Source organism: Megalobrama amblycephala, linkage group LG22 (genome assembly GCF_018812025.1).
Source record: "Megalobrama amblycephala isolate DHTTF-2021 linkage group LG22, ASM1881202v1, whole genome shotgun sequence".
Taxonomy (NCBI): Eukaryota; Metazoa; Chordata; class Actinopteri; order Cypriniformes; family Xenocyprididae; genus Megalobrama; species Megalobrama amblycephala.
Window position 1 is genome coordinate 31,270,209 of NC_063065.1, and position 117,525 is coordinate 31,387,733.

Below are 117,525 nucleotides of genomic sequence, written 5' to 3' on the forward strand. Positions count from 1 at the left end.
TTCACCACGCCCATACATATGCGCGTTTGAGGTTACTCACGGACATAGATCAAAGATTTTATCAAAAGTGTGTGTCAATTATATTTTTAAGCTTACAGTAATTAACTTTATTTTGTCTGCACAACATCAGTGGTTCATCTCGCAAATTTATCGGTCTCTGCAGTCATCTCAACCAATACAGCAACAGGCTTTTGTGGTAACGTTAGCATAAATAAATAAATCGACTAACTCAGTTTTACAGAACAGTGGCTTTACTTTGATAACAGTCAACTTATATGCAATTTATATGTAATTGTCTCTCTAACGTTACTTTGCTAAGTTTGCAGTTTTACTGCTACCTACAACACTACATATAGGCTACTGTGTTATCAGTCTAGTATCAGCGAGTCTTACCTCTAGGCGAATCCGCTTAGTACCAGATGCCCAGGCTGTTCGTCCTCTGGGAAAGTGAATATTGATGGTATCGCGGTGTCCTTCAGAATGGTTCTCTTCATTGCAAGGATATTTGGTTCCTAGTCCTCGTGCTTGAAATGGAGACTACATATTCTGCGTTTTTTTAGGTTTTCTATAACGGTGTCATCTCCAAACTTCGGGTGTTTGATGGCCCGCAGCCACTGTTTACATCGCTCCAAATCTTTAACTTAATCGGAAAATGATGGAAACTTACTTGTCCTTTCCTGGTTTTGGGTGTACATCCAGGTACAAAGCAATTTAGCACCATTTCGCTGTAAATGTATGAACTAACTCACGATTTATAGAATTAATATGTAACAAAGCAAGCCTAGTTGTTTGAATTTCCGCCTGTAACCGATAGGCGCGGTTTAGGCGTGGCCTCGCAAGGGCAGCAAAACAAGTGCATTCTGGGAGTTGTTGTCTTTCATCCACATTAGTCAAAAATACATTTTCTGCCTTTTCTCAGTCTAGAAAGCTCCAAATTCAAAAATAATTTCACATTTCTACTACATAAATGACCAATTTTAAATACACATTCATCTTTCCAGGGGTGAAGTACCCCTTTAAGTCCAACTCCATATCAGCTGAGCTACCGAGCAAGCTTGTTATGTCAGAAAAGCGAAACATATGGAGCTGGTTAAGCAATGCAAAGTCCAAAATATATTCGTTTACATATCGTGCACTTTGGTAAAAAAGCGTTGAAGTCATATCATAATATTGTGCAAGGAGACGTGAAAACGAGTCTTTATTAATCCATAATCTGACCCTGTAATCGTAACTGTGTATGAAAACGATTAAAAGCGCTTGCCGTTTTACTGCCTTTAGCATTCATTTCTGTTTTGTAAACTGCAGTGATATTTACGCATTGATACGTATTTTGGCGACTCGCAAAAATGTTCCCACAGGTACATCTTTCCTATGAGACCAGGTCGAAATTTTGAAGTCAGACCAACGGTACTGTAGTTACTGTAGTTAGAGGCAAACCTAGCATGTTTGGTCTCGTTGGACTCTGCAAGGATTCAGGAATCCAAGGAGATAACTCCCATGAAAATAAGACACATCCAAAGTTATAAGCATGTAAATAATTTTGGTCTGAAACTTCTCAGACTCATTCAGGTCATCGTGCCGATGACCCATACTGAGTTTACCAAAATTGGCTGATATGGGAAAATTGGATATCATTCGACTTGGCTTGACATCCAAAATCTAAAGAGACCATTTTTGGACAAACCGTTCAAAAGTTATAAACAAAAATGGCCATTTTTGCACCTCTGGACCAGTAGTTGGCGCTGAGCCGAAACGCAGCTTCTAACCTCAGATCATTCTTGTGATGACATGGACCAAGTTGTCTGAATATGATAAAGCATTGAGGAGAGAGAGCCTTATTTTTACAAGCACTACATAAAATTTGTTCACAAATTTGTTTTCCAAATCAAGTCATTCAATCAACTTGAGGAGGAAAGAAAGGAATCAGAGGAAAATCATTTTTGTTTCTAGCCCTTATGGTTCAAAATTTATTGGCATAAATGTGCAAATTTGGACAGGTGGTGCTAGAGGGATTGAGTTTAAGACTCAAAATTTGCTATGGTGACAGTTCAGACTGTCCTCTATCTATGTGCCAAATTTCATAATTTTCTCGCAAGTGGTTCTATGGGCTGCAATAGACTTCCAGAGCAGAAGAAGAAGAAGAAGAAGAATACCAACGGATGTGATAGGCGCCTACACACCCTCTGTGCTTGGCACCTAAAAATATGTCTCAAGTTGAAGTTTAAACATGTCATAAGTCTGAAATTCCCTGAGTTCAAGAGGCAGAGAATTCCAAAGGGTAGGAGTGTAGGAAGAGAAAGCCATATCACCCACAGACCTTAAGCGCGTTTGAGGAACAACCAGTAAGTTTGATTGTGAGGAGCATAATATGCGATTAGAAGTATAAGGATGTAACAGTTTTGTTAAATAATGTGGTGCCAGGCCATGCAATGCTTTATACGTGAGCATCATAAGTTTGAAGTCAACTTGGAACCTGACTGGGAGCCAATGCAAGGATTCCAAAACTGGAGTAATATGATCACATATCCTGGACCAGCTAAGATCCTGGCAGCTGAATTTTGTACATATTGCAGCTTGTTGAGTGTGGATTTATAAACTCAGGCTAAAAGGGCATTGCAATAGTCTATCTGAGAGGAGTCTGTCTGCCAGAGGAATTTATCAGCTTTTCTGCTACAGGAAAATTTAACATAGAAGATGGAAAAACTGTTTTAACAGTACTCTGAACAAAGACATCAAATGAAAGATTAGCATCAAAAATAACTCCAAGGTTCCTCACTTTACTTTGACTGTCTGTCTGTTTCGGAAACCCAAAGACAGAGAACCAGCAAATTTGATGACAGGAATCAATGAGCATAACTTCAGTTTTACCACCGTTCAGACGCAGGAGATTATAACTCATCCATGTTTTTATCTCAGTAATACAGCCGGAAAGAAAAGCAGCCTCAGGGCGCTCATCGGATTTCAAATGTATATAAATCTGCGTATTGTCAGCATACAAGTGATAACGGAGGCCAAGCAATCTCAAGAGATGGCCAAGCGGTGACAAATAAAGGTTAAAAAGTAAAGGGCCCAAGACTGACCCCTGAGGAACACCAGTGAAAACAGAGCTAATCTCAGACCTATGACCACCCATAAAAATGAACTGGGAACGGTCAGTGAAATAGGATCTAAACCACTTCAAAACTGTCACACCAAACACTCTTCCAAGACGTGCGAGTAATAGATTGTGATCAACAGTATCAAAAGCAGCTCTTAGATCAAGAAAGATGAGAATGGATGTTGCACCAGAGTCTAAAAAATGTTTGTTCAAAGTTATCTGGTCTTTAATAATGTTCTCAAAACGTTAGTACCGAAACATTATTTATACATCATTCATTTCTGAAATGTTTCAGTTGGATGTTAGTGTAACTTTTTTTAAAATGTAACTACTTGTTTCAGAACGTTCAGAGAACATTCAAAAGTAACATTCCCGTAATGACTGCAAAATGGAATGTTCCCTTAACGTTTGCGTAACCAATAAATGTTTTTTTAAACATTTAAAAAAATTGAGGTTTTGAATGTTCAGAGAACATGAAATAAATGTTCATAACTTAATGGGAATGTTGGCAAAACGTTCTTAGAACATATTTTTTGTTTGCTGGGTATTTGTGTAACTCAGTAACCAGTTAGACCGTCTCACACTTGTCGTTTTGTAAAGTTTCACACAGATTAATATTAGGTCTATGCATATAATTAAGACTATACATTAAGCCTTAGCTAGAAACATTAATAGGCTGTTTTAGCCCTGTAAGGTGCAGACAGTTAACAAAATGAAGGAAGATGTTAGCAAAACAGGAATGAAATCAATCAAGACTGTTGGGTAACACTTTATAATAACTGCACACTATGAAGCATTAGTTAAGCATTAGTTAATAGTTATTTCATCACTTATAAAGAATTAATAGACATTAGTAAGTAGTTTATAAATACAGCTATAATTGCTTTATTCTTGATTTATAAGCATATCTATAATGAGTTTAATAATTGTATTTTCATACTTTATTAATAATCAATTTATCATTTCTAAATTAAGTATTACTTTATTTACAAACCAGTTATTTAGGAGTTGTCAGTAGTTCATTTAGTAAGTGTAAGTAAATGATTAATAAACTATTTAAACATTCATTTATACATCTTATTATTTAGACACATAGTAATAGTTACTTAGTGTGTTAGTAAATGTTTTATTAACACATATTCCTACTGCAATTCATGATTAATTCAGGTAGTTATAAAACATTTAGAAGCAGTCAGTTAACTATTTTTGTGAGCTCATCTAAAGTGACGACTGTTTATGCTTTCTAAAGCTTTTATAAATGAGATTTAAAGGTTCATTGATCTTCTGCACTGCTGTTCTCTAATGTTTTAAAGTTAGTACCGAGGTATTGACACTAGGAATATGTTAATAAAGCATTTATTAACAAACTGAGTAACTAATACTATATGTCTAAATAATAAGATGCATAAATGTACATTTAAATATTTTATTAATCATTTACTTACACTTCCTAAATGATCTTATGAACCACTGACAACTCCTAAATTACTGGTTTGTGAATAATGTAATACATAATTTAGAAATGATAAATTGATCATTAATAAAGTATGAAAATACAATTATTAAACTCATTATAGATATGCTTATAAATCAAGAACAAAGCATTTATAGCTGTATTTATAAATGGCTTACTAATGTCTATTAATGTTTTATAAATGATGAATTAACTATTTACTAATGCTTAACTAATGCTTCATAGCGTGAGTTATTCTAAAGTGTTACCGACTGTTGTCCTGTTTTTAACTTTGTCTTCAAACTAGACTAACTTTGCAAGTTCTTCATTCAGTCCATTACGGAAATGTACAGTAAGCTACATTAAAGTAGAAACTACACTGTAAATTAAGAAGCTAATTTAAAAAAGTGCTCTATAGATGAGCTCTGACCCTCCATGAAAGCAAGCAAAATGTGTTGGTGTGTGTCAGGCCTCAATTAACAAATGAGCAACAGTGCAAAATATACTTGTGCTCATAAATACAATGAGAAATATGACTCAGGGCTCCCTTTAAAACACATGTGTCGGTAAATCAGCTTGATATTCACGTTATGAGCGTGGAGCAGAGTGTGTTATCATTATTGAGAATCCACCGCAGTCGTTTCAATGGCAGCCAACGATTAACAACAGCAACATCAAAATACAAACCGTAACATCAAAAACAGCTACTGTTATTAATACCTACCTATATCTCAGCTTTCAAATCTGAACCAATCTTTTGCTTGCTTTTTATCCTTAGGAGTCGGCACCTATGAAGAGATGGCTCCAACTCCTGTGAGGACTTCAGAAGACGCAATCATCTGGATCAACATGCACATTCCCAAATTTCTATATATCCTAATTATTGTTAATATCTAATTCATTTTTCCAGGAGCTCATTGCTTCTACCTTCAGTTAAACTGCTAACAGTGACTGTAAATTAATTGCCTAAATGATTACATTATTTGCTAACTGCATTCTTTAAATTGTAATGTTGGCATGCATTCTCTGTAAAGCTGCTTTGAAACGATATGTATCGTGAAAAGCGCTATACAAATAAATGTGAATTGAATTGAATTGAAGGAGTCAATAATTATATCAATAAATATAATTTCAGTAATTTAACAACACGTTCACATGTTCATGGTTCTCTGATGGTAATTAATGAAGTGCTGGAAAACATAAAATATCACTTTTTTAGTAAGTCATAAAAGATTGCAACAAACTTTAATAATAATAATAAAATATACAGATGAAAGTCAAAAATAAAAAAAAATAAAAAATAAATATATAAATAAATATAAAATAGCTGTGGGAGGACACCGGATGTCACACCCTGCGTCCCAATGTCCATACTGTCCATCCTAAATAGTATGTGAGATTAAAATATGTCCCAAAGCATAGTATGTTGAAAAGAGTATGCCAAAAGTCCCCAGATAGTCTGCATCGGTGCACACTATAAAGGCTGATAGAAAATATTTATCTAATGTTATCTGTGTTATATTTCATCTCAAATTCAAAACCTAAAATCATGGCGGATATGCGCAACCGACGCTGAGAGGTTTGAGTGACTAATAATCAGTTCGACCTGATAGAAAATATTTATTTAATGTTATACCAATACAAATACCAATGTGGACTTTTATAAATATCCGATTGGCCATTAACTTTTAAATGCATCATTATGCATTAAAGGTCCCGTTCTTCGTGATCCCATGTTTCAAACTTTAGTTAGTGTGTAATGTTGTTGTTAGAGTATAAATAAAATCTGTAAAATTTTAAAGCTCAAAGTTCAATGCCAAGCGAGATATTTTATTTAACAGAAGTCGCCTACATCGAACGGCCAGTTTGGACTACATCCCTCTACTTCCTTCTTTAATGACGTCACTAAAACAGTTTTTGACTAACCTCCGCCCACAGGAATACACAAGAGTTGCGTTTGTAGAGTGTGTTTGTCACCATGTCGTCGAAAAACGCTGTTATTTTCATCCCGCAGTCCAATCACCGGGTCTGATTCCGGCTCAAATTAATAGGGTAAAATTAAAGACATGTTTACAATAACCCTGAGCGCGTGCAGCTCCACGTTATGGTTAGAGGCGTGACCTTTCCGGGCAAGGAGCGCTAAACTGCTGTCGAATCACAACACAGGAACCGCTGGCACAATCAGAACTCGTTACGTATTTCTGAAGGAGGGACTTCATAGAACAAGGAAGTCATCAGCCCGTTTTTATGACAGTGGAAACAGCGGTATACAGATAAGTAAATTATGTGAAAAATACTGTGTTTTTTTACACCCGAAACATGAACACATGTTATATTGCACACTATAAACACAATCAAAGCTTCAAAAAACACGAAAAACGGGACCTTTAATATGAGGAAAGTTCTCCACATGAAAGACCCGCAGCTGCAGATCAACATGGTACTGCATTTCTCTCCAATACGGTAGGAAATTATCTAAATGAAATGTGGAGGATGTAAGATGATTGACAGGCCAGTTTACGGTGACAGGATGCGACAGATAGCAAAGACGCAATTGTATGACGTGATAGTATGTCCCAAAGTTTGTCTACTCTTGCTACACACTCAAAAGTACTTTTTGTTCACATAAAGAGTACATACTTTTAGGGCGTAGTATAAGTAGGCGAATTGGGACGCAGCAACAGTTACAGAACATCTGACCTGAAAATGGATTATGCTGCCAAGTTTGCAGGACTTTTCCTTTTCTGGGAGTGTTTTTCATCTTGCCATCACCAGCCCCTTCAACGACGTGACCCTGAAGTCATTGTTCTGGATCGGGGCGAACTATCACCATCCCGTTGACCTCCCAGACCCCATCGGTCTGAACTTGAAGGAAGCCATCATCCGGTGTCTGGAGAGCGTCTGTCCCCGATCCAGAACCCAGCCAGAACCAGAGATGAAGTCACCTTCGACCATGGAGAATGCGCGAGAGACCCACAAATGTTGAGGGACCATCGATCGTGACAGGTGAGCCAGAGCCTGAGGGCCTGAGGACCGATTTTACCATCAACCCGGAAGTAGAGCCCCCTAGCGAGTCTGACCAGAGGAGTGAACTCGTGATATCTGCAGACGAGAGATCGGGAACTGAGGACTGGCTGCTGGACGTCAGTGAGGAAGGATCACCTCCCACCCTAACCCACCTAGTATATGAACCTTCATCACTGTTTAAAGACAGCAAAATGAGTGAAATGGACTGTGATGTGCTCATTTCTTTGATGTGTGTGGAAGTTACCCTACTCACCATCGTCATATCTAGTCTTCTGACACCTCCATCCTCTCAGAGCTCAGCCAGTCCTCCAGCCCCACCGTTGCTTGAAGTTTGCAGCCCTGCGACATCCCTGGATCATCAGCAACCATCAGCAGCGCCTGTAATCGAGGATCCTCCGGCCTTTCGGCTCCGCCTGGCTCCTCCCACCTTCAGCTCCAGGAACCCTCATCTATGTGACTCCATCCCTTTGCCTCATCCTGCCATCATCTTTCCTCTTCTGCTTCTCACCATCCCTTCACCATCACAATACAGAATAGATTACTATAAAATAACATATTTTCTGCCTCATTCTGTGATGATAAGCCACAACGAATAACAAGGTCACATATAAACAAAACCCAAAATTTGGATGATTACATTTAAAACGCAGTTGTTTGGGTAACCTCTGGGCCAATATTGATTTGTTAAATAAATAACGTATAAGGTTTTGTGCAGGCATAAGCAGTAAGTAACCTAATATGTTTTGGATTTATTTGGATTTGTTTTTGCTTGCAGACGGTATCTATCTATCTGAGCGAATCAGAGAAACTGACAGTCAAAAATTCAAGACCAAGTACACATCATGAGTTCATATCATGAAATTGATTAATTTATATAGAAATTATGTAATATATTACTGTCTGTTGCATGACTTCCCAGACATTTGGGTTTAAAAGACAATTAATATTCAGTAATATCATCGAATAGACTGCACTGACACTATCAGATGACAACAAAACTTGAGCTGAATTGAGCTGGATAATGACAATGTTGAGCTGCTTAAAGCTGAAATTGAATTTGTTTCATGAATTCTGCAACATTATTTTCCTGCAAACTGTATTGTATGAAGCGCTTTAGAAATAAAAGTTAGTTGACTTTATCAGAAGGTGGGAAATATCATTCAATATTTGATTTCGAATGATCTCACAAACTGTCTTAATGATGTTTACATAATCAAATCTGTGACCGTGTGGAAACCGATGCTCATAAACTCACAAACATCCCTGCTGAGGGGCTGATGAAGAAATGAAAATGCTTGTGTTTACAACTGCTGTTGCACATGGTCTGTAGTTCTTCATTATTAATGCACAGCTTGGTTTTGATGATGCTGAATGTACTGTATGCTAGATTAAAAGCACTGATGAATCCGGAGGAGAAAAAATCTGGTGAATGAGTGTGTGTGTGGCATTCGTTTTCACTCTCGTTCCAGGCCTGTAGATTGGAAGCTCGTTCTAATTCAGTCGGCTCTGTTTGCCCTACAGAGGGAATCTACATGAGACTCCAAGGCAGCTGGTGGCCAATTTGAAGAAAACTTTTTCGTGAGGAGTTGTCTCCTGCTCTCTCGGGGCCACGGCAGCAGCGCACTCAACAATGAAACTAGCCAATAATTGCTTTGCCTGAGGATCTAGCATGTCTCTCGCCCCCACCAGCATGCAAACACTGACAACATACAGCCTGGGGAAAAACCAGACGCTCGTGTCTAGAGGGCAAGAAGATGGCTGACAAAAGCACCACGAGGGTTCCTGCCGCACTATCAGCATGCCAGGGGAGGGAGCAGTGAAGATGTTTTATCTTTTGAGAATATGCCTGGATTTATTGTGCTAAATGTGCTGTTACAGAAGATGTTTCAGCATATTTCGAGTCAGAGCGAATATTACTGTATGTGGGCCAAATCCAGTAAGGGTTTGATGAGGTTTAGTATAGACTTCCTTAAAAGCAATCATATCATACTTATTAACTTTTTTCGTTTTCTTCTGTGATGTTCACTTACAGGTAAAGTACAACGTTTGGGAGCATAATAGTAATAATAGTGTACAAATACATAAAGGCTTTTTTTAAATTACGGGGTAGGCTATTTATCAGTGCATTTATACAGTAATTTGTTTTGATAGCAAAAGTGCAGCAGTTTCAATTTGGGCTTACATGTTTCAAGGCAAGTAAAACTATTGCTTTTTTTTAAATACTGGGGAAATATACTCTTGTTCCATAGTTACAGGGTAAGCGTAACATCTGCAGGCTGTAAATTAAAGTGGTGCTTGTTACCCTCTTGTTCCATGTAGTTAAACGGGAAGTACAATAAAAACACACAATCTGATATCACTGACTCTGAAACCTTTATTTGAAAAACAACTTAAAGGTGTAATATGTAAGAATTTTTTGTAGTAAAATATCCAAAAACCACTAGGCCAGTGTTATATATTTTGTTCACTTGAGTACTTATAATATCCCAAATGTTTGCAACTATTTGTAAATTGTGAGAAAATTGCAGTTTTAACCAAGGCTCCGGGACGTGTGAGGAGTCGCCTGTCAATGGCGTCATACCCGCGTTACCCTCGGTTTCCGGTTTTATTTGGTAGAAACCATGGAAAATTTCAATAGACAAGGGAACAACTGTTTTGATATATTTATAGACAGAAAACAAATTATTGTTATATAGCTCAACACGTTTAGTCTTATTGTTTAAATCTAATTTTCATGATTTTTTGCGAGTACCAAGCTTTACCATGCCTCAGAGAAAAACACTATTTTGTCAAGAAGCTAATGTAACTGGTGTGAAAAATTTATTGATTTAATCTGAGTTGTTTTGTTTATTTACTTCTGTATTTGTATTATTTTTATCTTTTTTTTCTTCTCTTAAATTGGTTTATAAATGCTTATATTTTTCTACATTTGTAAAAATTGGTATAGTGAACTTCACGAAATTTTGTTTCTATATTATCGTTCACAAGTTATGTGAAAATAACGCTAAAGTAGCGGAACTTTTCTTTGGGGATTTGTTGGGGGAGGGAACGTTATCAGTGGAACACACCTGCGGGGATTCCTCTTGCACGGCAAGCGATTGCGTCAGTCTACTTGTGTATGATGACGCATGTGCTTTTCGCTTCTCCCCGAAAATATTCTGGTATGATGATGTTTCTTGTTTAAAACTTATATTTGATGCTGGAAGAATGTGATTGACTTATAGTAACATTTAATTATGTTAGCTATGATGAAAATGTATCGTTTAATGTGTTAATTTATTTAAATGATGTATATCATGACGCTAACTAATTAGCATCGTATGCTTAGTATACTCTAGTATACCAGAGAGGGAGAAGCTGTCGCCCCCTTGCTCCACTGATTATTTCCATTAATTACAGGTATGTTCGATCAATCAGTTTTGTTTCAAAAAGAAAAGAGATTTAGTTGACTGATAATTAATGTATATTGTACAGAGAGTGTGTTACGAGAGAGAGAATCGGATTTAATTGTTTATGCTGTCTGTGATGCACTTTGTGCGGCCTGCACATGGTACGGTGCTGAATATATCCCATGTTTATTCTATTTTTGATACATAATGTGTGAAATATGGGTTTATATATAACCAATGGTATTATAATTGTTTATATCTTATTATAGGATGTTATATTGTATAAATATTTGAATTAATGCATATGTTAATAATGTAATATAGATATTGTATTTAAAGGTCCCGTTTTTCATGTTTTTTTTGAAGCTTTGATTGTGTTTATAGTGTGCAATATAACATGTGTTCATGTTTCGCGTGTAAAAAAACAGTATTTTTCACATAATTTACTTATCTGTATACCGCTGTTTCCACTGTCATAAAAACGGGCTGATGACTTCCTTGTTCTATGAAGTCCCTCCTTCAGAAATACGTAACGAGTTCTGATTGTGCCAGCGGTTCCTGTGTTGTGATTCGACAGCAGTTTAGCGCATCTTGCCCGGAAAGGTCACGCCTCTTACCATAACGTGGAGCTGCACGCGCTCAGTGTTATTGTAAACATGTCTTTAATTTTACCCTATCAATTTGAGCCGGAATCAGACCCGGTGATTGGACTGCGGGATGAAAATAACAGCGTTTCGATGACATGGTGACAAACACACTCTACAAACACAACTCTTGTGTATTCCTGTGGGCGGAGGTTAGTCAAAAAACTGTTTTAGTGACGTCATTAAAGAAGGAAGTAGAGGGATGTAGTCCAAACTGGCCGTTCGATGTAGGCGACTTCTGTTAAATAAAATATCTCGCTTGGCATTGAACTTTGAGCTTTAAAATTTTACAGATTTTATGTATACTCTAACAACAACATTACACACTAACTAAAGTTTGAAACATGGGATCACGAAGAACGGGACCTTTAATGCACTATTGTAATTAGAGCCCGACCGATATATCGGCCGATATGAGCTAATTGCATTTAAATCGGCATCGGCGTTTATAACGGCCGATGAAACATGAGAAACAGAGTCTCATGCTTCACTCATGTTATGAGTGTTGCATAGTTTGCCCACCAGAGGGAGCTCTGCAACTCCCCAGTTGACAACAGCGCCAGAAATCCACTACAGAAGAAAGTATTGTTGTACTCTTTTGACGGTGAGTCTGTCGTTCGTCATGTGAAATGATTGTAGATTTAGTTCATACACTGTATATAAAAACAGTGTGGTAGTTCTAGCTAACGGTCCTATCATTATCACTTATAAATATTCTGTAACATCACTTACAGCCGCTAATGCATTGTTATATTAGATTAGCCACAAAGCTAATACCATGTTTATCAGTGGAAGAGCGCGAACGTTAATAAGAGGTCAAACTATAACGTTAGCGTTTAACTTATTCTAAATATATCTGCAGTGTTTCCCATTTAACTTATTTTAATTTTATTTTCAATTCATTGACATGGTTTTGTGGAATATTGAATTTGTTTGGTATAGCTCTTTTACTTTAACTTTAGTATTATAATTTATTTACAGTACACACACAGACTGTTAAAACCAGCTTCAACTGGAAGTAAAACTGTTAAATGTTTAAAACCAGACTGTTTTTTGATCATTAAAAAATATATACTTTTGATGTGCAATTGTTTAGTCATTGAGACTAATCTAAGGCTTTTTTTTTTAACATAATCCCTTCTGGAAAATGGTTTATACAGCCCACATACATAGAACAGGCAGATATTTTGCTATTGAATGTCGTGTAAGTGTAGTTTATAGGAAATGGGTCTAATATCCAGTTTATTTTCAAAATCAAAATATCGGCTTATAAATCGGCTCTTTTTGAGTTAATATCGGCATCGGCCCCCAAAAATCCATATCGGTCGGGCTCTAATTGTAATATACAAATTATTTTATATTATGTACTACTGTGATATATTTATTGTAATAGAATAAGAATATTGACCTGATGTATAAGAAAAACAAGATATTTATATATTTATAAGCAGTATAATTGATTTACATTTATATAATTCTTTTCCATTATTGTATAATGTCAGTCTACTTGTGTATGAAACCGATGACGCATGTGCTCTTCGCTTCTCCCCAAAAATATCCTGTATGCTCTAGTATACCAGAGAGGGAGAAGCTGTCGCCCCGTTGCTCCACTTATTATTTCCATTGATTACAGTGCTGAATCTCAACAAGTGGTCGTGTGGTCCTTGTGTGAACTGTGAGAGTGACCGGTCCAGACACGCTACGCTAACATAGCATAATCAGATGCAACTTTATTTTTAGTAACAGTAATACAGCATTTTCTCCATCATACAATACGTTTTAAAATGAATTGCATGCCATTTATCAACACAAGCCATCCAGCATTTAATATGATATTGTAAAATCGATCTATCTTACTGCAGTGTGTAACAGTGTCTCACAGCAGCCGCCGAGCGAACGCACAGAGTAACGTTATAACATCATTTTCAACACTCTCAAATGTATCTAATATGATAAACAGAGCTGCGTTACCTCATACTCATGACCGGAAAAGCGGCGCCGGCGACTGTGACAAAATAAAAGTCCCGCTGCTCGCGGCATCGCTCCAGCTCCTCGTTCAGCTCCACAACACTCGCTCCTGCTCTGCTTCACACTATGGACTACAATATCAAGAAGTATCATCACATAATTTTATAACACTTAACAATGTAGGAAAGAACAATATACAAACAGATATAATGCACAAAGATGTCAATTAATTAATGGCAAAGAATCCATTTTTATAGACAATTTATGATTCTAGTGGCCTGTCTCCTCAGTGTATGTGGAGAGCAAATGGTGCAGAAGGGGTGATAGCGCTCAGTGGGGAAGCCAGACATTACAGAGCCTGCATGGGTGAAGGGCTGGAAGAGTAACTGCTTTGTTGAGCAATTGTGTGTTTGATCTATTCAGATGCTACAACACCCAGAAATATGTTCTTATGGTTTACTCATCTTTTCACTTCTGACCAACTGTCACCAGCATTTGGATGAGAGTCGACTTTCGACTTTCTTCAAGCTCCAAGCTTTCATGACTTTTTATGACATGAAAAGTCAAAATTATGACATTAAAAAGTAAAAAAAAAAAATACACAAAATAACTGGCAATATTGTGTTTAAAATGGATGTTTCTCAATATTAACTTCTTATATATCGTGCTGTTATATAAAAGCTTTTTGGTCACACTTTAGATTAAGGTCTCATAATGTTCTGGTAGTATTTTTAATTGTTAGCTTATGTTAACAAATGAAACCTGTAAAGTGTTAAAATGTTTTTATAAAAGATGTTTTACTGGAACTGGAACTATAAATAATTGGATTATAAGCATATTATTTGCTTCTTAAGGATCAAAAAGAAGGTCGATGTTTTTGAATAGCCCAACATTGCTAACCATTTTTTCCCCATCATTATGAGACATCTTGTGTGCAAAAATAGAAGTCACACAACTGCCACATGACGTGAGAAACAGAAAGGAGGAAGCAGAAAGATTTGCCAAACCCATAGTCTTAGTCGAAAATGCTATTTTTGATTTGACCACGGGAAAAATGAAACTCTTTGGACAAAGAATACATGTTCTCTGCAGGTGAGAAATTCTGAGCAGAAGCCACCTGTAAAGGTTATGGAGGGATGAGAAGTGTTTGGGCCATGCAGTGATGAGGCAGATACGCACAGACTCTTGTATGAACTGCAGTGTATGGCGCTGTCAGAGGCAACGGTCTGGAAATTGCTTTTAAACCCCAAGGTGCATGCTTATTTCACAGTCATGTTTAAAAGTCAAGAACCCAATCCTTCTGACTCAAAAACAGCTGAGAGGCAAAGACATCCAAATCAAGAGCCAGGAGTGAGAGAGAGTTCAAAAACACTGGCAATCGCTGTGCCAGCCCATATGGAAAGAAAATATATGTCCATATATTCATGGTCAATATATTAAATGGTTTAAATACTGTATATTGAAAATATATGGGATAATTATTGCATTAATATATTACAATATATTGAATAATACATAAGGAATTGCCACTTTTCATATATTGAAAAATACATGACAATATATTTACCATTACACTAACGTGTATTCACTCAGTTGAGTAATGTTTCTGCTACACAAAGTATTTGAGTAAAGGGTGCATGTTGAAAACATGTAAAGTCTAATTGGTCAAACACAAATTATTTGAGTTCAAAATATGCAGAATTCTGATGCAAACAGTTGCCTTAATTTTTCTAAGTAAAACCAAGGCAATATTTTACAGTGTGGAAACTTATTGCCTTAAATTTCTCAAACATGTTTTACTCATAGTTGTAAGTTTTAATGTGAAGAAATACAAGAGTGTTGGGACAACGACAGACTGTTTCAGTTGAAGTCACCGTTATGGTGATCTGTGTTTGCATTAGTTGGGCTCTTGAACCATGACTTTTGATGTTAGTTTTTCTCTGGCTGCTGTAACTGAGTGTAAAGCACATTTTCTATGGCAAAGACGTCATCGCGTGTGTGTGCAAGAGCATTGCATAAAAAAACAAATGCATTGCATAATATCTAGTGCAGTAGTTAGTACAGTACAGCCTCCTATAGTGTATTAAGCAGTAAGCCGAATGCACTCTTGCATAGGTCATATTTTTTTGTAGGACTGATGAAAAACAAAAGGTATCTGGCTACAAAACTGAAAAGCATCTTGTGTTGTAAAAGAACAAAATAAATAGAATAATGAAAAATAAAACGTGTGCAGAGATTGTCTTTGTGCGTGAGAGTTCATAAACACTTGGTGACAATGGCAGATGCACAAAGTTCAATATTATGCTTTTTCAAGAAATCACCGAAATATGAGTGAGAAGGAGAAAAAGAGCCTACTTTTCACGAGGAGACAGCGAGTAAAGCGGCACCTGAGGCTTCCCATTTCCAGGACACGCATATTTCATCACTGGACTGTAGCAGTGAGACTTCCACCGCACAATTCCAGATGATTTTGTCTCATTATAACAGCGGAAACAGCTTATACTCTGTCATTTATGGTCATACAGTAGGAATAAGACATCATTTCAAACTGTATTTGTATTTGTGTACACTTACAATAACAAAAATTTGTGCTTTTGTAAAATAAAGAAAACAAACAGGATGCCGCTTTCTGCCGTCCCAGTTTCCTTTCCGTGAAGTTAGTGGAGCGTGTCACAAAAATTAAAGGTCCCGTTCTTCGTGATCCCATGTTTCAAACTTTAGTTAGTGTGTAATGTTGTTGTTAGAGTATAAATAAAATCTGTAAAATTTTAAAGCTCAAAGTTCAATGCCAAGCGAGATATTTTATTTAACAGAAGTCGCCTACATCGAACGGCCAGTTTGGACTACATCCCTCTACTTCCTTCTTTAATGACGTCACTAAAACAGTTTTTTGACTAACCTCCGCCCACAGGAATACACAAGAGTTGCGTTTGTAGAGTGTGTTTGTCACCATGTCGTCGAAACGCTGTTATTTTCATCCCGCAGTCCAATCACCGGGTCTGATTCCGGCTCAAATTGATAGGGTAAAATTAAAGACATGTTTACAATAACACTGAGCGCGTGCATCTCCACGTTATGGTAAGAGGCGTGACCTTTCCGGGCAAGATGCGCTAAACTGCTGTCGAATCACAACACAGGAACCGCTGGCACAATCAGAACTCGTTACGTATTTCTGAAGGAGGGACTTCATAGAACAAGGAAGTCATCAGCCCGTTTTTATGACAGTGGAAACAGCGGTATACAGATAAGTAATTTATGTGAAAAATACTGTGTTTTTTTACACGCGAAACATGAACACATGTTATATTGCACACTATAAACACAATCAAAGCTTCAAAAAAACCACGAAAAACGGGACCTTTAATCGAAACTCAGAGTAAAGGTTAAGAGATGAGAGATCTGTGAATTAGGCTACATGACAATGTCATCATCAGTAAATAATCAACACAAATTTTCATTGGCTTCCTTTGCTGGAGAACCTGATTTCACCAAGTACAACGTGTTCCTGGATCAACATTCCAACCAATCAGATTTTAGGGACAAGTTTACAGATTATGTCAAGTTTAGGCGCTTTACATCAGTGTTATTCACCTCTTAGTTCCTTCTGATTTCAGGGTTAACTTATGTGTAAGGTTAGGTTTAGGGATAGGGATACGGTTAGGGTTAAATATTTGGACCGGAATGTTGTTCCAGGATCAACTAAATATGTTACCCCAGGAACGCATCTAACTCTGCAAAATCAGGACATGTTTCCTTTGCCATAGCAAATGTACCTTACAGACACTCAGTTACAGCAGCCAGAGAAAAACTAACATCAAAAGTCAAGGGTCAAGAGCCAAACTAAAGCAAACACTGATCACAATAATGGCGACTGTTCAAGTGAAACAGTCTATTGCTGTCCCAACACTCTTTGTGCATTTTATTTTTCAATATATTTAAACCATTTAATGTCTGGAGAAATGCAAATAATGGTAGAAAGAATTGCTTTGACTGTTATAGAAAGGGAAGTTTAACAGTACATTCTGTTATATTGCAAATCCAAAACACTTTGACTTCAACTGACAAATGTAATCAGTTAGTCTCTGCACTCTGGTTATGTATGACTATAAATATTGGTTAAATTTTGTGGATCCTGTCCTTGAATTTTCTCACTACACAAATTAATTTATTGGTTTCTTAGCCCTTCTGCCCTGTTTTATCTGCTTGTGAGTACATCAGGCTTCTGACTCACAAAAGCACACGCCTGGTATTTGGAAGTGCCTTTCAAATAACTTTTAAATTAAATTAAGAACCTTGCTTCTCTCTTGACGGGAAGAGAAGGGCGAGGTGAACCACCCTCTCTATCTAAGAAACTCTTCACAGTATTTGACCAAGCATGATTAAACATAGATGTCATTTATCAATACTTCTTGCCACCATTGAAACAGTTTGCAAATTTACAGAGGAAGCATCTCCGGTTGTTGAACAGACATTTTCATGCAATTAGTGTTGAATATGTAATGCTATTTATGAGTGCTGTTCTGGAGCTGAAGTTTATCATTAATTTATCAGTCATCAAATCTTTATGATTTCATAATGGCAATTATGGCATCATAAAGGGCATCATGACATTATCAATGGAATTCATTTTGGCGTCATAATGACCATTGTGACTTAATCACAAGAAGTCATTATGATAAATTAGTCAAAAAGTCATTTTTTTTTTTAGGGCTGGTCCATGCATTTACTGACCTACAAAGTCCCAGGACTGATAATAGCAGATGCATGGACACATCTATCAAATTGAATGTTACAGGTTTGTTTGAACCACTCAATGTGTTAAACCGTTTAGACGTTTTATTTTAGTTGGGTTTCCATGTTTTATGGGGACTCTCCATAGACATAATGGTTTTTATACTGTACAAACTGTATATTCTATCCCCCTACACTAACCCTACCCCTAAACCTACCCATTACACAAATCTTTCTGCACTTTTATTTTCAAAAAACTTAGTATGATTTATAAGCTGTTTTCCTCATGGGGACCAAAAAATGTCCCCTCAAGGACAAGGATTTCTGAAATTGCAGTCTTTGAAATAATACTCTTTGATAGGCAAGTATGTGTGTGGTTCAGGTAAACTCAAAGCAAAATAGATAACATTTTGAGAATATCTAAGCCTACATCATACACACTGGTAATATATCATACCACAAATCTTTACGAGGAGGACGAGATCTGTAAAGAAAAGAGACGCAGTCCAGACAATTCTGTGACTTGCTTATAGTGAACTTTGAAATCACATACAGTAAACACAATTGATTGAGAAATCTGAGGGCGGTTGTGGCCATCTGTCTTTGAGGAATCTGAGGGAGGCAGGCAAAGAGACTTTGGGTTTCAAAGAAAATAATGCAGCATGTTTAGGGTGTTCTGAAGAAGACAGCTGACAGAAGCAACGCTTAGTATTTATTTACCAGCAAGACTGATAGTTAAATTGCCTCACCATTGCTAGTTTGTAGTATTAGAACTTTTTTCCACCCTTGAAAATCTGCAATTTCTCTCAGTTTTTTTAAACCCCTACATAGCCCATACATTTGAATGACAAAATGTCATGCCTCCATGGAAAAAAAACCCCAAGCCAAACATGAGGCAAACTGAGTCAATGCTTATATATTATAATCATAATTTAGTGGAGACCCCTTGAAATATAATTTAGTGCAATAGTTTCACTTCTGTATCATTTCACTGTGCACCAAAACAAAGGAAAATGGGCTCATCTGTTCCCACCCTCCACTAAGACGCCTACAGTACATGACTATGTGTCACTAACCCAAACTTCACTATTCTGACCAGTGACTCAGCCTCTTCTGCTTTCCTTTGAACAGCATTCCCAGCATGCTATCTGCTCCCAACACTTCGCTCTCCCGCTAAGTGGGGAGGTTCTCGACAAACAGGCTGAAAGCTCCTCGGGCCCCGTATGCAATCACATACTGCAGCACAGCGGGAGGCCCTCAGGAGTCCAGCGTTAATCGCATTATGGCTTTTGCACAGCGACTGCGTTACAAGAGCACTGCATGCGTGATGGCTAGCATTCATTTGAGCGGTTGGGGTTTTGATCATATTTACAGTGGTTTCGTTTAACACCTGCCATGAAACTAATATGCACTAAATGTATGAAATTCTTGAAATATTTTTGGTGGTTTTAGCAAAAAAAAAAAAATGTGTGAAAGAATTGAAATAGTTATTACATTGACATGAGAAAATAATACAGATACAGTGCCCTCCAAAAGTTTGGAAACGCCCTAGAAAAGAGGGGTTTTGGACAATATTGGCATGAATCCTTTTTAATTTGTGATAATTTTGCACTAATAATGGAAAACACAAACTACGAAAACATATTTTATTAAATAAACAGTTTATACATAGAAAAAAACATACATTTTCGATTCATCAAAATATTCACCATTAGCAGCTATCTGACCTAAACTGGGTTCTGATTGGTTCATTGAATTCTAAACTTAATTGGCAATCAATTGCTGAAGTTATTAAGGTGTGCTGACCCAAAAATCTTTTACAAACCTGGGCCAAGTTTAAACCAGTAACCAGCATCACATCTGGCAAAGGGGCATGTCTGACTCTGACATGTAGATATTGCCATTATTATGTAATCAAAATGAAAATTATTATTGCTGGTCTTCAATGATAATGTCAAGTTACTTTAATGTGTTTGCACCAAAAAATAAGGATTTATGCTGATATCGTCCAAAACCACACTTTGCAAGGGGTGTTTCCAAACTTTTGGAGGGCAGTGTATATTATTTTGGGGAGACCCGAATTTCGAGGGTGGGCCGATTTGTCAAGACAGTGGATTTTTGTAACCGCGCATACTTTGGACGTGCAGGTCGCACATGCACATTTAACTTTTTTGCAGTAATTAGTTTATCCACAAGGTGGAAACCATGCTCTTTGGGTGTCTCTTCGCAAGGTAGTCAAAGAAAACCTGCATAAACAGAAGAGACAGGAACGCATGCAAGCTACAGCGACAGTGGAGGTCTACATAGACGAGAGACTGCGAAGAGGTTCGAGAGTACCATCATTTGTACAACTCTAGCATGAAAGTATACAAATATGTTTACATGGGTTGTAACTTGTGGCAAGAGATTGCTCAAAACCATGCATGTATCAAACACCTGTGTACACAGTAAAATCCCCAGAGTTAAATCTGCTCAGAGTGCATATGGTCCCTCTCTAAATAGTGTTAAAGTAACACTGAAGCAGAGTTAAAGTTAATGAGATAATTAAGCAATTAATAAGGCTGTGACTGAAGTTGTAGTTCTTGTGTTTCTCTTTTCTTCAGTGATTCTGCTTGTTAACAGCAGGTGTTCATCACTAATGCACAATCATCATTTAATTAATTGTTTAATTATCTCATTAACTTTAACTCTGCTTTAGTGTTACTTTAACACTATTTAGAGAGGGACCATATGTACTCTGAGCAGAGCTGATTTAACTCTGGAGATTTTGCTGTGTATGTGTATGAGTCACATGAAGTATACTTTGTGCGTTCCACTGTGTGCCTACACTAGCGAATGCGTAAAAAAGAAGAAAATACTAACTTGAGTTATATTGTGTTGTGTTATGACAATGTACAAAGCCTTTCAGATCAAGCATCTCAGATATGCAAATGAAACATGGCCATTCTGTATATGCAGTTTGAAATGGGTCAAATGGATCAAAAGGAAAAAACACACAAAGAGGAGCTGTTCATTTGTGCTATGGCAATCTGTGTAGTAATGCATAACACAGAATTCAAACCTTTTCATATGATATTGTGCAATCATATGAAAGACATGCAACCATTGTTATGTATTAATGCACTTGCTTTGACTAGTGATGAAAGACAGATGAAGACCAAACCAACTGTGTACACAATTTGTGTTCCATTTTTCAATTATGGTAGATATAAAGCAATTAGGGGGAGAACAAGAAGATTTAAGAACTCATTCATACCAACTGCTATTTCAATGTTAAATAACCTGTAATCTTGGGTAATATGTTGATACTTGAATTAATGAATAGTTGATTCCCCTTACCTACCTCTTATTTTTTTTTTTTTTATTACTCATGTTTCTTATTTTGTTTGTTCTTTAATGAATGTTTATGTGTGAGACTGTATAAATGTGATGTGTGCCATCTGTGCAAACTACATTTGAACTGGTCACAAATTCATAATCAGATAGTGTGGCTCTAGCACATATTATTTTTTAAATTTTTTATTTGTTTTAATTCGGATACATCCTAATACAAATAACCGTTCATATAAATATTTATGAGGATCACAGTGTTGATGGATAGGTAGATTTTATTGTAATATGTAGTATTATTTAGTAGTTATAATTTATGTTCATGTTTAAAGCCTTGAACTGAGCTTCAAAACATGTTCCAGATAGAGTCATTCACACAGAACACGTTTTTAAAGGTTGAAGTTATTTTAACTTGAGCACTGTTTTTAGAACACCATGTGATGCACGAGACGATGCAAAAGATGAGATGTGAGTGTAACTGTGATACAGACTCACAATTCTAACTTTTTCCCCTCAGAATTGTGAGACACTTGCAACTCTGAGAAGAAAAGTGAAAAAGTCAAAATTATCTTTTTAATTTTTTTATTCTGTGGCAAAAACAAGCTTTCATAGTTCAGTGTATTTCATAAAGCAAACACACAAATTACACAAATAAGCAAAACACACAAATCTGAGAATATGAATGAAATCACAGTGATTTATTACGTATACATCAATCAACATTATTAACTCTTTTGACAGTTCACTGCACTTTTTCTTTGTAGAATAAAAGCAACATGCAGCTATTTTCACTCACCATATACATTATCATTCTGTCTTAAGCTAACGATCTGCTGCTTCCGCTGACAGTCATATGGCTGGTTAAACATGAACCTTGATTCATCAGCACTCCTCGTACATGATTCTGGAACTTCCTTCCCAGAAAGGTGTAAAAAACAGGGTTGATGCAGAAATACAAATGAGCGACGTTACCAGTGACGTACTCGGCATACGAAAGTCTGTCATCGCACTGTTGAGGATCTTGATTCTCATTTATTATGCATATGATATTATATGGACCCCAGAAAGCGAAAAACATCAGGACTATTACGAAAATGAGCCTTACAGTGCGATGTTTCCCTACCATCCGTGTGGCCAAGACTGTTAGCGTTATCCGGAAGTAGCAGTAGACGAATACAGTCAACGGGAAGATGAAGAACAGCACAAACTGCTTGTAGAGACTGAAGACCTTCCACTTCAAATCGCTCGAGTCTTCACACATCAGTCCGTACTTTGGATACTCATTAACGGTGAAGTGGATGAAGGAATCGAGGCTCGCCAGAAGGCTAATACTCCAGACCGCTGAAGATAATGCCAGGGCGTAGCAGCTTCTGCGTTTTTTGTTGGCGACCACACAATGAACCACGGCCAGGTAGCGGTCGAATGTCATGAGGGTGAGGAAGAGGACTGAGCTGTAGAAGCCGAAATAGTGGGCGCTGTTCACCAACTTGCAAAGAGCTTCTCCAAAGATCCACTGGTCGGAATGGTAAACGGCCTGAAACGGGAGCGTAAGGGTAAAAATGATGTTGGAGGCCACCAAGTTGAGAAGAAATATATTTGTGACTGTGGTCAGCTTTTCAACTTGTAGATGACAAGGACAACGACTCCGTTGCCGATTATGCTGGTGATGAAGATGATGTAGTAGAAGGGTGGAAGAAAGTTTTTGGCGAATTCGTTGGTGTCGATGGGGCTGCACATCAGAGATTGAGACCCATCAGAGCTCTTCTCTGGGTAATACTCATATTCCTGGTATTCTTCTGTTGCATTAGGCATTTCCATCGTGATGGTTACCTACAACCTGCAGGATTGAGCTAGTTTATTAAAATGAAAAACTGGCTAAATCATTAAAAGTAAGTATGAATTTTACACTTACTGCAAAACACTTTTCACCGTTTTTCTGGCGAGTTCATCAAAAGTAACTAGTCTTCTAAAGTGGAGCAGCAACAAGGGATGTGTGTCCGTCTACTGCTGCAAAGAATCTGAATCATGTCTTGAAATAATCTCCAACTTCCTTTTTATATGACATCAGAGTTTACTCAAGACTCAGTATGCGTTTGAAGCCATTTAGTCACCAAGAACATACATGATCATTATCATGAAACCACAGATCAACCACCAGGTTTTTAATCACCTTTTATTTACTAGTGATTCTCAGCAAACAACAGAGCTCTAAAAGAGAAACGGGACTTTCCCAGAATCGCTGCAGTTTTTTAATGTACAAACAACATGACACTTTTGCAGTTCTAGAATCACTTAGTTCTGACTTAGTTTCAAACCACACTCTAACAAATGCTCTAAAAATAGACAAACCCAGCGACTGGGTTGTTATATCCCAGCGGTTGGTTTCATTTAATACCTGCCATGATACTATGTACTAAATATACCAAATACTAAATATCTTTGGTGGTTTTAGCAAATAAAATTGTGTGAAAGAACTGAAATAGTTATTACATTTCAGTTTTGACATGAGAAAATAATGCAGATATACTGTGTTTTATCAAAACAGTAAAAGATCATGTTTAATTATTCATGCAAAACCTGATTAATATTAATTCATATTGGCATCATAAAACAAAACAGGGTTATTATAGTTAACTACTTAAAACTAAATTCATAAAAACATGTTCGCTACTTGAAATAAACGGTAAAAGAATTCAAAATATGAATGGTATTTCAATTATGTTAAAACAGCATTGAAACAAATTAACTCCCATGCTAAAAAGAAAACAAAAGCAAACAGAAATAAATAAATCTCTAAATCAGATGAGCTGTTGAAAAGAATGTATTATAAAGACCAAAATCGTGAGGGTCAGTGTATGCGTGACGTGAATTTCGTCATCAGGATAGTCTGCGCATACTGAACACACACTGCTGCTGTAGTGACAAACTGGGTCCCCACAATTCAGGTCTACTTTAAAGGCTTAGTTCACCCAAAAATTATCCAGATGGAGTCATTCACACAGAACGCATTTTTAAAAGTTGAACTTATTTTTAACTTGAGCATTATTTTTAGAACACCATGTGATGCGTAGGACGATGCAAAAAAAATGTGAGATGTGAGTGTAACTGTGATCTTTATTCACAATTATGAATTATAAAGTCTGAACTGCAAGATATAGACTCACAATTCTGTCGTATTTCCCTCAGAATTGTGAGACACTTGCAACTCTGAGAAGAAAAGTGAGAGAAAAAGTCTAAATAATCTGTTTTATTTTTTTTCTGTGGCAAAAACAAGCTTTGATAGTTCAGAGTATTACATAAAGAACTAATTTGAACAAGCAAACACACAAATCTCTGAGAGTATGAATGAAATCACAGTGATTTATTACATATGCATCAATCAACATCAACTCTTTTACTAGTTCGTTTCACTTTTTCTTTGGAGAATAAAAGCAACATGCAGCTATTTTCACTCACCATATACATTATCATTCTGTCTTAAGCTAACGATCTGCTGCTTCCGCTGACAGTCATATGGCTGGTTAAACATGAACCTTGATTCATCAGGACTCCTCGTACATGATTCTGGAACTTCCTTCCCAGAAAGGTGTAAAAAACAGGGTTGATGCAGAAATACAAGTGAGCGACGTTACCAGTGACGTACTCGGCATACGAAAGTCTGTCATCACACTGTTGAGGATCTTGATTCTCATTTATCATGCGTATGATATTATGCGGACTCCAGAAAGCGAAAAACATCAGGACTATTACGAAAATGAGCCTTACAGTGCGATGTTTCCCTACCATCCGTGTGGCCAAGACTGTTAGTGTTATCCGGAAGTAGCAGTAGACGAATACAGTCAATGGGAAGATGAAGAACAGCACAAACTGCTTGTAGAGACTGAAGACCTTCCACTTCAAATCGCTCGAGTCTTCACACATCAGTCCGTACTTTGGATACTCCTTAACGGTGAAGTGGATGAAGGAATCGAGGCTCGCCAGAAGGCTAATACTCCAGACCGCTGAAGATAATGCCAGGGCGTAGCAGCTTCTGCGTTTTTTGCTGGCGACCACACAATGAACCACGGCCAGGTAGCGGTCGAATGTCATGAGGGTGAGGAAGAGGACTGAGCTGTAGAAGCCGAAATAGTGGGCGCTGTTCACCAACTTGCAAAGAGCTTCTCCAAAGATCCACTGGTCGGAATGGTAAACGGCCTGAAATGGGAGTGTAAAGGTAAAAATGATGTTGGAGGCCACCAGGTTGAGGAGAAACAGATTTGTGACTGTGGTCAGCTTTTCAAACTTGTAAATGACAAGGACAACGACTCCGTTGCCGATTATGCTGGTGATGAAGATGATGTAGTAGAAGGGTGGAAGAAAGTTTTTGGCAAATTTGTTGATGTCGATGGGGCTGCACATCAGAGATTGAGACCCATCAGGGCTCTCCTCTGGGTAATACTCATATTCCTGGTATTCTTCTGTTGTATTAGGCATTTCCATCATGATGGTTACCTACAACCTGTAGGATTGAGCTAGTTTATTAAAATGAAAAACTGGCTAAATCATTAAAAGTAAGTATGAATTTTACACTTACCGCAAAGCACTTTTCACCGTTTTTATGGCAAGTTCATCAAAAGCGACTGTAGTCTTCAAATGTGGAGCAGCAACAAGGGATGTGTGTCCGTCTATTGCTGCAAAGAATCTGAATCATGTCTTGAAATAATCTCCAACTTCCTTTTTATATGACATCAGAGTTTACTCAAGACTCAGTATGCATTTGAAGCCATTTAGTCACTAACAGCATACATGATCATTATCATGAAACCACAGATCAACCACCAGGTTTTTAATCACCTTTTATTTACTAGTGATTCTCAGCAAACAACAGAGGTGTAATGTCTGCTGTGTGTTCTCAAATGAAGAAGGGCGATGATCTAAATGCAAGCAGTTTATTCCACACTAAAACAGTCACATGAATACAAACTTGGTTCCAGGCATGAATCCAGGCATGGCCATAAACATAATCTCCAGACAAGACAAGGCATGAACACCATGAAAGACCAACACACAAACACTACATTGAGGAACTCAAACAATAACCAACAAATGCAGACTAAAACAGGGACCTGTTTATTACAGAGAAGGCTAACGAGGTAACAAGGTAACAAGGGGGAGGCGAAAACCATCAAGGCAACTAACAAGGGAGTGAGGGCAAGCACAAGGTGAAGACAGACATGACAAGACAAGAATACACTTCAAAATAAGAGTCCTGAACTCAGACACGCACGTTCTGAGTTCCTTACAGAGCCCCCCACTTGAGCGGATTCCAGACGCTCCAAATATAACAGTGGTGATGGAGTGGGGGAGGGATGGAGGGCCAGGCCCATGGAGGGGGACAGGACCTGAACCATGGGGCACGGGTAGATCTAGGCCATGGAACATTGGCGGGCCTGGGCCATGGAGCTGGGCACAGGCGTGGCAGCCGTGGCATGGCGAGGCTCAGGCGTGGGGTGGCGAGGCTAAGGCGTGGCGAGGCTAAGGCGTGACGTGGCGAGGCTCTGGCATGGCATGACGAGGCTCAGGCGTGGCGTGGCGTGGCGAGGCTCTGGCGTGGCATGACGAGGCTCAGGCGTGGCGTGGCGTGGCGAGGCTCAGGCGTGGCGTGGCGAGGCTCTGGCGTGGCGTGGCGAGGCTCTGGCGTGGCGTGGCGAGGCTCAGGCGTGGCGAGGCTCTGGCGTGGCATGACGAGGCTCTGGCGTGGTGTGGCGAGGCTCTGGTGTGGTGAGGCTCTGGCGTGGCCTGGCGAGGCTCTGGTGTGGCATGACGAGGCTCTGGTGTGGTGTGGTGAGGCTCTGGCGTGGCCTGGCGAGGCTCTGGTGTGGTGTGGTGAGGCTCTGGCGTGGCCTGGCGAGGCTCTGGTGTGGCATGACGAGGCTCTGGCGTGGTGTGGCGAGGCTCTGGCGTGGTGTGGCGAGGCTCTGGCGTGGCATGACGAGGCTCTGGCGTGGCGTGGCGAGGCTCTGGCGTGGCGAGGCTCTGGTGTGGCATGACGAGGCTCTGGTGTGGTGTGGCGAGGCTCTGGCGTGTGTGGCGAGGCTCTGGTGTGGCGTGGCGAGGCTCTGGCGTGGTGTGGTGAGGCTCTGGCGTGGCCTGGCGAGGCTCTGGTGTGGTGTGGTGAGGCTCTGGCGTGGCCTGGCGAGGCTCTGGTGTGGCATGACGAGGCTCTGGTGTGGTGTGGCGAGGCTCTGGCGTGGTGTGGTGAGGCTCTGGCGTGGCCTGGCGAGGCTCTGGTGTGGCATGACGAGGCTCTGGTGTGGTGTGGCGAGGCTCTGGCGAGGCTCTGGCGTGGCCTGGCGAGGCTCTGGTGTGGCATGACGAGGCTCTGGCATTGCGAGGCTAAGGTGTGGCATGACGAGGCATGGATGACGCTGGCATGACGGCCATCTCGGGGCGAGACACTGGCACGGCGGCCTTGAGGGTGAAACGGCCAACGGGCTTGAGAACGAAGCGGCCGGCGGGCCCGAGTGCGAAGCAGCCGGCGGGCTTGAGTGCGAAGCGGCCGGTAGGCTAGAGTGCGAAGCGGCCGGCCCGGGGTGAGACACTGGCGTGGCAGGCATGGCAGGCATGACGGGAGCAGGCACATTAAGGGTGCATTAAGGCTGGCACGATAAAAAGCAGCAAGTGGCTTATCTGGAAAGTCAGATTGGTATGCAAGTTCCAAGAAATCTTGAGTGTGATCTTCTATGGATCGGTTACCCTGGCGTAACAGGAGGAGACGAGCTCCAGGAGGAAAATCTGCTGCTAGATCAATCTTTGTGCTTGGTTATTCTGTAATGTCTGCTGTGTGTTCTCAAATGAAGAAGGGCGATGATCTAAATGCAAGCAGTTTATTCCACACTAAAACAGTCATATGAATACAAACTTGGTTCCAGGCATGAATCCAGGCATGGCCATAACATAAACTCCGACAAGACAAGGCATGAACACCATGAAAGACCAACACACAAACACTACATTGAGGAACTCAAACAATAACCAACAAATGCAGACTAAAACGGGGACCTATTTATACAGAGAAGGCTAACGAGGTAACAAGGTAACAAGGGGGAGGGGAAAACCATCAAGGCAACTAACAAGGGAGTGAGGGCAAGCACAAGGTGAAGACAGACATGACAAGACAAGAATACACTTCAAAATAAGAGTCCTGAACTCTGACACGCCCGTACTGAGTTCCTTACAAGAGGATTAAATGATAAACTGGACTTTCCCAGAATCGCTGCAGTTTTTTAATGTACAAACAAAATGACACTTTTGCAGTTCTAGAATCACTTAGTTCTGACTTAGTTTCAAACCACGCTCTAACAAATGCTCTAAAAATAGACAAACCCAGCGATTGGGTTGTTATATCCCAGTGGTTGGTTTCATTTAACACCTGCCATGATACTATGTACTAAATATACCAAATACTAAATATTTTTGGTGGTTTTAGCAAATAATATTGTGTGAAAGAACTGAAATAGTTATTACATTTCAGTTTTGACATGAGAAAATAATACAGATATACCGTTGTTTATCAAAACAGTAAAAGATCATGTTTAATTATTCATGCAAAACCTGAGTAATATTAACTCATATTGGCATCATAAAACAAAACAGGGTTATTATAGTTAACTACTTAAAACTAAATTCATAAAAACTTGTTCGCTACTTGAAATAAATGGTAAATGAATTAAAAATATGAATGGTATTTCAATTATGTTAAAACAGCATTGAAACAAAGTAACTCCCATGCTAAAAAGAAAACAAAAGCAAACAGAAATAAATAAATCTCTAAATCAGATGAGCTGTTGAAAAGAATGTATTATAAGGACCAAAATCGTGAGGGTCAGTGTATGCGTGACGTGAATTTCGTCATCAGGATAGTCTGCGCATACTGAACACACACTGCTGCTGTAGTGACAAACTGGGTCCCCACAATTCAGGTCTACTTTAAAGGCTTGGTTCACCCAAAAATTATCCAGATGGAGTCATTCACACAGAACGCATTTTTAAAAGTTTAACTTATTTTTAACTTGAGCATTATTTTTAGAACACCATGTGATGCGTAGGACGATGCAAAAAAATGTGAGATGTGAGTGTAACTGTGATCTTTATTCACAATTATGAATTATAAAGTCTGAACTGCAAGATATAGACTCACAATTCTGTCGTTTTTCCCTCAGAATTGTGAGACACTTGCAACTCTGAGAAGAAAAGTGAGAGAAAAGGTCAAAATGATCTGTTTTATTTTTTTTCTGTGGCAAAAACAAGCTTTGATAGTTCAGAGTATTACATAAAGAACTAATTTGAACAAGCAAACACACAAATCTCTGAGAGTATGAATGAAATCAGTGATTTATTACATATACAGAAATCAACATCAACTCTTTTGACAGTTCATTGCACTTTTTCTTTGGAGAATAAAAGCAACATGCAGCTATTTTCACTCACCATATACATTATCATTCTGTCTTAAGCTAACGATCTGCTGCTTCCGCTGACAGTCATATGGCTGGTTAAACATAAACCTTGATTCATCAGCACTCCTCGTACATGATTCTGGAACTTCCTTCCCAGAAAGGTGTAAAAAACAGGGTTGATGCAGAAATACAAGTGAGCGACGTTACCAGTGACGTACTCGGCATACGAAAGTCTGTCATCACACTGTTGAGGGTCTCGATTCTCATTTATCATGCGTATGATATTATGCGGACTCCAGAAAGCGAAAAACATCAGGACTATTACGAAAATGAGCCTTACAGTGCGATGTTTCCCTACCATCCGTGTGGCCAAGACTGTTAGCGTTATCCGGAAGTAGCAGTAGACGAATACAGTCAATGGGAAGATGAAGAACAGCACGAATTGCTTGTAGAAGCTGAAGACCTTCCACTTCAAATCGCTCGAGTCTTCACACATCAGTCCGTACTTTGGATACTCCTTAACGGTGAAGTGGATGAAGGAATCGAGGCTCGCCAGAAGGCTAATACTCCAGACCGCTGAAGATAATGCCAGGGCGTAGCAGCTTCTGCGTTTTTTGCTGGCGACCACACAATGAACCACGGCCAGGTAGCGGTCGAATGTCATGAGGGTGAGGAAGAGGACTGAGCTGTAGAAGCCGAAATAGTGGGCGCTGTTCACCAACTTGCAAAGAGCTTCTCCAAAGATCCACTGGTCGGAATGGTAAACGGCCTGAAACGGGAGCGTAAGGGTAAAAATGATGTTGGAGGCCACTAGGTTGAGGAGAAATATATTTGTGACTGTGGTCAGCTTTTCAAACTTGTAGATGACAAGGACAACGACTCCGTTGCCGATTATGCTGGTGATGAAGATGATGTAGTAGAAGGGTGGAAGAAAGTTTTTGGCGAATTCGTTGGTGTCGATGGGGCTGCACATCAGAGATTGAGACCCATCAGAGCTCTTCTCTGGGTAATACTCATATTCCTGGTATTCTTCTGTTGTATTAGGCATTTCCATCGTGATGGTTACCTACAACCTGCAGGATTGAGCTAGTTTATTAAAATGAACAACTGGCTAAATCTTTAAAATTATGAATTTTACACTTACCGCAAAACACTTTTCACCGTTTTTCTGGCAAGTTCATCAAAAGCGACTGTAGTCTTCAAAGGCGGAGCAGCAACAAGGGATGTGTGTCCGTCTACTGCTGCAAAGAATCTGAATCATGTCTTGAAATAATCTCCAACTTCCTTTTTATATGACATCAGAGTTTACTCAAGACTCAGTATGCATTTGAAGCCATTTAGTCACTAACAGCATACATGATCATTATCATGAAACCACAGATCAACCACCAGGTTTTTAATCACCTTTTATTTACTAGTGATTCTCAGCAAACAACAGAGCTCTAAAAGAGAAACTGGACTTTCCCAGAATTGCTGCAGTTTTTTAATGTACAAACAACATGACACTTTTGCAGTTCTAGAATCACTTAGTTCTGACTTAGTTTCAAACCACACTCTAACAAATGCTCTAAAAATAGACAAACCCAGCGACTGGGTTGTTATATCCCAGCAGTTGGGTTAAATGTTTGCCTAACCTGCTGGGTAGTTTCATTTAACTCAACTATTGTTTAAAAATTACTGTATTGTTGCTTAAAATGAACCCAAAGTATGTTGGAAATTAACATTTATTAATGTTTAATAAATGAACATTTATTAATAAAATTAATGAACAATTAAACAATAATCATTTATTAAATTGCTTATTAATAAATGTTCACCTTTTGATTATTATTGTTTCCTCTAGTAATTATGTCTGATTTTTAATTTCCAACATATTTTGGGTTAATTTTAAGCAACAATACCGTATTTTTTACACAATGGTTGAGTGTAATTAAACTACCCAGCAGCTTGAGCAAACATTTAACTCAACTGCTGGGTTAAATCATTGGGTTTGTCCATTTTCAACCCAACGTAACCCAACATTTTTTACAGTGTAGTTTTAAAATGAACACAAGTTTGTTCTAATAAACTAAAGTGAGTGAATAAAACAACAGATTAGAATTACATGTTAGTGACAGATTATATAACAGCAAAAATTGCAATATATCAATTTAAAAAGAGCAAAAATATAGAACAGATTTCACTGGGGGAAAAAAATCTGTAACAAGCAGTTTGTATGGATTCACAAATAAATGTAAAATATTTAAAATAATTACACCTGTCAAATTTATATCTCACACCTTACACATCTTAAATATTTTACTGCCAAAAGAGAAATATAAAATTCATGAGTTTCTGAACACACACAAATGGAATAAATAGTTGATTTAATGGTTCATATTAATTTTATTTAATGGAATAATCAGTGAGATTTTCATGAATTTACCTTCCCTTCAGGCAGTGCAGATAATATAAAAAGTACGCAAATACGTAAATAATATAAAATAATAATAGCCAGCTATTTAAAGTACAATTATTAATTCAATGAAATGTGAAATAATGATGTCTGATGATGAGTCGATCAGAATATTTCCAGTCAAGTATTGGGGAAATCAAAAACAAACAGAAACATTTTCCCCATTATTTTTAAAGCATGTCTCTGAACACTTATTCTTAATATTCATTAGTACCAAATGACAAACAAACTAATGTTTTTATTATTGCATCTCATATCATGGTGCAAAGCTTCCTTGTTTGGCAACAAAAAGTCATTTACTTTACTAATACTTAATATTCATAAGTAATGGTGATAAATATTAATGTTAATTGCTATGTTTATGACATATCAACATCTATCCACTCGCAGTATTATTTCACAAATGACCTTATGAACGTGTTAATGGTGTTTACAAAACCCGCTGTGCACCGAAAGGCAGGTTTCACATCTATAAATGTCACTATTTTTCATCTAAAGGCCACTGATGTTTCATTGCACCATAGCAGCGCTCAGACAATGTCCCAAGCCATGTCTGTAAATTCCTCTGGATTTGCTATGGCGCTCCTGGCAGTCCGAGAGCTGAGCCCATGTGTTCGCTCAAATGTGTGTGTTAGAAATCCGGCCCTTTACTGTAGTGCTCATCCCTGAGGTTATAGGATTGGTAGCAGATGGACATGTCACACACGCCGGCCGGCCCTGGAGGACCTGGCTTGCCTGGAATGCCCGGAGTCCCGGATTTACCCGCTATTCCCGGAGGACCCGGAATACCAATGCCATCACTGCCGCGAGGACCCTGGATCCCTGTTGTTGTTGTTGAGGGAATGTACAATCTGACAGTTACACAAGACTCGTTCCCAAATGCTACGTATCCATTTGTGCATTTTTGTACATATGCATGACAAATCACTGACAAAACGGATATTAATCATGTAATAATGTCACTGTACCCGTGTCTCCAGGAGGCCCTGGGTATCCTGGTCTGCTCTCTCCTTTATTGCCTTTAAATCCCCGTGGGCCTGTGTCCCCTAAAAGAATGACAGACATTATACAATTAAAATACAAACCCAAATCCATTTCCATCATTTGGAAGCGTTAGAGCCAGACATCTCTGTCACCTTTAACCCCTGGGGGTCCTTGGATGCCCGGAGGCCCTGGGTAGCCCTGAGAGCCGTGTCTGCCGGGATAGCCGGGGGGCCCGCTGGAGCCTTTGGGCCCTGGAGCTCCGGGGTGTCCCGGGGGTCCTTTAATGCTCTCACAAGGTTCACAGCGCTGAGGGCCCATCGTCTGCAGCAGCCGGGGCAGCTGATCTGATACAGACGCATTACACTGGAGATTACTGAACGGGGCGTATGATGAGAAAGAGATTTTTTTTGGACACACAATAACTTTCCTCCAGTAAAATTCCCTCCACAGAAAGAGCATTTAAAGACAGCATGTATATTCACATGCATCTTATTGATCTTATTGTATTGTAAGTGATTCATGCATGCATGTTTTGTTTTAAAAAGCCAAAAATTATGATTTGTCATAATCATTATTTGTCATTAAAGGACATACCAAGAAACACACCAAGACAAAATTATGACATTATTATGACATTACAAAGTTGAAACTGACATAAAACAAAAAAAGTAAAAATTATTAATTTTATCCCAAATTTTCGACCTAATTATCTCATAATTGTGACTGTCATCATTTTTATGTCATTTTTGACTTGGCATTTCATAATTTCATAATTATTATTATGATTTCTATGTCAGTTTCAACTTTTTATGCAATCATTTTGATTTTTTATCTTAGACTTTTTGTCATAATTTGACTTATCTCATAATTATGACTTTTTATGTCAATTTTGACTTCTTATAATGACGAATTTTTATCTCATAATGACTTCTCTACTTTTCAACTTTTTATCTCAATTACGACTTACTTGGTATGTCATAATTTCAACTTTTATTTCATAATTATGACAGTATGTCATAATTTCGACTTTTTTTAAATCTCATAATTATAACTGGCTTAGTATGTCATAATATTGACTTACTATATCATAATTATGACATACCAAGTCATAATAATGAGATACAATGTCAATTGTGACTTTTTATTTCATAATTATGACTTAGTAAATTATAATGTTGACTTTTTATCTCATAATTATGATTTAGTATGCCAATTATGATTTTTATCTCATAATTATGACTGGCTTAGAATGTCATAATTTTGACATTTTATCTCATAATTATGACTTAGTATGTCAATTATGATTCTTATCTCATAAATATAACTGGCTTAGTATGTCATAATTTCAACTTTTATCTCATTATTATGACTTGGTATGTTATAATTATGCTATAGTATGTCAATTGACTTAGTGTGTTATAATGTTGACTTTTTATCTCATAATTATGACATACCAAGTCATAATAATGAGATACAATGTCAATTATGATTTTTTTATGTCATAATTATGACTTAGTAAATTATAATGTTGACTTTTTATCTCATAATTATGATTTAGTATGCCAATTATGATTTTGATCTCATAATTATGACTGGCTTAGAATGTCATAATTTTGACATTTTATCTCATAATTATGACTTAGTATGTCAATTATGATTTTCATCTCATAAATATAACTGGCTTAGTATGTCATAATTTTGACTTTTTATCTCATAATTATCACATGTCATAATTTCGACTTTTACCTCATTATTATGACTTGGTATGTTATAATTATTATATAGTATGTCAATTGACTTGGCGTGTTATAATGTTGACTTTTTATCTCATAATTATGACATTGTATGTCAATTGTCTTTTTATGTCATAATTAAGATTTACCAAAGCATGATTATTTTTTTCCTCACGTCGCAGAAATGGGCTTCCATATATGACCCCTTTAATTCAAAGCAAACTATAAAAACTGTGATAGCTCAGCAAGTTTCTGTAACAAAAGCTCCTTTCTAGTGAACTTTGCTTTTATCTAACAGCTTTAATTGGACGCTGCACGCTATTCTCGGCTCTTTACATATCAGGCTTGTTCGAGTTAAAAAAGAGAAAAGGAAAAGCTCCTCAGGCTCTTTGCTCTGGAGAGAAGAATGACCTTGAAGAAGGTCGGATACTCACTTCTCAGAACGTCCCCACAGAGTTTCATTAAGTGCTCCTCTGAGGGAGGCTTACCCTGAAACACACATCGAGTCACTCATTAGATGGTGTCTGTACGTGAGAAACACACAGCAGCTATCAAAGAAATCATAACGCCTCACGGATAATAAAGGAAGAAACTCAGTTACACTGTCTTGACCTCAGGCCTTGTGGATTCTTTCATAACGCCTTTCATGAATCAGCCGAAATGATGCGTCCTGACATTGCCCCGGTTTGTTTACCATTTGTTTATTTCTTGTGAAAGGAAACACCTGGTGGCTATGGCAAAAATTTTAATTGCTATCATGTAGTTCTGAGGAATGTAGGAAAACTCACAGGCTTCCCTGGAAAGCCCGGAGCGCCGGGTTGCCCCGGTAAACCATCCTGGCCCGGGAATCCGCGCGGTCCGACCACACCGATGTGTCCCACGTCTCCCTTCTGGCCATCAGGACCTTTGACCCCAGTCTCACCCGGCGTACCTTTCTAGTGGATTGAACACATGACCAACACTTATATCAGCCTATAGCCATGCATACTTGCATTGATATTCCTTCATGCTAGTGAGATTATTGCATTTAACAGCAGAGCAGAGCTGCACAATTAATGAAATTAACATCAGAATCATACACTGCATATTAATTGAACATATATCGTTTAAATGCATTGCATTGCTTATAACAAGATTTGTCAAAGCAAAGATTCTCATCATTTCTAATATATTTCTGTGCAGGACATTATATTGGATAATGTAATTTGAATAAATAGAAGTTAATATTTTATTTTCTATTACTGTAGTATAATATACAGTGTTATTTTCGTATTATGTATAGTACTTTGAATTAGCGTTTTTATATTTTCAGTATTCATTTTCATTTCATTTTGACATTTTTATTAGTTTTTCTTTATTTATATTCAGCTTTAGTAATTTTACTTCAACATATTTTATTTCAGTTAGTTGAAAAAACAAGGACGCTTGTTGTTAAGCAGCAAGATGAAATGTTAAAGATTAAATCTCAATCACAATATTTGTCCAAATAATCACAATCAGACTTTCAGCTCTAGTGTGGAGTAAACACACAGAACGGAAATATTTAATAAGTCTCTTTTGGAGGAAATAAACATTCTTTTAAAGGAAGCGAGTGATTTGCATATATGTCTGGTACTGATTTGCCCATAAACATGAAATAATAAATATACATGGAAAATTTGCTGTAGTTTGCACAGCATCGGCTGCGGCCTGACAGCACTCTGAATCCAGCTCAGATGAAGTGTCAAGCTGTCAAACGTGAAGGCGTCGTGGACGTGCTTCACGGCGCTCAGAAGTGCTCCGCCGTCCCATATGTGCTTCAGGAGGTGGAGACCATCTTTCTTTCTTGTGCAAAACAGGCAGGAATGGTTTAATGTGACTGAACTGTGTAATTATACAAACCTCTCCTTTGCTCCCTCTGGGTCCGACTTCACCCTGGTTCGGCAGGAAAGACGGAAAGAGGAAACTGTTTTAAGATCAAATCAGAGACGGGCTCAATCAGGAAGAACGATGCCCGTTCCTCAGACTGAATCAATGACAAAAGTTGGACATTTCAGTGTCAGCACATCATAAAGAAGAAACAAAACTGTGTATAAGTTCATACAAGCAAGCAGTGAAGACACTGAAAATACATACTAACATAAGTTTTCAGGAGAATCATTTTCTCAATTTCCTAGAATCCAAATGTTGCTCTGATTATAGACACAAGTTATATATTATTTAAAGAGATATTCCCTCCTAAATGTCTTTGATGTTGAAGTATGTTATTTTAGAAACCTGATTTTATTTCATCTGAAGACTTCTCATGTTTGCAACATGTTCTCTGACACAAATGGTGAGTCATTATCTGTGACTAAAGTTTCTGGGGCCTTGCTGAGTTTATTCCCAGAAATCAGGAGTATCTTCTGCAAATTATAAAATGATTCAACAGGATAAAAGTATCTGAATTTGGCAATTCAGCTCTAGATCTTTGTATTCGCTCTTTGAAGAAAAGGTTCTATTTGGAACCCTAAAGCAGTGTTTCTCAACTCCGGTGCACTTCTTCGTTTTGTATGTCTCCCTCATTTAACACACGTGATTAAGATCATTAGCTGGTTAGGAGAGAGCTCCATGAACTGAACTGAGTGTGTCAGATAACAGTGGGCAGAGAACTTTTACTGACAAGAAGTGAAACTCAGTAGAACGCTCCATTGCAACACCGATGCCCAGCAGCAGCCCTGCGCTTCCTCCAGTCCACTGGTTTCTATGGCAACATCAGCTGCTTTGTTAAAACAAAAAGTACATTTAAAGCTAAAAATCCAACAACACAGAATAAAATACTATTACTAGTGATCATCAGTTTATTTTACACACTTTGTGTTTAAGTCTTCCACTTTTCTCACAAAACCTTTGCTCTCTAGAAACCCAGCCAGTTTGGGTTAAAATTCTTTGAAGTTCAAGTATTAGCATTATAAACAATGAATTAATACCAACATATGAAATTAAATTCAGGACATGCATCAGAAAAATTGGGAATGTTGGACAATAAATATATAACGGAATATATATATATATATATATATATATATATATATTTTTTTTTTTTTTTTTTTTTTTTTTTTGCAGTGTTGTCTTATATTAATGTCAGACTATGTAAACTAAAAACACAGCTCTGTGTCCACAAGTGGGAGTTATGGGATAACAGACACAGCGATGCATCATGTTCCATAAGGTCATTATGTTTAGTGTGATCCAGAGGATTAAAACATATATATTTCAGACCTAGTGGAGTAATTTACTATTAATATTACTGTATGAAATATATAGTAGTCAACATTTGAAGTGGATCAAAACCTTTCATCAAAGATGTCCTTCTTCTTAGGACAACTTCGATTAACTTTTTCGATCCACTTCAAATGTTGACTACTGTATATTGTACGATTTAATCCCCTGGATCACGCTACAAACATAATGATCTTAACTTTATTAATTTATTAATTTACTATTAATAGTAAATATGTAAAGTTGCATAAAATGGAAATACTCAAAGTAGGCTAACTCCTCAGATATATAGGTTAAGACAATACAACATGTACTGTAGGTGTCATAAAATTTACTGAATTTGAGAAATTTTCTATTGCGCTTCTGATTTGGCAGTGAGATTCGCTGATTTTGGGTGCATAAGATGTGAGGGATTCAATGGTCCAGTTAGTATTTTCACCCCATAATGGCGGCCGTGCTACCGGAGCGCCATCTAGTGGCTGTTACCCAAAAGACATCAGAGTTTCACCTCTTGGGTTCTGAGCTCTTTGCAGAGGGTCCAGAGGACTGGAGATGAGAAACACTGCTTTAAAGCGTTCCGTCAGGCACTTCAAATGTAGAACCTTTTAGTGGATCCCATCATTTTTTGGATTTAGTTTTGATGATTTTTTTCATTATTATTAATATTTTTAATTTTAATGAAATTTCATGAATTAAGCTGCTGATAAACATACACTCTAGAAAATGTGTTTTACATGGGATGTTTTAAGCCAGCGATTGGGTTGTTATAACCAGTGTTGGGCAAGTTACTTCAAAAAAGTAATTAATTACTAATTACTAATTACATCATCAATGTTGTATTTAAAATACTTTATTATCAGGCAGAGTAATTAGAAAAGTAATTTATAAATAGAAGCAATTTGATTACTCAATAAGTTATTCAACTAATTACTTCTTAAAATCCCTATAAACCTTGACCGGATAGACAATAGAAAGGAAACTCGTTTATAGTCAAACATGGAACAGTTTCGCCTTTTATAGCTATTTAAAACATTTTAGCTTTATTAAAACATACTATAATATTTAAATTTTTTAGTAACAAATAGGGATGTCACGATACCAAAAATCTGGTATTCGGTGCTGGTACCAACAAAAGAGCACAATACACAATTCACTGGCTTATAACCAGTGTTGGGTTAAAACATTGGTGATTGAGTATAACGCAAAGAATGAGTTGTTTTAACCCAGCGATTGGGTTGTTTTGACCCAACGAATGGGTTGTTTTAACCCAGAAATTGGGTTGTTTTGACCCAACGAATGGGTTGTTTTAACCCAGCAATTGGGTTGTTTTGACCCAACGAATGGGTTGTTTTAACCCAGCAATTGGGTTGTTTTAACTTGGCGAATGGGTTGTTTTGACCAAGCGATTGGGTTATTTTTAACCCAGTGATTTTAACCCAGTGAATGGGCTGTTTTAACCTGGCGATTGGGTTGTTTTAACTTGGCAAATGGGTTGTTTTGACCCAGTGAATGGGCTGTTTTAACCTGGCGATTGGGTTGTTTTAACTTGGCAAATGGGTTGTTTTGACCCAGCGAATGGGTTGTTTTAACCAAGCGATTGGGTTATTTTTAACCCAGTGATTTTAACCCAGTGAATGGGCTGTTTTAACCTGGCGATTGGGTTGTTTTAACCCGGCGATTGGGATGTTTTAACCCAGCGATTGAGTTGTTTTAACTTGGCGAATGGGTTGTTTTAACCCAGTAAATGGGCTGTTTTAACCCGGCGATTGGGTTGTTTTAACCCGTTTTAACCCAGCGATTGGGTTGTTTTAACCCAGTGATTTTAACCCAGTGAATGGGATGTTTTAACCTATTGAATGGGCTGTTTTAACCCAGCAATTGGGTTGTTTTAAATAAAAGCCAAAGTATGTTGGAAATGAACATTTATTAATAACTTTAATGAATAATAATTAAATGATAAACTTTTATTAAATAGCTTATTAATAAATGTTCACCTTTTGATTATTATTGTTTCCTCTAGTAATTGTGTGTCTGATTTCAAATTTCCAACATATTTTGGGTTCATTTTAATCCAGACATATAGTCATTTATAAACAATAGTTGAGTTCAATAAAACTATCCAGCCCATTCGCTGGGTTTGTCCATTTTCAACCCAAATTGGGTTGTTTTTAACCCAGCATTTTTTAGAGTGAGTACTTTATCACTAGAAAAATGTGGAAAAAAAACAATATGTTAAACAAAAAATACAACCTTTTTTGGCATGAAGTGTTCTTTAAACCCTAGAGTTCTCTATAGAACCCCACTGAACATTTTTTTCTAAGAGTGTATATAAAGTGAATATAATCATTAACATCCTATTGAAACCATAATCACTTAATGAGTATCATTTAATTTGAAATGCACCTGCTATAAGTGTAGTTTTTAATAACACTTTTTTTTTTTTTTTTTTTTGGTGATGTGATATTTATGGGCTATTTCCAGAAAGCTTAATGATGTAATTATCTATGTCGCAAAACATCCTCTGCTGTGTAAATTCATTTGAATTTCAGTTTAGTGAATTCCTCTTTCTGACATTCCAATTCAACTGATTTGAGCCACTTCTTAAATTCTTAATTTGGTACGCGTTGGCTTTTCATCCATTCAAACCAAAGCAGCGCTCTCCATCTTCACGTGCAGTGCATTAACAGGAGGCGCCCCCTGGTGGATGTAGGTGTTTGTACACTTACCGAAAAGCCTGGCATCCCGGGAAACCCTTTGCTGCCTTTTTCACCCTGTAAATGGGAGGAGGTCTGTGTTAGCAGGGGTCTCAGACTCTAAAAGGTTATCATTAGCATTCAAAATCAACGGGTGTCTACCTCTGACCTTTACAAGACTGTGTCACATGCTGTTTACTGACAGATACTGAGCCAACTACACTGAGGGTGATGTTCCCTACAGAGACCGTTACGGTAATGTACACAAATCACACTGCAGCAGTTGAGCTTGTAATGTAAGCATAGGAAAAATCACTAGTCATGAGTGATTACAATATCAGTAAACATTATAAGGAAGCTTTGATATAATTATTAACTCGACTGAAGCAACTTGACTAAACAGGCAAAAATCATGAGTATCAAATATGATTATCAGGGTTTTGAGGAAGGTTCATCTCTCAATCATCATTGTATTGCATTATATGTTTTAAAACTACAGAGCTTTGATCATAAAACTAAGCATTTAACTATAATCTTACTAAGACATATTGATATTTGTATGCATTTTATGTCAGTATCTGCTATATCAGATCTCGTTGATTTACATTACAAGCATTAGAATTTCATCTTAGAACCTAACAGGGTTATAAAGTGATAAAGTCGACCTTTTCCACCAAAAAATCCACACTAAAGCTGACTTTATGCTTTGAAAACATCTAGGTTAGAGTTATATTTGAGATCTGAGACAAATCTGAATTTGTGTTGAAACCAAAACCAAACCTTTGATAAATCACACACAGCACTGGTAAAAAGCACTTTTCAAAATGTGAAGGAAATGACAAAGGATCCACCTGAATGCCTCTGGGTCCAGTTTCTCCTCTCTCTCCCTGAAAAACAGAGAAATATCAGCGTAACTTCCCCCTCTCCGCAACAGGAGAACAGTGTTCAGTGGCATATCAATCAAAAACTAAATTTAATGAGCTGAAGAGCCTGTATATCAAGCATATCTTCCACGCAAGCAGTCATTTAGCAGACACTTCATCCAAAGTGACTTACAATAGATTTATCGCAGTGACAGCACTGCCACCTTTCATAATACTGCATATATGAATAGTCATGTATAGCCTAGATAACACATATTACCATTGTGAGTAGCAAAATACAGCTTTGGATCATGGTAGCTGGTTTAGGTGTCTGACCAGCCTAGACTAGCATCTGCTGGGGTTTTTAAGATCTGGTAGACCACCTTGGTCAAGAGTCCAGCTGGAAAAACCAAGGTAGCAGGTACAAGATTGTTTACCATGTCCTGAAGCGCAGTTCCCACATTAATATGGTTTAGCTTGATGTTGCAGCAGGGAATTGCATTCCTTTATCAAGATCAAACATTGCCGATGACCAAACAGATGCTGAATTATTCACTTGACAGACACTTTCATCCAAAGCGGCTCAAGCCACATCTGGGAATCTAATCTAAGACCTCGATGTCGTTAGTGTCATGGACAGCTTCATTTCAGTAATTGGCTGTATAGCTTAGTTTATTCAGTAAGGACGCATTTAAATATGGAAGCTTGTTTTCTTTTCTTAGATATAAACTTGCAATTCTGCTTTTCTTCTCACAATTCTGACTTCTGTTCTCAAAATTGTGAGATATAAATACGCAATAAATTATATAAAGTCCAATTTTGAGGGAAAAAAATACTTTTTTCTGAGAATTGTGAGTTTATATCGAAATTCTGACTTTATATCTCGCAATTCTGACTTTATAACTCGTAATTCTGACTTTATATCTCACAATTCTGACTATAACGCAATTCTGACTTTATATCTTGCAATTCTGACTTTATAACTCGCAATTCTGACTATAATGCAATTCTGACTTTATATCACAATTCTGACTTTATATCACGCAATTCTGACTTTATATCACGCAATTCTGACTTTATAACTCGCAATTCTGACTTTAACTCGCAATTCTGACTTTATATCACGCAATTCTGACTTTATAACTCGCAATTCTGACTTTAACTCGCAATTCTGACTTTATAACTCGCAATTCTGACTTTATATCTCACAATTCTGACTATAACACAATTCTGACTATAACGCAATTCTGACTTTACATCTCGCAATTCTGACTTTACATCTCGCAATTCTGACTTTATAACTGCAATTCTGACTATAACGCAATTGTGACTTTATATCACGCAATTCTGACTTTATATCACGCAATTCTGACTTTATAACTCGCAATTCTGACTTTAACTCGCAATTCTGACTTTATAACTCGCAATTCTGACTTTATAACTCGCAATTCTGACTTTATAAATCACAATTCTGACTATAACGCAATTCTGACTTTACATCTCGCAATTCTGACTTTATAACTGCAATTCTGACTATAACGCAATTCTGACTTTATATCTCGCAATTCTGACTTTCTATCTCGCAATTCTGACTTTATAACTCGCAATTCTGACTTTATATCTCGCAATTCTGACTTTATAACTCGCAATTCTGACTATAACGCAATTCTGACTTTATATCACGCAATTCTGACTTTATAACTCGCAATTCTGACTTTACATCTCGCAATTCTGACTTTATAACTGCAATTCTGACTATAACGCAATTGTGACTTTATATCACGCAATTCTGACTTTATATCACGCAATTCTGACTTTATAACTCGCAATTCTGACTTTAACTCGCAATTCTGACTTTATAACTCGCAATTCTGACTTTATATCTCACAATTCTGACTATAACGCAATTCTGACTTTACATCTCGCAATTCTGACTTTATAACTGCAATTCTGACTATAACGCAATTCTGACTATAACGCAATTCTGACTTTATATCTCGCAATTCTGACTTTCTATCTCGCAATTCTGAATTTATAACTCGCAATTCTGACTTTATATCTCGCAATTCTGACTTTATATCTCGCAATTCTGACTTTATAACTCGCAATTCTGACTATAACGCAATTCTGACTTTATATCTTGTAATTCTGACTTTATAACTCGCAATTCTGACTTTATATCTCGCAATTCTGACTTTATATCTCGCAATTCTGACTTTATAACTCGCAATTCTGACTTTAACTCGCAATTCTGACTTTATAACTCGCAATTCTGACTTTAACTCGCAATTCTGACTTTATATCTCGCAACTCTGACTTTATATCTCGCAATTCTGACTTTATATCTCATAATTCTGAATTTATAACTCGCAATTCTGACTATAACGCAATTCTGACTTTATAACTCGCAATTCTGACTTTACATCTCACAATTCTGACTTTACATCTCGCAATTCTGACTTTACATCTCGCAATTCTGACTTTATATCTCATAATTCTGACTTTATAACTCGCAATTCTGACTATAAGGCAATTCTGACTTTGTATCTAGCAATTCTGACTTTATATCTCGCAATTCTGACTTTATAACTCGCAATTCTGACTATAACGCAATTCTGACTTTATATCTCGCAATTCTGACTTTATATCTCGCAACTCTGACTTTACATCTCGCAATTCTGACTTTATATCTCGCAATTCTGACTTTACATCTCGCAATTCTGACTTTATATCTCGCATCTCTGACTATAACACAATTGTGACTTTATATCTCGCAATTCTGACTTTCTATCTCGCAATTCTGACTTTATAACTCGCAATTCTGACTATAACTCGCAATTCTGACTTTATATCTCGTAATTCTGATTTTATAACTCGCAATTCTGACTTTATATCTCGTAATTCTGACTTTATATCTAGCAATTCTGACTTTATAACTTGCAATTCTGACTATAACGCAATTCTGACTTTATATCTCACAACTCTGACTTTACATCTCGCAATTCTGACTTTATATCTCGTAATTCTGACTTTATATCTCGCAATTCTGACTTTACATCTCGCAATTCTGACTTTACATCTCGCAATTCTGACTTTATATCTCGCAATTCTGACTTTACATCTCGCAATTCTGACTTTACATCTCGCAATTCTGACTTTACATCTCGCAATTCTGATTTTACAACTCACAATTCTGACTTTACATCTCGCAATTCTGACTTTATAACTCGCAATTCTGACTTTATAACTCGCAATTCTGACTTTACATCTCGCAATTCTGACTATAACGCAATTCTGACTTTACAACTCGCAATTCTGACTATAACGCAACTCTGACTTTACATCTCGCAATTCTGACTTTATATCTCTCAATTGCAACTTTATATCTCACAATTCTGAGAAAAAAAAAGTCAGAATTGTGAGATAAAGTCACAATTATACCTTTTTTTATTTTTTATTCAGTGGTGGAAACAAGCTTCCATATTAAACTGATCAAAACAGTAAAGACATTTATAATGTTACAAAAGATTGTATTTCAAATAAATGTTGTTCTTTTGAACGTTCTGTTCATTAAAAAATCCTGAAAAATAAAATGTATCACTGTTTCCACATAAATATGAAGCTGTTTTTTCAACATTGATGATAATCATAAATGTTTCTTGAGCATCAAATCATCATATCAGAATGATTTCTGAAGGATCATGTGACACTGAAGACTGGAGTAATGATGCTGAAAATTCAGCTTTGATCACAGGAATAAATTACACTTTACTATATATTCACATAGAAAACAGCTGCTTTACATTGGAATAATATTTCACTGTTTTACTGTATTTTTGATCAAATAAACAGTCTTGGTGAGCAGAAGAGACTTCTTTCAAAATATCAAAAATCCCCAACCGTTTGAACACTGGTGCATGTAGAGGTTTTATGATGTTTGGGGAACGGCAGCATTACCTTGTGTCCTTTAAATCCAGGAAGGCCCATCGCACCTTGAACTCCTGGAAATCCAGGCTCGCCCTGGTCACCCTGTGTGATTCACAATACATCTGAGAATAAACTCTTCACCTCACTTATCCACGAGAGCTCTGAATGCTAACATCACAATTGCGTGACTAACTGCACAAAATTGGAGCTACCAAAAGACTCTCACCTTTTGACCTGCCGTACCAGGATTACCTGCGCTGCCTTTTTCTCCTGCACTACCCTGAACACAGACAACAGCCAAATGAGTCAACATCCACAAACACACACATCTGAGCACTCAAGACCACAAGCCAAATAACATCTCTCCATTATAACTTAGCTTGAAGAAGCCATTTGTTTCCAGGAACAGATAAAAAGACTATTAATCACTGTAAATGCTAAAGGAAATGCTGCAACAAAATGATTCTTCTATAATCCATTTGATAAGGGCACACTTCCAGGGATGGAATAAATGTAATCTCAGCACGGCTATTCCCACCAGATTCAAGTCAAAGTATTTGCATAATTGCTAAAGGTGATGTTTGGAGCAGACCAACCTTGGGGCCGTGGAGTCCGTCTGCTCCAGGGACCCCTGAAGGGCCCGGCGCGCCCTGAAGGATTTAATCAGACAGAATGCAGAGTTAAACACTGTCTGACCGAAGTGGCCAAAGCTGATAACACACATTGTGTCTTGCTCTATAAATAAAGTTTCAGCACAACTTCAGAAGATAAATATTCAACAAAACGAACTCACTCAAATTAAAAAGCGCAATCAGAAACTGCATAAATAAATGACATTGGAAATTATGATGTGGAAAAGAATTACAGATTCTACACTTATAAAAGAAGTTCTCACTTTGGTTTAGGGTCCAATTCTCACTATTAATTTGCTTATTAGCATGTACACTCTAAATAATGCTGGGATAAAAACAACCCAAGTTGGGTTGAAAATGGACAAACCCAGCGATTAGTTCGTTTTAACCCAGCAGTTGGGTTAAATGTTTGCCCGGTGTTTTATTTAACCCAACTATTGTTTAAAAATGACTATATGTCTGGCTTAAAATGAACCCAAAATATGTTGGAAATTTGAAATCAGACACACAATTACTAGAGGCAACAATAATAATGAAAAGGTGAACATTTATTAATAATCAATTTAATAAATGTTTGTTTAATTATTATTCATTAAACTTAATAAATGTTCATTTATTAAACATATTAATACATGTTAATTTCCAAAATATTTTTGGTTCATTTTTAGCAAAAATACAGTAATCTTTAAACAAATAAATAAAACATTTAACCCAACCACTGGGTTAAAACAACCAAATTGCTGAGTTTGTCCATTTTCAACCCAACTTGGGTTGTTTTTAACCCAGCATTTTTTAGTGTACCCAATACTTAAACAACCTTACTAACTATTAATAAGCAGTAATTAGGAGTTTATTAAGGCAAAAGTCATAGTTAATTGTGAGAATTGGACCATAATCTAAAGTGTGACCCAATAAACTTACTTAAATTAAGAAAAAAAATCAAAACTAGTTTCGATACGATAGGAACAAAAAAAGTTAATTTAAATAAATAATGTTTTGCTGAGCCAACTTAATAAATGTAAGTTCCTGTGTCATACTAACCAGACATGGCTTTAATGTACTAATGCTGCATCCCAATCCGCATACTATCCGTCCTCATCCTAGTATGTTAAAATGAGTATTCCAAAGATACATGGATGCTCTACTTTTTCCGGTTAGAATCTGAAGTCGTACGCACTCTAACGGCTAATATTGCCAACAACTCATAGTGCGTTGGATGAGGATCTGATTAGAACTACAAACATGAATAAAAAGTGTTAAAAAACTACAAACATGGGGGTTTTGTGAGACCTGACGTTTAACCCATGGTGCTGCTTTAGTGTCAATCAAAAATGACTATTAATTTCAATGAAATTAATGTAGTATATTTTAGTTCAATAATTTTTTTTATTTATTATTTTGTATTTTTAGTGGATTTTATGGTACTAAATTATATTTATGGAATAGTTATGATCCATTTATTAAGCTACATATTGATCACTTTTTGAGTTTAAACCTGAAAATTAATCATTCTTTTCCAATGTGCTCATTTTTGACCGCGAACAATACAAGTGCGGCTATTTTTTTTCAGGACCATTTAAACTTTTCGAATCATGTCCCTGATTTTTCAAAAAAAAATAAAATTATATATATATTTATGTCACTTCTCTCTCTCTCTTTTTTTTTTTACTTTGAAAAAAAAATGTACATTGTTATTTATATATATATATATATATATATATATATATATATATATATATATATCAAACAATGTACTTTTTTTTTTTTCAAAGTAAAAAAAAAAGAGAGAGAGAGAGAGAAGTGACATAAATTAGACCCTTGGGGTAAGATGGGCCACCAGAATTGGCACTGAAGGACCCGAGTGGCATATTGTTACTACTAATTTTATTTCTAAATTTATCATAATTAATGGGGTTATTATTTAACATTTCCAGAGTTAGATTTTAGACTTTTGCTTCTCATTAAAACCTACAGGCTAAATGAGCAAAATCATTCAATTTGAATTCATAATGTTGCTATTATGACATATCTTCATTTAAAATATGGTCAATTCAATATGTAAATAGTCATATGCCTGTATATAAGTCATGAAATTTGCCTTTATATTCTGCTTTGTCTGCCATTGGTTATTCAGTTATTCAGCTAAATTGTCAAAATACAATTTTAAATAGAATAGTTTTTTAATATTTTACATTAATGACACTTTAAAACACATATAATCTTACATCTTACCCCCTTTGAATAATTTTAAATTTTGTGCCACAAGAACTAACTTGGCAAATGTTTCTATTTATTATATCATCATTTTTGGCTGAACTATCCCTTTAAAGAGGGCAGGTTATTCTATATGTTACATGGTCCATGTTTCAGCACAGTACAAAATAAGTTTCCCCTTTCGACAGATGGAAATGAAAATGAAAGACTAACAGATGTAGGTGTTCAGCTACATCTAATTGTTTTGATTTCATTTTTTAGGTTTAGAATATATCTTAGTATGGTATTTCTAAATTGCTGTCTTATTCAGTAAGAACCCAGGTATTGAGAGATATGTCCTAGTGAAAACTGTAATGACGTCTCAAACACCACTAGGTGGCAGCAGCACTTCCTCTGACGCAGGCCGAGTGTTTGGCTCTGGCCTTTAGAGGTCACCCTAACATTGTTTAGCCGATCGCTTAACACCTGACCTCTGTCCAAATTGCTCTTTCTCCTCTCTGGCTTTGAGCTGCGGATCTGATGAGCAGCTCTACTGCTGTCTGGGACGCGATCCAATCCAATTTCTCTGAAGTGTCCAATTTTAACGGGTCAGCTGACACAATAAGAGGGTAAAGAGGTACGCCTGATGTATTCTAGCGGGACGTTTACTCACCGGAGGTCCTCTCGGTCCAGGTGATCCTTTCTGCCCAGCTGCTCCTCTCACACCCTAAACCCCCGAAGATTCAGTTTGTTACAGTTAAAGACACAGCGATGGTCTGCTTTAAAGGCAGTTAAATTATCTTGTTGCACATGTACTGTATAAACCTATATATATATATTAATGACACTTTGAAACTTGACATATATATATGTTCATACCTGTGCTCCGTTCTCTCCTGCTTCACCGGGAAGTCCACGAATTCCCTGGAGAAGACAAGATATGTCAGCGTCACGCTTCATGTACCGTCTAACGCTCTGACGGACGGGACAAGCGTTGCTAATGACCTTGTGTTTCGCACACAGTCGGGATCGAGCCCGATGTAATTCCATCATTCATCATGTTACTGTTATTACAGCATTACCAGGATGCCACTCAATTAATCCTACGCTCTGGAAAAGCTATTGCTCAAATGGTAGCCTGCCAAGAAAAAGGACACAATTGACTCTCTGACATTCGCACATTTTCAGTGTCTGTTTTTCTAGTCCACCGAAAGACTTTAATTGAGATCCATTACAAAGTCCCTCCGTCCATCTGCTTCCTTTGAGGCTCCAGTAAGCGTCAGAGATGCACCTCGTTTTACAGTACGACCGAGTCATTAAGCACAGAAATGAAAGAAAAACTGCACTGTTAGCACCAGCATGTTCCTCAAAAGTCTGTAAAATATCATGTTCTTTATAACACTCCCGGTCAAAAATGAAATTGCTTATAAATCTCTCATTATGCCACAACTTCACTAAATATTGGATTCAATCTTTTTGTCAGCTTTTTTTCTTTCAATTCAGACAGGTTTTGTATTTCTTTTTGGAACTGATTGATCGTAGGCCTCATTTATCTGAGCTTATCTACCTCATTTTTTGAGTGAAAAACATTACTTGTGCATAATTTTGTCAATTTTACCTAAAATATGAAAAAATTGCACTGTTTATCACACTAGTGTGCTTTAATGTTTAACCAGGAAGTCTGTTTTAAAATGCTTTTATTTTGTATAAAATGGCACAAAGTCACACTTGTGATGTGATTCATGGTCAAAAATGACTGGGCTTATAAATCACTCGTTACACTATTTTTTCACCAAATATTGCATTCAGTCTTGTCGTCAGCTTGTTTTCTTTCAGTTAAGACAGGTTTTGTGTTTATTTTTGACGCTCCTGAACACTCATTTTCAATGGAGGGTCATTTTTGACCAATATAAGCTCAGATCAATAAGGCCTACGTTCAATCAGTTTCAAAAATAAACACAAAACCTGTCCCAATTTAAAGAAAACAAGTTGACAAAAAGATTGAATCCAATATTCGGTGATAAAATAGTGTAACGAGTGATTTATAAGCAGTTTTTCTGCAAGCCGGTCATTTTTGATTATGAAGCACATCACGAGTGTGACTTTGTGCCATTTTGTACAAAATAAAAGCATTTCAAAACAGATTTCCTGGTTAAACATTAAAGCACACTAGTGTGATAAACATTGCAAATTTTTCATATTTTAGGTAAAATTGACAAAATTATGCACAAATAATGTTTTTCACTCAAAAAATGAGGTACATAAGCTCAGATAAATGAGGCCTACGATCAATCAGTTCCAAAAATAAATACAAAACCTGTCCGAATTAATAGAAAACAAGCTGACAAAAAGATTGAATCCAATATTTAGTGATAATGTGGCATAATGAGAGATTTATAAGCAATTTTTTGTAGGCCGGCCATTTTTGACCAGGAACATCACAGTGTTACAATGTGGGGAAAAAAAACAGGTGAAAAAAATGGTCCAATGAGTCCAATGAAATAACATTAATTAGCATTTTATGGAACAGGAAAATCATTTAAAGATTTAAGATCAATTCTGCTGACATGTGTACTCCTGTAAAAGGTCCTCAGAAACCTCAAAATATTTCATTTATAACTTTTAATTGCTTTATTATTTATATACATTTATCTATTTATTAAAAAAAAAAAAATAATACTACTATGGTAATAAGAATCACCAATGAAAACAATGGGAATTGAGAATTAGCTAAAAAGTACCCCAAAGCTCTTTTTATACAACAAAATATCACATATTTTACATTAAAGTATCATAAAACGTAAACATTTAAATAGCATACATCAGCTGATCTCTTTGAAAAAGTCGCTTTTTTTAGTGCATTTGTGTGTTGAAAATGAAAAATACCTTCACAGACGAGTGAACGCTCTGTTAACACTTAAAAACGACCACTATTTACTCCAAAAATGAAATGCGAGAACCAAACGCCTCTTCCTTCCTGCCACAGACTGGATAACATCTTCCCACAACCCTGATGAGAAACTTTCACTAGGAAACACTCGTGCAACAAAGTGGGCTTCAGTTTCAGAGGGTCCCGCATCACAGCATTCCTATGGCTTCAGCACCTGCGCTTGTTGCCCAAACGTTTGCATGCAAAACAATTAATCTTCTGCTGTAGCTTCATAACTCTGAATAACAAGCACGTGACCGGATCCGGCACCTGTAACGGCAATGCTGAGAGACGTGTGGAGGAAACATCAAGGTCCGCGTTTGATTCAGCCGCCCCTAGAGATCATACAACCAAGGGTAAAATACAGTCGCACAGCTTTGAAATGGAGATGCCTGCATATTATCTAGCCTTAATGAGTCATTTCATAGTGAGCGGCCTCCATCGATCGCATTTCACTCAAAGACTCTTCTTCTTTCAGAGAAGCTGAATTACATCAAAAAAACTTCTGAGGTTTAATTTGAGAGGAAACACTGCAGAAGGAAGGAGAGCGAGACTGTAAATGTAATTACATGCAAGATGAAAGGTGTCACACCTGACGAGAAAAAATGAGTTGAGTGTTAATTTTCCAGGTTGAGATGTAATGATTAGCAGCAGGAAATGACTTATTAGCAAATCACAGTTATGCTTTCAAGTGCAAAGCAAAATTGTCCAAATATAACTGACTGATTCAGCCGAAGCAACTCATTACTGGCACAGGATATTTATCATTATTTATAAAACAGAAATTAGTAAAGCAACCACATGTGGGTGACTCTCACAAAATCTGCCAAGCATGTGTTTGGGTCACATTGCACATTAATATCAAAAGAGAAAAAGAATTAATAATATTTTGCATGAATAAAACAAGGCCTATATTTAGGCCTTTAAAGGGTTAGTTCACCCAAAAATTTAATTTCTGTCATTAATTCCTCTCCCTCATGTCGTTCCACACCCGTAAGACCTTCGTTCATCTTCAGAACACAAATTTAAGATATTTTTGATGAAATCCAAGAGGTTTATGACTCGTCCATAGACAGCAATATAATCAACACTTTCAAGGTCCAGAAAGGAACTAAAGACATCGTTAAAACAGTCATGTGACTGCAGTGGATCAACCTTAATGTTATGAAGAGGCGAGAAAATAATGCTGTCTATAGATGAGTCTCGGATTTCATCAAAAATATCTTAATTTGTGTTCTGAAGATGAACGAAGGTTTTAAGGGTGTGGAACGACATGAGGAAGAGTAATTAATGACAGAATTTTTTTTTTTTTTTTGCTTTGTGACAATATTTAAATAAAAAATAAGCACTTGAATTATTTTTTAAATCAATGTTCTGGGGTCAGTAAGATTTTTATTGTTCCTGAAAGAGTCTTTTCTGCTCACTAAGGCTGAGTTTATTTGATCAAAAATAGTGAAATATTATTATAATGTAAATCATCTGTTTTCTATGTGAATATACAGTAAATTGTAATTTATTCCTGTGATCAAAGCTGAATTTTCAGCTTCATTACTCCAGTCTTCAGTGTCACATGATCCTTCAGAAATCATTCTAATATGCTGATCTGCTGCTCAATAAACATTTATGATTATTATCAATGTTATAAACATCTTCATATTTTTGTGGAAAACACATTTTACATTTTACACAAATACATTTTATTTTTTAGGATTCTTTGATGAATAGAAAGTTCAAAAGAACAGCATTTATTTGAAATATAATCTTTTATAACATTATAAATGTATTTACTGTGACTTTTGATCAGATTAATGCATCATTACTGAATAAAAAAATTCATTTGAATAAAAAAAAAATGTAGTGGACTTATTTATTTTACAAATAATACAGTTATGAAAATCACCACTGAGAATGATGACAATGCAGTCTTAATATACAGTACAGTCCAAAAGATTTTTAATGTTTTTAAAAGAAGTTTCGTCTGCTCACCAAGGCTACATTTATTTAATTAAAAATACAGTAAAAAACAGTAATATTGTGAAATATTATTGCAATTTAAAATAGCTGTGTACTATTTAAATATATTTGACAAAGTAATTTATTCCTGTGATGCAAAACTGAATTTTCAGCATCGTTACTCCAGTCTTCAGTGTCACATGATCCTTCAGAAATCATTCTAATATGCTGATCTGCTGCTCAAGAAACATTTATGATTATTTTCAATGTTGAAAACAGTTGTGTACTTTTTTTTCAGGATTCCTTGATGAATAGAAAGTTCAAAAGAACAGTGTTGATCTGAAATCTAATCTTTTGTAACATTATAAATGTCTTTACTGCCACTTTTGATTGATTTAATGCATCCTTGCTGAATAAAAGTATTCATTTCTTTAATTTCTTTTCAAAAAAATAAAAATAAAAATTCTTACTGACCCCAAACTTTTGAACGGTAGTGTATAATGCTACAGAAGCTTTGTATTTCAGATAAATGCTGTTCTTTTGAACTTTCTATTCATCAAGGAATCCTGAAAAAAAAAGTGCACAACTGTTTTCAACATTGAAAATAATCATAAATGTTTCTTGAGCAGCAGATCAGCATATTAGAATGATTTCTGAAGGATCATGTGACACTGAAGACTGGAGTAACGATGCTGAAAATTCAGCTTTGCATCACAGGAATAAATTACTTTGTCAAATATATTTAAATAGTACACAGTTATTTTAAATTGTAATAATATTTCACAATATTACTGTTTTTTACTGTATTTTTAATTAAATAAATGTAGCCTTGGTGAGCAGACGAAACTTCTTTATAAAACATTAAAAATCTTAGTGTTTCCAAACTTTTGGACTGTACTGTATATATATAGAAAATATATTGTGAGATTCACCCTTATTATTGAATAATCCCATATGAAGGAACACAATGCCTCATGATATGAAGTGTGTCCGTGCTCCTCGTGAGGTTTGAGGCTGTGTTGAGAGGGACTCTTTATTAAGTGTGTGGGCGACATTAACAAGCAAACCAGGCTTGTATATTTTGGTGCTCTGCTGCCAGTTTCTACTCTCCACTGAGGCTGGATGCTCATTGCACATGCAATTACTTACTCTCCACTGCATGTATGGATTGAACTCAGATGTAGATCAAATATAAAATCCATTTTTCTCTCATTTAAGCATGCAAACAAAGCTAATGCAAATTGACTACAGATGTAAAGCTGCCCACATCTGAGGCTGTAATGTGGAATTGAATTGTAACCTGTTCTACAGTGTGAGAGTTCTGTGGAGGATGCTGAACTGCCACAGACTCAAATAAAATAAATATTTTTCTGTCAAATGAGCAGGATGTTTTGACATGGAAACTGTTGTAGAGTCATGCTGGCTCTCTCTCCATCGCAGCCGTATATCTGTAAACACTGCGGCTGATGCAGGGCTTTACTCTCATTCTAGATTCTACAGTCTTTTCTTTACTCAGGGGCTCTAGAGTTTTTACAATCAAATTTAAGGCTTTATAAATAAAATATAATATTATATGGGTGGGTAGAGTAATATAACACTAGTTCACATGATACAGGTTTTGACCAAAACAAATTTATAAAATGGTAAAGAAATGGGATAAGTCAAAATTATAAATTCTTATAGACCTATTTTGTGTTTGCAAAGAGCGATGATGCAAAAGTTTCTATCTCTCAATTCTTAGATGGAAAAGCAGAATTGTGAGATATACTCATTATTCTGTCTTTTTTCCTCAGAATTGCAAATATATATCCCGCAATTCTGACTTTTTTCCTCTCAGAATTGTGATATAAACTCACAAATTGTGAGTTATAAAGTCTGAACTGGGAGATATAAACATGCAAACGCAAATGCAAATGCAAAAAAAAAGTCAGAATTGTGAGATAAAAACATTATAAGATATGTTTAACCCTCTGGTGACCAAAAAAATTTTTTTTTTTTTTTTTTTTTCTTTAATGACATTTTTATTCATCGGAATAGTACAAAAATTGGTAAAAGTTTTGTCACTTGCTATGTGAAGGTCCTGAAAAAAAATAGTCACACTTGTACTCCTCGTGGTAAAAAATGAGCTCATTAGAAATGAACATCTAGTGGAAACATTTGGTACTGCGGCCAAACAAACTCTTACTGAAAAATAATTTTTTGTGATGTCAACCTAAAATTTGGAACACAACTTATTTAGAATTATGGCTTCGATTTTCTTGCAGTTTTAGAGTAAAACGCATTCTTTAAAATATATATTTCATAAAAAATTAAAAAAAGTATTTTATGTGCATTTTTCATAACAAAAAACATAAAATTCTGTAAATTTAAGTTAACTTTTTAATACATTTTTCTCTTCAGAAATAATTTGCCAAGTGTCGTCTTTAAAAAGAGACCAAAATTAAAGCATTCAAAATGTATGACAGTTTAAGTTGGAAATTTCATTTTCAGGTCTATGCTTTAAAAAGTCATTAAATGGATTATAACTACAGCGTAAATATAAGTTAGTACCATAAAATCCCCTAAAAATACAAACTGTTTTAAACATTATCAGACTAAAATATTGTAATTCATTTCATTGAAAAATCTGTCATTTTTGACCAACACGTGAACAGCACCAGAAGTTTAAAAATTATCTATGTAAAATGATATAGGTTTAAATATTATTTAATTCTGTAACTGTAAATGTATGTCTCTTATGAACTGCATATGTGAATATTATAGTGTTTACATCAAATTCATGCTTTAATATAATTAGACTAATCATTGCAGGCTTCATCAGGCCAGTCTGTGACTTGCAACATAAACGTCTCTGTTTAGCTTCAAATGGCATCTTCAACAACGCTATTCTATAAAAATAAAGATTCTGATACCAAAAGCACAACAAAACATTTTTCTCTAATTCTGTGGTTTTTCCTCCAATTGTTACCACTATGTTTCTGTCACCACTATGTTTATCTTATTCTTAAAACATGTTATTATCTTATTATGTTTAGTTTTTAAGAATGCACATTAGCTTCTTATTTCGAACCACCGGCTGAATGAAAATGCAGTTTCACTCTCTGACAGTAGGTGGCGCTTATGGAATATCAAAAACACAGCTGCGCTTTTTAGAAATGCAATAAGTTTGCGATATGACATTAACACCATTAAAAACACCACAAATTAAACATGGTCATCATTCATCAGTATATCTGTGGTATTCTTTGATTGCGAAGCACTCTGAAACCACGAGCCTGTAGAAGGTGCGACAGCGACACATTTTTACTGTAAAAACATGAAGCATTCTCATTAATTTCCTTAAATCATCGCCTTTTGAAGTTTAATAACCACCTTAAGCCATATCACGATTCCCGTCCCCAAATTTAACACCTCTTGAAATTATAATTGAAGTGAAAGTGACTCTCTAACCATTAGGCCACAGCTGCCCCAAAACTTCCACGTTAAGATTATTCTTATATAATTTAAGATTTTGTATGACCTTAAATTTGGTACAGCTGAATTTAGGACTTTTAAGGACCCTATTACAGTACTTTATGGAAGCAATGCAAAGGGATTGTCAGGTTTTTGACACTGATAATTATAAAGGACTCAGTCAACATGTTTGTTTGGATTAAAAATCTGGTATTGAACTGCATTTTAATACATGTGACATATATTTAACAAATGCAGCTTCTGTTAGACAGGATAAAAGAGGAGGAAGAGCAGAAGCGACTCACTGGAACACCTTGTGGTCCATCTGCGCCCGGCAGCCCGACGTCTCCTTTCTCTCCCTGAGGAACAGACACAACAGATGTGTTGATCAACAATTCACTCTTCAGATCTGAAACTGTTTAACTGTGGCACTCACAATCACTTTTAAGATGAGTAACAAGTTTAAAAACACTCTCAGAAAAAAGTTAATGCTCCATAAAGGGTTTGTAGTTGAACGAGAAACATATTCGGAAGTGAACAGAGAATATGACTTTATATTAAAGTGGCTTTGTGTTTGTTTTCTTGCAGAGTGCCAGATCTCACTGGACACATAAAACAGAGCCTTTCACTGCAAAACAAGCTGGCAGTGCTGTACTTGACAACCGCTTGTCTGTCTTTTCTATGTTCTTAGGGTTTAGTATATGATACACTACTAAGATGCATAAATACATAACACATCAGTATGTCGTCTTGTTTTCCAGTAAATATATCAAAATATATTAAAATGGACTTTTCACAAGATGTAATATCAGTCTCTGGTGTCTCCAGAATGTGTCTGTGAAGTTTCAGCTCAAAATCCCCCACAGATCATTTATTATAGCTTGTCAAATTTGCCCCTATTTGGGTGTGAGCAAAAACACGCCGTTTTTGTGTGTGTCCCTTTAAATGCAAATGAGCTCCACTTTTCAGAAGAGGGCGGAGCTTTAACAGCTCAACAACAACAAAGCTGGAGAATCTCACGCAGCCAAAATGAGGATTGTCAGTAACGGTGTTCAGCCTTACATTGTTCAAACCGGAGTCGACACTGATGGAGAGACTCAGGAAGAAGTTACAACTTTTAGAATGAAACTGGGGGCGGGGTTTATGTAAATTTTAGAGTTTGTGATGTCACTAACCCAGGAAGAAGCTTGTTGTAGTCCCTACCAGCCGTTTGTTGCAGTCCTTAAAAAGTGATTTCTGTAAAAGAAAATATCTCTCTTTGCATTGAACTTTGAGCGTCGTAACTTTGCAGATGTTGTTTATGATCAAACAGCAACATTACACACTAACTAAAGTTAAAAAGTGAAATCATAAACAACCAGCTCTTTAAATATATAAAAACAAGACGTAATTGAGTAATTGAGAAGCAAAACTGTACAAGACAAGACATATTTTCTTATGAAGTTTAGTTTTGGACCCCGTTTATACATTTATTTTATATATATTCTGAAGCATTATCCTCACTAAATTATGTTAGACATGCATACAAAAATAAAATAAAATAAAAAAAATCAGAAAAATAAACATAATTCAGGATATATTTTCATATATGCAACACTGCACAAAATAATTGCACAAAATAATTAGTATTTTTGCTGTGTTTTTTCTAGTAAAAAATGTATTCAAAAATATTCTTAAAATAAATTAAATTTAAACGCAAAATTGTGATTAAAAATGGTTTTTCTTATTTTTCTAGCTTTTATATATATATATATATATATATATATATATATATATATATATATATTATATATATAATTTATTTATTTATTTATTTATTTTTTTTTTTTTTTTTTTGAAGCATAGTCCTTAATAAATGTTTTAGATTTATGCTGCTAATAAGTGTACAAAAAATAAACATCCTTAAAGGGATAAGTTTAAAAAGTGTAAAATGCCTTATCTAATGTCTTATGTGATGTACAGTAAATGTCTCTTGTCTTAAAAATGTTTGGCTTCACTTTTATTTATTTATTTATATCAACTGCATTTAAATGCCGGGAGTGAATCGTTCCGTGTGTGTGTACGGAACACGACTCACTCCCAAAACTGCATGCGATAACTGACACCATGGCAACATCCTGGCGTCTTGCGTGTTTGGTGTCCAATATTCTGACCAAAGAAATATTACAGCGTCAAAAGACTCATTCTGTTCAGCAATTTTAACTAAATCACAGTCGACAGAGGCGTCATGTTTTGCTTGTGCATCTTCACAAAGAGTGGCTCTCATGTAAATGCAATTGTCACTATACCTGCATTTTTCAGGAGTTCATTCAGAGGTGGAATGCAGTTGTCACTCCTGTAAATGACTGAACTGTGTGTGAACAGAACAGGATTAAGCACTAAATGGTGAACTGACAATCGAATTTAGCTGTAGTGTGTATGTGGATATTGTGAAGAACATTTTAAAGGTGCCCTAGAATCAAAAATTAAATTTACCTTGGCATAGTTGAATAACAAGAGTTCAGTACATGGAAATGACATACAGTGAGTCTCAAACTCCATTGTTTCCTCTTTCTTATATAAATCTCATTTGTTTAAAAGACCTCTGAAGAACAGGCGAATCTCAACATAACACCGACTGTGACATAACAGTCGGGATCATTAATATGTACGACCCAATATTTGCATATGCCAGCTCATGTTCAAGGCATTAGACAAGGGCAGCCAGTATTAACGTCTGGATCTGTGCACAGCTGAATCATCAGACTAGGTAAGCAAGCAAGAACAATAGTGAAAAATGGCAGATGGAGCGATAATAACTTACATGATCCATGATATCATGATATTTTTAGTGATATTTGTGAATTGTCTTTCTAAATGTTTCGTTAGCATGTTGCTAATGTACTGTTAAATGTGGTTAAAGTTACCATCGTTTCTTACTGTATTCACGGAGACAAGACTGTCGTTATTTTCATTATTAAACACTTGCAGTCTGTATAATTCATAAACACAACTTCTTTCTTTATAAATCTCTCCAACAGTGTGTAATGTTAGCTTTAGCCACGGAGCACTATCAAACTCATTCAGAATCAAATGTAAACATCCAAATAAATACTATACTTACATGATCCGACGCATGCATGCAATATGCATGACGAACATTGTAAAGATCCATTTGAGGGTTATATTAGCTGTGTGAACTTTGTTTATGCACTGTATTATAGTCGAGAGCTCGGGGGCGGGGAGCACGAGATTTAAAGGGGACGCAGCCTGAATCTGTGCATAGTTAATGATGCCCCAAAATAGGCAGTTAAAAAATCAATTTAAAAAAAAATCTATGTGGTATTTTGAGCTGAAACTTCACAGACACATTCAGGGGACACCTTAGACTTATATTACATCTTTTAAAAACTGGTTCTAGGGCACCTTTAATAATTTTCACTGTAAAGAACCTTCTGTGCGGTTCTTCATGGAACCATCGACGAACCTTTATTTTTAACAGTGCATTTCTACTGTAAACAACACAAAATATTGCTCTCTTATTTAACTGCATTTGTGAAGAGCAGATTTTGATCTGCATTAGTGCAGGTGTAGAGGAGGCAGGCATCCTGTTCAACAGACATTCCCCTTAAGTAAAGATCAAATATTTGCCCTCCATGAAAGCTTCAAGTACACTCACTAACACTCCGGCTTTTTGAAGCGGTTTGAAAGGCCGGGAGAAAGAGAAACTAAGAGCTTGGCCTTCCAGGACATATAAAAACATCTAAGCAAGCAAACCGTTCATTAGAAGAGCAGCGAGACTGAAAGAGAAAACACAAAGGTGGACTGCGGTGGCCTGGAGCTGGACCCAATAACTACTTCAACTCTGGCCTGACATCTGTAGGTGTGTTTGGCAACATAAAACATGTTCTATGGTGAACAAACATTCAAAGCATGCAGTTTGTGGAAAAGATGTCTCAGACACAAAACTACACAGTCCATCCCACTAATGTATGTCCAGCTTTAACACATGCAGGATGGCTAGACATCAAAACATCATCCATGTATGTACTATAAATGCTTTCTTTTAAATCAACTCTGCTCAGAGTACATATGGTCCCTCTCTAAATAGTGTTAAAGTAACACTGAAGCAGAGTTAAAGTTAATGAGATAATTAAGCAATTAATAAGGCTGTGACTGAAGTCAGTTGTAGTTCTTGTGTTTCTCTTTTCTTCAGTGATTCTGCTTGTTAACAGCAGGCGTTCATCACTAATGCACAATCATCATTTAATTAATTGCTTAATTATCTCATTAACTTTAACTCTGCTTTAGTGTTACTTTAACACTATTTAGAGAGGGACTATATGTACTCTGAGCAGAGTTGATTTAACTCTGGGGATTTTGCTGTGTATAAGCCTTGAGTTATCATTCATTTTCAACACACATTGGAAAAACATGCCTGTGCAAAATTATATTACGTCACTTCTTGCACGTTTCAAAGTAAAATGTGCAGTGATTGGTGCTAAAAGTGTGCTCAGCTTTATCTCAGACAGGCGAATGCAAATCTGGCAATGTTTTTTACGTACACTGTTGTTGGTATCGCGGCAGTTCAGAGATGAAATGTCCGGTGAGTGCCGCAAAATGATTTGCATTTGAAATGAATGCAGCACCTACACTAAACCAGACCGAAAGCAAAAGCAAATGTGAGATAAAACACTTGATGAAGCAACCAAGACAGTTTAGCTGCTTCTACAAGCTCTTTTATCGTGACTTGTGTTTCACGGGACTCGTACCCGAGCGTTTCGCATCGTAAGTGTATCAGATGAGCTATTGAGCAAGTTTACAATATCAGAAAAGCCAAACGTATCAATTTACAAATCATGCACTATGGTAAAAGTGTTTTAAGGTCAGAATGTGGTATTGTGGAAGAAACTAAGTGAAAATAAGTCTTTATAAATCGACAATCTGCCATTTGTGTAAACAGGAATAAAACTTGTTTGTGTTTTACTGCCTCTAGTGTTTATTTCAGCTGGAAACTGCAGTGAATTTTATGTATAGGTCAGTTTTTGGAATTTTGCACAAAATGAAGCTGGAGGAATGTTTATCCGATGTTGTGTGTGATCAAATAACATACAGAAAGTTTACAATTTAGGGTGAGAAGTTTGTTCATGTCTGTAACCCTAAAATATGGACTAAAGTTTGTTTTCTTTAACAAAAACCACTAATTGAACATATGCACAGTTACTTCCTGCTTTTCTTTAAGCCAGGGGTCGGCAACCCAATATGTTCAAAGAGCCATATTGGACCAAAAAAACAAAAAACAAATCTGTCTGGAGCCGCAAAAAATTAAAAGCCTTATATAAGCCTTATTTGAAGGCAACACAGGCTGTAAGTGTATATTAGCTATATAGCCTACTATCAAAATGACTAAGTAGGCTACAAATACATAATGAGGTATTCCCGAGATATATATTTAAAAACTTCTGAAAGCTACAGAAAAAAGAAGCAAATGGATCGGTGCCATTCACAGAAACAGCTGGACTCCAGCAGAGAAACATGGATTTGCAGTTATCATTTTGTGTCAAATTGTTGGATTTTGAGGTAAAATCATTCCATATATATTGTATTGTTATATATTATGTTGACAAATCATCTATTAAATATTTTCCATCTTATATTCTGCATAATTGTGCGTTTTAAAATAAACACTGACAAAAACTATACTATAAAACTATGTTTTAGGGATGGACATTATGACGATATATATAACATTGATATAACGTTAAGTAATTACGCGGATTTAAACCTAAGTAACCTATATTGTAGTTATATAAAATATTCACAGGCAGATTTGCTTTATGTATTTCCTCGGCGTCAAATCAGGCACATATAAATGTCAGGAAACACAACTCCTGGCTGCATGTCAATATCCTTGGATTAGGTTTATTTGACAAGTTGTAAGAAACACTTTCGAGTCCAACCTTTAGTGTAATTCGTTTGTTTTTACTCGCGTTTTCACAGTTTCCCCTATTAAATCCAGTCACGCAGCAGGTTCTTTTGCCAATCAGTCCAGCTGAGGGAGCGCGCTTTCGGCGGGAAAGTGACGTCGATGGCTATGACGCAAATCTTCGTTGACAGAAATGTTGAAATTTAATATTTATTATACACATTTTTACAGCATTGAAAAACGTTAAGAATGTTTGTGTCATGTTTGTCCTCCTACAGAAACCATATGAAAACAAAAAATATATATTTTTTCCATTTTAATACATTTTTGAAAAAGCTCCAGGGAGCCACTAGGGGGGCGCTAATGAGCCGCATGCGGCTCTAGAGCCGCGGGTTGCCGACCTCCGCTTTAAGCCAACTTGGGCATTTCCGGTGAACTGTTAGCTGATCATTCTGTACTCGCTTATTTTAGGGTTCAATTTTCACTTTTAACTAGTTGCTTATTAGCTTGCATATTACTAGTAAATTGGATATTTATTGGTACATGTAAAGCACATATTAATGCCTTATTCTGCATGACCATATTCTACATCCCTTAATCCTACCTAAAACCTGAACTTAATCACTACAAAAACTACCTTACTAACTATTAATAAGCAGTAAATTAAGAGTTAATTGAGGCAAAAGTTGTAGTTAATAGTGAATATTGTTCCCTATACTAAAGTGTTACCAAACCATCAATGTTTCACTTTTTAATGTTGTATTTAATGCAGTTATCACACTTGCCTAATTTGCCAATAAACAGTTTTATTGATTGCAATAAAGACGAAGCTAATAGGAACATTTGAATAAGAAACGCAGTGTCTGTAATTAGACACACACATGCAATGTTTTCCAGCACTTCAAATGTTATTTTTAATGTGATGACCAAAAACATTATTTACATTAATTATAACCATCAGATGGCAGCAGAGGAGCATTTATTGGCTCATATTAGCCATTTCCTGTAATAGTTTTTCACTCAGTTTCGCTTTTGAATAAATATTAAACATTATAAAATCACTAGGTTTAAAAGACATTTTGTCAAGGTGAAGTATGAAGTACTCACAACATCTCATGAAAAACAATAACTTTTCTTGTGAAAAGTCTCTCTCTTTATAATCACAGCAGCTGTCAGTCAGTGCAGCGCAAGATCAATGATTTCAGCACACTTGTGAAAACTCACATTTTATTCAATGAATCTAACTAAAGTGCACAATAAATCTTTCATTTACAGTGTGTTGATGCTTTTTTTCACATGAAAGTGTTAAAACTGATGGTCGAATTGAGCATTGAGAGACACATCTTTTTTCATGTCGTCTTACGTTTGAATAACTAAATTAACACTAGGCCTGACTATTTAAGTGACTATATTCTGATTATAAACTAAGTATTACACTATTGATGCTGTTAAAGGGACATCAGGACATTGAAGATACAGACACACCAACAAGTGACATTTCACCTGGATTATATTATTATATTATTGTGGAAGTCCGTGCATATGGACAATTATGTGCAAAATACTAAGTAGATAACTGTTCTTAAAATCTACAGAAAGCCTATCAAAATAGAGTGTGTGAACTAAAATAAGAGGTTTTTACATGGATGTGATATTGCTTAGCAACACAGTTTCCCATAGCAAGTCATCCCACTCCACCCACAGCAATCACATCAGTATCACATTATAACCAGATGTTAGACAAAAACAAAGAACAAGCTACACATTTCTGGCTTTAAACCCTCTGGCATTCCTGGTTCTTTTCAATCAACAGAATCACAGGTCTAAATGATGTATCTGATAATACTGTAAATACTGACAGTATATGCGCTGTCCATGAGCACAGATATATGCCTAAAACAAATCTGCCAGCTCCATAATTTGAAGTTCATCGATCCAAAGGGTCTTTCTCTACGTTCCCTGTTTGATCATTTGTTCATTCTGACCTTCGGTCAACACTGCAGTCAGTGGTTTGTACATCAGGGTCATGTCCTGTCTTTTAGCTTGCAAAGATACACTTTAAGCAACAATACAGTAATTTTTAAACAATAGTTGGGTTAAATAAAACCTATACGTTAAATCAACCCAATTGCTGGGTTTGTCCATTTTCAGCCCAACTTGGGTTGTTTAAACCCAGCATTTTTTAGTGTATAATATTCTTTCTCAGCCCTGAAATTCAAACCATTTTCAAATGCCACCCCCAGTATGCCGTATATTAATATCATAAAAGTGTGACTAGTATCATAAATCAATGACTAGTCTTTAGTCGGCGGCAGCTGCGCCTGCAACCCAGTCAGATCCTTTATGAATCCGGTTCAAAAACCCAGACTGGAATAATTCATTTACAAATCCATTTCCAGGTCAACCCACAGCGAATAGCTGGTCTGTTCCTCACACATATCTATAACATTTGACTTTCAAACACTTATAATATTTGGGCCACTTTTATGACACGCTCATAGTGAACAATTCCTTTAATTTCTGTACTAATTCTGTTGGATCTAAACCAACGGTTCTTAATTCATTTTAGTGTTTTTGTTAATCGATTAAAATAATTTAACTTCACTAACTTAACCTAACTTTTTTTTTCTTTTGAAAAAAAAAAAAAAAAAAAAAGCATTGCTTCTGTTTGTTTTCCAGTTTCTCTTTTTAAAAAAAAAAGGATTAAAAACAAGCAGTTCTGCCATAATTATAGCAGAAAACTGGCAGAAGTACCTTACCTTCGGGGCTTTGAAAATTGTGCTGGACTTTGAGTCAAAAAAGTTGAGAATCACGTGACGTCGCGACTGCAGAATTACAGACTTTCGTGTCTCAGAGGTGTCGGTTTTGATATAATTGTCCACATTTTCACAGCGTTTCTGGACTAAATTGATTCAGACATATAATTTCAGGTGTATGATGTGCCAGAAACATAAAAGAAGTTGGCTACTTCAGAGCCTAGTTTCTCAAAGCATCACTTATATTCCTGTAAATCTATGGTGTGGATGTGTGGTAAAATTGGTGGCAAAAACATTGTTGTCTCCTCAAAGTTGTAAAATGAGTTCAGTACAAAATATGGACAAACTATCCAGCTTGGGAGGTCAGTGGAGTTAAAACATGCTGGTTTAGATCTGTATATTATTGATAAATCATCATACATCTATATTTATTCACACTTCTTTATTTACAGCGTGTTTAAAAAGAGCAGGTCTGTGATTCTGACAGCAACATGAAGTAGACTAAACATTTCTGTGCATTTATAAAGCACTATTGTGGTGAAGAAAAGACCTAAATGGGCGTATTTTATAGCACTGAGTAAAGTGTATACACAGCTAAAACAATATATATATCCATCCAGACTAGTGTGTTTCAGCAAAAGTGTCAAGTGAAGACAAGATTTTAATACAAGATGTTTTATTATGAGCATCTGTCTGGAACCAGCAAACACACACAAGTGGAGTGAAAATCTCTCTTGGCCAATCAAATTTGAGGACCAGAACTAACAGTCATAAGAGTTGCAAATACAAGAACATGAAATTTTCTGCACGATACATACGGTATTATCTTCAAACACTTACATGTAGACAAGCACATACTCACAATACAGTACTAGGCCTATACACTGTGCTCTTACTGTAAAACAATCCCACCCAGCTGTACACACATATGGTTTATGCATTTTCTGGTCTGGTTTAAGCACTCTAGCAGTCTTGAATCTGAACATAAGAGCATTTTAGCAATAAATGCTAGAGCTATATTTGCAGTTGACAGATCTCTCTGTCTGTCTGTCTGTCTTTCTAACCATCTATTCAACAAACTAAATTCATTTTTTAGATGTTTTTGCTGTGACAAAAGTCCTTCAGAATAATAGCTGGCCGCGTGTGAGGGCTGTGGAAGCTCACAACACATAAACGCATGTGTTTGTTTACATGCGTGCGTACGTGCCGTATGCGATTTGATTCTGAAACGGGCTCGAGACGCTCCAAAACTGTAAAACCTCAGCAGTAAAACCCAAAGGCCACATGAAAGTAACCAGAGAGGACTGGTTATCTAGCGACTCTCGACCAGAGGACCCTCGCAGGGACTGAAGCTTTATATGGAGCTGGGGAGGCTTTTGTGGTCTTTTAACAGTCCTGAAATCCGAAATGGGGAGGATTTCGACCAAGTTTGGGGTTATCTTGGGACATTTTTCTCCTACTAAAGTTAGGAGCTTGTTTAAAGAGTTACACCGCAGGATAATTTTTAAAAATCAAAAAAGTGAGAAGCCCTCTGTTTGCTAGCCTGGAGCGTTAAACTTCATAGCAGCATCCAGTAAACTGAACCATTTGATGCTGACTGTACAGAAAAGACATTTGCACGTAAACTAATGTTCCCTTTCAAGGGATCTCATGCTGTCTTGATTGACGCTATGCAAACGGTCTGCGTGAAGCAAGAGTGAAATCAGTCCAATGGTGTGACAAGATGTCAGAGGCGGGTGACATCACGACCAGGAAACTATAAAGCATGCCCAAACAGTGTCTTTGTGTATGTAATAATATTATATATATATATATATATATATATATAATTTATACACATTTTTAATGTTTTATGAAGAAGTTTCGTCTGCTCACCAAGGCTGCATTTATTTAATTAAAAATTCAGATCCTTCAGAAATCATTCTAATATGCTGATCTGCTGCTCAAGAAACATTTAATGTGTACAATTGTACAAAATATTTGTGTACAATATTTTTTTTCAGGATTATTTGATGAATAGAAAGTTCAAACGAACAGCGTTTATTTGAAATATAATCTGTTGTTACATTTTAAATGTCTTTACTGCCACTTTTGATTGATTTAATGCATCCTTGCTGGAAAAAAAAAAAATTAATTTCTTTAAATTCTTCTCAAAAAAATAAAAATAAAAATTGTTACTGACCCCAAACTTTTGAACGGTAGTGTATAATGCTACAGAAGCTTTGTATTTCAGATAAATGCTGTTCTTTTGAACTTTCTATTCATCAAGGAATCCTGAAAAAAAAGTACACAACTGTTTTCAACATTGAAAATAATCATAAATGTTTATTGAGCATCAAATCATCATATCAGAATGATTTCTGAAGGATCATGTGACACTGAAGACTGGAGTAATGATGCTGAAAATTCAGCTTTGATCACAGGAATAAATTATATTTTATATTATATTCCAATAGAAAACAGTTATTTTAAATTGTAATAATATTTCACAATATTACTGTTTTTACTGTATTTTTAATTAAATAAATGCAATCTTGGTGAGCAGACGAAACTTATTTTAAAAAAATATTAAAAATCTTACCGATCCCAAACTTTTGAACGGTAGTGTGTGTGTGTGTGTATATTATATATATATATATATAAGTATAAGTATAAGTATATAAGTATAACTTCTATGCTTATTATTTATAACCTGCACCTAAATAGAACTTACAAACAAAATGTCATTGGTCATTATACATTTAAATATAATTCTAAATTAATTAGGCCTATAAATATAATAAAAATACATAAATACTTCATAATTTAATTCATAAATAATTATAATCATTATTATATGTTGTAATTAAAAAATATATCTTGATCTGAGAATGCAGTTTTTTGGACAAAATCTACTGTTATTATACAGCTGACTCTTGCTTAAATCTACAATAGTGTGGTTTTATTATGTTCACTTGTTCATCCAACAGTTATTCCAGAAATAGTATGATGTTAGAATGATAAAATTAACAAAAATGATCCTATTATCACAGTTACAGTATGGAGTGCAAAAAGGCATTGAATGCAAATGTTGAAAAAGAAAAAATAAAGCGATTTCCAAATCATTTCCATAATGTTGTTTGCAAAAGACAAATGCTTTGTGCTTAAGATTTAAAGCTTCAGCTGTCACTATCTGTTGACTATTTATACTGTTAGAACATGCATAAGATTCTGCACACAGAAAATAAACAAGTGGATTGAATCGTTCCCAATGAAAACCATGCAACTTGGCATTGTCTAACCAGCCCATTCCCGGCATGTGCAAGCAGAACTAACATTTAGATTCATCTGCCAGCCCAGTGGGAAAATGTGTTGACAGATTCAAAGAGTTTTTAGCAATGATTTCCTTAGTGTGCATTGGAAACCGGCATGGGCTGACAGCAGGGTGGACATTAGTCTCATTCACAGCAGTGGACTGAACAAACACAAGCATTATGTCATTACTACTAAACCTGAACTTCAATTGAAGCCTCACCGCGTGTTACATAAAACAGACAGCATTCAGCTGTAAGTGCGGCAGGCCGAGGGTGTAGCCGTGAAAGAAGATTACGTTTGACAGTACAACATGCACACATTTAGATCTCAACAGTTTGACATCTGAATACATGTTCAGATTAAACAATATGTCCATGATTTGATCGCTCAAAACCCATCCTTTTCGAATATTCTCTGGAAAAACAATGCTATTGTTACTGTCCGTATCATGTGTATCAAAGCGCTGAGGAAGATAATCATATAAACAAAATTAGAAACCTTTAAAATAGCATAATAGGGGCACTTCAATCATCTCTTTCACTCAAATGAAAGGCTGTTTCATTACATTTAAAGGCATCATTTAGAATTTCAGGTATACGTCTATTTGTGGATATCCAAACACGAGTCCAAGTGCTATTAGGTTTGGAGCGTATATATACAGAGAATCAGCTGTCATTTGTGCCAACAGAGTTTTTACTCCGTCACTCAGACTGATTTATGTCTTCACTGATTAAGTATTGCTTTGGTCTCTGGCAGAGGAGGAATACATTCACGCAGGTCCACAAACTCACTTCAGTGTCAATGGCAGGAGAAATTTACTGGTCATAAATGTTCCTTACTGCTCATGAAACTTTATTTGCATTAGAACTGTTCAATTCAGAGCATTAATCTTATGTGATTAATTATTTAAAAAAAAAGATTAAAGCATTTAATCACATTCTCTGACCCTTGATTAGAGGATTTTATTACTGGAGAAGTTTTTTGATTCTTATATTTTGTTTTATTTATTCATACATTTTATGTTTTACAAACTTCAAGTACTGCTCAAAGTTTTGGGGTCAGATTTTTATTGTTTTTGTCTCTTCTGCTCACCAAAGCTGCATTTATTTGATCAAAAATACAGTAAAAATTGTGAAAAAGTATTCCAATGTAAAATAAATGTGAATATATAGTAAAGTGTAATTTATTCCTGTGATCAAAGCTGAATTTTCAGCATCATTACTCCAGTCTTCAGTGTCACATGATCCTTCAGAAATCATTCTGATATGATGATTTGCTGCTCAAGAAACATTTATGATTATTATCAATGTTGAAAACAGTTGTGGAAACTGTCACAGTTTATATTTTTCAGGATTCTTTGATGAATATAAAGCTCAAAAGAACAGCATTTATTTGAAATAGAATCTTACATAACATTATAAATGCCTTTACTGTCACTTTTGATTAATTTAATGCATCTTTGATAGATAAAAATATTAATTTCTTAAAAAAAAAAAAAAATCTCACTAGCCCTTTTGAATGATGACGTATATGTTATGCATATGCTTCAATGGAATGATGAATGGCCTCTTTAAAATTCCACAGCTTTGTAGACATATTATTTAGGTTTAGCGATTTATTTCGTACACATTTCTGAATGGAACCATGCGAAGAACATTTTTCACATTTTCTCTCAGCAGTGGTTGGGAGCTGAAAGTCAAATATACATTTCCTGTTTCCTGCAAAATGATGATGATTTCAATCCGCTTTGTCTAATTTGCAGGAAAGAGTCATTTGTCTTGCTCAATCAAGATTGCAGTACTTTTCAGACAAAACACTGGTCTGAACTTAATTTCTAGAGGAAAAATGATCCTGATTTGTCCATTTACACAGTGATTGTTTTGTCTTGCCAGCTGTAATTAGGTACATCTGAAGTACACACGACTGTAAAAGAATGCCTGTCTGTTTAGTTCCTGTAAACCATTAGCTGGTGCAATGTTCCTTGAAACTATATCAAGGCAAATGCACCTTATTTATTATTCTGGTGGCATCTAAGTAGAACCGCAAGAACAGATGATGCTTAACAAGCCTTTGGTTATACTTAATAAAATGCAAAAAGTAAAAGTAGCACAACTGCTCAAAAACCAACGGCTGCTACGCTTTTAAAGGACGTACAGCAAGTTGCTGTGATTTCAGAAACTAGCACATGTTTAACACTAACCATGACAATTGTGAACTCTACTTCAACAAAAGAGAGCCATTAGTGCAATAGCTGCCAACCCACACACACACAGAACGAGACTCGTCTGAATTACACTTCTGATCCCCTCATTAGAATAACAGGAAGGGTGTCAAACTGCACAGACGAGCTATACTATATTGGACAAAACTGCTTTTCCAGAAACAGCAGAAACCAAATCATTGTATCTATCTTTTATTCACTCAACCGCAGAGAGTCATGATGATAAAGAGTCTCAGTCAACATTTTTGGTAGCATTACTCTGGATGAGTTAGTTGGGGCACATTTCACAGTCGTTGCTAAAATGTATGAGCCACTGAGGGGAAAAAAAAGATATACAGTTGCATGGAAAAGTATGCGAACCTCTTGCAGAATCAGTGAAAAAATGTTAACAAAATAAGAGAGATCATACAAAATGCATGTTATTTTTTATTTAGCACTGTCCTTTACATAAAAGATGTTTGCATATAGTCCACAAGACTAAAAAATATCAGAATTTATTAAAATGACCCCGTTCAAAAGTTTGTGAACCCTTGATTCTCAATACTGTGTGGATGATCTACGACTGTTTTTATGTTTTGTGATGGTTGTTCATGAGTCTGTTCTGAGGAAGATTGACTGACCTTTAATCCCGCAGGGCCGGCTGGTCCATCGTTCCCAGGGATTCCTGGTTTCCCCTGAAGGAACACAAATATATTACAGCAGCTCAAGCCAGATTTCTCTACCAACATGTACAGTAACACCACAATGACTAGTATTTCTCTTGATCGCTCCGTAAATATATACAAATGTGTGTATTCTGTGCAAAACAGAGCAAAAGTTTGGTCAAATATCATTGTTGTCGAATAAGATTACACAACATTACCATTGGACCAGGCTCTCCGGGAGGTCCTTGTTCTCCTTTCTCCCCCTGCTCTCCCTGTTAAAAAATGCATGTGACGATTAATATCATAAATGCTTATGACAGCATACAAATATACAAATAAGCCCTTTTAACTGCTTATTTCTTTAGAGCAGAATATAGTATTTAAATAGATAAAATAAAATAATATTTAAAAAATGAAATTAAGAACACTTTCTTTCAAACTGTCATTGCTATGATGCATCTTGACATGATACTTCAATTTTACTAGTAATTTTACATTCCATTGTAATATTCATTTATTCTTATTGAAAAAATCTAGAACCTTTTTTCCTGGCAATCCAGCAGTACCAATATTTGGTCTCGATGCTCCCTGAAACAAAAACGCATTATGTTTTACACAAAAGTAGATTTTTGCTTGGTATTTTTTGTCGTTTTGGCTCTTCTCCATTTGCTATATGTCTAGTTTGAATACAGTGTGTATAAAACATCTCTGGCCGACGTCAGCCATGTTCTCTCTCTATATACAAAGCCAAACAGCATCTGCTACATCCTCGTGTCAAAAGCTGAGCGTGCTTATAAAGGAAAGCACTGAGGAAGTGAAGTGCTAGTTTGCACCTGGAAGAGAAGTCTTACCATTGGTCCTGGCGGGCCCGGTTTCCCTGGCAACCCTCGTTCTCCTCGTTCTCCCTGGATGTAAAATAGAACGAATATGACTTGCAATAAAGGAAAAGAAACAGTCTGCTCACTCAATTACACCTAAAAACTGGTAATTAGCATCCTAGACTAAAAACATCACGCTCCAGCAGAAGAGGCTCTATTCTTGCCAAATGGCTGTTTCAACTGAATTTGAGAAAGAGCATCTAAAAGCATCTCCTAAAACAGTCACTTTGTGAGTGAAGTTGTTTTGCAAGACTTACTTTCACACCCTGAAGTCCTGGATCGCCTCTCAGCCCTGATAGACCTACGTCACCCTAAGAGACAGAAGAGTAGAAACACAACAAGAGATAAAACAACATGCTTAGCAACACTGTAAAAACGTTCCCATGACATAGATCTAACCTTACGTTTCATGTCATATTACAGCAAAATGCTGTCAAATGCACCATTTTTGGATCATATTACTATGAATTAACCCTCTGGAGTCTGAGGCTGATTTGGGGCTTGGAGAAGTTTTGACATGCCCTGACATTTGTGCTTTTTTCAGTTGTTCATAAACATATAAATGACAAAAGTGTCATTACACTGTATTCAGCACAAACTAGGCTACAATAATATGTGAGGAACATGTATGTACATGTTTGTATTTTTGAAGGAATAACGTTTATGCATGGTTATTGAAAAAACAAAAAACTTAAGTCACTGAAATGAGGCCAAAAAAAGTATATTAAATCTGTGTTCACAAGACTTTTGGGTATTGGAGGTTGTAGACTGGAGTTTTTGCTTCAGAATTATGTAAAAAATTATGCTGCCTACTCCTTCATATAAAACAATATATTGATTTAGTTTTTGTAAGACACTTTTTTGTCAAGAAACACAGTATGCGTGGAGGCGTGAATCTGCATGAATAATGGGCCATTTACACCTGAGAAGACAAAAGAATCACATAATAATGACCTGAAATGACTTGCATATTAATGAGGCCTTTCAGTCAGGTAGGCTGTGAAAAAAACCCTCTGTAATAATGTCTCAGCTCATCATAAACAGCAATACTGTGAAATATTATTACAATTTAAAATAATGGTGTTCTATTATATTCTTTAAAATATAATATATTTCTGTGATGCAAAGTGTCTGAACAATTATGTTACCTCTATGGCATTTCATATAGGCTTTTAGCTTAAAAGCATGCACATTTGGAGAAATATTGATGGATTCTTATATCTTTATGTCAATTTTCTATACTGAGAAGTAATATTTATTGTCATCACTATGAGTGCTGGATACTGTTTTCTCAATTCATACTTGCAGCCGGAGGGCGCTCTCTGTACACCTTTAGTCCACAAATTATTCTAAAGAAGAAGAGGACATTTCAGGAATGGTGTTTTTAATTCATACTTGCAGCCGGAGGGCGCTCTCTCTACACCTTTAGGCCACAAATTCATATAAAGAAGAAAAGGAACTAGGAACTAACGGCATGTCTTCTGGAGATCGCTAACCATTGCTTTAACATCCAAATAAACACTTTTCAAGATAATAAATACACGATTGAGACGATGAATGCATGTATTGACTGAATTTGCGTCTGAATAGCGCTCGCTCCGTGGGCGTGGCCGCATTAGCGGATAATGAGCTGAATCACAGACCTCTGACATGGCTCTCTTTTCATACAGATTACATAAACACAGAATGTTTGTTTTCGATTTGACTTGCACGATTTAAAACCTGACATTTCAATGTTTCTTAAGACGTAAGTGTCATTTTTTTTGTCATTAGTATTCATAAGTTACAGTTCATTTTCTGAGAACTATCAGATTGGACTTCGTTCAGAGGGAGACGAGAGATCACGCATCATGTTAGTTTTCTTTATTTTACAAAAAGCACAACATTGTGTTTTTACTCTGAGTGTACACAAATAAAAGAAGATATTCTATAGTTTCAATTGATATATTACTTATGTCTCTATGACAAGAAATGACAGAGTATTTTAAGTCTGTTTTGCTGCAATGTGAAAAAAATCCTGCAAAACGCGCCGGCGTGTTTTCAGACCTCAGAGAGTTAAAGTGAAATGACTTATAATTTACAGCAAAAAAATGTAAATTGATATTCCCAGAACTTCCTGTGCGACACTTCACATTTGATGGTTAATTGTTGGCGATCCACCCTCCAATCCAGGAGGGGGCGCACGCGGTAATGCACCGCTGTTTGCTAACCACCACAACAGAAAAAAGAGCAGAAGAAGAAAAGACAACGATTTATGCGCCAACGCAAAACAGGAGTAGTGACTTCAGATGGCACGCAAGAGCTTGCTAGTAGACTATATGCTGAGTTTCGATTCATTTTTATTGCACGCTCCACAAACTTCAGAGACGGCAGAAAGCGGCATCCTGTTTGTTTTCTCTATTTTACAAAAGCACAATGTTTTGTTGTTATTGCGAGTGTACACAAATAAAAATAGCCCTTTGCAGTTTTGAATGAAGTATTACTCTTATCTCTATGACCATAAACGATGGAGTATTTTAAGTCGTTTCCACTGTTATAATGAGACAAAATCATCTGGCATTGTGCCGATTTGTGAGGTTTGTAATGAGTAAATGTAAATGAAAAGAATCCTAACACTGGGGATTTGTTGCTTTTTCCTGTTGTACTGAAATTGTATCGAGCCATGACCCCAAAACTGAGGTACGTACCAAACTGTGATTTCTGTGTACCTTCTATATATTCATATTTCCATCAGCTTGCCAGAAAAGCTACTTGTGCTGAGCTTTGATTCATCATGTCTTTCTATTTACCATCAGTGTTATTATGCTGGATGTCTGTATATTATAAAGGTATAGAACTAATTTTATTAGCAGCAGAAAATGGATATTGGATTTACTGGTTTAAAATGTCTTCTTTTGTAAATTACAGTTTTACTTTGTACCGTTTTCAGGATGTGTTTACATTTTTTACTGTATTTTTACACAGTTATTCTGGCAACCACAGCTGCCAGTTTTGTTGTTGTTGTTGTTGTTGTTGTTATTGATTTTTACAGTGAATGGTCTTAAACTGAAAGAGCATCTTACCTTTTCTCCAGGTATCCCTGGATCTCCTGGCTCTCCTCTTGAACCTGGGGGTCCCTTTATTGAGAAAACACACATTTCAGAAGCCTCATTTCACAGATTTTCTTCTGCCAATGTTCTGAATGTATGGGGTTTTACTCACAGGCTTACCATCGGGGCCCGGAGGTCCTTCCCTTCCTTTCTCTCCTCGCAGACCCTGTTGAGATCAGACTTTGGTTGTAAATAACCCTCTTAAAAGTGACTGTATGCAATTACACAAGACATTATCACAGAAAATCTTGGTTGACCCTCGGTCCTGCAGGTCCTGGCGGTCCCGGCTGTCCTTCGCTGCAGTCACATTCTTCCTCAGCGTCACCGGTGGGCTCACGGTCCAGAGGACACTAGAAAGGCCAGCATACACTGCTATCATATAGTCCTAGCAATCCATTCAAAATAACACTTCATTCATGAGAGTATATGATCAAAACCTGAACTTACCCGCTCATCATCCTGTAAAACAAGGTGAATAAAAAAGTTAGTTAGTCTGTCTGAATAGTTCAAGTCAAGTCTTTTAGCTTACAATAAGTCATAAACAGTGACTAACTGAGAGATGATTCAAAACATCACAACATTTGATTCAAGTAAAAAAGCATTTGAAAACTAAGGGCAAAAGACAATGGTTTATAAAAGAATTAAGTAAATAACTGCGTATGATGTTACTAAAAAAGCAAACGCAGTAAATCTGACATTACTAAATAAGTCATTGATTATAATGGACCATTTTCAAATTGAGGAAACGGAATAGTAAATTGTGCGCACGATTCATCAAATCGAGGGAAGGAAATAGTAAATCGAGGGAAGGAAATAATAAATCGAGGGAAGGAAATAGTAAATTGTGCGCACGATTTATCAAATCGAGGCAAGGAAATAGTAAATCGAGGGAAGGAAATAGTAAATTGAGGGAAGGAAATAGTAAAATGTGCGCACGATTTATCAAATCGAGGGAAGGAAATAATAAATTGAGGGAAGGAAATAGTAAAATGTGCGCACGATTTATCAAATCGAGGGAAGGAAATAATAAATTGTGCACACGATTTATCAAATCGAGGGAAGGAAATAGTAAATCGAGGGAAGGAAATAGTAAATCAAGGGAAGGAAATAGTAAATTGTGCGCACGATTTATCAAATCGAGGGAAGGAAATAGTAAATCGAGGGAAGGAAATAGTAAATCGAGGGAAGGAAATAGTAAATCGAGGGAAGGAAATAGTAAATTGAGGGAAGGAAATAGTAAATCGAGGGAAGGAAATAGTAAATTGAGGGAAGGAAATAGTAAATTGTGCGCACAATTTATCAAATCGAGGGAAGGAAATAGTAAATCGAGGGAAGGAAATAGTAAATTGAGGGAAGGAAATAGTAAAATGTGCGCACGATTTATCAAATCGAGGGAAGGAAATAATAAATTGTGCGCACGATTTATCAAATCGAGGGAAGGAAATAATAAATCGAGGGAAGGAAATAGTAAATTGAGGGAAGGAAATAGTAAATTGAGGGAAGGAAATAGTAAATTGTGCGCACGATTTATCAAATCGAGGGAAGGAAATAATAAATTGTGCGCACGATTTATCAAATCGAGGGAAGGAAATAGTAAATCGAGGGAAGGAAATAGTAAATCGAGGGAAGGAAATAGTAAATTGAGGGAAGGAAATAGTAAATTGTGCGCACAATTTATCAAATCGAGGGAAGGAAATAGTAAATCGAGGGAAGGAAATAGTAAATTGAGGGAAGGAAATAGTAAATTGTGCGCACGATTTATCAAATCGAGGGAAGGAAATAATAAATTGTGCGCACGATTTATCAAATCGAGGGAAGGAAATAATAAATCGAGGGAAGGAAATAGTAAATTGAGGGAAGGAAATAGTAAATTGAGGGAAGGAAATAGTAAATTGTGCGCACGATTTATCAAATCGAGGGAAGGAAATAATAAATTGTGCGCACGATTTATCAAATCGAGGGAAGGAAATAGTAAATCGAGGGAAGGAAATAGGAAATAGTAAATTGAGGGAAGGAAATAGTAAATTGAGGGAAGGAAATAGTAAATTGTGCGCACGATTTATCAAATCGAGGGAAGGAAATAATAAATTGTGCGCACGATTTATCAAATCGAGGGAAGGAAATAGTAAATCGAGGGAAGGAAATAGTAAATTGAGGGAAGGAAATAGTAAATTGTGCGCACGATTTATCAAATCGAGGGAAGGAAATAATAAATTGTGCGCACGATTTATCAAATCGAGGGAAGGAAATAATAAATCGAGGGAAGGAAATAGTAAATTGAGGGAAGGAAATAGTAAATTGAGGGAAGGAAATAGTAAATTGTGCGCACGATTTATCAAATCGAGGGAAGGAAATAATAAATTGTGCGCACGATTTATCAAATCGAGGGAAGGAAATAGTAAATCGAGGGAAGGAAATAGGAAATAGTAAATTGAGGGAAGGAAATAGGAAATTGAGGGAAGGAAATAGTAAATTGTGCGCACGATTTATCAAATCGAGGGAAGGAAATAATAAATTGTGCGCACGATTTATCAAATCGAGGGAAGGAAATAGTAAATCGAGGGAAGGAAATAGTAAATTGAGGGAAGGAAATAGTAAATTGTGCGCACGATTTATCAAATCGAGGGAAGGAAATAGTAAATCGAGGGAAGGAAATAGTAAATTGAGAGAAGGAAATAGTAAATTGTGCGCACGATTTATCAAATCGAGGGAAGGAAATAATAAATTGTGCGCACGATTTATCAAATCGAGGGAAGGAAATAATAAATCGAGGGAAGGAAATAGTAAATTGAGGGAAGGAAATAGTAAATTGAGGGAAGGAAATAGTAAATTGTGCGCACGATTTATCAAATCGAGGGAAGGAAATAATAAATTGTGCGCACGATTTATCAAATCGAGGGAAGGAAATAGTAAATCGAGGGAAGGAAATTGGAAATAGTAAATTGAGGGAAGGAAATAGTAAATTGAGGGAAGGAAATAGTAAATTGTGCGCACGATTTATCAAATCGAGGGAAGGAAATAATAAATTGTGCGCACGATTTATCAAATCGAGGGAAGGAAATAGTAAATCGAGGGAAGGAAATAGTAAATTGAGGGAAGGAAATAGTAAATTGTGCGCACGATTTATCAAATCGAGGGAAGGAAATAATAAATTGAGGGAAGGAAATAGTAAATTGTGCGCACGATTTATCAAATCGAGGGAAGGAAATAGTAAATCGAGGGAAGGAAATAATAAATTGTGCGCACGATTTATCAAATCGAGGGAAGGAAATAATAAATTGTGCGCACGATTTATCAAATCGAGGGAAGGAAATAGTAAATCGAGGGAAGGAAATAGTAAATTGAGGGAAGGAAATAGTAAATTGAGGGAAGGAAATAGTAAATTGTGCGCACGATTTATCAAATCGAGGGAAGGAAATAGTAAATCGAGGGAAGGAAATAGTAAATTGAGGGAAGGAAATAGTAAATCGAGGGAAGGAAATAGTAAATTGAGGGAAGGAAATAGTAAATTGTGCGCACAATTTATCAAATCGAGGGAAGGAAATAGTAAATCGAGGGAAGGAAATAGTAAATTGAGGGAAGGAAATAATAAATTGTGCGCACGATTTATCAAATCGAGGGAAGGAAATAATAAATCGAGGGGAGGAAATAGTAAATTGAGGGAAGGAAATAGTAAATTGAGGGAAGGAAATAGTAAATTGAGGGAAGGAAATAGTAAATTGTGCGCACGATTTATCAAATCGAGGGAAGGAAATAATAAATTGTGCGCACGATTTATCAAATCGAGGGAAGGAAATAGTAAATCGAGGGAAGGAAATAGGAAATAGTAAATTGAGGGAAGGAAATAGTAAATTGAGGGAAGGAAATAGTAAATTGTGCGCACGATTTATCAAATCGAGGGAAGGAAATAATAAATTGTGCGCACGATTTATCAAATCGAGGGAAGGAAATAGTAAATCGAGGGAAGGAAATAGTAAATTGAGGGAAGGAAATAGTAAATTGTGCGCACGATTTATCAAATCGAGGGAAGGAAATAGTAAATTGAGGGAAGGAAATAGTAAATTGTGCGCACGATTTATCAAATCGAGGGAAGGAAATAGTAAATCGAGGGAAGGAAATAATAAATTGTGCGCACGATTTATCAAATCGAGGGAAGGAAATAATAAATTGTGCGCACGATTTATCAAATCGAGGGAAGGAAATAGTAAATTGAGGGAAGGAAATAGTAAATTGTGCGCACGATTTATCAAATCGAGGGAAGGAAATAGTAAATCGAGGGAAGGAAATAGTAAATTGTGCGCACGATTTATCAAATCGAGGGAAGGAAATAATAAATTGTGCGCACGATTTATCAAATCGAGGGAAGGAAATAGTAAATTGAGGGAAGGAAATAGTAAATTGTGCGCACGATTTATCAAATCGAGGGAAGGAAATAGTAAATCGAGGGAAGGAAATAGGAAATAGTAAATTGAGGGAAGGAAATAGTAAATTGAGGGAAGGAAATAGTAAATTGTGCGCACGATTTATCAAATCGAGGGAAGGAAATAGTAAATCGAGGGAAGGAAATAGGAATAGTAAATTGAGGGAAGGAAATAGTAAATTGAGGGAAGGAAATAGTAAATTGTGCGCACGATTTATCAAATCGAGGGAAGGAAATAGTAAATCGAGGGAAGGAAATAGGAAATAGTAAATTGAGGGAAGGAAATAGTAAATTGAGGGAAGGAAATAGTAAATTGTGCGCACGATTTATCAAATCGAGGGAAGGAAATAGTAAATCGAGGGAAGGAAATAATAAATTGTGCGCACGATTTATCAAATCGAGGGAAGGAAATAATAAATTGTGCGCACGATTTATCAAATCGAGGGAAGGAAATAGTAAATTGAGGGAAGGAAATAGTAAATTGTGCGCACGATTTATCAAATCGAGGGAAGGAAATAGTAAATCGAGGGAAGGAAATAGTAAATTGTGCGCACGATTTATCAAATCGAGGGAAGGAAATAATAAATTGTGCGCACGATTTATCAAATCGAGGGAAGGAAATAGTAAATTGAGGGAAGGAAATAGTAAATTGTGCGCACGATTTATCAAATCGAGGGAAGGAAATAGTAAATCGAGGGAAGGAAATAGGAAATAGTAAATTGAGGGAAGGAAATAGTAAATTGAGGGAAGGAAATAGTAAATTGTGCGCACGATTTATCAAATCGAGGGAAGGAAATAGTAAATCGAGGGAAGGAAATAGGAAATAGTAAATTGAGGAAGGAAATAGTAAATTGAGGGAAGGAAATAGTAAATTGTGCGCACGATTTATCAAATCGAGGGAAGGAAATAGTAAATCGAGGGAAGGAAATAGGAAATAGTAAATTGAGGGAAGGAAATAGTAAATTGAGGGAAGGAAATAGTAAATTGTGCGCACGATTTATCAAATCGAGGGAAGGAAATAGTAAATTGAGGGAAGGAAATAGGAAATAGTAAATTGAGGGAAGGAAATAGTAAATTGTGCGCACGATTTATCAAATCGAGGAAGGAAATAATAAATTGTGCGCACGATTTATCAAATCGAGGGAAGGAAATAGTAAATTGAGGGAAGGAAATAGTAAATTGTGCGCACGATTTATCAAATCGAGGGAAGGAAATAGTAAATCGAGGGAAGGAAATAGTAAATTGAGGGAAGGAAATAGTAAATTGTGCGCACGATTTATCAAATCGAGGGAAGGAAATAGTAAATCGAGGGAAGGAAATAGGAAATAGTAAATTGAGGGAAGGAAATAGTAAATTGAGGGAAGGAAATAGTAAATTGTGCGCACGATTTATCAAATCGAGGGAAGGAAATAGTAAATCGAGGGAAGGAAATAGGAAATAGTAAATTGAGGGAAGGAAATAGTAAATTGAGGGAAGGAAATAGTAAATTGTGCGCACGATTTATCAAATCGAGGGAAGGAAATAGTAAATCGAGGGAAGGAAATAGGAAATAGTAAATTGAGGGAAGGAAATAGTAAATTGTGCGCACGATTTATCAAATCGAGGAAGGAAATAATAAATTGTGCGCACGATTTATCAAATCGAGGGAAGGAAATAGTAAATTGAGGGAAGGAAATAGTAAATTGTGCGCACGATTTATCAAATCGAGGGAAGGAAATAGTAAATCGAGGGAAGGAAATAGTAAATTGAGGGAAGGAAATAGTAAATTGTGCGCACGATTTATCAAATCGAGGGAAGGAAATAGTAAATTGAGGGAAGGAAATAGTAAATTGTGCGCACGATTTATCAAATCGAGGGAAGGAAATAGTAAATCGAGGGAAGGAAATAATAAATTGTGCGCACGATTTATCAAATCGAGGGAAGGAAATAATAAATTGTGCGCACGATTTATCAAATCGAGGGAAGGAAATAGTAAATTGAGGGAAGGAAATAGTAAATTGTGCGCACGATTTATCAAATCGAGGGAAGGAAATAGTAAATCGAGGGAAGGAAATAGTAAATTGTGCGCACGATTTATCAAATCGAGGGAAGGAAATAGTAAATTGAGGGAAGGAAATAGTAAATTGTGCGCACGATTTATCAAATCGAGGGAAGGAAATAGTAAATCGAGGGAAGGAAATAGTAAATTGTGTGCACGATTTATCAAATCGAGGGAAGGAAATAGTAAATCGAGGGAAGGAAATAGTAAATTGTGCGCACGATTTATCAAATCAAGGAAACGGAATAGTAAATTGAGAGAAGGAAATAGTAAATTGAGGGAAGGAAATAGTAAATTGTGCGCACGATTTATCAAATCGAGGGAAGGAAATAGTAAATTGAGGGAAGGAAATAGTAAATTGTGTGCACGATTTATCAAATCGAGGGAAGGAAATAGTAAATTGAGAGAAGGAAATAGTAAATTGAGGGAAGGAAATAGTAAATTGTGCGCACGATTTATCAAATCGAGGGAAGGAAATAGTAAATTGAGGGAAGGAAATAGTAAATTGTGCGCACGATTTATCAAATCGAGGGAAGGAAATAGTAAATCGAGGGAAGGAAATAGTAAATTGTGTGCACGATTTATCAAATCAAGGAAACGGAATAGTAAATTGAGAGAAGGAAATAGTAAATTGAGGGAAGGAAATAGTAAATTGTGCGCACGATTTATCAAATCAAGGAAACGGAATAGTAAATTGAGGGAAGGAAATAGTAAATTGTGCGCACGATTTATCAAATCAAGGAAACGGAATAGTAAATCGAGGGAAGGAAATAGTAAATCGAGGGAAGGAAATAGTAAATTGTGCGCACGATTTATCAAATCAAGGAAACGGAATAGTAAATTGAGAGAAGGAAATAGTAAATTGAGGAAGGAAATAGTAAATTGTGCGCACGATTTATCAAATCAAGGAAACGGAATAGTAAATTGAGAGAAGGAAATAGTAAATTGAGGGAAGGAAATAGTAAATTGTGCGCACGATTTATCAAATCAAGGAAACGGAATAGTAAATTGAGGGAAGGAAATAGTAAATTGTGCGCACGATTTATCAAATCGAGGGAAGGAAATAGTAAATCGAGGGAAGGAAATAGTAAATTGAGGGAAGGAAATAGTAAATTGTGCGCACGATTTATCAAATCGAGGGAAGGAAATAGTAAATTGAGGGAAGGAAATAGTAAATTGTGCGCACGATTTATCAAATCGAGGGAAGGAAATAGTAAATCGAGGGAAGGAAATAGTAAATTGAGAGAAGGAAATAGTAAATTGTGCGCACGATTTATCAAATCGAGGGAAGGAAATAGTAAATTGAGAGAAGGAAATAGTAAATTGTGCGCACGATTTATCAAATCGAGGGAAGGAAATAGTAAATCGAGGGAAGGAAATAGTAAATTGAGAGAAGGAAATAGTAAATTGTGCGCACGATTTATCAAATCGAGGGAAGGAAATAGTAAATTGAGAGAAGGAAATAGTAAATTGTGCGCACTATTTTATTTATTTTTTTTACATGTCATGTGCGGGGCTCCGTACGTAAACAGAAACATATAGTGTCACTTAACATTGGAACTCATGGTAGGTCTGTTGTGATCTATTGTCTGCTAATGAAATGAAATGAAATGTACAGATGCAATACATCTGTCCCACTTAAGATATTTCTATAGATAGTTTTAATAAAGGAATTGTTGGTGAACATTAAAAAGACCAATTCCTGCCCCACAGCCAATCAAATCAATGCAATTCTACAACAAAGTTTGTTTTTGTTCTTACCACAGAGTAGATTTCACATGCGGTCTCTCGCTCACTTTGATGTGGGTCACAATAAAGCCTCAGTTTCTGAATTTCTGTCTGTGGCGGTCAATGAGAAATGACAAAAACAACAACAACAACATCATTTAGGCTTCTCTAAAACGGTTATAACAAACAGATGATTGAGCCGTATGTCTATATCAATCACTATTTTGTGATGTTAGGAGTTTCCTCAAACAAAAGCAGCACACGACTACGACCCGTACGCACTATATTTTAAAAGCAGCCATACAAGAATATTGCAGTTTACTTTGGCTGCCAGAGTTCAGTTATACAACAGGAAGCTATTCTTACAGGAAGTGTAGCGTCAGAGCCAAAGCGCTTGGAAATCTGAGTCTTCCCGTTGATGTAGATGGGCACAGCAGCTCCCAGAGCCTCGTCTTGGATCTGCTGGTCATCCAGGAAACAGGTGACGTGGCTGGGTTTAACCAGAACCTTCAGCTGGTGCCAGCTTCCATCGAAAAGAGCCTGCAAGATACTTCAGACACTGAGGAGCTGGTTTGTGTTCATTTGAGATACATTGAAAAGATAAATAAACACTAAAAGGTGTGCACACACAAAAAAAAAAATCAGCTTTTTCATTTGACACGAATGTCACAGGAGTCAGACAATTTTCCAAAACAAGCTGTTCTGCATGAATGAGGGGCTATGATGGAGGAAAATAGCTCAATTATGCAAAAAACATCACACAGAACCACTTGGTTTTGGCATTAAGAGCATAAGAAGACATGGAACAGGAACTCTGAAAACATTTCTGAGAATTTTTTTATTATTTAAATGTATAAGTGAGCAGCTTTAGTGGAAAAAGCGTCATGGGACTTTGAACAGGAAATTTCAGCTAGTACAAAATCATAGTCACGGTTTTAAAAGGAAATGTCATAAAGCAGGTTATTTCTACATCATTATTCCGCCAAAACAGGTGTGTGGTGACTTCTGTTTAAAGTCACCATGAAATCAAAATTGACAGTTTTCTCCGTGCACATCATTTTTGTGTTAAATTCATGTTCCTTCTATTCTTGAATCAGAATATCTTCCCCTCCCTCTTGCAGCATCTCTTCTCTTCACTCGGCTTGTATAATATGAGAATGCTGTAAAGAATAAGTTACTGGTAAATTTCACTAACCTCAATGCCTCGTGCATCAAAAGTAGCCATCTGTTCCTCATTAACCATGTTTGTGGTAGTGAAGCTGACCGATTTGTCCAGTCCGTTCAGTGTGACAGCGGCCTGAATCTGTCCATCTTTAGACAGAACCCTCCACAGGTCAAACTTCTCCCTGCTTGAAGGCCCTTTCAGCCTCAGAGTCGACACAAACACATAGGAGGGAGGGAGGCCTTCTGGAAAAATTTCCCTTTAAAACAATAATAAAACATCTATTAGGCAGACAAATATGCATAATAGAACACACGCAATTAGATTTGCACAATAAAAACCATCAACTAAAAAAAACATTACATTTTCAGGAGCTCTAAAAAGTGATTTAAAAAGTGTCAGAACCACCGATTATTACATATTAAACACTTTTAAATCAGTGTTGGAGTAGAGCATTACAAATAACATGTATGATGCATTTTTTTTAATGTAACAAGTAATGCATTGTTTTTCAAACTCCTCCTAGGCCGTTGTTTAGATTTTCACAAAATTTAACCAGATCATCTTCAGACCTTGTCGACAAAAAGTTATGGAATTTGAGTCGATTCGTCAAACTGTTTTAAAAAAACGTGCAAACGAATTATACATAGCGCTTGCAAAAATAGACATAAGGCTCTATCGTATTCAGACCAAACTTGGTCCATGTCATCACAAGCATGACCTGAGGTTACATGCAGTGCCACCTACTGGTCCGGAGATACGAAAAATGGCTATTTTTGTTTATAAATAACTTCTGAATGGTTTGTCCAAAAATCATAAAAGTGGCCTAGTTAGATTCGGGGTGTCATGATATGTCCCATATCGGCCATTTTGGACATAGGCTATTTTGAATTTTGTCGCAAAATGCTGTATTTTATGAATGCATGAAGGTATCATTATGAAACTCGGTATGGGTCATCGGCACGTTGCCCTGAAGGAGTCTGATAAGTTTTGATCCAGCGCCACCCAGTAGTAAAATCAAATATTCAAATGCTTATAACTTTTGACTAATTTTCATGGGAGTCATCTCCTTGGATTTCCCAATCCTTGCCGAGTCCAACGATACCAAACATGCTAGGTTTGCCTTATGGTTAGTGCAACGTTGTGATTAAGCGTTAAAACAACTTTCGCCAATATCTTCAAAACCATTAGTCCAATTGAGACGAAACCACCATAGGAAATTCGAAAACATACGCTAATGGCTAAATGTCAACATTTTGATAGTAAGAGCCAAAAAACAATGCAAACAAAGTTGGCCATGGGTAATATTTTATGTCCTCAAATGTCTATAACTTCAAAATGAAATTAAATATTTTCACCAAATTTAATTGAACAAAACATGAAATTGGCCTCAAATACAGTACTGATTCAAAAGTGACATGAGGTATCTATGTTTTAGATGCTATTATGACATTGTTGGTCTGCTGCTTGTTTGCTTCTCTTGTGTTTGGCCCCTTAATTGCTGCTTGCAGCTATATTTATTATTATTATAATATATTTACACATTAATATTGGAGTTACTTTTTTTTAGTTAATGCATGTTACTTTTCAGTTGAATTAATTTGCTTAAGCATTTTATAAACTACTGAATTAAAAATCTCTTCTCCATAACGTGGGCACTTAGACATGAGTAGAATATAATAATATTCTATGTGTATTTTTAAAAGAAAGGTGTATGTACAGTAATATTGGCGATGTTAATCAAAACACTTGCAAAAAGAAAAAAAGTATCTGCCAGGTTAGCAAAAACTAACTCAAAAGGAATGTAACTTAACATAAGTTGTTAGTTTTTAAGGGAGTAACACAATACTGTAATGCATTACATTTAAAAGTAACTTTCCCCAACACTGATTATGAAGATCAAAATTAGCATTAGGTTTAAACCCAACCTTGTGTTTTCAGTGATGTCAGTGCTCTTGTCTATCAGATACGCCGCCTCTGACAGTAATGAGCCATGTATCTTCTTAGCTTTCTGATGGATCTTCATGCCCAACATCAGCTCAAAGCCTTTTTCATCACGGGACGCCACAGGGATACGTGTGGGACATACAGATTCTGCCGCGGGACATAATTTCAAACGCATTACCACACACAAATCGGAGGATTGAATCAGAAGCTTTCAAACCAGCAAATTCGTTTTATTTTTAATCTCGTCTCAATTTTCATTCAATCAATATGTATTGTGATTGAACTAAACATGATAATCATGTACAATCCAGCTATTTCCCAGGAAAGGTTGAAAGCATATTTCACAACAAACCCCAGAAAAGTTCAAACAACCCAGTGATTGGGTTGTTTTAACCCAGCGGTTGGGTTAAATGTTTGCTCAACCTGTTGCGTAGTTTTATTTATCCCAGCTATTGTTTAAAAATTACTGTATTGTTGCTTAAAATGAACCCATGGTATGTTGGAAATTATCATTTATTATTATGTTTAATAAATGAACATTTATTAATAAGTTTAATAAATAACAGTTAAACAATAAACATTTATTAAATTGCTTATTAATTCACCTTTTGATTATTATTGTTGCCTCTATGTGTCTGATTTTTAATGTCCAACTTATTTTGGGTTCATTTTAAACAAGTTGGGTTAAATAAAAATGCCCAGCACATTGGGCAAACATTAAACCCAACCGTTGAGTTAATGTCAAAAAAGAGCCAAAGGTAACAGTGGCAAAGAAACCCAAACTCCATCAGGTGACAGAAATGGAGAAAATATGGACAGTAAATGTTTGTAATTACTTTCGGTTGGAGAAAGCAGACTCCTGTCACTATTAACATCTACTCTAACCATCCAAACCAGAGCTGCCAGCTGGATCGTGGTTGGCACATGCCACATCTGGTTCCTTTTCCTAGTTCCTCCCTACCATGGCATCATGCCGCTGGTTTGGCCCATGAGCTCTGTGGCTTTCCTTGTCACTGGGCATGAATGGACTGTGGTATTTTAGTGGTTCACGGTTCTTTTAAGAACAGGAGAGGACTGGTAATGCCAAAACTAGTATTAATGTTTATGGGCTTGCTCACACGCATGTGAATCTTACCCTCGCACAGCTTCTGTTCCATAGCGTCACGGATACGGTCGATATTGGTGTAGTCCTCCGCGTAAAGCACATAATCCCCCTCTGGCTTGTTGGCGATGGTCACCAGCTCTGAAGTGGTGATCTCCGTGCCAACACCCACCGCAAACACTTTAATCCCTTGTGCTCGCGCCTCAATGCTCGCGTCCGTAACGTCATCCTGCGACTTTCCGTCAGTCACCACCACAGCGATACGGTTCTTCACGTCATTTCGTTGCGAAGACGCAAAGACGTGGTCCACGGCAAACTTGATGGCGCGGCCTGTCTGCGTGTTTCCACCTAAATAGCTGATATCCTCAATGGCTTTAATGAGATCTTGAGTGGTCTTGTGGAGACCGAGAGGGATCTCCAACCTGGGCGTGTCGCTGTATTGTACTACACCGATCTGTGAGTAGTGTGAACTAACATCGAAGCCACTGGTGACATTGACCAACCAGAGCTTGGCTGTTTCGAAGTCCTCATCTCCCACACTCCAGGAGCCGTCCATGATGTAGACCAGGTCATTCACAGCAGTGCTGCAGCCTGCAGAATAGGGACAAGAACTGGGCTAGAACTAAATACCACATGTACCCCTTTTCCACCAAGGCAGTTTGAGTGCTGGTTCAGTGCCAGAGCCTAGTTTCAAATCAGTTCGACACCCAAAGTACCAGATCTGAAGAGATGGTCCTCACTGCAGAACACAAGATCCAGGGGGTGGGGTTGGATCTAGATCCAACTCCTTGCACTTTACATATCTCTAAACCTACCTGTCTCCGCCCCCCAGATCTAAACCTACCCATCTCCACCTCTTGGATCTGGATCCAACTCCTCCCACTTTACATATCCCTAAACCTACCTGTCTCCGCCCCCCAGATCTAAACCTACCCATCTCCACCCCTTGGATCTGGATCCAAGTCCTCCCACTTTACATATCCCTAAACCTACCTGTCTCCGCCCCCCAGATCTAAACCTACCCATCTCCACCTCTTGGATCTGGATCCAACTCCTCCCACTTTACATATCCCTAAACCTACCTGTCTCCGCCCCCCAGATCTAAACCTATCCATCTCCACCCCTTGGATCTGGATCCAAGTCCTCCCACTTTACATATCCCTAAACCTACCTGTCTCCGCCCCCCAGATCTAAACCTACCCATCTCCACCCCTTGGATCTGGATCCAAGTCCTCCCACTTTACATATCCCTAAACCTACCTGTCTCCGCCCCCCAGATCTAAACCTACCCATCTCCACCCCTTGGATCTGGATCCAAGTCCTCCCACTTTACATATCCCTAAACCTACCTGTCTCCGCCCCCCAGATCTAAACCTACCCATCTCCACCCCTTGGATCTGGATCCAAGTCCTCCCACTTTACATATCCCTAAACCTACCTGTCTCCGCCCCCCAGATCTAAACCTACCCATCTCCACCTCTTGGATCTGGATCCAACTCCTCCCACTTTACATATTCCTAAACCTACCTGTCTCCGCCCCCCAGATCTAAACCTATCCATCTCCACCCCTTGCATCTGGATCCAACTCCTCCCACTTTACATATCCCTTAACCTACCCGACTCTGCCTCCTGGATCTCGAGTGTTCTGCAGTGAGAGGCTACTGGATCCGAACCAGGAAAAGTGGTTCGTAAGTAGCACCAAAACATTGCTGGTCTAGAAGTAAGAACCGCTTGCGTCAGGGGCTGGGGGCGGGGTTACCGTGACCAACAAGACAAACAGACACTTGTGACTATCATTTTTGAAATAGCAGCTAATCGAGCTAATAGCATCTCGATTGTAATCTCCGTCTATACAAATTACGGCGAGCTGCACGAACACATTGGATTCCCCGTGTTTGGATGCCGATGTAGGTTCGCAAGGCCATGAGCATCAATAAAAACGCAATGTTCGCCATTGTTGATGGAAGGCCTGTTCGAGAAACATTGGCACTGCACGGACCGATCGGCGTATGACATCGAAGTGCCGCGGGAGCGTTTGGAGAGAATACGACTCCTTGTGCTTTTGGATTGCTTTCGCAGTGCTTTGGTGTCATGCGCCGATCAGTCTGTGCGAAGCCAATGCATCTCGAACAAGCCTAGTGTGTTTGGTGCTGCTGCACTAGTGTTGCTGGGAAAGATGAGGCGAATACAGTGACATAAGACCTGGTTCTGTGTTGGCTCTCTAGCCCGTTGAAAGGCAAACCGGTTCTTAGAAGGCTCGTCAGTCGAACCAACTCAGAACCAGCAATGGCTCTGAACTAGCACCCGGTTCATGCTGGTGGAAAAGGGGTAATAGAGAGTGACAAATAGCCACCTATCAAACTCAAAGTGTTACATTTCAAATTTAGGTTTTGTTCCAAAACTAAAGCCAGAAGTATACTTAACATTTTACGCGTACGCGAGGGTCAGCGTACAGTGCGCGTGACGCAAATTTAGTCATCAGAAGAGTACCCTATTCCTGGGGGGGGACTCAATTTCTCACCACATTTGTCTGTTCTGTTTATGCAGTTTTTCTTCAACTATATAATGCACATGTGTGACTTATAAAAATCCAGCGGTGCATGTACAGTATGCGCGTACTTTGTAGGCATTCATTTTATATTTCAAGCATGTTGTTTGTGCACTTAATGTAATAAGTGAAATAGGTTATAATTAATCAAGACATCACGAAAACAACTTTTGATCAGGCATTACCGCCTGGGTCCTAAAGGAGACCTAATTCCTGGGGGGGGACTCGATTTCACATGCAAGCTACAGCGACAATAGATAAGAGATTGTGTGAAGAAGTTAGAAAGTACCATCATTTGTACAACTCTAGCATGAAATAATACAAAGATGTTTACACCCTGGCAGAATTTATGATTTCTTGGCCATTTTTCAGAGAATATAAAGGATAACACAACTTTTCTTTCACTCATGGTTAGTGTTTGACTGAAGCCATTTATTATCAATCAGCTTTTTAAATCATAATGACAACAGAAACTACCCAAATGACCCTGATCAAAAGTTTACATACCCTTAATACCATGTATTGCCCCCTTTAACATCAATGACAGCTTGAAGTCTTTTGTGGTAGTTGCGGATGAGGCTCTTTATCTTCTCAGGTGGCAAAGCTGCCCATTCTTCTAGGCAAAAAGCCTCCAGTTCCTGTAAATTCTTAGATGAACTGCACATTTGAGATCTCCCCTGAGTGGCTTAATGATGTTGAGGTCAGGAGACCGAGATGGCCACTCCAGAACCTTCACTTTATTCTGCTGTAGCCAATGACAGGACGACTTGGCCATGTGTTTTGGATCATTGTCATGTTGTAATGTCCAAGTGCGTCCCATGCGCCGTTTCCGGGCTGATGAGTGAAAATTTTCCTCCAGTATTTTTTGATAACATATTGCATTCATCTTGCCATCAATTATGACCAAATTTCCAATGCCTTTATAGCTCACACATCCCAAAAACATCAGCGATCCACCTCTGTGTTTCACAGTAGGAATGGTGTACCTTTCATCATAGGCCTTGTTGACTCCTCTCCAAATGTAGCGTTTATGGTTGTGGCCAAAAAGTTCAATTTTGGTCTCATCACTCCAAAATTACTTTGTGCCAGAGGGTTTGAGGCTTGTCTCTGTGCTGTTTGGCGTATTGTAAGCAGGACACTTTGTGGCATTTGCTTAGTAATGGCTTTCTTCTGGTGACTCGACCATGCAGCCCATTTTTTTTTCAAGTGCATCCTTATCATGCATCTTGAAATCTTGTTTTCAGAGAGTCCTGTATTTCACCTGAAGTTATTTGTGGGTTTTTCTTTACATCCCGAACAATTTTCCTGGCTGAAATTTTAATTGGTCTACCTAACTGTGGTTTGGTTTCAACAGAACCCTTCATTTTCCACTTCTTAATTAGAGTTTTAACACTGCTGATTGGCATTCTCAATTCCTTCGATATCTTTTTATATCCCTTTCCTGTTTTATACAGTTCAACTACCTTTTCCTGCAGATCCTTTGACAATTCTTTTGCTTTCCCCATGACTCAGAATCCAGAACCGTCAGTGCAGCACTGGATGAAAGATGCAAGGGTCTGTCAGGAGTCCAGAAACTCACTGACCTTTTATACACACACACACACACACACACACTAATTACAAGCAAACAGATCACAGATGAGGATGGTTACCTTTAATAGCCATTCAAACCTGTTTGTGTCAACTTGTGTGCATGTTATCAGGCCAAAATCACCAGAGTATGTAAACTTCTGATCAGTGTCATTTGGGTAGTTTCTGTTGTCATTATGATTTAAAACACAGTTGATTGATAATAAATGGCTTCAGCCAAACACTAACCATGAGTGAAAGAAAAGTTGTGTTATCATTCATATTCTCTGAAAAATGGCCAAGAAATCATAAATTCTGCCAGGGTATGTAAACTTATGAGCACAACTGTACATGGGTTGTAACTCGTGGAGAGAGACTGCTCGCTTTTGACTCGTGTACGAGTCAAATGAAGTATACTTTCCAAGGCTGTGTGCGTACACTCGTGTATGTGTAAAAACAAGTACACTTTGGGCTTAAAATGGAACATCATAATGGAACGCTATGATTTGGAACATACTATATGGATGGTGATTTTGATTTCTTTATTGACACTTTTAATTCTCAAAGGGATCATAAACTGGCAATACCCGCTCGAATATCATCGTCCTCTCCTGCTTGCGAGTACACCAGGAAGAGTAGTGCCGGGAAAGTCCTCGAAATCCACGACATTCCCAACTAACGCTCCAGTGCTTCACGTATAAAGTGTCAATCTTCAGAGCCCTGTTAAATAAAAAATATTAAAAAGTGTCTTTCTGATATGCAGAGCAACAATGCAATCTATAATTATTCTAAACGGCTAAGAATCAGTTTGCTTACATAATTACTTAAAGATGTCTGTTTCATTTGATTATACCTCTGATGTTACACACTTAAGCTAATCAGATCAGTGCACACAGTTGTCCACAGGGGTGTTGAGATGCTTTCTCAGAAACAATCAAGTAATTACTTCTGAGATTAAACATCCTCTACAGAATAATGGAAAGGCCCTTTGCATTGTTTCTGTAATTCAGCTGATTTATTTTCAACGGTGATGATGCAAAAACAAATCATGAACTTGAATCCAAGACATGAACTATGAGCCAGACAATAACCTGAAACCTCAATACACAACACAGAAACATGGCAAACATGAGACTTAACGGATTAGTTCACTTTCAAATGAAAATTACCCCAATCGCTGGGTTTGTCCATTTTCAACCCAATTTGGGTTGTTTTTAACCCAGCAGATTTTCCAAAATGCAAATCTTGCTGGTCACGTTCGCACATGCAGGATTCAGGAACACTCATATTTGTTCTTCAAAAACTTTCAAATTTAACCCAAAGCTCTACCCAAACTTTTACATCCCTCTATAAACCAACCAGACGCACCCTAAATAATAAGCATAAATTTGTATAAATAAAACAACATGTGTCTTGTCTATTTTGCTAACATTTCACTGGCCAAGCAACAGGCCCCTCTATAACTTTACAGACTATGACAATTCCCTTTTATTCAACCATATAAAAGTCTCCTTGGTAAGACGGCCGTTTTGATTGGTACCAAACGACGTGTGGTCATATTTTCTCGCTTTGCTTCAGTGATTTCTACAAGCTCTCATTTAGCATAAAACACTGGCCAACAGACCACAGGCTGCAGCTAAATCACAGGAAAATAACAGCGTAAGCAAAAAACCTGGTCAACACAACATGGAAATACACATGGCATGAGGCCGTTCACCGGATTACGAGAAAATGCCCACAATTACACACAAACATGTGCTTGTGCTGTAGATAGAAACACATTTTGTTGTTCATCAATGCCTAAAAATCATGTTTGCACAGTATAATTTCTATTTCTTTAATAAAAAATAACAGCCAGCCTTTCAAAAAGCATGTTACACAAAGCATCTGTCCATTTTACAAGGGTTATTTTGAGGTAAAGCAAGCTCGACCGGGGTGATGGCATTGTACATGGCAAACACAACAGAAGGAATCATTCCTATAAAACCATAATGAAACGTTAGAGACCCATGACACCGACACACATTGAGGGCATGGGAACGTTTTGTTTGACTGTGGCTTGGACGGCAATAACCTTGATGGCACAATGAAGTACATGACAAGCATTCAAAGACACTTCACGAGAATGTGGAGAATGCGAAGACCAAAAAACATGCTTTTATGGCAAGATTTTATTGGATTGAGCATAAAATAGAAAAGAAACCAGCAGAAGTTCAATGATGTACTGCATTAAACGACTGCTCACTGTTACAGTTTCAGGTCAAGCATCTCAAAATCACTTGCATTTTGAAGCCAGCCATGGGAGATTGCTGGTAAATTGCCCATCGCTTTCAGCAGCATGTTCCCATGTTCCTGACTATTAAACGTGCAACAGGGAAAGTTTGGGTTTACACAAATGCCCTCAGTCTGTACTAATGTTAAATCCATCAATTCAACAAAATTGCAAAAACAGCTACCAAGCTACACAGCATCAGTGGGTTAAACAGTAAATCAGCAATGGTTAACTGCATGCTTGTTTACATGTAGCTTGGATCCTCTCTGAGCTTCCAGCCGCTGATGAGTCCCTTCATCATCAAGAGCTTGTGATTGTGCCGCAGATCGGCGGTCCTGGTCCAGATGTGCTGTGGTAGAACTGAGCCTTTCATGCTGTTCGCTGTGGAAGAGGCCATCTCTACAAGATTGCTTCAATAAAAGAGATGCAGCATCTCTCTGACAAGGGGCGTATGCAAGGACTGAACGCAACCTATCTGTGTTTTTTATGTGTATTATCTGTGTAGTGGGATATCTAGAGAAGCACATCTTAAAATATAGTATTTCATTGTATTAGACTACTGTATTTTTGGAGTAACCCATAAAAAGAAACCCTTAAATGAAATTGCTTTAATATGTTTAATTGTCTTCTGAGCATTAATGAGATAAATGGAGAAAAAGGGCCCAATTTATATTGTGTGTATGTGTGTAATACAATATCAAAGCCAAATTGTAGTATTTTTTAAGATTTTATCATTAAAGGATTAGTTCACTTTAAAATGAAAATTACCCCAAGCTTTACTCAGTCTCAAGCCATCCTACACAGTAAAATCTGCTCAGAGTATATATGGTCCCTCTCTAAATAGTGTTAAAGTAACACTGAAGCAGAGTTAAAGTTAATGAGATAATTAAGCAATTAATTAAATAATGATTGTGCATTAGTGATTAACGCCTGCTGTTAACAAGCAGAATCACTGAAGAAAAGAGAAACACAAGAACTACAACTGACTTCAGTCACAGCCTTATTAATTGCTTAATTATCTCATTAACTTTAACTCTGCTTCAGTGTTACTTTAACACTATTTAGAGAGGGACCATATGTACACTGAGCAGATTTAACTCTGGGGATTTTACTGTGTAGGTGTATATGACTTTCTTCTTTCAGACGATCACAATCAAAGATATATTTAAAAATATCCTGGCTCTTCCAAGCTTTATAATGGTTGTGAATGTGGGGCCAAAAATAATGCATCCATCCATAAAAAAAAAAGTAATCCATATGACTCCAAGGGGTTAATAAAGGCCTTCTGAAACAATGCATTTTTGTAAGAAAAATATCCATATTTAAAGGTGCCCAAGAATGCTTTTTCACAAGATGTAATATAAGTCTAAGGTGTCTCCTGAATGTGTCTGTGAAGTTTCAGCTCAAAATCCCCCATAGATTTTTTTAAATTAATTTTTTTAACTGCCTATTTTGGGGCATCATTAACAATGCACTGATTTACGCTGGGCGCCGCCCCTTTAAATCGCGTGCTCCCTGCCACACGAGCTCTCGACTATATTACAGCGCATTTACAAAGTTCACACAGCTAATATAACCCTCAAATGGATCTTTACAAGATGTTCGTCATGCATGCTGTATGCATGCTTCGAATTATGTGAGTATAGTATTTATTTGGAAGTTAACGTTTGATTCTGAATGAATTTGAGGCTGTCCTCCGTGGCTAACGGCTAATGCTACACTGTTGGAGAGATTTATAAAGAATGAAGTTGTGTTTATGCATTATACAGACTGCAAGTGTTTAAAAATGAAAATAGTGACGGCTCTTGTCTCCGTGAATACAGTAAGAAACGATGGTAACTTTAACGACATTTAACAGTACATTAGCAACATGCTAACGAAACTTTTAGAAAGACAATTCACAAATATCACTAAAAATATCATGATATCATGGATTATGTCAGTTATTATTGCTCCATCTGCCATTTTTCGCTGTTGTTCTTGCTTGCTTACCTAGTCTGATGATTCAGCTGTGCACAGATCCAGACGTTAATACTGGCTGCCCTTGTCTAATGCCTTGAACATGAGCTGGCATATGCAAATATTGGGTCGTACATATTAATGATCCCGACTGTTACGTAACAGTCAGTGTTATGTTGAGATTCACCTGTTCTTCAGAGGTCGTTTAAACAAATGAGATTTACATAAGAAGGAGGAAACAATGGAGTTTGAGACTCACTGTATGTCATTTCCATGTACTGAACTCTTGTTATTTAACTATGCCGAGGTAAATTCAATTTTTGAATCTAGGCCACCTTTAAAACTTTATATATTCAAATAAATAGCTTCCGGTGGACAACCGTACGCAGAATGCGCAAGTCGACCTGTGCCAAATGAGTAATCCTCTGACGGTTCAAACAAATAGGGCTGTGCAACAAACTCAAGCTCCTCTTCTCATATATTGAAATCTTTAAAAATGATCAATTTAGACTTATAATCCATGTTTTGTTTTGCTCTATCTTCTGTGTTTGTCATCACATTGTGCGTCAGGTCAAATGATACTCTTCCGCCGCAAATCGACTTGCGCATTCTGCGTACGGTTGCCCGCCGGAAGCTAGTTATTTGAATTTATCTTCTGAAAGAAGATAGTCATATACACCTAGGATGGCTTGAGGCGAGTAAATCATGGGACAATTTTCATTTTTGGGTGAACTATCCCTTTAATAAATATCCTGATGCATCCAAGCTTTATAATGGCAGTGAACAGGACCAACGAGTATGAGCTGAAGAAAGTGTCTCCATCCACATCCATCCATCATAAACATACTCCACACGGCTCCGGAGGGTTCTTCTGAAGCGAAGCGATGTGTTTGTGTAAGAAAAATATCCATATTGAAGTAAAATATCTAGACCGCCATCCGTATTCAACGTACGAAGAAAGCGTAACTTCTGAAAGTGTTCATCTGAGAGAAGAGAGTCATATACACCTAGGATGGCTTGAGGGCGAGTAAAGCTTGGGGTAATTTTCATTTTAAAGTTAACTTAATCCTTTAATATCTTTACAACTAACTGGGTTAGTTCACCCCAAAATGAATATTGTGATCATTTACTCTGGCCCCATGTCATTTTTTATGTGAACAAGAGGTTATTTTGACAAAAGGCTGAATTATTATTATTTTTTTTTTTTTATTATCGTTTTGTTTGCTTTTTTCATAGAATGGAAGTCAATGATCACCAGATTTGTTTGGTTGCTAACATTCTTCAAAATATCTTCTATGTTCCACAAAAGAAAGTCATACAGGTTTGGAATGACATGAGGATGATTAAATGATGACAGAATTTTAATTTCTGGGTGAATAGGGTTTAATATTTGGGTGAATATGTTGCCTGTGTTCATTTTTAGTCATGTTTCAGGAGAATTGCATTATTAAAACATCTGAGATTAAGGTAATACTTCAATAAAACCTAACTGAGAACTCTTTGGGTTTTGAATGAGCAATTAAATCTTCTGGCTTGTTCTCAGAAATAATATCAGATGTTCTAGGATAAGTATGAAACAGTCAGTTACATCTTCATCAGGCAGTTCCTGATCAATGAACGCAGTGAAGCCTCAGAATAGATCAAATGTTGTCAAAGACACACACTTTTTTTGCCTCTTTGCATATTTATGTTGTACCTGTATGTGACTGACCCAGCTGAAGGAGTTCTACTCTACTGAGCACGACCAGTGCAATTTTTAGTAAGCAATAAACAAACCGCTTGACCACAAACTCACTTACCCTAGGGATTACCACAGATGTATGAACTCACGTGTATCCCTGGCTGGCATCTACAGACTACACACAGATCCAAAAGAGAACCGTTCCAATTACACAGATTGTTTGAAGCAGAACATTCAACCTGAACCTCTTAAAGGATTAGTTCACTTCTGAATGACAATTTCCTGATAATTTACTCACCCCCATGTCATCGAAGATGTTCATGTCTTTCTTTCTTCAGTTGAAAAGAAATGAAGGTTTTTGAGGAAATCATTCCAGGATTTTTCTCCATATAGAGGACTTCACTGGGGTTCAACGGGTTGAAGGTCCAAATGTCAGTTTCAGTGCAGCTTCAAAGAGCTCTACATGATCCCAGACGAGGAATAAGAGTCTTATCTAGAGAAACCATCAGACATTTTATAAAAAAAAAAAAAATTATATACTTTATAACCACAAATGCTCATCTTGCACTGCTCTGTGATGCTCCACGCATGACGTAATCATGTTGGAAAGATCACGCGTGACGTAGGCAGAAGTACAGATCCAGTGTTTACAAAGCAAATGTGCAAAGACTGAGTCAAATGCCCTTTACAAAAAAAAAAGGTAAAACAACAATGTCAGACGATTTTGAAAATCGCTCTACCGCAGTACTTCCGCCTACGTCACGCGTGACCTTTCCAACATGATTACGTCATGCGTGGCGCATCACAGAGCAGTGCAAGACGAGCATTTGTGGTTATAAAGTATATAATTTTTATTTTTTTTAGAAAATGTCCGATGGTTTCTCTAGATAAGACTCTTATTCCTCGTCTGGGATCATGTAGAGCTCTTTGAAGCTGCACTGAAACTGACATTTGGACCTTCAACCCGTTGAACCCCAGTGAAGTCCACTATATGGAGAAAAATCCTGGAATGATTTCCTCAAAAACCTTAATTTCTTTGCAATTGAAGAAAGAAAGACATGAACATCTTGGATGACATGGGGGTGAGTAAATTATCAGGAAATTTGAATTTGAAGAGAACTAATCCTTTAGGGAACATCATATAGGGGCCACACAAGACATCAGCTATAAACAGCACTGCACCAGCATTCAATGAAGCAGAAGCATATAAAGTCATTGTTTGATAGAACAAAAACTGTTGACTATGCAAATTCATCTAAACGTGAAGCAGATTTCAGTGCATATATGAATAATAGCAATTCTGTTCACAATTGCATAGTGACAAAGAGTGTAAAAAATAAACAGCTTCAGTCAGACATTTGAAACATTTTTGCTCAAAATACACAAAGGAAGGAAGTAAAACATGTGGAGCTATGATAAATTACAGACTGACGCTCTGCACTGGTTGCAACTACAGGTTTAGTCCCTCCTAAGAACACACTGCTGCCATTTACAAAACTCTTCATTGTTTCTGCTCTTTTATCAGTGCCACATGCATATTATTATTATTAATTCAAGTAATATTGTGAACTGAGTACCTGTCCGATAGAGGGCGTCTTCTTTGTGCCATCAAACATTTTTAAAGGGTAAAATAACTTTAGATTTCAAATACAGGCCTCTAAAGCTATCAATACAGGGTATTTGAGATGACAAAAATATATTATTAAACACATATAGACTCATATAGTTATGTAAATGTCTCAACACTTGTAACTGAAATCAATATTAATAAAACAAAAAAAGACTAAATAGTATTTGAAGGTGTTCTTAGATTAGGTTTTCTATGCAAATGATGAATAAATCATTTGTTTCAACCATGCAAGATTAATTTATATTGGCTCTTACCTCCTCTTTTAAAATTGCCTCCAGAAAAACTGAACTTGATAAATCATTACATCACTCAGATCAATGCTCTCGGTCTCCACTGGAGGAGCCATGACGCCTGTCACTCCCTACTCCTTATACAGCCAGATCCGATGACGTCAGAGGGACACGCCCCCTCACAAACGTGCATTCCTTTCTGTTGGGTTTTCTTGTGCTTATTATTGCTGCATGTTTGCAGAAGCCCAAATATATACTTGTTTCTCTATACTGCAGTTAAATTGTACATTCATATAAATTAAAAGAAAAATTTCACTAAATGCTGTTCCTGTTAGTTACAGGATGCATGACAGAACGCAGCAGAACATGAAAGGGAAACACTGGCTCTCTATTTGTATGCTGAACCTCATCCACATTGCCCTCAATTTAAAACAGACAGCTTCCACACTATGTTTTGCATTCACAATCCAGCACAAATCCCAAATTAACCTATTTTTGATCAATCATGCCACTACAAATATCAGTCTCTGCCATTTGACTGAGTAATAGCTGCATTAACATGGAGAGTGGGCGGAAGGACTGAGCTGTTAATTATTCATGCTCAGATTTAAATATGCTGACACTCTAATTAAAATGCTCTGCTGTTCGGTAGCGAATCAAAATGAGGCTTCTTCAAAGAGCTGATAAACCTAAGTCTCTTTATCTCGAAATGACCAGTACTGCCCCTGAACATCCAGACCTGTGCAGTATTTCTTTAGTCAGGAGGACCACACATGTTAAATCACCTGCAGTGCCTCAGTCTCACAGTGCTTTACTGCCCTCTACAGACATGGAGTGTAATTAGCTGCCTGGCACTTTTGTTTATTATGCATTTGCAGACTAATCTCTAAATTAATATTAATGCAGTGAAAATATATTAATGATCATTTAATGATCATTTAATCATCACACAGTAAATCATTTACAGTATATTTCATTTATCTTTTCTGTCTCATATATTAAACAATTAAAAATAAGCTGAGATGCGACAAACCACAAACAACAAAGCGTTGTCATTCATCATCTGTAATTGTGAGTAATCCAGGGCTGTGCTGAGGTCCGACCCTCTGTGCATCTGAAATTTTAATGTCATTATGAAAGGGAAGTTGTTCTAGTCTTTTCTTCTCTATTGTGCCTGAGTGAAACGGCTTTGCAAACAAGAACAAATGTAGGGCGGGGCTTGATTTTGTCTGTGGGGAATTGATTGGATGGTTGTGGTTTGCTATTGGTGGATCTCATGTGAGTGACAGGTTGCCCCGCCCTCGTCATCAGAGAAGAGATGCTGCAAGAGGGAGGAGAAGATATTCTGATTCAAGTCTCCATTTTGATGTCATGGTGGCTTAACAGGGGAGAGTAAAACCAAAGACTATAGAATAACACAAGACGTGTCACTCGTATTGTTTTGAATGGGAGAAAGTGTAACGCGCAATATGGCGGAATAAGTCCCGCCTTCTAAATAAGAGCCAATCGCCGACTGGTAAAGGCATCGCGTCACTTCAGCGGCCGTTAGAATCACCGGTTTCTATAGAAACAGTCAGACGCGCGCCTCCAAAGAGACGCGCATTTAGGTCTGCGCATGCGCATTAGCTTGATCCAGCCTGAAAAATAGTTTTTTTTGTCATGATTCGAGCGTTTAGAAACTAAATTTATGAGCCGGTTGTTGTTAGATTTCATTGGTGATTTCAAATATGAAATTTAATCGTAAGGTTGGCGAACAGTTTTGGAGAATTTGATGTTTCCCCATTCAAAGAGATTGCATGATGCCCAGGATGCCCGAGAGACAAGATGGCCGCCGCTGTATACCAATGCCAGTTGATTTCAATCAAAATTAGAAGGATAACAAGTGAAAACTAATTTATTATTCATTCATTTCATCCATCCATGGTCATTTAGCAGAATTTAAATGCTTCTGCAGAGAACATGGCGGCTTGATTAATAAATTAATTCATCTTGACTGCCACTAGGGGGCGATTGCGACAGTCGAAACCGGAAGTTGCAGACAGTGAAAAGGCGACAACATTGTACAGTAAGTTCTTTTCAGTCTTTTACCGTAAATTCATGCCTTTGAAGTGTGAACAACATTGAAAGTCTGAAAAATTACTGAAATGACAGAATAATGTTTTCATTTTGGGGATACACAAACATCTCATAAACATCAAACATTTTCTTGGTTTCGTGTTTATTTTGGATTGGATTTCGATTAAATTTGCTTCAATATCGATTCATTTGGATATATAGGCCTATACATGGATATATGGAACATGTTTTTTCTTAACTACACAGGGAACTCTGTCAGCTGGTTAAAATTAACATTATTTGTATACAATTGCATACAAGTCCGTTTTTATAATAATAACGTTATAATAATAACTTAAAAAAATATATAGCTAATGCAGTCTATGTGTAATTTAGTGCTTTCATTTATTTATTTTTTGCAAAATTGCTAGAGTAGCCTATATTTCTTAGTAACCATAGCGGCCATTGATTGTCTTTTCTTTATGTGACATCAAATACTTATTATATGTAGAGAAAGATGGTGCACTCGTATTATTATGAATGGGAGAATGTGCAACAAGCAATATAGCAGAATAAGTCCTGCCTTCTAAATAAGTAAATTAACAAATGGTAAAGTCATTGCATCACTGAAGCTCCGGTTCCTATAGAAACAGTCAGACGCGCGCTTAGCTTGATCCAGCCTGAAAAATGCCATTTTCTGGTTTTCTGTCATGATTCGAGTGATTAGAAACAAAATTTATGAGACAGCTGCTGTCAGATTTCATTGGTGATTTCAAATATGAAATTTAATCAAAAGCTTGGTGAACAGCTTTGGAGAATCTGATGTTTCCCCATTTAAAGAGATAGAAGCTGCACTGCCCGAATGGCGTTTCAAAGATGCCGCCGAGTGAAATGACTTGCCTTAAACGGACTTTGGTGACATTTTGATTTTAAGCTTTTAATTGACGTCTTTCGGCGGTTGAAACACTGATTGATCGATTACATGAGATATGATTCAGTAAGTTGTTCTGTATCTTTCAACATTCCTTCTGATGTTGATTCACGTTTATTTGCTGCTGTAACTAGCAGTAAAGAGGAAGAGTTGATCGGTTCAACTGAGGCGCTACAGCGATCTGTCCATTTTCTCACAATCTGTTGAGTTTAGTGCATTAAAGAAAACCTTTGTTGGAAAGGTTATTCACATTTATCTGTGGCAGCTTCTCATCTTTCTTGGAAGTCAAAAGCACTATATCGATTGCTGTTATTCTGCTTTCCATTCCCTCTCGGTGTTGCACTAATGTATCTGTTGCGATCAAGGTCAGAGATTAAGATTCTTGTTTCAGCCTCTCCATCCAGAAGCATTTCACTGAAGGCCAATGGAAAGAGAAGCGTTTACTGAACTGTGACTCTAACTGCATTAAAGTGTGCAGAGAAAATCATATTCCTGTGGCTGACTCTGAGATTATGGCATTAGTGTGGATGTTGTCTTTGTTAGTGAGGGAAGAAGCGGGTTAATTATGCAGTAAGTGGTGTTTTTCTAATGGTGAGAGTCATAATGTAAGCTAATATCTTTGGCATATCTACTGTAACATAACTAATCTATGGACAACACTTTCTGTACAGGAGACTCCCTCCCTAGGCAGCACTGAGATAATGTGGCCACTAGGTGGCTCCACTAATAAGCTCATTTTCTTCCTTTTTTGTGCAGATTCTGGGTGCATTTGTGATTATTGTCCAAAATTGTGTCAGGAAACCAGTGGCAGTTTTTGGCTGACATTGATAACTTAGTACGTATAAGAGAATTACTGTCACTAGTTTTATTTACCTCATTTGATTTTTAAATTAGGCTAAATTAGGCTATTTGTGTTAGAGGGGGATTCAGATTCAATAGGAGGCTCTTCACTGAAAGTATCAGGTGAAGTAAACACATTATTAGCTGTTGTAGTGAGAAATAACACAATGACACACACATGAACTCTGTCTGATTAAATAATTGTGTCCTCTAGGTGGCACACTTCGGCTTGCTGCAGAAATAAAAATTATATTTCATGCAGTGAACAATATTCTAACAAAGGTTGATTGATGATAATACACAGAGTATTACAATACCTAATCCAGCATACTTGAATGTGAATCTAAATAAAAACAAATTAGAGTACTTTATTCCCCCAAATGCTAATATTTGTCTGAACAAACAGTTTCATTTTGAAGATTTGTTCCTGATTTTTTTTTGCAGCATGAATAAATTGTGTGTAGTGTTTTAGGCACACTGTAAAAAAAAAAAAAATTCATTATTTATCAAAACACTTTTTCTTTTGTCAAATCAACTTAGATAATTAATGTAGTTCAGATAACATAATATTTTGAGTTTCTGTTGATTAAACCAATCACCTTCATTGTATTAACTCAAATTTTTAATTTCAAGGAACTCAAACTTTTAAGGCAACCAGGTAACTTACTTTTTTTTAAGTTAAACCAACAATTCTTTTTTACAGTGCATATTGTTTTGCTGAATATATCTACCGTGTGTGTGTGTGTGTGTGTGTGTGTGTGTGTGTGTGTGTGTGTGTGGTTTTATGAGCTTTTATTTTTATTTAGCAATGTTTGTCATCATTGTTGAGGTTTCAGTGTATCTATAATGATTCAGGCTGATAATTTGTTGAACAATCACGTTTAGATGATATGGCAAGATTGCTGATCAAGACTTTTGGATTTAGTGAACAAATTAAATCAGCTAGTATTACTTTTATAGAAACATTTTAGTATCTAGTTGCATATTGGCTGTTTATTAGTACTTATAAAGCACATATTAATGCCTTATTCTGCATGACCATATTCTACATCCCTAAATCCTACATATAATACCTGAACTTAAACACTACACCAACTACTTACTAACTATTAATAAGCTGTAAATTAAGAGTTTATTGAGGCGAAAGTCGTTGTTAATAGTGAATATGTGTTCCCCTATAACTGAAGTGTTACCACTTTAATTAAGTTATGAAAACTTAGGGAACATGTTACTTTGATTTTTGATATTTCCTTATTATTGCTTTTAGTTTATTGTGTATCTGTTTATTCTTATGCTGTTGGAAAATGTTTTCTGATGCAGAACATATTTTGTCATGTGAAGGATTCCAAGCTATGAGGAGACTGACAAATGATGCAGAACTTTAAATGACTGACAAATGATGCAAACAGAAGCCCTTGTAAAGGCATTTTACTGTACCTTAGACTTTAAACCAGCAGGGGGCGTCAGTGCACTTCTGTTTGTAAACTATGAGCCGGACACCTGAGCTGATGTTATTTTGTAGCACATTCATACAGTGTCATTTGAAACATTCATTTGTGCTTTGATCACCATTGCAAGTATATATTCTTCATTTTAACTCTGTTCTCTTATTTTGGTTAATACATTATACACTCTAAAAAATGCTGGGTTAAAAACAACCCAAGTTGGGTTAAATATGGACAAACCCAGCAGGTTGGGTTAAAGGGCACCTATTATGCGCTCTTTAACAAGATGTAATATAAGTCTCTGGTCTGGTCAAGTTTCAGCTTAAAATACCCCACAAATTTGCCCCTATTTAGGGGTGAGCAAAAACATGCCTTTTACTATATTACTATATTGCTGGCTAAAAAAATAAATCCAAAATTGGTTGAAAAAAATGGCTGGGTGAAAACAACCCATCTTTAACCCAGCATTTTTTAGAGTGTAACAGATTTATACAGAACATAAAAGTGTTTAAAACAAGACCACAATATTGGTATGGCATAATCAAATCATTGTCATGAAGTGGTGAATTGTTAAATTATGACTTAAATGAAATTACAAATTCAGTGACATTTTAAAATGCTGGGTTAAAAACACCTAAGTTGGGTTAAATATGGACAAACCCAGCAGGTTGGGTTACATGTTTTAACTCAACTATTGTTTATAAATGACTATATGTCTGGCTTAAAATGAACCCAAAATATGTTGGAAATTAAAAATCAGACACAGAATTACTAGAGGCAACAACAATAATCAAAAGATGAACATTTTTATTAATAAGAAATTTAACAGATGTTTAATTATTATTCAGTAAACATATTAAAAAATATTAATTTCCAACATATTTTGGGTTCATTTTAAGCAACATTACAGTCATTTTTAAACAATAGTTGAGTTAAATAAAACTATCCAGCAGGTTGAGCAAACATTTAACCCAACCGCTGGGTTAAAACAACCCAATCGCTGCGTTTTTCCATTTTCAACCCAACTTGGGTTGGGTTGTTTTTAACCCAGCATCTTTTAGTTAACTACATTAGTTAATATGAACTAACAATGAACAATTATATTTTTACCAACATTAACAATAATAAATGCCTTTATCAGTAGAAGATGATGCACATGTTGTCTTTAAAGAGTCTTTGTGAAGGGGTAAATGCATATACTCGACTGAGCAAACACTAATGCTTTTCCGCATGATCAGCAGCATTAGCATAACAACAATGGGCTCTGGGATGCTGGGAATATCCTTAGCATATAAAGCAGGTAAAAGTGAGGACGATTTTTGAGTTTTGATTCAAAAGTGTCTGGAATTTCACCCTGCGTTGGATCTCCATTATGCTTTGAATTTGACGATACCAAATTCATCTAATCCTAATTAAGGTTTTAACAAGAAAATCGAATTCCTGGAAGGCGTCCTGATTCGCCTCGTTCAATCGCCATGACAACCGGAATATCAGCATGGCTGTGATTCCCAATGAAAGCTTTATGTTTATGTGCCTGTGTGTTACTGCAGGAGCAGAGATACGGAGGAGCTGTCGTTCAGTGCTGCATTTGTTTATGTAACTATATCTATATGCTTGACATGGAAGATAACGTCCTCTGATCTGTGTGCTGGGATTACAGCGCATCAGAAAAGCAGCTTCTGTCACTGGGATAGACCTAGTTCCTTTTGGAAGTGTTGGCCGAGAAGAAAATGATGTTGTCTGGAATATTTTCCATCATGAACAACATCGTCCAGCCTTGCTTGTTGAAATGAGGAGCGTGTTCAGCAGCAGACTGACCCAGAATCAGTACAGCTTATCTAATGTGAGCACAGGGCAGAGGCATCATTGATTTTGGGAGAACTGGGCCTGAATCCCCAAGTATCCTCAATCCCATGGCGACTTTATATCGTCTTTTTCACATTTTATATATATATAGTATGTAGAAGAGTGTTGTTGACATGCCGTCATTTTACGCCGGACTGCTTCACAAACGAGGGTCAATTCAACACAAAAGATGAACATGACGACACATGCTAAATCAACATAAATTATCTACTTTTTCAGATACATTTATCTAATTTGTCCAATTTCGTCCTAAAAGTTGTAACTTCTTCCTGAGTCTCTCCATCAGTGTCGACTCCGGTTTGAACAATGTAAGGCTGAACACTTTCGTCATTTTGGCTGCGTGAGATTCTCCAGCTTTGTTGTTGTTGAGCTGTTAAAGCTCCGCCCTCTTCTGGAAAGGGGGCGGGGAGCTGCAGCTCATTTGCATTTAAAGGGACACACACAAAAATGGCGTGTTTTTGCTCAAACCCAAATAGGGGCAAATTTGACAAGCTATAATAAATGATCTGTGGGGGATTTTGAGCTGAAACTTCACACACACATTCTGGAGACACCAGAGACTGATATTACATCTTGTGAAAGGGCGTTATAGGTCCGCTTTAAATTGATGGCAGAATGCACTGGAGCAACTTGAAGATGAATGAGGTGGTTCCTCTATGACCCTGATCGCTTATTACATGGTGAGCACAATCATTTAATGTGAATGTTAATGGTGTTAAATGTGCCACACACACACACACAGGGCTGCCACGTCAATTCCTGGGGCTGAAAAGTAATTTATATCGAAGGGCTCCACCTATACACTCGACAGTGTGAAGACATGTTCATTAGGCCTCGCTGTGAAGCATTTAATGAATTATGAAATAGGCATAAATTAAGTACTGTGCATAATGTGGTGTGTTGTTTAAAATCAAGTACTGAACAATTTCATGTACCTTTTGACAAAGAATGAACTCGTAATGTGTTTAAAATGGTGTTTCCAGAGTAAAGTGCCTAGCTTAACTATCTGCATCATTTTCACTGCTTTCGACTACAATAAAAACATCATTACGATCATCATAGGACATGATTCATCACAGCTGCCACGAGTTAGGCTATATAGCGCCTGGTGCACACAATGTATGTAAGAAAATGATAGATTACTTACAGTGGAGGCAGGGGAAATGGTTTTAAAGGGAGATTTAGGTTCGTTTCAAAATGCTTTTGCTTCAGAGTGTAGAGTCAGCCATTTCTGTAGGTATGGAAATAGGCCTTTCCTTTCTATTTGACAAGTCGTATAGTTAAGCTGTCGGATTTATATAGAAATAATTGCTGGATTCAATTATTGTTTAAGCCACTAATACAGCCTTTTAGATTCAAGGATCTGAAATGCTGCATTGCCAGTGTGCATTGAACTCCAGGTGTTTCATCAGGGTCTGAGCCGTTCGTTTCACTGGTGCTGAATATTGTTGCTTAGGGAATAGGGATTTTAATTGGACTTACTCCCAGTAAGCTCTGTCATGCATGGAAGCTTGTTTCCACCACCAAATAAAAAATTTAAAAAAGGTAACTGCGACTTTTTATCCTCATAATTCAGATTTTTTTTCTTGCAATTGTGAGTTTATGCCTAACTATTCTGACTTAAAACATGAAATTGCGAGTTATAAAGTCAAAATTGTGAAAAAAGTCAGAATTGCGAGATATAAACTCACAATTGTGAGAAAATGTCAGAATTTGCGTGAAAAAAGTCAGAAATGCGAGTTTATATCTCCTGCAATTCTGATTTTATTTCTTGCAATTGTGAGTTTATAACTTGCAATTCTGACTTTATTTCTCACAATTGTGTTTACAACTTGCAATTCTGATTTTATTTATTGCAATTGTGAGTTTATAAGTTGCATTAACAGGACTGAGTGCTCACAGATGAGGTGGATCCCAGTGTTGGTGTGTATATCAAGAAGAAGAGGAGGCCCAGTACCGAACCCTGAGGTACCTCATGACTATTTAAGTGGATTAGATATTTTATTTTATTTTTACAAAAACTGCACATTTTTTAATTGATCTTTGAATATATATATGAAGAGTTCAGATGCAAAAGCCTCTAAGTGCCGTCTGAAACTTTCTTCTAAAATGAGCATTTTTATCAAGCTCGTATGTTTAGGTTCAGTAATTTCACTTTAATGGCAATTAATAGGTCCTTTTCATTGCCATTAAAGTGAAATAACTGAACATAAACATGCAAGCTTGATAAAAAATGGTCATTTTAGAAGAAAATTTCAGATGGCATTTAGAGGCTTTTGCATCTGAACTCTTCATACATACATATATATATATATATATATATATATATATATATATATATATATATATATATATATATATATATATATATATATGCTTTATCATATTTTTTTAATTAAAAAAAATCAAAATGTAAATATTAAAATATAGTAAAGTCATAAAAATCATTTAATAACTAATTTTTAGTGACTAAGAACTGGAAAATTAAGTATTCATATATAAGTGTAATTTATGAACTTATTTAAAGCATTTAAGCATAAACTCCTGGATTTTTTTTTTTTTTTTTTTTTTTTTTTAAGAAGTCAATTAATTTAAGTGTGTACAAACTTTTGAAATTTATATTGAAAATCTAACAATGAGTATAATTGAATGAGTCATTAAATTGTGTTTATCGAATGTATTCATAAATATGAATGTATGGCTTCTTTCAGTATTTTGAGTACCTTCTCCATGTTGGAGATACATTAGCACCCACAGGTTGTAGGAACAGTTGTTCTATTCCCTGTGGAGGGGGATTGGAAATAGATTTCTGTTTCCACTAATGACTTTTTAGTTGTGGCACCAGTGCGCTGTGTCAGCTTCTCTGCATGCCGTCGCAATATCCCGCATCCCTGAGGAGACTGAGTCAGCACAAAACAGGAAGGCATTCAAGAATGTCCGACACATTCCCTTTTGACAACAGAATCATGTGTGCAATTATATTGGCGGGCTATTAGAACACTTTCCGCTGCTTGGTTTGTTTAGTGCCCTGCTGCACAAACAAAAATATTACATAAATATTATAAGATGTGGATTGGAATTAGTAGATGCTTGTGCGTAAATAATGCCATCATATTTAGTTAATTATCATTTATTATCATCAATCAGCAGTAATGACATTCTCATTACCATTATTTGTACTCCCAGACCTCTCTATTGTTCTGTAATGTGTTTCCTCTCATAAGGGATGTCCTGGTCAATAACCGGTCTGGTAATGGTTCATGGAAACATTGTGTTTCGGTGGACTTCATTAGGGCTTCTTTTATTGATGATTTTCCCCCATTATACATCTGTGCTTCTGGGCTAATTTTGTTCAGCTGACATTACAGAACACTCAATTAAACATTTATTTATTCTCTGCAAATTTTGAGAATGGCAGTTCTGTTTTTGTAAGCATTTGGCATCAGTTTCGGAATGGTGGTATTATGGTTGTATGTTACACTGCAGGGATGCAGAAATATCCCCTTCTAAATAGAATTTTCCCATTTCGCCACAGCAGAGCAACAGCTAATTTACTTAAAAGTTAATAACATTACTAATTCAGCAAACATTAATCTGTTTGTCTTTACAACCATTCAAGTTGAGGCTGTACTGTTGCTGCTTTTAGAGTGTAATTCCTTTTGAGATTTCCAGTAAATATGTCCCTGTCCTGTTTCTCGGTTGTTATTTTGTGAAGTGAATGGTGGTTTACTTTTAATAAGATTTGCAACTGATCAAAAGCAGTGAGTAATGCAACATAACTGATTCCTCCTAAGGAGGCACAAATAGGAGAAATGCTACAACACACTGTTCTAAAATTGCTCAGGAAAGCGTTGTTGTGTATATCAAGAAGAAGAGGAGGCCCAGTACCGAACCCTGAGGTACCCCACGACTATTTAAGTGGATTAGATATATTTCCCCTCTCCTGAAGGATCTAAACCTATGATGCAGGACTCAAACTTTGTGATACCTTGTGTGGAGAGGTTAAATATCAACCCAGACTCATTGGAAAAACATTGCTTTGGCAGCATTTCTTCAAAATAATATTACGTTGCTCCTTGCATATGTCGCGACAGTGGATACATTCGGATGCATCAAAATGCATTCATTTACAAATCACTATGTAAAAGGTTTTGAAGTCATAACATAGTGTTGTGGTAGAAACCATGCAAAAACAAGTCTTCATTAATCAATAATCTGCCCCTGTAATCATCATTTGTGTGAAAAAGGAATACAAGTTGTTGCCGTTTTACTGCCTCTAGCGTTTATTTCGCTGAAAACTGCAGTGAATTGTATGCATAGGTACGTTTTTGGAGTTTTGCAAAAATTTAGGTAGAGGCGTGTTTTTTCCAATGAGCCTATGGAGGATTTATTATGTGGAAAGATGCAGATAGATCCAGCAGAATTAGGACTGATGATTTCGAGGTACCTCTCACAATTTACCGTTCTTCAGTCACATTTTGAGATGATTTCTGTTGAATGATAGCTTTTGAAACCTGATTGATTGTTGTCTAGCAGGATGATCTGTGACACTTGGCTGCAAATATTAACTCGCACAAGTGAATATAAGTTATTTTAACTCAAGCCTGCTTGACTGATGAACGTGCCAGATAAGAGATGTGTTGATAATGTGTGTGATGGCCGGTACAAGTGCAGAAGAAATGGCTTGGAGAAGATGGAAAGGAATAAGATGGCAGGTGATGGCTGAGAGAAGACATTCAGAGACCTCAGCCTCTGTGAACGGAAAGTTGCATGTGGGTGGTAAGTGTTTGTGAGACTGTGGTTCAGAGAATGGACTGTTTATGGTTGTTGTCTGCATGTGAAAAAGTCATCAGCTGTTATAGAGGAGGTGGAGGCGGACAGAGGTGATTGTCTTCAGTTTGAAATGCTGTTGATCTCATAAAAGGATGATGCTTTTGCTATGGGGATGTTGGTAGAAAAAGAACACAGATGACAGTGAGGGACATTGAGACAATAGAGAAAGAATATTTAAAGATTTGTTGGTGAAAGAGTTCTGGATTGAGTGCATTAACAGGACTGAGTGCTCACAGATGAGGTTGTTGTGTATATCAAGAAGAAGAGGAGGCCCAGTACCGAACCCTGAGGTACCCCACGACTATTTAAGTGGATTAGATATATTTCCCTCTCCTGAAGGATCTAAACCTATGATACAGGACTCAAACTTTGTGATACCTTGTGTGGAGAGGTTTAATATCAAGCCAGGCTCATTGGAAAATAATATTACGTTGCTTCTTGCATGAGTTGCAACACTTTTAAAATGAAATGTGCAGTGATAGGCACATTTCAGTTTTATCTAAAACGAATGAAAATGTTTTATTACGCTGGTTACCGTACATATCATGGCAATTCAGAAATGAAATGTCCAGTGAGTGGTCCTAAAAGGTTGCATTTGAAAATAATGTAGCACCTGTACTTACCCTATAGTGTTAACAAAAGCAAACTTGAGATAAAATCACATTTGCTGAAGCAACCATGTCATCTTAGGTTCTTCTTTTGCAGTGGGGACATTGTCAGAAAAATAAGAGAGCAGTGACTGTTTCCAGCTCAGGATCTTTCATTGTGCAGCATCTTTTTTTTTTTTGTTCGGTTCAGTGTTCCACAATGTCAAGGGTTAGACCTCAATTACAGAGGACAGATGTTGTCTAGACTTTTGTTAAAGTGGAGCATAGAGTGTTGGTGGCATTACTTGGATAAAGAAAGGAGAAGAGCAATAGCTATGCATTTCTTGCATTGGCATGCTTCAGTATAGAGTAACCTGCTTCACTGTGCTTCGACTGCAGAGAAGGTTTTAGGAAACATCTGGACAGAAAACGGGATGAAGATCTAATTGTCCTCAATTGAAAACACAGAATCAGACTGGAATGGAGACTGGGCCCTCTGCCTGCCATTGCAACTGAAGATTCCTTATGTTTGATCTTCATTTGAACTTTTTTTGGTTCAGTTTTGACAGGAAATTATTGGTAGGGAAACATCAGATAAGCCTGTTTCTCCCACATGCACATGAAAGCTCAAAATGTCAGAACATATACAGGATGAGAACTGCAGTGCCATGACTCTGACTTACATTTGATGTTTCTTTGAAGCAATAGTTCACCCAAAAATTCAGGGCCAGTGTTGTTAACATTCAGGCACGAGAAATCAGATTTTCCTTGATATTGTTTTGATATATAAGAGGTCTTTGTACCATAAAATTAGTTTCATAGCTTAAAACATCCTCCTTGTTATAAAAGAATCAATTTGTGACATCACATGGGCAAATATATTTGCATAGGCCCCGCCCACTGATGTTCATTCGCTTAAAAATTATATTGTGCCGTATATCTGAGCGAAATGTCTTCGCAAACAAGAACAAATGTAGGGCGGGGCTTGATTTTGTCTGTGGGGAATTGATTGGATGGTTGTGATTTGCTATTGGTGGATCTCATGTGAGTGACAGGTTGCCCCGCCCTCATCATCAGAGAAGAGAAGAGATGCTGCAAGAGGAAGATATTCTGATTCAAGATTACAAAGCTGCAATCCGGGTTGGGAATGCCTCATTTATCCTTTTCTCTGATCAGTTTTGGGTCTTTGCTTGTCTATCTGGATCTGGAAGTCCCACAGGCGGTTAGTTTTGTCTTGTCGTGCTGTGCTTGTTCTTGTGCTGCCATTATTACTGCCTCAGTCCTGCTGTTTCCAGCTGCTAGAGTTTCCCAATGTCAGCCACCTCCGTTTTTCTGCATGGCAGTCCTGTTGCGTCATAGTGAAGAGTTTGTGAGAAATACCCTTACAGCTTGATACGGTGGCTGAATATTTAATGATTAAACTATATCACATGTGCAAAAATGCTGTTGCATTGAATATGACTGCTGCCAAAATTGAATATTTTGAGATGTTTGTTGAGCTGTTATTTGGGATAGAGCCATTTTTGTAAGTGTATTAATGTAAATAATAAAGAATTAAAATCAAACGCATATAAAGCAAATGTAATAACGTAATATTTTTCCACAGTTCAGGGCTCTCACGGATTCTTTTTTGAATGGCAGCATTACACAAACCCCTCCATCATATTACATCATCCCTTGTTCAGAGAACAAAACCAGTGAATGTGAGATTGCGTTTCATGACAGACTATGACAGACAGTGAGGACATTCAGCTCGAGTCACGGCCCACAGAACTAATTGGATTCCCCTCAGCTTCTCTTCAAAACTCATGGCAACAACAAGACAGCAGAGGTGGACTTTAATTCATCATGGCAAATGATCTCAACTCGTTAGAGCCTTATAGTCATTAGTGCGGCTCTGCCCAATTAAGTGAAAGAACAACACCATGAAACAAACACTAGCACTCACTCTCTTTCTCTCGGTCCTGTTCTTTGTTTTGATAAAAACTGCTGCCATGACAACGGACATAGGTAAACACACAGACAGACTACGTGTCCTTGTCATTTCATTCAAGATCAATATGATGCAAATAATAGCATGTCAAAATTCAGATTGAATTGTTCCTATACAGTAACTTGAGACGATGAACGGATACAAAAGATGTAAATGATAACATAAGACCTGTTATATGCATATTATAGATAAGATATGATCCAAGAGAGTAACAGAGATGAAATGTGGATTAAAGTTTGAAGTTTATGGGTATTTTTATTTAAATAATTAAAGGATTAAAAAGGATTTAAGGGAATAAAGAAGAAATAAGAAAGGTAAAAGAAGTTCTAGGTCTAATAGTTGTGAAGTAATCCATTTAAACTCTTTGCATATGATATTTTATTTTAAAATATGCACACATTCACTTATGTTTGTATGTCTAATATGTCAAAAATGTAAAAGTTATGAATGACATCATTTAAATGATAGCATATTTTCACCTCAAAATGGAGAAATTCCATAAAAAAAGTTGAGCAGTTTGCATCGCTGTATGTTACTGTGGGTCGTTAAACACTGGTTAAACATATCCATCGAAAAAAGTTGTCAAATATTAAATGTTTAGCTAATTATATCTTACCAATCACGCACTCTCAGGACTAAAACTAAAAGCGCTGGAATTCACACTCGTCTTCAGTGAAGAGTAAGCCACGCCTTCTTTGATCTGATTGGCCATCATTTTGACATTGACGAGCGCTGCGACAGACCAGCCTAAAAATGTAACTTTTAAAACTGTCTGTCATCCTAACAACAAACAGCTGAGCGTAATAGAGAGCAGTATAAAGAAACATCAAATACTGGGAGGGACAACTTGGCTATTTCCATTTATTAGGGGACTATTCCCCCTCAATGCCTTTGGTGATCACGGCCCTGCTTTAAGACCTGACGCACGGATCCATTATACTGTTACACATGCATTTTCTTTCTCAACTGTTTACGCTCACTTAAAACATAACTGTGTCTGTGAATACTCACCAAGACATTTTGACATTTTGTGTGTATTTGACTGTTTAAGAGCAATACGCAGCAAAAAAGAACTCAATTTAGTGCTGAGAGGCGGCTTTCTGTGCCGCACTTTGTGCGTGAGCACAAAATCTGTGGGAATGAGTAAAATTATGCGCAATATGCGCAATCCCATGCCGAAATGCAAGCCCTGTAACACCAACAATACTCATCTGCCAAATGAAACGAGTGAGGAGAGGCAGGTTTGTGTGTCGACTCTGAGAGAGAGAGAGAGCGAGAGAAAGAGCAGCTGGTATCGTGTATCAGTTCTGCGGAAAATGAGTATTGGAAGCGTTTCAGATAGATTTCAATATCGATATGTATTGAATTTTTGAGAACACTACATAGCACTTAGTTTATTATTTCAGATGCTTTTTTAAAAAACTACAATTGAAAAATGTGTATATTATATATATAAAATTCAACCCACCAAAGTGGGTAGTAGGAGTGACAGAGTTGCATGCCACTGCTGAAATACGGCCATTTATCGCACGGCTATGAGTGTGATATTGCGTTTATATTACAGTTCGACGGCACGAGTGTGTAAATAAATAAAAACAACAATGGAGTGTCTTTAAAAACCCTCTTTGTGAGGAACTACTTCCTTCCACCACAGATTCAAATCTCAAGTTGAAAATTTAAAAGTTGAGCCCAAGATTTGTTACTAATTCTAAAACATCACTTTATAACAAGTAATGAAGGAATGTTGAGTCGCTTTATTGAAACTCATTGTATTTTGTACAGTATTAGAGAGAGAGAGAGAGAGAGAGAGAGAGAGAGAGCATTACCTGTGTCTGATATAACATTCATTCTTCAGGTCGATGTCCATAATATTATATCATTATAAAAATCCACTGAGGAAAGCAATCTTTGTATTTGTACTTTTTACACTGTACTTTTGAATTTTCCATAAGCGCTAAAACAACGTCCTTTGTTTACAAAAGTCCCTTTCAATTTAAAGTCTCTTGCGACTGACTCATTCACTCGTAAAGTTTGCCGCCATCTAATGGCGTATTAATGTAACTTTCACTCAATCAATATTACGCACTTATGGACCCTTTCTCAATACCAAATACAACACATTATTTATATAAAATATTTATTGAACAATATTTAAATTAACACAATAGATAAACACAATTGTACAATTCATTCAAACGTACAAAAGCAGAGCTCTACAGGACGCAAGTTAAATATAGCCTTAATATTAAATTATTAAATTTAACATCACCCAATTCGATTCGCTCAGGAACAAGTAAATCATTTAAACAAGATGAAGCTGTCCTCAGCGGGTACTCGAGCACTGGAGCTCGCGTCTCTGAAAGCATCTAAACAAATTGTAAAATAGGCGCTATGAATTTGCTTCAAGCGGAGTGACACAAACTCTTAGCCAATCAGATTCGAGAACCAGAAAGAACTGTTGTATAAATATGTACATAGGTGAGTTTTAGTGAATGTATGTCAGTTCCACTCAAGTTCACACATAATGTCATTTATCAATAATATCTTTTATCAACAATTTTTAACAAAATGCTGGGTTAAATATGGACAAACCCAGGGATTGGGTTGTTTTCACCCAGCCATTTTTTCAACCAATTTTGTATTTATTTTTTTAGCCAGCAATATAGTAATACAGTAAAAGGCATGTTTTTGCCTTCACCCCTAAATAGGGGCAAATTTGTGGGGTATTTTAAGCTGAAACTTGACCAGACCAGAGACTAATATTACATCT

The 117,525-nt window shown here is 36.8% G+C and overlaps 3 protein-coding genes and 1 pseudogene across 3 annotated transcripts; all 4 read right to left on the reverse strand.

The window, feature by feature from the left end:
* Nucleotides 1-22,316: 22,316 nt before the first annotated feature.
* Nucleotides 22,317-23,688, reverse strand: LOC125258134 (annotated as a pseudogene).
* A 1,291-nt stretch (nucleotides 23,689-24,979) lies between these two features.
* On the reverse strand, nucleotides 24,980-26,360 carry LOC125258133 (C-C chemokine receptor type 1-like). Its single transcript, XM_048174980.1, has 2 exons — nucleotides 26,213-26,360; nucleotides 24,980-26,137 (listed from the first exon to the last, which is right to left on the reverse strand). Exon 2 carries the CDS (start codon nucleotides 26,119-26,121, stop codon nucleotides 25,117-25,119), a length of 1,005 nt encoding a protein of 334 aa, XP_048030937.1. The 5' UTR covers nucleotides 26,122-26,137; nucleotides 26,213-26,360; the 3' UTR covers nucleotides 24,980-25,116.
* Nucleotides 26,361-29,994: 3,634 nt separating this feature from the next.
* On the reverse strand, nucleotides 29,995-31,373 carry LOC125258135 (C-C chemokine receptor type 4-like). Its single transcript, XM_048174981.1, has 2 exons — nucleotides 31,222-31,373; nucleotides 29,995-31,150 (listed from the first exon to the last, which is right to left on the reverse strand). Exon 2 carries the CDS (start codon nucleotides 31,129-31,131, stop codon nucleotides 30,130-30,132), a length of 1,002 nt encoding a protein of 333 aa, XP_048030938.1. The 5' UTR covers nucleotides 31,132-31,150; nucleotides 31,222-31,373; the 3' UTR covers nucleotides 29,995-30,129.
* Nucleotides 31,374-31,864: 491 nt separating this feature from the next.
* On the reverse strand, nucleotides 31,865-100,364 carry si:dkey-225n22.4 (collagen alpha-1(XXI) chain). The gene is made up of 30 exons (XM_048175023.1): nucleotides 100,230-100,364; nucleotides 93,021-93,153; nucleotides 88,350-88,907; nucleotides 87,196-87,361; nucleotides 85,301-85,526; nucleotides 84,472-84,645; nucleotides 84,139-84,216; nucleotides 76,367-76,378; nucleotides 76,177-76,269; nucleotides 76,032-76,085; nucleotides 75,893-75,946; nucleotides 73,088-73,141; nucleotides 72,804-72,857; nucleotides 72,493-72,540; nucleotides 72,171-72,224; nucleotides 71,929-71,982; nucleotides 57,438-57,491; nucleotides 49,677-49,721; nucleotides 49,471-49,524; nucleotides 46,569-46,622; nucleotides 46,199-46,252; nucleotides 46,003-46,074; nucleotides 42,034-42,069; nucleotides 41,216-41,260; nucleotides 37,131-37,163; nucleotides 36,038-36,184; nucleotides 35,684-35,738; nucleotides 33,669-33,860; nucleotides 33,501-33,578; nucleotides 31,865-33,354 (listed from the first exon to the last, which is right to left on the reverse strand). Exons 2-30 carry the CDS (start codon nucleotides 93,100-93,102, stop codon nucleotides 33,164-33,166), a joined length of 2,871 nt encoding a protein of 956 aa, XP_048030980.1. The 5' UTR covers nucleotides 93,103-93,153; nucleotides 100,230-100,364; the 3' UTR covers nucleotides 31,865-33,163.
* Between the last annotated feature and the right edge of the window lie 17,161 nt (nucleotides 100,365-117,525).

Coding starts and splice junctions, on each gene's coding strand:
- LOC125258133 (XM_048174980.1), bottom strand. CDS start 26,121: ATGATGGAAATGCCTAATACAACAGAAGAATACCAGGAATATGAGTAT.
- LOC125258135 (XM_048174981.1), bottom strand. CDS start 31,131: ATGGAAATGCCTAATACAACAGAAGAATACCAGGAATATGAGTATTAC.
- si:dkey-225n22.4 (XM_048175023.1), bottom strand. CDS start 93,102: ATGTCGTGGATTTCGAGGACTTTCCCGGCACTACTCTTCCTGGTGTAC. Junction 88,908..93,020: donor GGACGATGATATTCGAGCGG/GTATTGCCAGTT, acceptor CCTATTCTGCAG/GCTGCAGCACTGCTGTGAAT. Junction 72,225..72,492: donor CTGGATTGCCAGGAAAAAAG/GTTCTAGATTTT, acceptor ATTTTTTAACAG/GGAGAGCAGGGGGAGAAAGG.